At 41.5% G+C, this 144179-nt stretch overlaps 1 protein-coding gene across 1 annotated transcript; it reads left to right on the top strand.

The window, feature by feature from the left end:
• Nucleotides 1-43273: 43273 nt before the first annotated feature.
• Nucleotides 43274-93104, top strand: MRPS9 (mitochondrial ribosomal protein S9). The gene is made up of 11 exons (XM_050922532.1): nt 43274-43388; nt 50950-51129; nt 63573-63635; nt 63712-63742; nt 67864-67943; nt 75938-76023; nt 84729-84804; nt 87126-87294; nt 88404-88512; nt 89369-89538; nt 92889-93104. The coding sequence occupies exons 1-11, from the start codon at nt 43305-43307 to the stop codon at nt 92978-92980; spliced, it is 1140 nt and encodes a 379-aa protein (XP_050778489.1). The 5' UTR covers nt 43274-43304; the 3' UTR covers nt 92981-93104.
• The last annotated feature ends 51075 nt before the right edge of the window (nt 93105-144179 follow it).

Raw genomic sequence — 144179 nt, forward strand, 5'->3', positions numbered from 1 at the left:
CCCTCATCCCGAAGCCTGGAAAAACTAAATGTGGCCGCCATGGGTGCCCTTCACAGGGAGAACTTCCTCTTTGTAACAGCTTTCTGGGACTATGCACAAATAAGGACATTTAATTAGGGGAAAAGAAATAGCAAAATTTAAGAAAACACAGCAACAAAATATATAGGCAAATAAAGAATAATAATACCCAGCCCACACCCACCACCCTTTCAGAAACTTTGGTAGTGATCAGTCTAACTCCCTTGCCACCAGCCAGTGGGCATGTCCCACAGGTAACAGGCCCCTGACTGCACCACCTTACCCTTTCACCAAACCCCACTCATGGTTGGGATGAACAAGTAGCAGCAGTCAAAGTGTCTCTTTGCAAGTCTGTCTCCAGTACCAAGGGAGTTGCTTGCCTAGTCCAGCCTGGAGGAGCTATCCCCTAACTCAGCTAAGAGATTCTGCTTTATTAAGTTGCTGGGAAGGTGGTATCTCAGAATCCACTGCTAGTGCTAGTCCATTGGGGATCCTAAGAAGGCATATGCCCCCCCATTACTAAAACAGGCAAGTTCTTATAATAAAAAGTGAACAGCCCCTCCCCTTTCCCCGCTCTCTTGAGATGCTCGGGGCCCCTAAGCAATTGCTCAGTCTGCCTATGCCTAGCACTGGCTCTGGTCCACTCAGCTCTGTTGCTGACCACTGCATTGGCTGCCACAGCTGAGTTCTCAGTCTATGCTCTCTCTCACTGTGGAGTCCTCAGCCTGCATTGTCTCTCATAGCAAAGTCCCCTTGCAAGAAGAGCCAACAGCACTTAAAATCCTGGAGCAGAATGCTGCCCGCTTAAAAATGAGCTCTTTGTCACAAGATAAGCACTCTTTCCCCTCCTTGAGCCTCTCTGGGAGTCCCTGTAGTTCAAAATCTAAGTTCATTCCTAGTTATGGTGACTCCCCATATATCAATAGAGAAATTTGCAGGTAGGCAGGCTAGGCACATGAAGCTCTCTAGCGAAGAACTTTTCCCTTTTCACCAACAGAGGGAGTAGAGAGTTCTTTTCCCTTTGGAGCTTCAGGCCTCTTACATGAATATGCATAGGTGCTGGAACTAGGGGTTCTGGCAGTGCTGATGCACCCCTGGCTTGAAGTGGTTTCCATCATATACAGGGGTTACAGTTTGGTTCAATGGATCTCAGCACCCACTCTATAAAAATTGTTCCAGCACCTCTGTGAATATGCACAAAGTCTTGTGGGACCAAAAAAACTTCCAGTGATTAACTGATTTGCCAAGTAATATTTATCATTTTCATCTCAGGGCTAAACAACAGAAGTTTTACGTTCTCGAAACTCCAAAAGCTTGCCAGGTAGTGTACTGGACACTACTTTAAATATGACACATAAAAAGATACAATAATCCCCTTAAATTGTTTTTTAAAAATTAGTGGCAGAAAGAAAATATGGAAACTCAGCAGGGTGATAAGATGCTTTCTACTGTTAATAGTTCATTATTTATTGTTATTATTAATTTTAGGGGAAGTGTCTTTCTGATTAACTCATTAACAAGGAATAAGCTTTTTGGAATCTACAATTTAAAAGATCCCCATATAATGATCGTGAAAAGATTACTTCACTAGGAAATTCCAGCCTGGTGCTGCCAAATCCAGATGCCTGAAAATCTTGATTGACTAGACTAAATTGCAATTTCCCTTATCTAATCAAAGCAAAGACTGAACAAAACAGTGCCAGGTTATAATTAGGGACAGATTGTGCTGTAAATTTGAAGTAACTTAATTGAAATACTGAAGTTGCATCAGATTTACATCAGTGTAACTGAGGGCAGAATTTGGTCCTACATTTAAAACCCATGCCTCAAATTCTTAATCTAAAGCACATTGAATGCTGTTGGAGTTTTGCCATAGTAAGGACAAAGGGCCAAATCCCTTGCTGAGACCAATACCCACAGTGAGTTCAATGGTAATGTTGGCATGAACTAGGGGAGGAAAGTTTGGCCATGAGTAATGATTTCAGAATTGGGCCTGTAGAAACTTGGCACCTGCTAAAAAGACAGCTCTCTTCCTGTTTAATAGTGAATGCAAGTTTAAAGGCCCAAAGATCTGTGCTCAGCACCAACTGCGTCCAGGATTGCAGGAATAAAATGCTTCCAGGAGACTCGCTTTTAATAAATATAACATAGAAAGCAGAGAATATAGAGTTTACCACAGGAAATACAAAACAGCAGGTTTATCTGTTACAAATGGGTTTGGGCCAGTAAACCGAACTGGCAGCCAGAAGCTGTGAATCTGGGAAGTTGACTTATCACCCTTTGGCTAGTGGAGACCAAAAGTGCAGCCCTCTGAATCATGTGTTCCATTTCTGGAAGAAGAACAAACTCGTCTCTCAGTTCATTAGTAGCCCTTTCTCATTAGTTAGAGAATTGCACTGGAAATGGCAGCAAAGATAGTTGTCCCTCCTACCTACCTCACTTGCTTCCCTCCTGCTGGGGAAAGTTGCTGACATGTTCACTGACAGTAAGGGCAAGGCATAAGGGAAAACACAGAATTGAAAGGAAAACGAAACACACGTCAGGGAATCAATGTTTCATTTGTGCACTAGCAGCTCTGCACTAACAGTGTAAATAAAGCAGATTATTGAGACATGAATATACCATTATTTATAAATATTAACACTCTACCCAAAGACATGCATGAAAAGAATTGGGAACTCAATGAGGTCACTGCATTTCACTTTATGATTTACATAAATCACATCAACACCGCTAACAGGAACCGCAGGCAAACCAGGCACATAAAGTAATCCATTCAACCTACTGTTACAAATCTTAAAACAGGTAGAAATCTCTTACAATGCATGAGGGATGAGGGATAATCCTGCTAGAGCAGCTATATGTATTACCATCCTCAGTATCTTAGCTGAAAGCTGCCTTCACTGCTTCTGATGAGTAGAATGCACACTGAAGTGTGGGCACCAGGGAAGCTTGAGACACAAATTTACTTTTAAGATTTGCCTTGTCAAAATGTAGGATGAGCCATAAAGGAATTAGTCACATGAATGAAGTATCTGGATAATCAAATAAAAGGTTGAAGATGAAGCAAATATATAAATGCTGAGGGATGAACCATTCCCTCTGTTTACTTTCTAAGAGGAGGATCAGGAAAAATTGAGAAAATGGCCTCAGGTTTTGCCAGAGAAGAAGATAACATCCCCTACACAGAAGACCCTCAATGCAAACATCAAGAGTTTGAGTGTCTGTGGTTTTGGAGCCTGGGCAAAAAGGAAGAGAGGGGACAGAACTGGTTGATGAGTTTGCATTATTTTCTGTAAGTTTCCTCTTCACGGTTAGAAAACCTCAAGAATAAGGCTAAGATTTTGTCAAGGAAGTCACAGACTCCATGACTTCCGTGACCTCCGTGACATTTTCCATTTCAGCCCCGAGGCAATGGGACTGACTGTCAGCTGGCAGGGGCCCTGGAGCTCTGAGCTGCCATGGGCAACAGGGCACTCTCAGCTCCCAGCTGCCATGGGAGGGGACTCAGAGTTCCCAGCCATACAGAGAGACCCAGAGCTCCCAGCCACACAGGGGTACACAGAGCACCCAGCCACTGGACACACCAGGGTGGACCCTGGAGCTCTCAGCCACTGTGAGCACCGGAGGGACTCCAGACTTCCCAGCTGCAGTGGTGCTGTGATGCTGAACCTCCTTCCCTCCCACAGCAGGGCTTGGGCTCAGCCCCATTTTGTAATGGTTATTTTTTAGTAAAAGTCAGGGACAGGTCACAGGCTTCCACGAACTTTTGTTGATTGCCTGTGACCTGTATCTGACTTTTACTAAAAATAACCGTGACAGAATCTTAGCCTTACTCATGGAGCCACCTGGCTGCTTTAACTTGTGCTAGGCTGCAAGAGTGACAAGATGCCAAAATGGCAGCCAGGGATAGGCGTGGCACAGGGCATCCCTGCAATGTCCCCCTCCTCTGTTTGCAGAGAGAAGGACAGCAGGAGGATATGACAGCAGCAGAAAGTCAGGGTCTCTGCACTATTGGAGCTAGAGTGATCTTCCTTTGGCTGTTTAACCAAGCTCTGGGCCCAGTCACATAGTCAAAGTGGGTTCTCCACACCAGAGAATCTAGTCCAACTCCACCACAAATTTCATTTAAAGCTACTTGTTTATCCATAAACTGGAAAGATAAATGCAACAAAATCCTTCAGAGAGCATAAACAGTGGGTATAAAGAAATACACTACTACCATTAATGACTATAAAATGACCTAGTGATCAGCCTCAACTGCAAGCCCACTTACAAACATATTGTTACCACAAATCCACATTACACTTTCCAGATGCCACATTATTCCCACAAGCAAATATAAATCCTTTGCCTGAGCTGTCTGCTGCCAGTTGACAAAAATATTAACTGGTAACATCTCCCCTTTAACAGAATGATATATGATCTGCAGGATCTTTGCACAATGGTATGAGCCCAGGATGAAGTAAACCCACTCCTCTCGTGGACAGACTTCAGCTCCATTGTTAATATTGGCTCAGATTGCACCTCCCACAGACAGAGCCATGCCAGAGGGGTTCTAGGAAAAGAAGCCTACTTCCACCTTGATTCCTCTCTGTTTGCATGGAGGAGGGAAGTTGCCTTTCCTCGTTATTATAGGCTGTAGGGGCTGATACCCAGATCATGAGGATCCACAGGGTTCTGCAGAGGGCCAGGGCTTGCTGCCTGGAATCCCTGTGCCTCTGCAGAGACTCTGATCCCCATGCACCCTCTTCCACACCGGATAGGGTGACCAGACAGCAAATGAGAAAAATCGGGATCAGGGTGGGGGTAGGGGTGGGGGGGTAATAGGAGCCTATATAAGAAAAAGACCCAAAAATTGGGACTGTCCTTATAAAATCGGGACATCTGGTCACCCTAACACCAGGTCCCTCGCAGTAAAGCACCATTGGCCACACTACCTGCCTGGCTTCTGCAGGCTGCAGGACTTAGATGGGGAGCAGTGTTGAAAATCTAACATGTCCCTATGCTTATTACAGTGTTTGTCAAACTGGGGTCGCCGCTTGTGTAGGGAAAGCCCCTGGCGGGCCTGGCCGGTTTGTTTACCTGCCCCATCCACAGGTCTGGCCGATCGCAGCTCCCACTGGCCGCGGTTCGCCACTGCAGGCCAATGGAGGCTGCTGAAAGCAGCAGCCAGTAAGTTCCTTGGCCTGTGCTGCTTCCAGCAGCTCCCATTGGCCTGGAGCAGCGAACTGTGGCCAGTGGGAACCACAAACGGCCGGACCTGCGGACGGGGCAGGTAAACAAACCAGCCAGGCCCGCCAGGGACTTTCCCTACACAAGCGGCGACCCCAGTTTGAGAAACACTGTTCTTGACGGTGACTTCTTTCCGGGGCAATTAAATGCTAGTATCGGTCTGTTAAATTTAGTAGCAATTTCAGCTGTAGGCAGCATCAAGTCAAGGACAGTTTCAGTCTCCGGGCAGTTTTTATTTCATGTTTTGAAACTGAGAGTGACTTCTGTTCGAGATCAGCTTTTGTTTGAAATAAGAGGCTGCCTCTCTGTGGCCCCATTCCTGCAATCTGCTCTGTACACACGTACCCTTATTCTTACACAGAGTCTCATTGAAGTCTATAGTGCTTAGCATGGGTATTGGGGTCCCTCCACACAGATCAGACAGCAGGATCTGTGTGTGTGTGTGTGTGTGTCTGTCTGTCTGTGTGTACGTGCGCGTGCGTCACAAAGTTTGGATCCAGGTCTGATCTTCCTGAAGTTCAGACCTGTACTTTTAGTTTGAGCCTTATAGACAGAGGAGCCAGCTAAAAGGTTCAGATCTGGATTGGAACTTCCTCAAAATTCAGAGGTGTTTGAATCTGGGGTTTTGGTTCAGGTCTGTCACTAAATTGTGTGTGTGCACGCACATGTTTGCACACATGCATTTCACACACACGCACACACACACACATGCAAAAAAGGGCTTCCTTGAACTTCTTTCTTTAAGAATCAATTTTACATTACCAGGTAAATTCCCTTTCAACTCTATTTGCATGGAGCAATAGTGACATTCTGTGGCTGGTTAGCTTTATGGCAGCTCATTTTTTCCCCATAAATACCTCAGGGTATAAGCATCTCATGATAATCTTCTGTTTTGCTTTGGATTTCTATCATGTTTTGGCAGAAAGAAAAAAAGCATGTCTGATAATTTTTCTAATGTGGCATAAAATCCTTAGGGATTCCTTTAACCATAAATTTCAGACAAGTTCAAATGTTTTTGTACTGATTTTTTAAAAATTACAAAGTCTGATTGTAATGTAAATAACCAAAGGCATGAAAAGTATTTCATTATAGTATAATACACTGTTCAGATTTTGCTGTAGCTGGCTCAGCCTACTGTAGAAGAGGCTGAGAAATACATGTTCTGACCCAATAAAAAATAAAAACGAGTTTTGTTCAAAACAGAACAGTGGGGTTTTTAGGTATTTACACACACCAACAACCCTAAACTGAACGCATTTTGTTGCAAACATGATATTGCACTTGATAGTTTCCAGTGGTAAAACACCAGATAATCCATATTGAAGAGATGCAAAGAAACAGTGTTTAAGGAGTAGAGCTAATCACCCGAGTATCTACAAAAGGGACAACGGGGAAAAAAATTGTCAGTGGCTTAGAGTCATAACTCAGCTCAGACATACATGGTACTAAAAGCAACTTGCTCTGTTTGAACAGTAGAGAGCAGCCATTGGAGTTTGTGTTGTTCCTCTGTTTATTAAAAACGGATGGGAGCACTTGACAGAAAAATCAAACTTCTGGTCATGGCTCATTAATCTCTGTTGTATCTGTCAGATATGTGCATCTAGAGTTTCAACGAAGCTCTAGAATTGAGATAACTGCTGTGCTTTGTTATTTTCCCTAATTTTGAATGAGGAGAAATGCTGCCAATCTCCCACAGTGAGAGAAGGGCAAAAGGGGCTTTTTATTATCCTACTGCAATGGACATTTCTAAGCTATATACTTGGGACCTGAATTTCAGAGGCAGTGAGAACTGAAAACACTTATTCATTTCAACTGGAGATTTGGCTGATCAGCCCTTCTGAAAATCAGGTTGAAAATCTGTAAAATCAAAGTGCAAAATCAAAAGTTGTAATCAAAGTGCAACACTGTTGGTGCTAATGTCCAGATTCATTACCAGATTCAGTTCCTGCATACAACAGTGTTAATCGTTAATAGTTCCACACAGGACAATGGAGCGACATCAGTGTAAAACCAGCATAAGTGAGATTACAAATGGGTTCAGAAAGTCTAAAATGAATATGATATGAAAAACTTCATTATAGATGGTATGGGGATCTAATGTCCTGGACATGCAGATTTTGCATGTAGTTCTATATGCCTCACATTTTTAAACAGAATATTACTGTCACGTTGTTCGGAGAGGCAAGGTGGGCATGAGCCTGGAATTCATTTAGTTTCCTGCTCCTGGGCGACCTTGGCAAGTTACAAAAGACGTGTCTACACTGGAGCCAGAAGTGTAATTTCAAGATCGAGGAGACACCCCCATTCTAGCCCTGATGGAGCTAGACTGCTATAAATGGCATGAGTGATGGGAGAGGCTAGCCACTTGGGTACATAGCTAGGATCTTGTAGAGGATTGCACTTGGGGCAGCTCGCCCCTTAGGTCACCAGAGCTACATTTCTAGTTTTAGCTTGCCAGATCAATCAGACTTAGCATACTTTTTTATATTTGAGCTGGAAATTACACCTGCCAGATCCAGAGTAGATGTACCTTTAGTCTCTCAGTTTCCTATCTATAAAATAGGAATTATAATGCCTCCCTACCTCACACAGATGTTATGATGATAGATACTGTAAAAGACTGTGCAATGCTCAAATGTTACAGTGTTGGGGGCCTGTCACCTGCTACCTGGTGTGCTACACACAGTATACCCACAGTCTGTTTCTTTTCCCTATGTGTATTTTTAATCTTTAGATTCCCAGCAGTGCAGAACATAGAACAGGCATGTGTCAGAAGGACTCTTCCACCCAGCTTTCTCTGCCAGGTCCAGCTCTTCCTCCAAGCAAGCTCACTTCCCCACATCCTATTCCTGACAATTATATATCTTCCCTCATCGAGCCAATTACCTCACTAGCCCAATCATTGCCCCCAGTATCAACAATCTCACCATAACAAGCTAATTGCCTCCAGTTAAGCCTGTAATCTTCTGTTACCCCATTGCCTAGGTGACCAGGGTGCTACAGCTAGCCCTCTGTCACGGGGCCCTATTGTCTAAGAGATTCAGATTGTTAAATGTTATTCAAGATTCAGTCCAATGCAAATTCTTATTTGTGCTTGGCACAATTATTGCTAGCATTAATATTTCAGCATATGTGTGCATACCCCTTAGCCAAGTACTAAGAAGCCAGAATTCTGCCTTCTGGATCTTACAATATAAATGGTAGATTAAATACACAACCTATAGCTCATGAGTAGCACCCTAACAAATTCATGGCCATGAAAAATGTATCACAGACCATGAAATCTGGTCTGCTCCCAGTGAAATCTGGTCTTTTGTGTGCTTTTACCCTACACTCTGCAGATTTCACGGGGGAGATCAGCGTTTCTCAAACTGGGGGTCCTGACCCAAAAGGGAGTTGCAGGGGGGGTCGCAAGGTTATTTTAGGGGGGTCGCAGTATTGCCACCCTTACTTCTGTGCTGCCTTCAGAGCTGGGTAGCCAGAGAGTGGCAGCTGTTAGCCAGGCGCCAGCTCTGAAGGCAGCGCCCCACCAGCAGCAGTGCAGAAGTAAGGGGTCGCAATACCATACCATGCCACCCTTACTTCTGCACTGCTGCCTTCAGAGTCAGCAGCTGCCACTCTCTGGCCACCCAGCTGAGGGCCCAACTCTGAAGGCAGCACTGCACAAGTAAGGAGTACCTGTCATCTTTACTTCTGCGCTGCTGCTGGCAGAGGCTGTGCCTTCAGAGCTGGGCTCCTGGTCAGCAGCCGCTGCTCTTCAGCGGCCCAGCTCTGAAGGCAGTGTCACTGAGAGCAGTAGTGCAGATGTAAAGGTAGCAGTACCGCAAATCTGACTGTAATAACCTTGCTGACCTCCCCACACACGCACAAAATTCCTTTTGGGGTCAGGACCCTACAATTACAACATTGTGAAATTTCAGATTTAAATAGCTGAAATCATCACATTTACAATTTTTTAAATCCTATGATCATGAAATTGACCAAAATGGACCGTGAATTTGATAGGGCCCTACTCATGAGCAGAGTTTATATTGTTAAGCTCAGGACCCACCCACCCCACATTCCCCCCAGTTGCCATATCAAGGTTGGGAATAATATCTTAGTTTCCTCTTTGAAAATAATAAACCATGTGCACACAGTCCAGCACAAGTGGTGGAATCCATTCAAGAGAAGCCCATTCAAGACTGGGCTATCAGGGATATTGTAAGTCTAAAGGTGATGCATTAGCAGAGCTGTGTGGGGAAGTTTGCACATTGGCTCCCCCTTAGTATTCCTTGCTTTCAGTAATACTCTCCTCACTCTGTTATTTTTTTTAGCATTTATCATTGTGGATGTTTTCAGAGATAGGGAAACTAACTGTCAGTCACTTTGAGGAACAGACACAGTGTTTAATTAGGTTGGGATAATTGTCAGTATATTTGTTTTCAAAGTCAGAACACAAACAGTTATATGCTGTCTGATCTATTTTGAGTATCACCACTGAAAGTCAGCGAAGGGACAGAACAGGGAATTTTGGCCCTAGAGAAACCTTTAAATCATGGTAACATCCGCAGGGTTGCTGGTTTCTTTTTAAGTTAAGAAGTTTTGGACTCAATTTTCAAAAAGCACAAATATATACATAGTAAGAAAAATAACAAAAGAAACTTAATGTTTCATAGTACAGAGCAGATTCTCAGATATACCACAAAGGATCTGTCGCCATATATGTAAAAAACATAAATTATATGGGTGGGATTTTCCAAAATGCTCATTGTTTGCCCATTTCTGCTTTCCTGGAAGTTAAGGAGACTTTTACCATAGATTTCAATGGGAGCAGAGTTTGGCCATTGCTGAGCAATTTGGAAAATCTCATCTTGTAAAAATATTTGTTTTACAATATTATTTATATAACTGCATATATTAAGAAATAGACCATCTTATTGTATCTGGAAGCTTATATTGTTTCACAAATTTATCCTAAAAGACAATGAATCCAGTAATCTAAGAAATCTGTATATTATTGGGAGGGGTCCTTCCAATGCTGAAAGATAAATCTAATTGCAGCTGATATTAAAATATTTATAATTGTTCTTATTAATGTGCATTAATCTGAATCTTATGCCTCTTGATTTGTTAATTAATGAAGACATAGCACCAGATCTTCAGCTGGTATAAATCAGTTTGGCTATACTAAAGTCAATGTGGCTACACCAACTTACGCCAGCTAAGGATCTGATCTAGAGTCAATATTGATTTGTTTTATGGTAAAATTTTCAAAAGTGTTCAGGTGCCTAAAGATGCAGATAGACACCTAGTGCTGTGGTCCCCAAACTTTTTAAGTTATACCCTCACTGCCCAATGTAATCTGCCCAAACCCCTGGCCTTGGGAGCTGTCATTGGGAGTGCGGCCATTATCAGGGCCAGGGCTGGAGCTGGAGCCTTGGCTATCGTTGGAAGCCAGAATTGGAGGGTGGCTAGGGCTGGGGCTGGGAGTTGGGAGCCGGGCTATAGTTGGTAGCCAGGGGCTGAGGCAGGAGCCAGACACGCAGATGGAGCCAGGACTGGGACCAGGCTGTGGCCAAGAGCCAGGAGGCACGGATGGGCCAGGAGCCAGGGGCTCTGGCTGGGGGTGTGTCTGAGGCTGGAAGACTGGGGCTGAGGCTGTTGCCAGGGCCAGGAGCAGAGCTGCGGCCAGAGCCAGGAGCCAGAAGCGGAGCTGCAACCGAGCCACAGTTGGGTTTGGGAGCTGGGGCTGATGCTGGAGGTGGAGCTGAAGGCAGGGCCAGAGCAGAGCTGGAGGCAGAGCAGGGCTGGGTGACACTCCCTTCCTGCCCCCCTTGGGGGCTGGCCCAGGCCACACACAAACATTCCTTTCTGCATCCCCCAGGGAAGTGCACCCCACAGTTTGGGGACCACGGGACCAGTGGGATTTTCCAAAGTGCCTGAGCTGGCTAAGTAACTCCCATTGACATTGCTCAACATGTGAACTTCTGCTTGAAGTTGTTGCTTTAATATTTAGATACCAAAGTGACAAGTATCCAAGTATTACTACTGTTAGGTGATAATATAATAGCAGGATAAGGATAGCTGTCCAAACAGTGTGGGACACCAGTTCATCTTTAGCTGAGTGACAGTAAGAAAGACTGAATAGGCCATGCAGCCTTCATAGAGCTCTCTCATTATCTGACAGCTCTGAAATGAATTTGTCAGCCAGTAAGTGGAGACAGGAGGCCATCTGGATAAGAAATTCCATATGCTGATCAGGGAGGAATGACACAGGGTAAAGCCTGCACAAGTCTTCTATGTACATGGGAGCTGGTTGTGGCGCTTCTAGAGCTGGCAATTAATGTCAAAGAGGCGTAGATTTGTGTGTTTGCTTTGTTTTGTTAAAATTAATGGATGAGGTGTCCATACCTGAGTAGAGTGATGTAGCCTGACCCTCTCCTGAATATGCATTCTTCCATCAGAAGCAAGCACTAGCAGGCATCAGATCACCATGTGTTTGATTCATATCAGTTCCTAATTTTATAAGTAGGCAGAATATTAGAATGCTTAGGGTTCAATTGTACCTGACTTTTCATGCATGTGGAAGGGGAGAGGGCATAACGAGCCTACCACTTTGTGCCCACTCAGGCACCAGCCACTGTGATAGTGTTTGCACTCCTGGAGCTCAAGAATTGCTCTATTCTGCACCTTCAATTCTTTGTTCCAAACCTCTGTTTCTGACATTAGCTGAACAAGGCACTTTCTCTCACTACAGAATATATCAAGTGCAGGACCATAGTTAGTGCTTTTGTGAGATGTGATTGATAATGACAGAATGGATGAGCAGTAAAACAGTGTTCTCTTTCTTGGAAGCACAAACTAGTGGGGATATGCATTGCTTCTGTTTTCAGCAGATGATTACGGTACCAGATGTCTAATACAACCAGCTAGCTGCATCTGGATGCAAGAGTTTTGCTGTTGTGAGCTGATCTTTAACACATTCCAGATATCTTTTAGCTCTTTACCTCTTGTTACTGCTCAATATATTTCCTGTTGAAGCTATCCTGGGACGTGTCCAAACATACCTTAGACATATTTACTGAGGATTATTAAATTGAACATAAGCCTAACAACTATCCATGTTATACTGAAAGTCAGCTCTTATGAGCTGATGCAAAAGCTCTCTGAAATCAATGCAAAGATTCTCATTGATTTATATGGGCTTTGGACCATACTGGATTTTCCCCAATGCCCCTATCTGAGGTGAAGCATACATTGGATGAAACTGATTTTGGAAGGTGACATACAGGGGTGTCAGCCTGTCTCCTTGGATGTAAGAATGGGGTTTTGGTATTAACTGGAGGAGAGGTGTTCAGCTAACAGTGGGATACTTGGCTGAGGATGTGACCTGAACACTGGCAGGAAAAGGGAGAACAGAGATACCAGTGTAAAAAAACCTTTTGCTCTACATGATTTTGAGGTATTTGAAACAATACTTTGCAACAAGGCTTGGGACCTAGCTAGAGATGTTTGTGTAGTATTTGGAAACGTGTATTTTAACCCATCTTTCCTTTGAAATTTTTCACTTTCTTTTTCTGTAATTTTGCCAGTAAAACCTGCCTTAACTTGAGAATCAGCTAAAATTGAATTTTGTAAACTGTTATGGGAGTCAGTGACTGACAAGTGCCTAGGAGGGAAGTGGAATGTTGACTCTGTGAGGGGCAGGAACTAAATCGTGGGTGATGATTTGTGTACAAGAGTAGGGATGCCAACTTTCCAATTGCACGAGGCCCTGCCCCTGCACCGCCCCTTAGCTGAGAGCCCCCCCCCATTGCTCACTCTTCCCCACCATCACTCACTTTCACTAGGCTAGGACAGGGGGTTGGGGTGTGGGAGGGGGTGAGGGCTCTGGCTGGGGGTGCAGGCTCTGGGGTGGCGCTAGGGATGAGTGATTTGAGGTGCAGGAGGAAGCTCCAGGCTGGGGCCAAGGGATTTGGAGTGTGGGAGAGGGCTCAAGGCCGGGTAAGGGGGTTGGGATGCAGGAGAGGATGCAGGCTCCAGATCAGGGTGATGGCTTGGGTGGGGCTGGGAATGAGGGATTTGGAGTGCAGGAGTGAGATCCAGGCTGGGGCCAAGGGGTTTGGAGTGTGGGAGAGGGCTCAGGGCTGGGGCAGCAGGTTGGGGTGTGGGAGGGTGTGCAGGGGCTGGGAGGGAGTTAGGGTGCAGGAAGGGGTTCTGACCTGTGGCAGGGGGTTAGAGGTGCAGGCTCCAGCCAGGCGGTGCTTACCTCAGGGGGCTCCCACTCAGTGGTGCAGCAGGGTTAAGGCAGGTGCAAGTGCCGCTATAATGCTGAGTGACTCATAACAGGGATGAATAGAGAATAAAATTACTAAGATCTTTGTCCTTAACCCTTCTTGAATGTTGCTTATTTGAATGGTGGCAACAGTAACATTTGTCTTGAAAGCAGTCTAGTAGGCAGGAATGCACACTTCCAGTATTCCTCACAGGCGGTGAAACCTGTTGAGAATTTACTATTAGATACTGAATGACACTGGAGCTGTATGTATGCAGTGTTGTTGTAGCAATGTCAGTCCCAGGCTATTAGAAAGACAAGGTAGATGAGGTAATATCTTACTGGACCAACTTCTGTAGGCGAAAGAGACACAGTTTTGAGCCACACAGAGCTCTTCTTCAGGTCTGGGTTACAAAATCTTGTCTCTCTCACCTACACAAGTTGGTCCAATAAATGATATTACCTCACCCTCCTTGTCACTGCAACTGTACGGTCAGGCTGGTGCACCTGCCAGAGCATTGCCTGAGTGATAAAAGGAACACTTGTCAAAAACAATTTGTTGGGGAGGTTTTGTTTCATCTTTCTCCAGCACATTGGGTTTACAATAATATTTGGCCAAAAATTCAACTGAAAATTTTATCGAAAGTTTGCTCTTTTCTATATTTCTCAAATTATGGCGTTGTGGCTTAAACATTCAAGGCCTGAGTCTCTGCTCAGGCACAGTGGAGTCAAGGAGGGAGGACGGTCAGAGGCTGGTTGCAACTCCCTGATTCTCAATGCCTTGGTACTAGTACGAATTAAGGCTACAGAGAACAGGTTTAATTATTACTGACATATGTTCCCTCAGAAACCTTAAAACAGTGGAGAATCAGGCCTAGTGGCAACTCACTCCCATTCCTTCTCCCCTCCTCTTCCATTCCCTGCCAGTCTCCATCCCAAAGCTCTGCTCCCCTTCCTCCAGTTATACCAGCAGCATGTGGATCCCAACACAGGAGGTAGCAGAGCTGGTGCAGGAGACAGCAGAGCTGCCTCCACCCACTTTATGCCAGCAGAATTTCCCTGTACACAGAACCATCCTCTGACTACTTTAGGTTCCAGAAAATCAGTCCCCATAATGGAGCTGTTATTATTATTTAGTGTTTGTATTATCATAGCACCTGTGAACCCTAGACATGGACCAGGTCCCCATTTGGCTAGGCACTGTACACACAGAACAGAAAGACAGGCCCTGCCCCAATCTAAGTATAAGATAAGAGACAACCAATTGACACAGTAGGACAAAGGAGCACAAGGAAACAATGAAACAAGATTGGTCAGCATGAAAGACAATGGTCTCAACACACCAGCAACCTAACCTTTATCAATTTTTTTATAGGCGTCATAGCAGCAAAGAGTTTTAAGGGGGAAGCTGAAGAAGGATAATGGGTTAGTTTTTCAGATGTTTACACAGAGCTCCTCCCAAGCATATGGGACAGCATGGAAGAAAGCACAAATGTGCCTGTTTGAAAATTTAACAAGTAGGCGATAGAGGCTGGTGTGGAGAGATCAGAGGCAGGAGTTAACTTCTCAACAGCAAATGAGAGACGATAGGTAGGGTGTGAATAGGCCATGAAGGAGCTTGAAAGTGAAGACAAGTAGCTTGGATTTGATACAACAGAGAAGGGGAAGCAAGTGCAGAGGTGCAAAAAAGAGGGGAGACATGGTCAAAGCGACAGATTAGGAAACAGATCTTTGCAGCAACAGAATGGATATCAGCAGTACTCTGCTCTGCTCGGTGTACTCTACTAAATCTCTTACTGTGCAATTTCTAGAATTTTTGTAAATAAAAAGAAATTTAGTACAAATTCACACGTAATGTTTACGGTTGGAGCATCTACGGCAACTACGAATAATTTAATTTAGTGGAGGACTGTAAATGACACAGTGAGTGATATTAGAGAGACAAGGTGGGTGAGGTATCTTTTATTAGACCAGCCTCTGTTGGTGAGAGAGACAAGCTTTCAGCCACATAGAGCTGAAGAAGAGCTCTGTGTGGCTCCAAAGCTCGTCTCTCTCCTTATCAGAAGTTGATCCAATAAAAGATATTACCTCACCCACCTTGTTTCTAATATCCTGGAACTGACATGGCTACACGTACTCTACATACAATGAGTGATAGTTAAGCAAACAGGCATTACAATATAATATATACTGCATCTATATTCACATCCTAAGATGAAATGATGAATTCGGGGGTAATTGACCCCTGAATGAGAAGAATAGGTATATTCCTTTCTCTTGATGGTGGATGGGTGCACCAAATCTAAAATAAGTGTATTATCCTTTTTATAATCATTTATAATAACACACCTTAACTGATTAGAATTAAATCACTCTTTTCTCAAGATTAAATATTTTCTACTTTCTCTTGGGTATTTAACATTAAGCATCATTTTAATTAACACTTGCATAAGTGCCATACTAATAAGTATCAATATAGAAAACTGAATAAATGGTCAGTTTTCACAGTGGAGAGAGGTAAATAGTGAAGTCTCCCAAGAATCTATACTGTACTGGGACCTGAGCTGTTCAATATATTCATAAATGATCTGGAAAAGGGCGTGAACAGTGAGATGGCAAAATTTGCAGAGGATACAAAATTAGTTAAGACAGTTAGATCCTAAACCGACTGGAAAGAATAACAAAGGGATCTCAAGTAACTCAGTGACTGGGCAGGAAAATGGCAGATGAAATTCAAGGTTGAGAAGTGCAAAGTAATGCACATTGGAAATCATAATCCCAACTATACATTCAAAATAATAAATTAGCTGTTACCACTGAAGAAAGAGATTTTGGAGTTATCATGGATAATTCTCTGAAAACATCTGCTCAATGTGCAGCAGCAGTCAAAAAGCTACCAGAATATTAGGGATCATTAGGACAGAAAATATCATAATGCCACTATATAAATCCATAGTATCCCCACACTTCAAATACTTCATGAAGTTCTGGTCACCTCATCTCAAAAAAAGGTATATTAGAATTGGAAAAAATACAAAGAAGGGCAACAAAAATGATTACGGGTGTGAGCAGAGGTTAAAAAGACTGAGCAGAGGTTACAAAGACGGGGACCGTTCAGCTTAGAGACGACTAAGGAGGGATGCGATAGAGGTCTATAAAATCATTAATGGTGTGGAGAAAATGAATCAGGAAGTGTTATTTACCCCTTCACAAAACATAGGAACCAGGAGTCATCCAATAAAATTAATAGGCATCAGGTTTAAAACAAACATGAGGAAGTATTTCTTCACATAATACACAGTCAACCTGTTGAACTCATTGCCAGGTGATGCTGTGAAGACCAAAAGTATAACTTGGTTCAAAAAATAACTAGATAAATACCTGGAGATAGCTCCATCAATAGCTATTAGCCAAGATGGTCAGGGATACAACCCCATGATCAAAGTGTCCCTAGACTTCTGACTGCCAGAAGCTGGCTCTGGACAACAGGGAATGGATCACTCAACAATTGTTCTATTCTGTTTATTCCCTCTGAAGCATCTGGACCTGGCCACTGTCGGAAGACATGACACTGGGCTAGACAGACCATTGATCTAACCCAATATGGCCATTCTTATGTTCTAAGTTAACATTTTCCAAAACATTAACATTTTATCTAAAACACTTGTAAAAACCAGCTTGGACTAAAGTATGTTGACTTTGGGGTTATGCCCTAACTTATCTCCACCTCGCCTCTGAGTTGTCTCACTTCACTTTAGTCATATTTTACCAGATGTCATTTGACTATTTTCAAGACTATTTTTAAAAAATAGATTTTTGGGCATAATTACATGTCAACATATTTCTATATAGACATAAGCAAGCATCATCTCTCTAGGCTACAACGCTCAAGGGCCTTATTTACAGTATATGCTTAAATTTCAGAGCTAAAATTTTGCATGTTTTTCATACATCAATGGTATTTTAATCAATTGATTTAATTAATTTAATTAATTAAGAAGTCTGAGCAAGAACAGCTCAACTGCTTTCTCTTGTAGAGTGTAAAAAGACAAAAAATGAAACAAAACCACTTTTCCATTACAAAAACAAGTGTTTGTAAACTCTTATTGTGAATGTCTAATTTCTCAGTGGTTTGGAGTAGGAATTTGACATTTGACATATCTGTAGATCACAGATGTGCCTTTCGGTAATGCTATGTAAATCCATTTTGATTTAGTTAATTATAAGGGTTTAAACAATACTGTGCTTGCTTTCTGTTTTTTGTTATACTATAAGCATATTTTTACTAACAGTCTCCCAGTATCTGATTGGCATTGTGCGTACATGCATATATAAGTTGACTGGTAACTCTCACTTGGCATATGCTCTAAATATTTTGCTGGCTTTGCATATGTGGGTATAAGAAATGCGAGAGCAAATTCTGGTTCTAATGTGTGGGTGGATGTGAATTAAGATCTGAGAGGATACATATTTTATATTTGCTTGTGTGCTTAGCTATGAACACATGAAACTCTAACTTTTGAAAGGCTGGTTCGTAATGAGTGTGTGTTTCTGTAATAGATAATAATAGTAATCCACAAACACAAATGTAATAAATATAAAACATACTAGTTGTGGAACAAAGCCCAGTTAAAATATTGCTCCTGAAATGTTATCTTCGGAATTTTCTGATCTGTTGTAATTTTAACTATGCAACCTTAACATTGTGTTAAAAGAGTTCTTCATGTAACATGACTGTAGGGGTATTTTCTTTCATTTTCACTGTTAACCCCTAAATGCCATCTTGGATTCCCATGAACAAAAACTTGGAATCCATATTGGGCATCCTTCCTCCCCATCCCCTTTAGTTTTGGGGCCTTTTCTCAACCAAAGGCAGGAAACTGGCAGGTCACCTGACTGTTAGTCTGCCCAGCCACTGGGACAATATATAAAACCTTCACTCCAGTCAGGAGGGGCTGCCCATCTTGGAGGTAGCGTGTGCTGCTGCTGCTGTTCTAGGGAATAGCTAGTGCTGCTGTCTGTGTTATAGGTAGGCCATAGCACCAAACTAGGGCTGTTGGGAGGGTTACTTATCTTGCATGCATGGACAGCCTGTCATCTGCTTTCCTAATTCTTCACCCACCCATGATGGCGCAGGGAAAGAAGATCTACAAAGAAGAGAACAGAGTCATCTACCCATCCTGAGGCCCTGCTTCTAGTACCCGTTGGTTAACATATGGATCCGGAGTCCAACCAGTTGTAACAGTGTAACTGTCCATCAAGCTGCAAGAGATGGTAAAGAAGCAACATCTTGTTCTTTGCTAGGCCTGATCTCTGTTTACTCTTGGGTCAGGGCTTCAAGCCTTTATCCTGTTACAGCCAAAGCTTGTTTATATTTGATCCCCTTCCCTATTATAATTGGAAGTCCTTAGTGTTTTACCGGTGTTACTCACCTTGTTTTACCTACTTGTTTAACTGTTGCCTGTTAATAAACCTGTTCCTTGCTTTGCACCTTATCTGTTTGTCAGTTTTCCTTAGGGAAAAACAAACCCGTTGATAGATGCAGGGTAGGGAGGCAAACCTCAGACTGGTTCCCCAGGCCAAGGTATAAATCCAGTCAACAGGACAGCCTTGGGTATTTCAGCAGCAGCAGGGATAAAACCTAAGACTTTTGGATCTAAAAACGTGACTCTCTACTACCTGAGCTAAAAGATGCAGTTCTGTGGACTTACATAAATCTCTGTAATTAACATATCCTTTTGCATTTAATATAACTACTCATATCCTTCTTTTCATTTAGAACAGAAACACCAAGAGATGTGGATGAGGGCAGATTTAGAGGCTGCATTGCTTATTGTAATTGAAAGAGAGAGAGAGAGAACTTTTTTGGCATTAAGGAGGGCAAAATGGCTTTTACGGTGATGTTTTAATGGGCCCACAGTGTCTCGTACTGCACTCAGACATATTTGTAAATATTTTTTAAAGGAAGAAGAACTTTTTTGGCTGTTTTGTTGCCCCATTTTTATAGCAATGAGCTTTGTTGTCAATAGCAATAGGGCATCCACATTAGTATTGGGGTAAGGAAAAGAAGAAGCTTTGTTTAAAGAGAGGAAGGGACATGTTGAGCTAATCTGGAATAAAAGGTTGTAAATGTAACTTAGAAAACATTTAACTGATAGTCAGTTTATGACATCAAAATTATTATACAAATAAAAGTAAATTGTATTTTGATTGTGACTGAAAGAGAAACATATCATACATATGAGGTATATAATCAGTCTGATCACATGCTGATCCCAGGACAACCTCATCCCAACATGTTACAAAATTACAAATAACATATAGTGCATGCTATTCTTCATAGTAATTTAAATGTCAGTTTGCTAAACGAACTTGAAGACAAATTTGCACTCCTTGAATGCAAAATCATTCCAATATTAATTTCTACTTCTTCCACTACTCAGAAGATAATTTTATACAAGAATCAGAAATACTCAGATCAAACAGATTCCTTAATGCTGCTGTCAGCTTCTGACTTTCATGAGAACCAAATTCTACCAGAAATAAAACAAAAGCCGATGATTGTTTTACATAACTATTTCTAAAGTGCCACACTCTGCTATCTGTGTACCACATGCAACAATTACTTCTCTGCTTCTCCCAGAATATATTGTTTACTTTCAGGATTATGGTGGTAAACAGTTGTAGGAGATATTGCCATACCATTTAACAGCCTTCTTTATTGGGGTAGACTGGGCCCCTAAACTATGTTGGGTGCTCGTCCCTTGCCTGGACCCTCTAGACTGCTGGTACCCCACCCTGCTTGAGGGTTGAGGTTCCTGGATTATTCACTGCTCTGCCCTGTCTGAGGGCTAGAACCCTAGACTGCTGGTACCCTACCCTGCATGCAGGCCGGGGTCCCCAGATTATTTACTGGTCTTCACTGCCTGGTACCCCACCCTGCCTGAAGGCCTGGGTTCCCAGACTATATCTGGCTCTACCCTGCCTGAGGGTTGGGCTCTAGACTGTTGGTTCCTTGCTCTGTCTGAGGGCTTGGGGCCCTGGACCACTCACTGTTCGACCTAACCGGAGGGACTGAGCCCCAAGACTGCTAATTTCCCCCTTGTCTAAAACTGTTATTCCAGGGGCATGACAGGGAGATTGACAGCGAGAGAGGGCAACACATGACTACATCTTTACAGTGTGCAAATGTATCTGACCGCCTCAGCCCCCTGACCTAAATCAAGGTCAATCAAAATCCCACTGGAGGTGGAGGCCAGGATATTGAAGTCTGTCTGTTTTGTTTCTCAAAAGAAAGCCCATTTGATATTTTAAATTCCCCTTTATCAGACACAAGTTTTGGGGACTCTGTTGCTAACCCCCAATACAGTTTGAGAGTCTCTTTCTAACCCTTATGCAGTTTTGAAGACAACTCTTGCTTTCAGTCAAGTAACTCTAAATACAGGTTCCAAAAATGTATAAATAAGTAAGTGGCCTGACTTTTGAAGGCCAACGGGAAGTGTAGGATTCAGCATCTTCAAAAATCAAGACACTTATTTTGGTGTCTAAATATGGTCTTTGGCACCTGAGTTTGACATTTTTGTCCCCAGTGTTTAGAGTTACTTGACTGAAAGATGCCCAGATTTAGGCACCCAGGTTTGAAAATGTGGACCTGGGCTTTTCATCTACCTTATTAGTGAGTTGGCAGGTTATAGCTTGTTAATTCCTCCAGCAGATTTCCATCACAGGCATTTATTTAAAGAAAGATATTTGTTTAATATAGTTGGAGGGCAGGAGAAACATTCAGCTTCCAGTTGATCAGAACAACTTCATAAACTGCCACTCAGAACAGAGGACAAAGATAATATCCCAAGAACATGCAGCCATTGTGCAGCTAGCAGAGCTCACCCAGCATCCTTATTTTCTTATTAAGCAAGTAGGATAGAAAAATTGCATCTTGTTAAACCACTCTAGTTAAATCATTGAAAACCCCTAAAGTAGGGCTTGTCTTCAATTCAATGTCAGCTTGTGTTATAATTCCACTGTTGCCCCTAACTCAAGTCCCAACCATACAAAAAATCCTAAACTCAAGTGTAATGGTGTTCTTTACCTTGGGTTGGTTGGCCTAACAGATAGTATAGGCTAAAGCTTGAGTTAGTACAACTTGTTAGCTGTTAACATGACCTCTCCATAGTGTGGATGCAGGCTAGCTCCATGGGAGTGCCTCTAGTCTTCCAATGCCTTCCCACAATTTCCGCCCACTCTGTTTAGAGTGGACAGATAAGTTTGCCCACATTTCATGGGAAAGCATTCAAAAAGTGGCTCAGCTTACTGCAGTGCCAAGGACCATGGAATATGCTCCCAGAAGTCTTAGTGACACACCTGAGTGCAATGTTAGTGAGGAATCAGCTGCTCAAGTGTTATTTCAGTGTGACTACTCTCACTCAAGCTAGGCAAACTGGAGAGGAGTAACTCAAGTTAACTGCAGTGAAAACATGTCATAGATTCACTGAAGCCAGTTATATCCTTGTTTAAATTGGTTTACTTTGGGTCAATAAATTACTAATTTAAAATAAACTGATTTAACCAAGGGTTGAACCAGATTTCATGAGGTTTTTGTACTTCGTTCCTTAGATGAACTGGTGAAACTTTTTTTTAAAATAAACAAGGCCAAATTTACATCACAGCAGTAAATATTAACATGGTAGCATAGCTGTGGGATCATAGACCCTTTAACTCCTTAGGTTCTTATTTCTTGTGCTTTTACATTACGTTACCTTATGCAACTGAGTGTCACTAACCCTACAACAAGTGGAACAATCAAATCACAGAAATATTGAGCACTTATTTGTCTGTAATTGGATTACTCTGGTGGACAAAAGATTGAGGTGACATTCAACAGTGACATCATGGTGCTGAAGTGTACATCCTCCCTTCCTTCTAGAATTAAAAGAATTGCTTGTAAATAAATAAGTGAATTAATTACAAGCTATTAAAACAAGGCAGTTTAACCCAATAAACCATTAGTTACATTTTAAATTTAAAGATGTACCATTGAAGAGAGGAAGGCCATTTCTCTCCTTTCACTGGTGTAGTGGCAGCTTTTGAAGGTGATTAACTGTTGTATGCTCTAAGATTTAAAGGATTTTTAAAAGGCACTTTATTGGGAGGATTCCTGATTTAAAGAGGTACTTCAGGAAGTAATCAGCTGTTTTACTGTCCTGTTGATGTAGTTATTACTCTACCAGTGTAAGCTCAAATAATATCTGTATCACTATAAGCAATGTAATAGTATACCATCTCAGAACAAACTGTGTGGAAAGCAGCTTTCAAAATTGCATAATCTACATAATAAAAATACATGATTAATAGAATGAGGTCACAGAGACAACACAAGCATCCCAGGCAGACATTTCCGAGGAGAAACAAGCTTGACCACCATGTCATCATCAAATTCCCTCTGACCACTGAATGAGTCAGCTCTGAAAAGACTGAGGACAATAATACCTTGGTCTTCATTTTCAATGTCATGGCCTACAAATGTTAGATCAACTGCCTTAGAACCCTTACACTGTCTCTGTTTTCATGTGATACTGCATCAATTGAGATTAGCAGAGGTGTTTGAGCTAACAGGTCCTGGTTTAAAAAAAGGGGCTGGTGGCAGGGTGTATTTCAATTATATTTTCTTCAGTTTAGAATTTATTCCAAGTACAGACACAGACTGAGTTTGTTGGCCAATGGGGCATGTGGCAAAGCCTATTTATTTTCCCAGGCATTTTCTGACTGAGTTTCAACTCTGGTCTCTAGTTTTCACATACAATTCGGAAGCCAGGTTCCCTTTTCCCAGAAAGAACCACTGAAGAGGCCCCTTTTTGACTCTGTGCATCACCCAATATATCCAGAACAACAGAGGCTTTGAAAGTGGGTAGGCACGTCTGACAACCTTATCCCAAAAGGTTCTGAGGGGAATGTACCCAAGCTATCACTCCAAGTTACCACTCCAGTCACCTTATCCAGGTCAGTGCCAAACAAAATCCCAACCAACATTTGCAATCTTTGATGAAAAATAATGTAGCGCGGCTCATTCTCTCCATAGTTTCCATCTAAGTCTGTAACTAGACAGTTCTGTGAAAGTCTAAACATTAAAGGGCTGACCTAGCCTGGGGACCAAAAAGAGTCTGACAGCCATGCCCCATGCAAATGTTTGGAGCCTATCTTCTTGTGATGAGCTCTAGTAATGGGCTCCCACCTCTCCCTCATTCATTGCTATGTGTGCTGGTGCAATCTAAATCTAGAACTACCCTTATTTTGTATAAATTTGTAAGGTTTTGCCAGTATGATGAAGTTGAGGTACATATTCCTTTTGCATGTCTGTTGGAGACAGAAATGAAAGCCTTCCGGACCAAGGGAGTATGTTATTGATCAGGGCTGGCTCCAGCTTTTTTGCCACCTCAAGCAGTGAAGAGAGAGACAAAAAAAAAAAGCCGTGGCGGCAAATCAGCAGCCGATCTTTCCCTCCGAGAGGGACTGAGGGATTCGCCACCTAATTGCTGCTGAAGACCTGGATGTACTGCCCCTTTCCATTGGCCACCCTAAACACCTTCTTCCTGTGCTGGTGCCTGGAGCCGGCCCTGTTATTGATAGTGTTGTAGGCAGTATGAAAGTGCAAAGGAATGCACAAGTCTTTCCACTAAACATCTTACTTCCCTGCTTTTAATATTTTGGGTGGAAGGGCAGTGTCCTGCTGCAGTCAGTAAATTTGCTTGTTTGCTAATAAATATATACTTTGGTACCTATAAATAAGTACAGTCTGAGAATTCTCTGTACTACCCATTATGCGATTGTGTAGCTCCCTAATTTGTCTTTTATTTAATTCAGACATAGGGAGATTTTTTTTTTCCAAATCAGAATAGTTACTCCTGAACTGTTAGATCGCTCTGTCTCCCTGAGGAGAAATGCCCCTAATTATCCCAATTACAGTATATTTTAGCTTCTGAGAATCTCATATTATACATTATGCATTTAACTTTTGGTGTTGTAAAATGTAAAATGTAAAGTATACATGATGTGCCTATGTGGACAACTTAAGATTGCCATTCGATCTTCTCATTAACATTGTCTGACTTTTTATTTTAACTCTGCAACATGAGTATTACATTACCATATATTTTTGCATCTCATTTTTGAGACATTGAATTATAACATCAGACTGTACTAAGGTAAAAATAACCTTATGCTCTTCACCGTTATCTGCCAGACACTGTCTCATCAAGTATGTTGGCTGGCCCACAAAGCCATATCCCTACTGGTGCCTAAAGAAGGTAGTAACAGACATCCCAGTAAAAGGGTCACAGCAGATGTTTCTGTGAGTACTTCTTTCATGGCGGCTATGATACATTTGTGAGAACTTTGAGGGAAGTTTTTCTGCCTGCAGGAACAGTTTGGTTTCTTTTTTCCAGTTATTCATTTTCAAGTGGTTGGACCTTTGCATGTTGCAATAACACTGACATCCCAGGAGTACTCTCAGCAATCAAAACTCATTCACTATTAACCTTTAGCTCAGGTACTGGTGCTTTCAGAGAAAGAACTGAATGATTTGGTTTCTCTGTAGCTTTTTGCAACCCTCCTTACTGGCAAGTGAGTTATTCAGGGAAGTCCACTTCTGAAAGTGGTGATTCCACTGGGATTTCTTTGGAGATTATGCTAGATGCTTAACAGAGAAAAGACCAGACAGTAAAACAGACTTTCTTTGTTTCTAGAGCTCTTAAGGCAATCTGGCCTCCAGAAGATGTTTGATTTTGTTTTTTGCTTTGAATTACATAAAGTTCATCTGTATTTTAGTTCTTTTTTTTACCAGAGAGATTATTTAGCCAGAACTTTAATATTTTGGAGATATTTGTTAAATTATCCAGGTCCCAATATAAATAAGAGATTTTCCCCCTAAATATTGTTCATATAGATATTGTGAAAATATATCTGTTCTAAACTTAATAGATAAAAAAGTTTTACTGTTCTCTTTCCTTTCCTCTGCTTTCCACCTCCTGTTCTTTTCTGATCATCTTTTTGTGCCAGCTATTCCTTACCGTTTTTTTTTTTTGTATTACCCTCATTCTCTACTCTTAAGACTGTGCAATTTGGAATGCTTATTTAAGAGAAAACCTAGTAAAACAACTTTCCGATCTCCTCTACTTTATTCTTACTGTTTCTTTTATTTCTCTATCTTCTCTCTTTTTTGTTTCTTTTTGTACTACTTTACGCATTATGTTATGGTTCAAAAATGAAAAAAAAACACAATGTGTTTTCTTAGATTTATTCATAATGTTTGTATTTTACAGCAATAAAATCTGTAATTTTAAAAACCAGATTTTGTTCTAGGATACTGCAGTTATGTCAAAAAAATCTACAGTGAGTAAGACCCTGAAACATTGAAACTAGAGATGAAGAACCTTATGGCTGTTTAAGATATTAACATTCAGAAAACAAAGCAAAATAAAAAATTTAAGAATATTAGAAATTAACACCAGAGTTAAGAATATTCAGGTAGTGGATATGCAGGAAACTTCAGAAGATGTGGATTCCCTTGGATGCATCCAAGAACATTATGCTACCCCTATGAACATACTTGTATGGATAAAAGATATAACTATAGTTGGCAATGTGCTGAGAAGTTGTTGAGAAAAGATGGAAAGTTTTCATATAAGAATGCTTTTGATGCTTTGAAAATATTTTCCTTCCATTTGCTACAAATTATGGATTATGTAGAGCATGTGTACAGGGATGTATTAATTAATGTCCCTTTTTTCTTGCTTTCTTCTTTGATTACACTGATGTGATCTTAGTTTTGATAGACATTTATTGTTGGTATAAAACATCACATTTCTAAGTAGAAAGCTGAAAATTATTGGATGACTTTTCCAGCAGATTATAGGAAAGAGTATTTCTAATAATGTGGTGAGCAGCTATGCATTTGAACTCACCAACCTTAGCCTACATGCCTGTGTCTTAAACAGATGTTTTTTCTGAGTGCTGTCTGCTGGATACTTTGGCTAACCTATCACAGAAACAGGAAAGTATGTGCTAGTATCTTCAAATATTTTGCACACTTGCTGCAAAGACACAGACATAATTAATATTCTGAAAAGAAACAAAATTCAAATAAAAGATCAAGTTTTAAAGGTAATTTTAGATTGCATTAGATTACTTTTCAAGAATCAGTGTTAGTGATCATATATTGGTGGCCTGTTTATAACTATATTTTGAGTATAAATAATGTAACATAATTGTCTAAAATATTTTTAAAGATCTTTTCCCAATGGGCACAAAGGGCTTGATTCTGTTGTCAAGATGTTGTACATGTCAGATATGCGCAGTATATTTTGAAATATTCAGTACTGTATTGCAAATGCACAGGTACTATCAAATCTAACTAATCTGTCTAATCTAGGTCCTTCTAATGCTCCCATCAATGTAGTAACTATCAGCTATGCTGTGATGTATGCTCACATACCTGAGTGAAATTAAGCCCATACTAGGTGAAATACATTTTAATTCCAATAATATTTACTGAGATTTTGAAAATATTTTTAAATACACAGATCTAAAATATTACTACTTTGGACTCTTACTGCATTCCCTGTCCTGAAGAATTTACAATCTAAAATTATAATGAATAAAGGGATGAAGGAGTGGAATGCAACACAAGGAAAACATTCAAGAAAAATACCTTTTCCCCAGTGACATTTTTGTTGGGAGATCATGGTATTGTGGTATTGCTGGAAACTTAGGAAATGTATTGCTATTTGACACCTGAAATTGTCAATTCTTATAATGTTAAATCTAGAGCACCCTGACAGCAACCCCATAGTGAGGGCTGTGTTGTAAAATGGACTTAAAATGGTGCATAAATTCCTGTTTTACTCAAAAAACATGCACTTCTTTGGTGTGTTATTTTACAAAGGGTTAGTTTTTAGGTACTTTGAATTTTCTGTGCACTTGTGGTTTGATTTCTCTTCATGTCTTTTGCATAGGAAGGGTTTGAAATTCCTGGGCAGTTGGACCATTGTTGATTGATACCTCTTAGAAAGCATTGTGTATCTACATAAAACTTGATCGAGAGGTGTATCTTGAGTAGAGATGCTGCAACAGGTAGGTCTTTTAAAAATTGGATGTGTTGATTGATGTGCTGTTTATGTCCTGTGTGCAAAAACATTGTGCAGCTGCACATAGATGTTATTTGCAGCTGTGCATAAGCTTTATATGGCACTTATGTGAAGCTGTCATTGCAAAAAATCATGCACAGCTTCTACATATAACAGAGAAGGATTTTATTTAAAGCTTCTTGCACATAAAAGTTCATGTGTATTTGCACTTACCTTCACCCCATAGGTCCTCTATGTTCATGCAGAATCAAGCCCCCACTTAAGAATTAAAAAACCTAGGAAATTGAGCTACAAAAACTTGGTTGTAAAGGAGTTAGGCTTGCTAAACGTACCATATACCTAACTCAAACCCACAACTGGCAAGGAAATGAAAAGTTAAGGCAACTAACAGTATCTACCCTCTTCTTCTTCACCCATAGGCACTCACTTTACCATTTCCACAGCTACCCTACACCCTATACTACATACCACAACTAAACTTTGTGTGCTTCAGCTTCCCTGGCTGTAAAATGGAGATAACACTGATTCTGTGTATGATGGTGATAATTATGATTATTATTAAATCAGTTTTATTTTAGTAACAATTAAAATCTATGACTCTTGCTCTTGGTAGGATGGAGAAAGTTTAAGGAAATATAAATCAGTTGTAATGGTCTTGAGACAAGAGTTTCTGATGTGGAGAAATAAGTATGTTTTCTTCAAGGAAAAAATAGTGAAATATAAGATTGCAACTCTACAGGTTCAGTCATCTAATATCATTCATGTTGATGCTGCATTTCCTACATGTGTAGAAAACTGAGGAGGATTTAAAATATTTAAAACTTCATTATATACAATTCTCAATTTTCCTTCGGGGCAAATTAAATCACACACTGTTTCTTGAAATGTTTAGAGCCAAATTCTGAAACCGTTACTTGCACTGAGTAGCATCTTACTTCACAAGTAGTTCCACTGAAGTCAATGGGACTGCTCAGCAAATAAAGTGCTATTTAATTTGAGTACTGGTATCAGAATATAGCCCTTAGTAAACATCTAAAAGAAATTTCAGAAAAAGAAGAAAATATTTCCACATTTTGCAATATACATAATATAATTATTCTCTGCCTGTATTAGTTTCTCACGGGAGGTCACTGTGCTTCTGTTTCTGTTCACAATTCAGATCTTCCTGTTCAAAAACACATTTTGTTGATTACAGTCAGTTTTGTTATGCTCCCCCATTGGACATTCAAGCTATCTAATTTGTCTTATCAACATTTAGATTCTCTTTTAAAGGGAGGTAGAATGCATGTTTTTCTAGATATCACATAGACCAGAGGTTCTAGGCCCCTGGAGGGTGGTGGGGGGGGGCATGAGCAGGTTTCAGGGCATCCGCCAAAATAAACCAGAAAGCAGGGCTGGCATTAGAGTCACTGGGATTCAGGCCATGGCTACACTGGTGCTTTACAGCGCTGCAACTTTCGCGCTCAGGGGTGTGAAAAAAACAACCCCTGAGCGCTGCAAGATACAGCACTGTAAAGCCTCAGTGTAAACAGTGCCGCAGCCCTGGGAGCCCGGCTCCCAGCGCTGCAAGCTACACCCATCAGGATGTGGAGTACGTGCAGCGCTGGGAGAGCTCTCTCCCAGCGCTGGCGCTGCAACCACACTCGCACTTCAAAGCGCTGCCACGGCAGCGCTTTGAAGTGCAAGTGTAGCCATACCCTCAGGGAAGAAAGCTGAAGCCTAAGCCTCGCTGCTTAGGGCCAAAGCTGAAGCCTGAACCCTGCCACATGGAGATGAAACCAACTTAGCTTTGCGGAGCCCCCTGTGGCGTGGGGCCTTGGACAATGGCCCTGCTTGCTATCCCCTAACACTGGCCCTGGCTTTTAATCTACTGGATATGCAGAAAAACATTTTTTGTGGCTCAAGTGGGCTACAGAGTTTTTATGGCATGCTGGGTGAGGCCTCAGAAAGAAAAAGATTGAGAATCCCTGACACACTACATTTAATTACAATATACTTATTACATGCTAGTTACAATCTCTCCTACCCAAGCTGATGCTCTGTTTCACATAATAATAATTCGTATATTTTATTACTTTGATCAATTGATATATTTTATTGAAGATTGCAAAGAAAAAATAATGAAATTGATATTACTTCTAATATTTGAAAATGGACTGATTAATCTCTCAGTTGTATTGTTTAGTTTTGTCTGGACCCATTGTTTATGTGTTACATTTCTGTTCCTAGACTTGATGATCAGGTTTCTAGCATGAACACTCATATTTACAAATTAAAAATATGCTTGCTACAAATATTTTCCGACGGCTCAAATTTTGATCAAACATTTGCAACAAACTTCTCACAAAAAATCTAAAGACTAAGATATACTTGCAAAAAATGTTAAGGAAAAAATATAAGGCACTACAGTGATGGATGTATAAATATCTAGGTTTGCCAGGTGCCTGGTTTTCTACTGGAACATCCACTCAAAAAGGGGACCTGGCAGTGTCCAGTCAGCGCAGCCGACTGGATGCTAAAAGTCTGGTTTTCCGCAGTAACCAGGCTTCACCACTGCGGAGCGAGCAGCAGCTGCAGCCACATGGAGGAGATGCAGTCTGCTCAGCTGTTTACACCTGAGAGAGCAGTGGCTGGCTTTCGGACCAGGCTCCAAGAGATAGGTGCTGCCACCTGGAGGAGGGGGAGAATCCTCCTGTCTGTCCCCGCTTCTGCCATGCTTTGCCCTGATGACCGTGGCCCCTTGCTATGGGGACTGACCGCTGCTGTGCCCCAGTTGAGAAGGCGGGCAAGCTCTGTGTCAGCTTCTCCCAGCCTGGCTCTGCAGACAGTAGGTGAGTCCCAGGAGAGGGGAAAGTGAGTGGGGTGGAGGGTGGAGAGTGAGCGAAGGAGGGAGGGAGCAGAGGTGTGAGCGGGGGTGGGACCTTGGGGGGAGAGGCAGTGCAGGGGCGGGACAAGAGTGTTCAGCAATTAAAAGGTTGGCAACCCTGTATCTAGAAAACCAATAATTTCAAATAACAGATAAACTACAGAAAACTGTGATCTTTTTGTAGACAAATTTCAAACAGAAAAAGGCATAATTAATCTCCCTTCCATAATTCTAGTTTCCATAATGCCCACTATTTTCAGAGTCAGAACTTATAGAAGTGTCCAGAAGCAGTGTGCACGCTTCAAAAACATTTGGCCAAATTAATCATCAGTTTAACTTCATTCACTCCAGTGTCTAACCACAATGGATGAAATGGCACTGGGACAAAGTGCTACTATAGACCAGTTTCTGATTTATGAGTAAAGTACACATCTGTATTTCTTAAACGTAAACACTATATTAGCTTGAGCAAGAGATATCATCAGGTAAAGATGAAGGAATAGCCCTGCCAAGATAGGAGGCAAAATGCCCATATCAAGACAAGAGTAATAGCCCTATCAAGAAATGTCGTGAGAAGAGGATAGATGAGGATGTGTAGGGAATATTCGTACTGAGTACACAGCTCAGTTCTTACTCAAATGTCAAGCAAAAGCACTTCTAATGTGGGAGAAACACCTAAGGGCCAAGTCCTGCAAACACATTTCAGTGGAACTACTCACAGGAAAAAAGTTACATACTTGAGTATGTGACATACCCAGGGTACAAATCTAGACTGATGAAGGGCTGTGTCATCCCAGCCCTTTTATGCGGGGTGCCCTTTGCACTGCTTTGCTGCTGTAGCCTGCAGTCTGATGGCTCAGGAGCAGCCTCCAGCATGTAAATCAGTCCCAGCTATGTCTGTATGTGAGCTGCAGCCTGCCACTAGCCTGAAATACACTGCAGGGTGACTTCAGCACACTCCTAGTCCCAGACTTTTCCTCAGAAATATATGGCTTGTACTGTACAGTCCTCTCCTCATACAAGCTCATATAAAATCTGTCATTTTATTAATAGAAAATGACATGCACAAATCCTGTTATCCCAAATGGAGTTTCCCAAACACTTCAACCCAAGCACACTGGTTTAGACAAAACAATGAAATAAGTTTATTAACTCCAAAGAAAGGGATTTGAAATGAATACAGGTAATGAGACATAAAAGTCAGAGGTCAGGGAAATAAAGATAAAATGCAGCTAATGCCTAATTTTAAAAAGTGTGTTAAATCCAAAGCAAAGTTTGTCTCAGCACAGGCTCTCAACAGTCTTACTGGCCAAACTTCAAGGCCAGGACCCCTTCTTCTGTGTAATAGCTGCTTCCTTTGCTCCGTCTGGTGCCGTCAGTAGATGGACAGAGAGATAGAGGAGGAGGAGGGGTCGTACGGGGTATTTGTCTCTAATTTTTATAGTGTCAGTCCCTCCCTTGGAAAACATTTCCAGCTGAATTCAGGAGACAAAAGGTTTACATGGGAGGATATCTCCTGCTGGTTTTCTTTTACCTGTTGAAACTCCTGTGTGCTTGATAACTTTGCGTACTGCTTTCATGCAAATTAAGCAGAGCACACATTATTTTGTTTGAGACAGACTTGTTTGCCAACTTCTGTTTGGGCAGGGCTGTAGTTCGGAACATGTGTTAATAACACCATGCAGTGGAATCTTTTAACTTCACATACAATCTTGTCACACACATTTTATCAGGACAATATTGACCAGCATACTATGATTTTTCAAGTGATACCTCACAAGGCATACTTTACACAATAGTGTGCAAGAGGTGAACACAAGGAATACAAACCATCACCGAGTATTTGGAGGATCAGGCTCTATATGAGAAACATTTCAAAATCAATAACGCCAGTCACTCCCAGTACTAATCAGTACCTGGATATACAGTACACACACAGAGTTCCACAGCACTTGTTACAGTGCAGGGGAGAAGTTGTCTTCACATTCCTGAAACTCATTTATTTAGTTAGTTTTAATAAAACCACACTGGAAGCTAAAACTTAATATTTTTCCTGCACCAAATTTAACTTCCTCCTTGAGTCTTGTCTTAAGCGGTATCTACCCTCTTGCAGCATCAGCCACCTATGAGCTCAACATTGTGCCTGAGGTCAGTGTTCCTGACTCTACTGAACCAATTTCTAGGTGTGCAACTTAATCCCCTCAGACATCTGGCTCAGCTCATCCCTCCCCATATTAAAAAAAGCTGAAAATACTATTTTTACAGGGGTATTTCCTGTTGTAATGTTTGGTCCCTATAAAGAACCCTACACGTATTTTAACTGTACTATCATATGTGGCTACTGGTAGCCACCTATTTTTATACGTTTTTAATTATATTTTATTTTAAATGGTTGCACAGCAATCTCAGCATCTTAGCAGGAAAGTACTTTTAAAAATAAAAATAACCATCCTTAATAATTCTATTGTTTAGTTCTTGTGTACAGAGTGATATTTGCCAGCAGCTATGAATGTGGAATCCTGCCCTTTGGGCACTGAGCCAGTAAAGGCTAAACATCTCAAAACCACATCTTCTCTTTTGTTCTCCGATTCTGACAGGGCAAAAGTCTAAGAAAAGTGAACATACAAAAGTCATTCCATATAGGACCCGATCCAATGCCCATTGAAATTAAGGGGAGGCCTTCCATTAATTTCAGTGGGAGTCTGATCAAGCCCAAAGGGAAGGTAATTGAAGCAGGGTCATGCATCTGAGGAAGTGGGTATTCACCCACGAAAGCTCATGCTCCAAAACGTCTGTTAGTCTATAAGGTGCCACAGGATTCTTTGCTGCTAAAGCAGGGTGTTGTTCTTGGACTATGTGAAAGGTAAGATGTCTCCGACCTGTAGAGTGGGATGGAGGAGGGTTGAGCGCTAGCTAATGGTTAGGGGATATGGGCATATGGAGCGTGAGTGGGAATAGAAGGATATGTGATTCATATTTAAAATATAGAGGGTGGGCAAAAGTAAATTTTCTCTACCCAGTAGGCAGGGATGTGGAGAGAAATTAGTTAGTTGGCTCTTGCCTTGCTTTTTAGTATTTAGAATGTTTAAATCTACAAAATTGTATTAAACAATGTATTGTCCAGACTTTTCTTTTTTGAAACAAAAGTTTTTTCACGTGTATTATTTTATACAATTGATAATCCATGGTCCCCTGTGGGAACTACTATAGACACCTTTTTGACTCTGCTCTGTCCAATGAGTTGAGAAGAGTGGAAGCTGAGAAAGTGAGTAGACATACTTGGCCATCACATCTCGCTTACTGAGGCCTTGTGAAATGCTCTCCTAGGAAATGTTTTGTAATTTTGTATTTAAATAAACTAAAATGGTTTAATGTGATTTATTTTAACTGTATTTTAAATCTAAGTATAGTTTGACCTTTTCAAATGATAAATGATATGGGAAGCTTGGCCAAAGAGACAAAATGTCTGGCATCCCTTACAGAAAGATGGCACCTAGTTATCACTGCTGAACTCTAGATAATGTATTTTCATCTCTCCACATTCAATTGTATGCTTAGTAGTGCATCACAAATCACTCGATTATTGTGTAATCAGGATGTCAGTCAGTTTGTCAGTGCATGCAGAAATTACAAATTCTTTGATTTTTTTTCTTTTTCTTTTCTTTTTTTTTATTTTTATTTTGTGTGTGTGTGTTATTTTTTTACCCTACCAAGTTTGAAAAACGTCTACCACAATGCAGGGAGATGCAGATGCCTGCTACTACTGTGTGTGTGCACGCATGCTTGATATGCATGTTCTGGTTGTCATGTATCACCAGCTTCCAACCTCTAGAGGGAGTGATGTTTCAGAAAATTTCTATTGACACATCTAATTTACAAGGTTTATGTCAGGTGCTAGAGTCAAATTCAGTCATTTACCCTCTGAACTGCTCTGGTTGGTGGTGAGAGGAATAAAATCTGTAGAAGCCATACAGAGGTTTTCAGACTTTTTCTACATGCGGGGCCTGAGGAGAATGCACTCAACAGCAGACCAAAATGTTGCTGTTGAAAAGTGCTGCATACCGTCCACAAGGACCAACTGCTGCAGACAGGTAAGGTGGGGACCTGGCCCCATACTCCACCTGGCTGACTGTGCCTTCCGAGGGATGTTACTTGCTACCAGGTACATTAGACAATTCTTAGCTAATGGGGAGCACTAGACTAGCATTTGACCTAGCTCCTGCACAGACGCATCAATGCAGAGGAAAGAGGTTTCCTGTGCTTACTTCACCCCATTGCACATCCTCATAGAACAAACCAGAGTTTATCCCTTAGTTTTAAGTAGTAGAGCCCTGGAAAAGGATCACTTTCATGTGTCACGTGGATCACTTCTTCAGATGTTGGCACTGGCACCTGCAGGGTAGATTGCAAGTAGTGCTGCGTTGATATAATATTGTAGAAGGCAAACAGCATCACCTTCTATCAGACCAGCTGGGGAAAAAAATCTCTCTTCATGTTAGATATAATTGTTGCTGGATGCTTTAAAGGTTTTACATTCAAAGATTCAGTAGCTGAAAATAATTAGGAAGCAGATATAACAAAATAATTGTCTCCCTTATTTAGCTGTGATATCAAAAATTAAAATTAATACTCCCAAAATATTTTACCTAGATTTAATAAAATCACACTATCTGGCTGCATTGCATAGACTTCTGCAGTGGAAAATTGGACAGATTATTTTTTTTTAATTTTCAATTTAGTTCTTAATGGCAAAGTATTAGTTGCTGTCTGACTCACAAGCTTTTTTGATACACATCCCATGTTAATATTTGTTGTTCACCTTCATTCACCATATCCCTGGAAGATGTGTTACACTTTAATAGTTTTATTAAAAAATGTTACTTTGGATTTGCTGAGAGCTCAAGCACTGTTGCATGGAGTGAGGGATAGATCAGTGGTTTGCGTATTAGCCTGCTAAACCCAGGGTTGTGAGTTCAGCCCTTAAGGGGGCCACTTAGGGATCTGGGGCAAAAATCAGTACTTGGTCCTGTTAGTGAAGGCAGGGGGCTGGACTCAATGACCTCAAGGTCTCTTCCAGTTCTAAGAGATAGGTATGTCTCTTATTATTATCTTTCAAGTCACACCTTCTTCTGTCTTATTGTTTTAGGAACTAATCCAAAGCCTATTATAAACAAAGAGAAGACTCTTCTTGACTTCAGTGAGCTTTGATCTGTGTCCTTGTTTTGGCATAATTCTAATTTCAAGAACAGAAGAGGCCTAACTCTCCTTGCACAATTATTAATAAATCTGGGAGAGGGAAACAAAAAAGGATGTAAAATGTTCCAATTCTCCACTCACATTTACCAGCATAGCATTTTTCACCCATTTTACACAGACTATTATTACTGCTATTTGCAAACTACCGTAAACTACTTCTTACAGAATTATAAATTACTGCACAATGTGCAAGCCAGTGGGTAATTAGGGCCAAGTACTCATCTTACTCCCTTTACTAACAGTACTCAGGAAAATACAACTACCAGCAAAACAGGCAATGTGTCTCATCATTGGTATGTCTGTTGTTCATATTTTAGCTTCGCAATTTATAACGGATATGTAAGGAGAAATCTACATAGTTTTTCACTGGGAAAAAAACTGCTTGAGTTGCTTAGTGGCAGACTACAGCAGAGTGAGTCCCAAAAGGATGTAAAATGTTATGAAGCAAAAATCCTCCACTTACTGAATAGATATTTCTGAGTCCCAGCAGCACTCCATTCCCTCTGAGCTGTCGTTGTCCAGCGGCACCATTCTTTCCTGTCCCATCACTCTTGGCTTTTTTTTCCCCATGTGCATCGGCAACATGATTTCTAGAGAATGGTCTTAGGGGCCCATCCGTTTTATCAATCTGGGCCATGCTTAGCCTTAATCTATATTGAAGGGAATATAAAAAGTATTCAAAATTATGAATGGGTTTGTTATGTAGAGGGCAGGGCACACTCTGAACTGTCTTTTATGGTTAAGTGAATTTGTTGTTCACAGTGCTTACGGTGACTACTCCATATCCATAAACAATTCTCTGGAAGTGAAGACAGTATGTGAAAAAGTATGGTTTCCCTCCTTTTTACACTGAATGTATGCATGTCTCCAATACTTTCAAATCAATAAGGAAAAGTTTATAAATCTGAATAGATTCAATAAAGGAATAGCAATAAACCGCTCTCTGTGTGATAAAGAGATAAACCCACTACAAGTCTGAGTATCCAGGGCCTGCTCCAAGTTTTCTGTCGCCCCAAGCGGCGCGCGCAAAAAACAAAACAAAACAGGGCAGCGTGATCGCGCCGCTCCACTCTTCAGCGCCAATTCAGTGGCTGGTCCTTTGCTCTGAAAGGGAGTGAGCGACTTGCCGCTGAAGACCCGGACCTTCCGCCCCAATAGCAGCCGGAGGCTGCCCCTTGGTATTGGCTGCCCCAAGCACCTGCTTCTTTAGCTGATGCCTGGAGCTGGCCCTGTGAGTATCAAAGTGAGAGGTTATTTTTCCCCCAGTGTAGGGTTTCTCAAACAAGGGTCGCCGCTTGTGTAGGGAAAGCCCCTGGCAGGCCAGGCCTGTGTGTTTACCTGTCCCGTTCGCAGGTCCGGCCGATTGCGGTTCCCACTGGCCAGCTCCCATTGGCCCAGAGCAGCAATCCGCGGCCAGTGGGAGCTGCGATCGGCCAGACCTGCGGATGGGGCAGGTAAACACACCGGCCCGGCACACCAGGGGCTTCCCCTACATGAGCAGTAACCCCTGTTTGAGAAACTCTGCCCCAGTGTAAGATGTGAGGCCCTTTTCAGTAAAAACAGCATCCATGAGCTAAGTGGCAGAAAGTCACATCCTTGCTTGTATCTAAATTGCACCAAAACAGTGTAATATCGGGCTATTAAGAAGGCACTCCTGTCCTAATAGTACCCACCATCACCAGACAAAGAAACAGATCTCAAGATGTTTGAAGAAAACTTTGCATGATAACATTCTGTCTGGCAAGAAACCACTTATCAACAGTTGTGATTGTGAAATCTATACTTCTGTATTGTTTTGCCTTTATGGTTCTCTTCTCTATTGTTTATCTGTATGGCCTCTGTCTGATTCTTTAATTGTTTCTGTCTGTTGCATAACTAATTATGCAAGATTTGAATCAATTACGGTGGTGGGGCATGACTGGTTAAAGAATTGTTGCATAATGTTCTGGGATTGGTTAAAGAATTGTTTCGTAATGTGCTAAGATTGGTTAAAAATACTGTTTTGTAATACTTTCATTTAAAATGATTGGTTAAGGTATAGCTAAGTAGGACCCAAGTTTTAACTATATAAACTGGGGTCCAAAAGGAAGATCTAACTCCAGGACACAGCCCAAGATCAAAGCTGCCAGACCTCAACAACCTGCCAACCATACCGTGCAGAAGCTGGAGTCCCCAGATCAGTGGTCCCCAACCTTTTCCGCTGACGCCTGCCAGCCGAAGGACCACTGCAGCGGTGGAGCACCTGCTGAAATGCCGCCAAATTTCAGCAGCATTTCGGCAGCGACGCCTCTCGATGACGCTGCTTGCCATCAACAAATGACATCATCGAGAGGTGTCCCAGCCGAAATTCGGGAGCAACACCTCTCGATGACGTCTCTTGTCAATGGCAAGCGGCGTCAGCGAGAGGCGTCCCCACTGAAATTCGGGAGCGACACCTCTCGATGATGCCACTTGTCAACAGCAAGCAGCATCAGTGAGAGGTGTCCCCACTGAAATTCGGGGGCAACACCTCTCGATGACATTACTTGTTGGCGACAAGCGTCGTCATCGAGAGGCGCTGAAATTTGGCGGCATTTTGGCAGGTGCTCTCCCGCGGGCTCCATGTTGGGGACCACTGCTCCAGATGATCTAATCTTGACTGGCCGCCAAGAGAAGTTTATCTGCTTTATTGGGAGTGCTGACATTGTATGCTTAGCATGTGTATTCTGTTGATTAGTTGTTAATAAAAATAGGTTAAGATATTACTGTGTAAGGTTCTCTCATTGGGAAAGGGTCACACAGACCCATAGAACCCTAAGTCCACCAGGAAGGGGTATTAGCCCTGAGCCCATGGAGGGGTCATGTTGGTTCCTGAGTACCCAAAGGAGAGGGTAGGAGAGTGAAAGCCCTAAACTGTGCAGGTAACACCTGAAGTTATAGAACCAAATCTAAATGCGAAAAAACAATAACAAAAAGGAAATGGGAAATTCAATTACCTTAATAATGCTCTTGATTTATTTGGCACCTTTTTTCCTAGGATCTCCAAGCACTCTATAATCATTAATTAATCTTATATGTCCTACATAGTAGGTAAATATTATACCTTCCTTTTTACAGTAATAGTAACTGAGGCACAGATAGATTAACTGACGTGCTCAATGATACACAGCAAGCTAGTTCCAGAGCCAAGAGCAGAAATCGGAGCTGCTAAGTCTTGGTCTTCTGCTCTCACCACTAAGCAGAGCTTTCTCTCTGACTTGGTTAACTAGGGAGGTTTGCATGACAGAATCAATGCACATTAGGGCTTAATTGGAGTTGGGACAGAGAAGTGATGCAGCTAAGTCTGACAAAGCATTCCCCAAATGGCAATACTTCTAAATCCAAAACTTAAAATATCAGAAGACAAAACAAAACACCCCCATGCTTCAGCAGCACCTTTTTATAATCTGTAAATGATATTATATTCAAACGTATTGTACAATATAAGGAAATACATGTTTTATCCCAATGCTTTGAAGTGGACAAGTCAAAATTTCATAGAAATTAAAATCAGAATACCAAAAACACTTCATTTAAAATATAATTTATGTGTGTTCTCAAAGGAAACCTCCAATATGTCAGATGCACTTTGCTAGCACATAGGGATTCCATGTTTTAATTAGGAGTTGATGAAGAAAAGTGAATAGCAAGCAAATGGAACAGGTTTTAAAATAAGAGAGAATCAAATACTTGTTGAGAGCTATGTGTGCATGCAGATGTCTAACTACTCCTGTCATCCGGGACTTTCACTGTTTTCTTGATCAAGTTACTCCCCACTTTCTTTATTACAGCCTTGTAGCTGCTGATGGTCCAGATTCATGGTTGCCCCACGCGTTGTGCTATCATTTACACAGTGCAAGTTGGATGTAAAACATTGCCATTCTGATTTGGTGTTCTTATCAACAGGTCATCTAGACCTGTTCCATGCAAAGGTTACTTAACAGGATTTTAATTATTGTTTTATCTAATCCATTTCAGAACAGGTCTAGTAATAATACCAGCCCTCAGTTGCACCTCAGGTTTGTCTCAGTGGGGATTTTTGTACTGGTGTGACTATACTAATGGACCTCCTCCAGTGCCGCACAGTTGGAAACCCCTACCATACGCACTCCACTGGGTAAAAAACAGGGTAAGTCACATTGGTGCAAATCCCTTTTACACCACTGCAGCATATCTATACTAGGAGTTGGCACTGGTGCTGCTACGACAGTCTAGCTACATCCTTGCAAAGCTCTAGTGTAAACCTTTTGTCTATGCTAGAGTTCCAACTGTTGCTACCACTGGTGGATCTGCACCAGCGATAACAATCATCATAAATATATGAGGGAGAAGTTTAGGGCAGACAACTGAACAGCCACCAAATTACATAATCCCAAAATGCTCACTTTCTAAAATAAGGCCCAGACACTGCATTTGGATCTATGTGAAGCACAGCAAATGACTTCAAATAACAGCAAATTGTCCCCATATATCTGCAAATTCTCATTTTTGATGGACTTCATGGGTTCAGACAGGACTACCCATGTGCATAAACCTGGTGCAGTCCTGAGGACCTAGTCCTGAAAAAATAATTACTATCCCCAAGGAAGTTAGAGAATTAAAAAATATTGAAAAAATACGGACAAGGGGAAAAGATATTTTGAAAAAAATGAGATTGAGATTATGGGCCTGATCTAAAGATTTGCATTGATTTCAATGGGCTTTGGGTCACAAGCTTGATGAGGAGGAAAAGCTGTGTGAGGGAAAACACAAAAGAGAGCACTGTTTCTAGTAAGATGTTTCTACAGACCTCTTGGCCTGTTTGATTCGCCTTTATAGTTTATGTGCTCGTTTCAAAACACTTTCACCATAAAATAAAATGATGTGATCAGTCTGCATTTGATGTTTTCATGTAAATTTGTTTTATTTTTGTATTTGATAAGTACTGTTGGAGTAATGATTCTAGAAATCTCTCTCACAACAGACCTGATTGACAGCCCCCTAAGTGCTGAGCCTTTTATAGCAGACATAACTGACAACCCTAGCATGCACAGCCTGCAAATAGTATTGTAGGGTCCACATCTGAGGACAGTAAGACCCACTGGAGGAAGATAGTTGTTCTAATTATTTGTTACAAAACAGATTAATATATTATGTGTTGTATGCGCATTGTTGGGACAACATAACATGTGGGCTATAATAAATACATTCCTTTTAATAATCATGAGAAAATAATCAATACAGAACAGTTTGTATGCCAAAGGGTACATATATGTTGTAAAATGTTTGGAAAATGCCTCAGTGGAACAGAGTTTAAGAACATAAGAACATAACAACGGCCATGCAGGGTCAGACCAAAGGTCTATCTAGCCCAGTATCCTGTCTTCTGACAGTGGTCAATGCCAGGTTCTCCAGAGGGAATGAACAGAACAGGAAATCATCAAGTGATCTATCCCCTGTTGTCCATTCACAGCTTCTGGCAAATACAGGCTAGGGACACCACCCTGCCCATCCTGGCTAATAGCCATTGATGGACCTATCCTCCATGAATTTACAGGCCGTCCTCGACTTTACAACGTTCAACTTATGACAAACGACTCTTACGACATTTCTGAATTGGCACTCTGATTTGACTTATTACAATTGGTTTAGACTTTACGACGTTTGGTCCCGCACTGGAGTGGATTGCGGTTCTGGGTTATGACATTTCAATTTAGGACGCAATTTTCAGGAACCAATTGTGTTATAAGTCCGAAGACTGCCTGAATCTAGTTCTTTATTGAACCCTGTTATAGTCTTGGCCTTCACAACATCCCCTGGCAAAGAGTTCCACAGGCGGAATGTGAGTTGTGTGAAAAAAATATTTCCTTTTGTTCGTTTTAAACCAGCTGCCTATTTGTTTGTTACTGTTAAATTCCCTACATTCCTCTCCATTTAAAAACATGTATTCTTTTTTCTTACATGTATACCTACCAACTTCTGAAAACACAACGCTTTCTATTATGCCCTAAAAAAATGTCCTGTGTTGGGGTGGCATGGAGATGCACTTCCTAGTTGGCACAGCGCTTTACAGAGTTTCAGGGAGCATAGGAGTAATGAGGCCTTGAAGAAGTTGTAGGAACTATTCCTTTCTATGCCCAGCCAGCTCTGCTGGCAAGGTCAGGACATAAGTCAGTGGGGCTATGACCTCCACTCCTTAGCTTCCCCTTTGAAGAATCAGCACTGGACAAGCACAGGTGCTAGCCAAATGTAGTCCTTACACACTCTGAATGCAAGGGCTACCACAAATCCCAGTCCTTGGTCATGTATGCAATAAGAGGAGCCATTTGGGCTCTCTTCCCCCTTTCCTCACTGCAATAAATGTGTAGAACCTATAAATTTGGCTTAATCTATTCCTATCTCCATATAAAAAAAAATGAGCTTGCAACTTTTTCACACATCACCAGTCTGTCAGCTCTTAATCATAATAATAAATGTGTCTTTTCAGAAGGCTTTCACTAACCCCTCCCACTGCTTGGCTGCCTGCTTTCCCTAGTCCCTCACCAGTTCCTTCTTCCATCCTCTCAGCTGCTTGTATGTCCTGTGAAGGGGACCACATATGCAGCTACAACTGGGTAGGAGGAGACTGTAGCCAGCTACCATCTGATGGGTAGCAAATGGGTGCATAAGGGGAAGGCTGAAGAGCACTGGACTGACCGTTTTGATTCTCCTTGTCTTGGTCAGCTGTAAAAGTCATGACAGCAGCGTACTATTGTTTGTGAAGCACTTACAGCATGCTCCACACCATAAAGGCACAAGATGAAGAGAATCTGTGCCATAAGGCCTTTGCAACGTGAAGCCACAATCCTGAGCAGATTTACGCACAGGAGTAATTTTATGCCCAAATCCCCTTGTGTCAGAGTAGTTACATGCTACTTGTTTGCAGGCTTGGGGGCTTAATAACTGGAACTAGGAAAGCCTAAAGGAATGAGTAAGTAACGTGCACGTTACAGTCTGCAACCCATCAGACCCTCCATGTGAAGATTGTTGAGGTAGGACATCAAGCACCAGCTATAGGGCTGGAGATAAAATAAGGGACAAGCAACAATGCACCAGGTGGTCCCCCTCTCACACTGCAGCACCCAGTTACTTCAAGGAGAGCACAGTGAACTCCGCTGCATAAGCTTTGCAATGTGTATTAACCTTGACCACGCCCTTTTAAAGCCAAGCCCACTCCGCATGCGCGCGCACATTCCATTCGGACGAACACCGCAGCTTGAGAGCGACAGCGTCCGAAAAAGGGAAACTTCGCGCACAGGCGCGTGCCAGCCCGCTAGCGCCACCGCCAGGATCACGCGAGACTAACAAATCCCGCCTTTCCCCGACAGCCAATCCTCAGCGCGAGGGCGGCCGTTCCTTGGCCAAGCTCCTCCCCCTACAAGTGTCAAGTGTTCCAGTGCGCCTGCCCCAATTCCGGCTGTTTTCACTCCTCTCAATGCGGCCCCTCCCCCCCCGATCAGCGCGGCTTAGCGACGCTGACAGGGCTCGGGCCGCAAACATGGCGGCCGCCGTTAGGCGCGTGCTGCGAGCGAGCCGCGCCTGGAGCGCGGCGCTGAGAGCCCGGGCGGCGCCGGGAGCACAGGTGAGAGCGCGGGAGGGAGGAACCGAGCGGCCCCGCCCCCCGAGCTAAGGGGTCCGTGTTTGGCTTATGTTCGCGAGACCCCGCCGGCCCGCTCTGCGCGGGGGCGGGTGCAGGAGCTGCCCCCGTGAGGCATCGCTGCTCCTGGGTGCAGGAAGACGCTGGGATCTGGCGGGGGGTAGCTGGCCTGGCCGCTGTTTTGGGTCCTTGGGCGGTGATCGCAGCGTGCCCGGCGGGCGGTCCCAGCATTGGGCTAGCTGGGGCGGGGGCTTTCTGGCTTCAGGCCGGCCCCGCCCCGGGCTACACGGAACAGTTAGATCCAGCCAGCTCGGGGTGAGTGGATGGATGAGTGTGTGTGTGTAAGAGAGAGAGAGCAGGTCACATCCTTGAGCGCCGTGGGTAGGTCACCGTAACCCCGGGTGTAGACACCGGCGATTCCTCTGTCGACCTAGCAACTGCCGTGTGAACGGGTGGATTGAGTAGAGCGACGGTGCTTTTGTCGCTGTAGGCGGTATCCGTCCTAGGGAGCCCCACAGTGCAGTAGCCATGCTGCTGTAGGGCCCTTGGCTTGGGTCTGGCAATTTACCCATGCAGGTTAAACCACTGTCAGCTTGCTTTAAACTAACAGTTGTGCTGGTTTGAGTAATTCAGTATAAATCAGTCTGTCGCTGTCTATATACCAGGCTTTGCACATCATCTTCAGTCCCTTTATGATGTGCAACTATGGCTATGTCTACACTGCTCTCTTGTCATTAAAACTTTTGTTGCTCAGCAGTGTGAAAAAAAGAAAACCCACACCCCTGAATGACAAAACTTTTAATGATGAAAAGCATGGTGTTGGCAGTGCTTTGTGGGAGACGCTCTTCTGGCAACAAAGTTGTCACCTCTTGGTGGGGGTGTTTTTATTTTGTTGTCAGAAGAGCTCTTTCGCAGCAAAGAGCTGCTACACTGCTTAATTTACAACAGCATGGCTGTAACAGCAGAGCCATGCTGTTGTAAGGTGCACAGTGTAGACATAGCCTAAGGCTTTGTCTACACTACCACTTTTGTCAGTAAAACACACACACACCCCAACTGTGCTGGTGAGGACGGTGCTATGTCGGCAGGAGAGTCTCCTGCCGACATGGCTAATGCCTCTTTGTGGGGGATGGTTTAATTATGTTGGCAGGAGAGCTCTTTTCTGCTGGCAAAGAGCGGCTACATGGAAAACCTTACAGCGGTACAGCTGTGCTGCTGTAAGGTCCATAGTGTAAGCATCCTGGTGGGACAGGCCAGTTTGTTTACCTGCTGCGTTAGCAGGTTCGGCTGATTGCAGCTCCCACTGGCTGCGGTTCACCGTCCTGAGCCAATGGGGGCAGTGGGAAGCCATGGCCAGTACATCTCTCGGCCCGCTGCACTTCCCGCAGCCCCCATTGGCCTGGGATGGCGAACTGCAATCGGCGGAACCTGCTGATGCGGCTGATAAACAAAGTGGCCCGTCCCACCAGGGTGCTTACCCTGGTGAATTGCGTGCCAGAGGTTGCCAACCCCTCATGTAGGCATAGCCTAAGACTGTTGATTTTAAGTCTGAGAGGACTAGTATGGTGGTCTGGTTTGATCTCCTGCTAAGTGTGGGCCAAAGAGCTTCACCCAGGGTTTTATGCAGTAGAGAAGGAGTTATTCTCTATTATGTAAGCAACTGCTGACCAGCCCAAGAAGTTGGGGCAAACTAGAGCATCTCTTTAAAAATGCCCAAATCTTTGATTGAAAGACTTCAGCGATGATGAGTTGATAATCTTTTCATTGTTAAAAAGTTGACTTACTTCTTATTTGCATTTCCAGTTTGAAAAGCAAGTATAAATCAACCTTGAGATGTTTTAGGAGTGATGTTGAATACTGTATTATAGATATATTGAAACATACAGTCTGCTCACTAATGATCTAGAAAGAGAGTGGAAATGGCAACATTTTCAAATGACAAAATAATTTAGGATGGTGAAAACTGAGAAACTCCTGAGTGACCTAACAAAGCCAAGCAATTAGGCAACAGATGGCAGATAATTCAGAATAGGCAAATGCAAGGTAATGTATATTGGAAAGAGCAATTGGATCTATTTACATACATTGCTTTTTTCTAAATTAACCATATCCATTCAGGAAAAAGACTTGGTGTCCTTGTGGACACTTCAGTGTGCAGCAGTGGTTAGAAACACAAACAAAATATTAAGGTGTACAGTACAGAGAATGGAATAAAAATAATACTCAGAATATTGTAACACTATTATAATGATGGTACACTCTTCGTTTGAAAATAGTGTCTGGTGCTGGTCAGCCCATCTCAAAAATGTAGAAGGGCCGAGTGACAGGTACTGAGAATAATTATAGGTCTGGATAGATTTATGTATGAATAGGATTTTCAACCACTGGTTCCAAAACCAAGGTGTCATTTGTTTTCTAGGTAGCCCTGTAATTGGAACTTAGTTAACAGTTCTGTTTGGAGAAAAAAACCAATTCACTTCAGTGGTGTGTTGTTTCCAGAGAGCTGATAGTAATGAAAAATAATATAATTTTTTTTCTCTTCTCACTGACTTAAGGAGATGTGACAAAATACAAGGAGCAGATAGACTGGGTGAGCAGGTACCATTTTTAGTCACCTTTCAGAGAAGCAATACTGCTTCTTGTGAAGTGGCTTGGAACAGCCAATGTGAAAATTAATATAAAAGTATTTATTTGTTGTTGACTCGTGAAGGATCCTAAAGTGCCTTACGAAATACATGACAGAAACAAAGACTTGCTATTGATACCCCCATAGACACCCTGGTAAAATGGACAGTATTGACTTTTGGAGTCTGGTGTGGTAAGTCAACTTGGACCATGTTCCAGGGAGCTCAGGGGGACTGATTCTCTACTCAGTATTAATCAGTAGTTTTATGCCCATTTATCCCCACTGACTTGAGTGGAGTTCGATAGGTGAAAATTGATTTAACAGTAAATAAACAGGCCATAGGTATTTCAAACTTGATACTTAGACCTCTGTGCTATTACTTTCTAAATGAAAATAATCTAAAAGCAATTAGTTTTTGAGTGCTAAAGGATTGTGGTAGGCTGGAGGAAAGGCTGTTTCTTTTCTGGTGGAATATTCTATTGTTTCAGGAGTTTCTTAACAACAGTTGTTTTTAAAAATGGTAAGAATACTATCTGCAAGAACGCTTTATGAAGTATATAATGAATACAAGCCTCTGATTTCCTTTATATTGTAAAGGAGTATTTTCTAGTTTGGCTTAAATACGAGAAGCATTCAACTTCACTTTGTAGTTCTTACCCAGATGATCCATGAAATTGTACTCTTATCTCAGAAAAAGTACCTTATACAATAGGTATTAATTTCCATAAGAGGCTGTTTTCTAATTCTGAACAGTTTGTGTCAGGGACTTTTGATTAGCGATAAACTTAAACAAGAAGAATATGAATAGCTTGAAGGGAAAAGAAAAAATAGGAAAATTACAATAAAAAATGACAGGCATAATACAAAAGTATCCTGTTTAAAGTATGGCAGAGAGAAAGCAATCTTGGGCCTAGTAATGAGGATTCTTATGTTCTTTAAAAAGATTTATAAATAACGAATATACATGGAAAATAAGGCTGAGTGAATAGCATTTTCTCCTGAAGTAAGTGTCTAGCAGATAATGTGTAGAGATACTTCAGTGTTTCTCTCTCCCAGACGTTCACTAGAGCTTGAAACATAGAGCAGAAACTGGGAATAAGCAGGATTTCTAGTACTAAAATTCAGTGCTTGTCTCTAACTCCTGTTTTATCGTCTTACTGTTGGCAGAGATTTTATAAGAAACCATGTTCATATACCTCAGTTTAAAAAGCAACCAAATACTTACATTCATATCATCCTTTTCATCTGATGCAGTTTATACAAAGGTTAATTCGCCTACTTTAGGGGTTCTCAACTTCATTGCACCACGACCCCCTTCTGACAACAAAAATTACTACACGTTCCCAGGAGGCAGAAACAAAGCCTGAGCCTGCCTGATCCCTGCCACCCTGGGTGGGGAGGCCAAAACCAAAGGGCTTCAGCCCCAGGCAGGGGGCCTGTAGTCTCAGCCCCACTGCCCAAGGCTGAAGCCCTCAGGCTTCGGCCCCAGACAGTGGGGCTCGGGCTTTGGCTTTGACCCCTGGCCCCAGCAAGTCTAAGCCAGCCCTGGCGACCCTATTAAAACAGGGTCACAACTCACAGTTTGAGAGCCACTGACCTATTTTATGGAACCTGGGCTGAATTTCAGTAGCTATTTTGAATCACACAGCAACGCTACAAAGAGGTTTAGCACGGGAAATAAAGAATACTATATCCAGTTGAAATTGCAGGTAGATTTTGGGTAGGCAAACTGTAATTACCCTAGTTAGAATTTGGCTTGGGTTAGCAGTGCTGCAAGGAATGTAACAGGAGAACAGATTCTTCCATCTGGTGAAAGCAACAAGGAGTCCTTGTGGCACCTTAGAGACTAACAAATGTATTTGGGCATAAGCTTTCGTGGGCCAAATAAATTTGTTAGTCTCTAAGGTGCCACAAGGACTCCTCGTTGCTTTTGCTGATGCAGACGAACACAGCTACCTCTCTGAAACCTTCCATCTGGTGCAGCATTTTGTACCACAATGCTAGCACCATATGATCCTGTGAGCATTACTCCAATGCAAAGTGGTATTGAGCTGGTATATATGCTCCTATTCCAATCCCACTTCCTGTTGTTAGCATTGCAAGGAAAAGTGGTATAGCCAGCGGAAAAAGAACATGACTAGTAGATCCCTACTCTATGCCAATAGCCATTTGTAGTTTCAGCCTGTTGCTGCCATTAGCAGCCAGTGAAAGCTAGAATAGCCTTTAGGTTCCAATTTTGCAAATAAATGTATGTATGTAGACTCATTATTTCAGTGGGACTACGCACATGTTTGTGTTGGGTGTATAGTTTGTAGTTGCCAGTTATATCTGAACTGTTTAAACTATACCTAGTCATATATTTTCTAGTTCATATATGTTTTTAACTCAACATGCTGAATTTAAATGTAGACTTTTAAACCCTGACCTGGAGAGAAGACTCTTAGAAGCGAAGGGACAAGTCCATTCATTCTTTGGTTTCTCTTCTACAGCTGGCAATAAGGCTGCTAACTAGCTACCTTTAAGTTTTTGTTAGTTTTATTACTTTTTTAATGTGGTCACATATACACGAGAAGATACAGTGAGACCAAAAGTTCACACAGTAGGCCATTGACCAGCCATCAGATGATAACTGCTTCAGGTCACTGTTGAACGTGGCCTTTTGAATAGAACTCTGATATTTACCCTATTCCAAAATGTTCCCCCTCTGCTCTTTTATTCTTGTGACTTCTTTCTTCCCACAGAGACAACTCCAGTCATCAATTTTCAGTTCGATTTATGGAATAATTTGACTGCAGCAAGGCTTTGTTAATACTGACATAGGACACATAAAGTAGTGCATAAAAATTGGCCTTAAGCCAAAAATGGGACGTTCCTGCTCTGTCAATGATGCTTCTGTTTCTCTGGCAGAGTGCTTGATTGAAATTACAGTTGTCTTACTCACTGATTATCTTGGTGAAAGAAAAACAAATCAGTCTAGCCATATCTTATAGTCTTCCACAAAAGCCAAAGACAAGTGTTCCTTGGATTATGAGCTGGAACCATGTTTGCTACTATTTGTTGATAGGAATTCCCCTAGAGACAAGAGGTGAGAGGCAAAGGGATTAATTGTTCAGTCAAAATATGGTCAGTGTTCAAACCTAAATATCCAAAAAGTCCTTAAGATTTTTTAGGAAGTGCAGATAATATCTAACAATGGGACGCAATGGCCTCTACAGACTTTAAATATTCATTTTTATTTTATTTTCATCAAAACAGCAACCTTTGTAAATTAATGAATTTAGTAGCTTTTTGCCTTTAGAATGATGGCTGACTATACCTAAAAATTCATTTTAGTGTTCTTAGCATAATTCTTGTCCTGCATGGTGCATTAGGACATACAGTGTGTGTCTGGGTACTGATTCAGCTCCATGGATGTACTCCTTTGTGATAGCATTCTGTACATGGTGAACTGTTAAACTTATCTACTGTAAAACTCCATCTAGGTCTATGGACACTGGCTTAAGGATAAGGATTGCAGTAGCAGTCACCTCATGCCATGATTTTGTGTGTTTAGGGGGGAGATGTGAGATGGGTATAATAACAAAGAGACTGAATGGTTCCAAAGTAACTGGTTTATATGGAGTGATACTATGCCAATTGCAGTAGCTATTTCGCATCACACAGCAAAGGTTTAGCATAGAAAATAACATGATATCCAGTTGAAACTGCAGCAAGATTTTGGTAGGCAGACTGTAATTATCCATTAGGCTAGTGTCAAGATTTTCTCTTCTATAAGTTCTAAAGATTTTTGCCTAGAAGTGAGGGGAGAAACTGAAGACTTTACTAACTTTCTAGTCTCCAGTATAAAGCCTGTTGCCTCAAACAGTTTTAATATCTGCTTGAAAAGTTGCTTCATCTGCCTTCATATCTGCATATCTCTGTTATAGGGAAGGGACAGGACCAAGTACGTTTGACATTTGTAATATTAATGTTAACATTTAACCTTTGTATTACAGTAGCGCACAGAAGCTCCAGTTTGGGTTGGGACCCAGTTGTGCTGGGTGTTGTAGAGAAACCCAATAAAGATGTGGTCCTGAAGAGTTTATAGTGTGTACAATTCTGTTATCAACACTAGGACAAGAAAGAGTTCTGTAGGACACAGACTTTAACCTCAGTCCTACATTGAAAAACACGTGAGTGCACCCCTGAGCTTGTGTCTGTAAAATTAAAGTAACTGGTGGCCTCTGGGGGTGCCCCTGTATGGTTCTCAGTGCAAGAATGGGTCCTAGGCTATTTCACTGTCCTAAAAATGCATTGTGCCTAATTTCCCTTTATTTGTTTCTTTGACAGGGCAACATGGAAACTTCATACCTTAGTAGTTTTTACACTGTTGTATAGCACTTGGAATAGCAGAATTAAGTTTGTAGTTCTTTTCATGCTTCATATTGAAGTTCTCTCTTTGTGAACATATATATAAATATATATAAACCCTTTGAGATTATTTGTGTGCAGAGAGATAAAAGAATACAGTCACTGTTTACTTACAATGTCTAAGCAGTTGATTTGCCTAAAGTTTGTTGTTTTGTTTACATCAGAGACTTCTTCACATGTAATATTACATTTCATTCTATTAATGAAATCTGAGTGTATGTTACAGAAAACAAACTGAAATTCATTTAACATTTTTAAACATAGGTGCATAAATTTGATAAAAAGACAATCCATTGTTCACAATTTATTTTCTCATATGAAAAGGTTAAACTGTTTGAACACGTCTGTAAAAGGGTCTTTGGCAGCTAGAAGAAATCAACTTTCTGAATAAGAGTGCCTTTTCTTAGTTTCTACACTACTGTGCACAAGTCACATTTCCCTTTTTATGCCAATAATTTTGCTTAGAGTTTGCTGTACCAATTTTTTTAATATTCTTTTTTTTTTTGTTAGACATTAAGACTAATCTATACTACTACAGCAGTGCAGAAGAGAAATGTTGCAGCCTCAGGACCTGAAAAGTATACAGAGGCTTTTATTAAAAACCAGATTGAAGAGTTCAACCTAGGAAAAAGACATTTAGCCAACATGATGGGGGAAGATCCAGAAACTTTTACCCAAGAGGATATTGATGTAAGTACAGTTGCTCTGTTGGAGAAGTAATTTAGCATAGAGTTTCAGATATTGAAAGCACTTTACTTCAGCATGAGCCCCTCAGCTCTCCGTGAATTTTAATCAGACTGTCAGAATAAGAAAGAATACTACTATACATTGCAAACATTGCAACTGTGGCTGTGAATAGAGATTCTACCCCTGCTATGTGTGCGAGGTCAGACATCGCAGTATAGAACTGTATACCCATATCCCACTAAAGCACAGTAGGTTCTTTTTAAAGCTACTAATGGATAATCCCCTTGATCTGAGGCCATAGGAACCACTATAAAGGTTTATATAGCACTTGAAAGCATTTACTCATCATTTGACCTGCTGTGTATATTTAGGTCAGGTTTTCCTGCATGATACCACAGCAGTTGATGATGCAAATTTAAATTTTACAGGATATTTCACAACAAGTACTTGGTTCAATTTTACTTAGTAATTTTAATATAACCTCCTCCCCCCTGCACAAACTCCATTCTCCCTTTATTTGTGGCTCCACTCTTGTTCCACCACTTCCTAGAAGGTTGATGGTGAGGAGAAATGTCCTTTTGGGTGGCCTTGTGTGATGAGGCTGCTTGAAGTCTCATGACTGAGCAGCATGTCATGGAACCAAAGAAGAGAAAATTGAGCTCACTGCATTATGGCCGCTGTGGGAAGGAGGGAAGTAAGATGGTTTTCGAGGAAATGCCCACTACTTTACCTGTAGCAGATTTACAGTTGGAAAGCAGGTAGATCTAAGGTTAGGCAGATTTTTCTGTCCTTCAGTTTGAGAAATACTGGTTAAAATATTTTGTTGGATATTTTCTTACCTCTTCTCTGCTAATATAAACTATTTAGGCTGCTATGGGTGCTAAGGGTATTATAAAAAATTGGAAACTGTTTTTGACAACTTAATCATAAAAGTTATTTCTGTGTAAACAAATGTCTAGATTTACAAGTAGTTGCAACCAACAAAGAATAGTCCAACCTTTTAATCTTCCAACAAGTTAAAATCAAATACTAGGCAAAATTTTATTTTCAAATAGATTAATTAGAACATCTTGCCAAATAAATTCTAATCCCATCTATTTTAAACTTGATTTTGCTCACTCATTGCATGCCTGGTAAAAGAAGCTACTGTTTATGTAATAGCTGATTTTCACACAAGACATACAATAGCTGTGTCTTATTTTAATTTATATTTATTAAAAAAATGCACCCAATGCTTGATTCTCTGTATGAATTTTCCTCAGTAAAAACAATTAATATAAAAATGAACAGCGTGCTGCCAACAGTTAGTTCTCTCAACAAATGACAATCCTTGGCTTTCCAGCTTCTATTATAAAGATCACAAACTCAAAAAGCAATGTTCCCAGCTAATCTCTTGGACAGCACACACTTCACATCCAGCTCACCTCAGGCAAAGGCCTGAGCAAACAAAGGGAACTTACTCCTTGTCAGTAAGGTTAAAAGTCTTGAGCTCTGAGCCGTCATATGCTTACAGCAGAGATGAGCCCTTTTTATTTTATTTTTTAAGGACAGTAGTACTCTGAATCCATATTGAGGCTTAGATTTGAGACAGTGAGAATTTAATATTTGTATTTATTTTCGTAGTTTATATTTTATTTGCATTTGAAGCAGTGGATACGCATGTTTTGATATTGATATCCTTATAGTACCCCTGGAGATAGAAATACCATTGCAGACCTTTACACCTGTATGTAGTCTTATTGATTTTGGTAGGACTCTGTCGAGGTAAAGATGTGCACTGGTGAATCCATTTGCAGGACTGAGGCCTTAACGATTAACAAATGACTTACTTTACTTTGCTTGTTCTGACTTTTATTAAATGATAAAATTTCCTTTCCCTAAATATTTTATCTCAATTTGGCAAACAGTTCTCTTTACTCGTAACAGAACTTGTCTTTGTTTATTTGCATGAGGTGCATGCGCAAACTAGTAAAAACCTGTTAGTACAGCTCACACAGTGTGGAGGTTATATTAACTTCTATATTGATTGCCTGCAAGGGTTGGTGGTAGGAGGCTGTGCGTTGACCCACAATTCAGCTCCCTCTCTGCAGTCCAGGTTTCCTTTCCACACATGGGCCTGTTTTTCGAGGACAGGCCTCTATAGGAGCTCAGGAAGTGGGCAGCAGGACCGTTTGATTGGGGCATGGGTTCTTTTCTCATGCATGCATATATGCCATGAATACACATGTAGAAGATGGAAGATCACTCTGCACCCAGATCCCCAAGGGATACTCTGGCCATTTGTACAAAATGACTGAGCTCCACCATAAAGAAAAGTAGGCTTACTTTGGAAATGAGCTTTTGTAACCCACGTACCTTCTGGGTGTGGTGTTCTCTCCCATCTGGTGGCACCGAGACCACTTAAAGAGGGAGATAAAATGGGTCTGCTTTACAGCCTTAGCTACGAGCGAGTTGGCTTTTAGCTCATGCGGTAAAGGCTCATGCACTAAGCTCCAGAGGTCCCCGGTTCAATCCTGCCCACTGACAACCAAGGAATGTCGGCATTACACTTTTCCTTACTAACGTTCAGGTGAAATGTATGGGACCAGTTCACAAATTTTATTTCTGAAAAGATGAAAAAATAAAAGCGCAGCATTTTATTTAGTATTACAGAGTATCTGCTGTGCATGTTTAAGTTGCTCATATACCATCAGGTGTTGAAAATACTTTGAGTGCATAATAATGTCTGCTATGCATAATTAAATTTCTGTTATAAAAATATAAAAGCTGCTTGCACTGGCAGCAGAATTATAAGGCTTTACACTTAGAATAGTAATAGTTCCTTCTGATGAGTGCTTATGTACCTCCATGTCTTCTACTATTAATCAGTCTATACAGTCCATTTCAAAAGTAGACTTGAGACTCTTTCATTGGCATTTTATATGTATTTTATTAAAAGTTAAACCTTGTGAATTTTAAAACAGGTGCTACAGGGAAATAAGTTTACTATGTTTTAATTCTCTTGCTGGATGTTTCGGATGCAGAATTGCCTCTTACTGATGCTTTTATTTAGGAATGAAAATTTAAGCTGTATATTACATCTAAATTACTGAGGGGAAAAAAGTCCAGCAAATTGATATATAACTGCAGAAGTCTACCAATTGCTTTTTAATTGGTATTATAGACCTTGCTCTGGAACCAGGATATTTTATTCTCCTATGTGTGAATATGTGGTATGAAGTTTCTCTAATTGATTTGCTTTGCCCATTCCATTTGATGTATCATTTTTCACAATATTTCATAATTTGTGCTCATTTCTAATGAACAGAGTCGTTAGGACAGGCATGTCTAAGTACAACTGACAGCTAACATTAGGTGCCAGATGCAGTTTATAAAGCTATGTAGAACTGCAGAGAACAGTTTAAATAAATTAGCACCTGTACATTAGTCTCACTTGCTGGTAATTTATAAGCGAATCAGTAGAGATGACATTTAGGTAAGTCATTGATCAAGTTAACAGCTGCATACCCACTGCCCAGCTGGGATACCTAATTAATAGAGATTGCAGTCCTGACCCAGTGCTTTTTCCCTGGTCAAGTCTGTAATCCTTTTATTTTGTGATTTACCTTTAACTTATAGACATAGTAAACAGTCTGCCTTCATTTCAAACTGTCAGATCACTGATATTCCAGTTTAAAGCCAAAAATCTAAGCAAGATTAATATAAAAGCACCTTAAACCTTGTGATCTATTTATATCCTAGTATTTTTATTTTTCCTTTTATAGACTTGCTAACTGCTGTTCCAGATATCTGAGCACAATATAAAGCTGCTGTCTTTCAGTAGAGTTAGTTTAAAAAAAAATGTAGAGCAGCTCTTGTATTTGATCTATAGATAAATGTTAAGCATCTTTTGGTGAGTAGGGCATAGGTCTTAAATGATAATTGACATACAGACTGACTTATGTTTAAATGTAAAACAAATGTTTTAAGGAAACTAGTTTCACTTGCAAACCTCTTTGTACATGGGTAGGAGAGTTGTTTCCCACAAAGAATTTTGTGGCCTAAAGCATATTGATTAAATGAGAAACCCCTGGCTGACAATAATATGCTATTTGTGTGCCACAGAAGTTCTCCTTTGGGTAAGGAGTAAGACATTTTTAGTCCTATAATAGTGAAAAATGTATGTTGGACTTGGATTGGTTTTTAAAAACAACCAAGCACATTTAACTTTTAGAGGATATTCATATTTTACCTAAAGAAACTCTAAAACTGTCAATGCTATTCTGTGTAAAATGCTAGTCCCAAGGGAGTCAAATCTTCCTTACATAAGCAAAATCCCCAGAGAAGTCCACTTGGACTGGGTGACTTCTGTTTGTTTGTTCTCCTCCTTTTCTAATATAAAAAATAAGCTGTTTAATATTTTGAGAAATTGTTACTATGTAAATAGAAATAGTTATTTTTTTCTCATAGGATACCATGTATACATTTTTTCATATGTGGTACCAGTTTTATAGACACAATGTTGATTTTAAATGTTGATAATTGCACCAATAGATTATTTTTCAGATATGTTAATGTTTTTATTAGTGTAGAATTACAGCAGTCCCATAGATGAGGTTTCATTGTTACTTGACTTTTTCTTCACATATCTCTTTAGCTTTGTATAAGAGTTTGTTGTCCTCAAATTATAGTAGGGTTTAGCAGAATTTTTTGAAGAAAGTTAAGTGATTTGATCAAACGTCTGCGATATTTTTGTTTTTTTGAAGGGGTTTGTAACTTTTTAAAGTGGCTTTTATTTAACACTTCAAACTTTCACTGCACATAAATCTTCACTAAAGAAACTTGTATGGAAGTTCTTTTTAAAAAGATACTGGAAACAACCACCATTATTAACATTCTTAGTCACTGCTGATTCAGTGAGAGCAACCGTTCCATTAAACATTTTAGCCCAAACGAATATAGTATTGAAAACGGTCTGATCTGGAGTTGGTATTGGAGTCTGGTTCAAGAACTGTAGATTTCCTAGCATAACAGAGTTGGAAAGGGAAGTGGGAATCAGGCTGAGGAGGCTGGAGAGCAGAGGGAGTTGATTCAGTAACATCATCTAGGGAGCATGGGGCCCTACTGAAATGTTTCAGATATTATGCCCTGAAGTATAGTCTCAGAACTGAACTGGTTTAGTACTCAGTGCTTAAAGCTTTATGTATGTAAAAGTAGAGTATAAACATCTTTGTGTTTGATTCTTTAATGTGCTTGGTACCTTTTGTGTCAACTGTGTTGTAGCAAAGGCACCATAGGGAAGATTTAAGACTCCCCTAGAAAATACTCCCATTGCTGGGGGCTTCTCCGCTAGCCCTGTGCCACCTCCATAAATGGTTTAAGCACAGGAAGCATTCCAGAGTAGGCCATGGGTGTAATGGAGGTGAGGTGTGGGTGAATTGAAGCAGGAGGAAGCGTGGCCAGAGTGGACTTGCACCGTAACAAAGCTCCATAGGACCATGGAGGCAGGAGGACAGCTTAAGGGCTCCCTGGCCTGTGCTGGGGAGATCCATTGGCTTTGTAGATCCTGAAGACAGCAGACACAAACTGCCTCCCCTCTCTCCCTTTGCTGACTTATGAGTCTAACCTAATATTTTTTTTTGCCAATCCAGTTTGAATTAAGGCATGGATTTCTAAATGCCTGAAGATACAATTAAATGTGCATCAGATGGCAATAAACTGGGCCATCTGAGGTAAAAATTGAGGCCAGATTTTCTCTGGCCTTTGAGAAAATGAAGGGACAAGAATCTTTGGGTTGCAAATGGAGGGAAAATGTGCTTTAAACCCAGACAACAGAAGAAGGATAATACTGTAAATGAGGGTGCAGCATAGCTGCTAAGTTTTTTGTGTAGCGCCATGTCTGAACTATTCTGCATTATTTGCAGGTAATTGGTTTGAGGGGCCACCAAACATCCACTGGATATGATGGAAACAAGTTTCGGTCCCTTTTGAGCTAGGGTGAATTCAAACTGGTAACCTACTGGTGAAAAGCCCACTAGCAATGTTTAAAGGTATCCAGTACCTCCCCAAGTGATAACTTTAAAAGTGGGTCCCATGTATAAGTATGCTGAAGGAACATTAGGGTTACCAACTCAAGCAATTTTTAAAGAAATGCTAGAATTAAAGGCAACTCTTGAGTATATGCATTATGATTTGTTCTTTAATTATGTGATCACGTTATATTTTTTCCCACATGGGCCATCAGCAGTTTGAACCCAGGACTCTCAAATCCATAAGAGAGAACCCTTTGCAACTTGAGCTAAAGGAGTAACTCATAGCAAAAGAAGGCTGTTATCCTAGATGGAGCTCTCTCTAGAGTCTCTTTGGCAGTGGGTTACAGAATTTTTCGTAAGACAGAAGTGGTATGTTGGATTTCAGGATTCTTGGGGTGCAGTTATTCTGAAAAGTAATGTGGTACAGGGGGATGAAACTTTGTCATACTAAAGAGCTGTATTCTATTCCCAGGGGCAATTATAAGGCCTGTTCCTAAGGAAAAGGTTGTGAAATATTTACCTGCTATCTATAGAAGTTTGGTTATAGCTATCAGATATCTTAGCATATTTGTCACTAGACTTTGACATTATCCTCAAGATGCTGTTCTCAGCCTTATTCATATTGGGCTCCACTTCCCACTGGATTTCCCTTCCCATCCAATCAGTCTCCCTCCCATTTAGCATTAGGGGAAGGATAGGGTGGTCATGACTCCCAAATACCTGTTCACAACCTTCAATTTGAGAATCCCAGTCCTAAAGAAAACTTTGCAATTTGGTCTGGAAAAGTCTATATGGAACCTTTTGTGTGTAGTGCTCTCTTTACCACAACTATTTTGGGCTTAGCAATGGAATATCTTAGAATTCATTGGTTTGCGTTTATATTTTCTGGGATATACAGAATATTATTGTCTTCTAGATCTTGGTCTAATTCCTGAAGAGATTCTTGCATTGAAACTCTGTTGCAAGTTTGAAGGAAATCCATATTAAGTTAATGACGCCTTCTCTTGAACTACACTAAAATGCTCTAGTTTAAGTTTTCAGAGAGATTTATTATCATGGCAGTCTAGAGGCTGGTCCACCTTCTGTTTCTGTTACTAATAAATATGAAACTTGAGCACAAGAGCTGGTCAGAACGTTTCTCCCAAAATATGCTGTTTCATCAAAGCTGAAACATTTTGTGACGGTGTTTTTGTTTCTTTGAAGCTTTCAGAGAGGGAGGGAGAGATTCTGTAGCTGGATGGTTAGGATGCAGGCATTGGATGTGGGAGACTCAGGTTTGTGTGTCTGTCTAATTTGGAGTGAACTGTGATGAAAAATTCTGCTCTGAATCAGGCACAGTAGGAGTTTGAACCAAGGATGTTCCATGTCCCAGGCCAGTACCCTAACTACTATTAGGGGATAGAGACAGAGACACATCTTCCCCTGACATAATTCCATTTTTCATGAAAATATGCAACATCGATTGGTTTTATTCACATTAGAAGGAAAACAAACTTCAAAACCTCTGAAGTTGCAGCAAAACAGAATGTCCCGTTTACATTGAGTTTTCAGTGTCATACTAATAGTTACTAGTTGAGTCAAATCCTTGAGAGCTAATATACAGGATACCTTTTAAGTACACACACTGTCAGTCTCAGTCACCCATAATATATTCCTCTAGTATGTTATTATATAAGGTGTTTGTTTAACATCAGTTGGCTCACAGCAGATTTCTCTATTGTCATCGTAATTAATCCCCATTTGTTCATAAATAGGTGTTCACCTACTCTCTGTGTGCACAAAATGCCCATCGACTAACAAATGGGAATTCAGCAGTCACTAAGAGAAACAAAATTACTGTTTCATAAAATCGAGTTAATCCTTTTGTTTGCTTCAGAATTCTCAAAATTTCTGTTTGGAATACCAGTAGGGGATTAATGAAAATAATAGGCTAGGTCTTTTTTCACTCCATGCATATTAAGTAGCTTGAAGCACTGACAAACCAATCCATGGACATGGATTCAATTATCAGCAAGTAATAGCCTTAAGGTAACCTAACCAAGAAAGAGGCATAATTCTTGAGAGAAGATTTTAACTAAAATTCTTATAATTTCATTTTTCTTCATTGTCCACTAAAAATGCAAGCAAGTCTACTGCAGTATTTTGTTGTTGTTAGTGCTATTGTACAAATATATTGTATCTCTTTCTAAAAGCACTAGGCTCATACTGTTAATTTTGTGTCATGACTGAAATTGGCCATATTTAGTCCCACATTTATCAAAACATGTGTATATATATTTTTTTAATTTGGAAAAATTGGGTTTCTGATCTAATACATTATTTTTGCTTCATTAATCAACATTTTTTCAACCATTTTGGAAAAAAAGTGCCGTAGTAATAAATTACTGAATAGGAATTGCATCCAATTGGATTTAATATTAGTGCAAGCTACTTTGTCTTCCAGTAGTGCCAGAAATAGTTTATAGTCTTTAATCTGCTTGCTAGAGTAAATGATGTTACTTATTAACAGGGAGCACACACCACATTAAAATATTCGTTGAGTGGATGAAGAATAAGTATCATGTACTTCATATAGCAATAATCTTAATGATAAACCATGGTTTGCAAAAATGCACATTCTAATGGTTTCCTGACTTGTAAGTGTCTCATTGATAGACCTTTAAATATCTTTAAAGGGAGACCTCATTGTTTAAGGTTTAGTAATTGGATTAGAGTTTTTCACCTACAGGTTGCTGGTTCAAATTGAGCTTAGATTATAGCAACCACCAGTTATTCCCATGTTATAGTTGTTCAGAAGCCTGTGTATATAAATTTCCATGACATCAGTCTTCACTCTTGACATTCCTGAAAAAGTGCTGGCTCTAGGTGGAATGGAGATTCTCAGTGGTCTGCAAACCCTTAGTTATCTCCTGTGCAGATTGGCATTCTGTGGCAAAACAGTGTAGGGAAGCTTGTGCTGCCTCTGTCCATTTTGTCTATATTCTGTTCCAGTGATTCTCAAACTGGGGTTCTTGAAATGTTACAGGGGAGCCCCGGGGGGGGGGGGGAGGGGAATCTCTAATGGCAGACAGAGCTGTCCCTAGGGATCCCAGGCAGCATGGGGCCAGCAGCCCAGAGCCCCTGGACTTCCAAGAGCTAAGCAGATCAAAGCAGACATATCTATCACACTGAGGAGATTCAAACTTCAGGACTTCTTATAAGAAATGGAAAGGGAATTGAATATTTTTTGCTGTTTTTAAAATTAAATAGGCAGCTAGTATCGTTTTTAAAATTATTATGAAGAACAAGTTTAAGCTTCTTTGTGACTTGTGCTGTTTGCCTGGACTGCTCAAGAGCTGAATGCTTGTGTAGGAGAAACTCTTTTGAGTGAGATCTTGGAAAAGTGAGATCTTGGAAGATTGTTGCTGTTTTCATGATGTAATAAAAATACTGTAATGATAAATAATAGTGTGTAATAAGCATGTCTTAAAAATAAATTTAAATTTCCAAGATCACTGCTTTTATAATTTATACTCCGGTACAGGAGAGAGTGCCTGGAAATACTAATTTTTAATGTAGAGGAGGTTTGTGAGACTTGACATGCTAGTGAAAGGGGTTCACAGGCTGTTAAAGTTTGGGAACCACTGTTCTGTTCCTAGGGGAGTTGTGCACCACCATGTGCACACACAATTAATGTGCCACGCATAATTTTTTTCCCACAGAAAATAACTTCTGCCAGAAAGTTCTGCCTTTTGCCCACCAGAGGCTGCTGTGGCACTAGAAGAGAGCAGCCACTCCCAGGCGGGAGCAGCCCCAACTATATCATAGAACTAGAAGGGACCTTGAAAGGTCATTGAGTCCAGTCCCCTGCCTTCAGTGGCAGGATCAAGTACCAATTTTGCCCCAGATCCCTAAATGGCCCCCTCAAGGATTGAATTCCCAATCCTGGGTTCAGCAGGCCAATGCTCAAACCACTGAGCTATGCCTCCACCACCAATAGAGAGGGGAAGAGGTTGCCTGCCTGGCAGTGCCGTGCCTGTGGCACCCAGTCAGGAGACAGGGGATATGGGGGGACAGACAGTGTGGGGTTAGGGGTGGTCACAAACTGGGGTTCCTAATGGCCATTGGGGAAGGACAGATTGGGGCAGGGGCTGTATGGAAGTGGAGGCACTGGGTCATATGGCAGTGGGAGGAAGGGGTGCAGGGCCACATGTGGGGATGGCTGGGGGAAACAGACACATGGGGACGGGGAAGGGGTGCAGAGCCACATGGGGAAAGGGCAGTGGCTGAGGGGGCTCAGAGACACATGGGGATGGGGAGGGAGGTGCAGGGACACATGGGGATGGGGAGATGGGATGGCTGGGGGGTGCAGGGACACATGGTGATGGGGGGAGTGGGTGTCTGAGGGTGCAGGAATACATGAGGACAGGGACAGGGGTGCCTGACTGAATGGGAAGGCTAGGGGTCAGCCAGGGTCTGCATGGCGGATGCTCCCAAATAATCCCTCCCTGGCCCCCCCAAAAACCTATTCCATATTTTTCCCATCTACATCCAGCAACCCTCCAGGTTCACTTCCAGGCTCCTCCCCTTCCCTCAGCTCCTCCTTTACCCCTGACTCCCCCAAGCCTTTGCCCTGCACTGAGGGGTGCAGGAAATACGTTTCTGTATAGTAGTTTAAATGAATTACTCAACATTCTTGTCATAAACAGATAAGTAAGAGTTAATAGAACAGAAGTACTTCATGTCTCTCTTGCCTGTAAAGGGTTAAGTTCAGTGAGCCTGGCTGTCACCTGACCAGAGGACCAATTAGGGGACAGGATACTTTCAAATCTTGAGGGAGGGAAGTTTTTGTGTGTGCTGTTAGATTTTGGTTGTTGCTCACTCCGGGGGCTCAGAGGGACCAGATATGCAACCAGGTTTCTCTCCAATCTCTCTGATACAGGCTCTTATAAGTTCAGAATAGTGAGTACTAGGTAGATAAGGCAAGTTAGGTTATGGTTGTTTTCTTTATTTGCAAATGTGTATTTGGCTGGAAGGAGTTCAAATGTGTATTTTGCTGAAAGGATTTTAATTTGTGCTTGTATACTTAGGCTGGGAGGGTATTCCCAGTGTCTATAGCTGAAAGACCCTGTACCTATTCCATTTTAAATTTACAAAGATAACTTTTACTGTTTTTTCTCTCTCTAATTAAAAGTTTCTTGTTTAAGAACCTGATTGTTTTTTTTATTCTAGTGTGAGGCCCCAGGGGACAGGGTCTGGATTCACCAGGGAATTGGTGGGGAGAAAGGAGGGAAGTGGGAGAGAGAGGCTAGTTCTCTCTGTGTTAGGATTACTGTCTCTCTCAGGGAGAGTCTGGGAGAGGGGAGGTGGGGGATGGTGCATTTTCCTCTCTGTTTAAGATTCAAAGAGTTTGAATCACAGTGATCTTCCAGGGTAACCCAGGGAGGGGAAGCCTGGGAGAGGCAACGGTGAGGGAAAGGGTTTACTTTCCTTGTGGTAAGATCCAGAGGATCCGGGTCTTGGGGTTCCCCGGGCAAGGTCTTGGGGGGGACCAGAATGTACCAGGCACTGGAATTCCTGGTTGGTGGCAGCGCTACAAGTACTAAGCTGGTAATTGAGCTTAGAGGAATTTATGCTGGTACCCCATCTTTTGGACACTAAGGTTCAGAGTGGGGAATTATACCATGACAGTTCTGTATTTACATGCCTAGTAAGGAATCTATGTGATCGAAACATTTCCTGAATTTTTTTCATTATCTGTTTTGTAACAGACATACTTGTTGACAGGTATTTTGAAATACATTACTAAAATAATTGAAACTGGTGTGATAGTACTGTATTATTTTGACAAAATATGCAGAATTTTTAAATTTTCTGGTGCAGAATTCCCCCAGGAGTAATATTCTTTGAAAAAATAGAGAACTTATTCTCAAGAGCTGTCAAACTTGCATTTTCACAAACACTGATATTTGCAGGAAGAAAATTAAGAAAGTGATAAATGAAATGTGAAATCCATTCTAAGTTACAGCATTAGGTGTTTTTGAGATGGGTGAGAATTACTCTTTAAAAATCGCTGTTTAGATTAAATAAAATGGAGGTTGTACATTACTTGAACCTTGCAACTGAGTATTTCTTGTAATAAATTGTCTGAATTTAAAGTTAATCTTTAAAGTAAAGAACAGTTCACTTATTGTAAACGCACTAGATTACAAACTACAGAATTAAATTTTTCTTGTTTTTTCATTCTCTCTAAAGAATCCTGAGAAATTTACAGTTGCTTTTATTCTCAGAACAGCATATAGGCACATGCCATTTTTTTGTTGTTGTTTTGTCTGTCTCTCTGTGCTGTCTAGGTTTTTATAGCATGCTCATAGTAAAAATATCTGTAAGGAATTTGATTATTTTGTTGTTGTTACAGAACAAATATGTATCTGATCTTTGTGTGTTTGTTTGCAGAAAGCTATTGCCTACCTCTTCCCCTCTGGCTTATTTGAGAAAAGGGCCAGGCCTATAATGAAGGTAAGAACAACTTTCAGTGAATTCGCTGAGTACTTTTAGCATGGCATACTAACTTTTTTTTCTTGGTTTTCTACAGCATCCCACTGAAATTTTTCCGAAACAAAGAGGTAAGTGTACATAGCTATTCTTTCCAGGCTATAACAAAGTTTTTATTATCAGCCTCTGTTGTTTTCTTTCCTGCAACCCATTTACATTTCCTTTATTAATGTTTTTCATAGCTGCTAATGAGGCACCTGAGTAATAAAAACACAAACCTTTCAAATGTAATATGAAATTTTACTGATCTGAGGTCCTGCACAAGTGAAAAAAGTACTGCTAGAGTGAGGGTATGTCTACATTGCAATTGGAAACCAATGGCTGCCCTGTGCCAGCTGATTTGGGCATGGGCTGCAACACTGTTTAATTGCAATGTAGACATTCCAACTTGGACTACAGCCTGAGCTCTGGTACCCTCTAGAGCTAGGGCTCCAGCTCAGGCCTGGATGTTTACGCTACAATTAGCCCCATAGCACAAGTCTGTGGCCAAGGATTTTTAATTGCTCTGTAGACATACCCCAAGGGACCAGTGACCTTCTTTAAGAAAAGATGTCTTATGAACCACCATGGCTAGAAATGTTTTCTGCTATTGGGAAACATTTCTGATAACATAGAATCTGATTGAGAGCCACTGAAGTCCAGGGGAGTCCTTCAGTGGCTTTGGATTGGCCCATAAAGCATTGCTTTTTTAGTATTTGGTATAAAATATATAATTAAAACAACCCCCCAAAAAACCCAGGTAAACTCAGTGCTTGCGAAGAATAGCACATTGACAGCCTTGGAAGCTGAAGTGATCTCTTTATCCAAAGAATGGGCACATAACGTGCAGAGTATTACCTGCCCTTAGCCTTGATCTGGCAGGATCAACTCTGCAGTTTCCATGCCTGTGCAATCTTTGGTCTCGTTCCTAGTAGTGTTTTTTGTTTGTTGGACATCTGTTCAGTGGAAACTATTTAGACTACCACAATCATTTTATATGGAACACTATACAAACATTGCAACAACTTTTGGTTGCTACTGTCCTGAGCTTGAATTGAACGAGTGAAAGTGGCTCTGGGGATGCAGAGCCTGAGTCCCCCCCGCAAAAACACAATTCTGATCCTCAGTAATATCTTATTTTCTCCCTCATATGAATGCTCATATATTAGCAGCTGCTATCCTGAAAACCTTAAAAGCTGAAAAACAACTTTTGATATCATCTGAAGTTTTGGAACATCAGCTTTCCAATGGTATAAAACATTAATTTCTAACTTCACTGCATTGTAAAATATAAGCTAAAATGTTGGAATTGAAGATGAAAGATGAAAATAATAAATATGTGGTTCAGAATTCTGATGGCCATTTCTTAACAGCAGCACTAGACTACTAGTACATATGCTTTCAGGACTTATGAACTCTTTCAGACCCTGGTCTTATCCTTGATTGTGGGGTGTCTTTGTATTTATATTCAAAAACAGCCTTGTCAGGAATGATCATCATTTTTCAAGGAAGTCATTCAACTCTCTAAAAGTTATGTCTTTAAGAACTCTGAAGTGCAGAAATTCGAATTTGTACTTCAAAATGGTCCTTAAGCCATAATCACTGAGCAGCTATACCATTGCCAGTCAATATAGTATCAGGTAGCAACATGAACATATACTTCTTACCCTATTTTTTTTTTCAGTTTCATAGTTTTGCAGACTGAAATACCCAAACACTATCATAAATTTGGTCAATAACTGCATCTTTTAATAAAAGTTGAGTCTAACTTTCTCATTGACTGTCTGTTGTAAAAAAAAAAAAAAAAAAAAAAAAAAAAAAAAAAAAAAAAAAAAACACATCGAGGAGTACTTGTGGCACCTTAGAGACTAACAAAATTATTTGGGTATAAGCTTTTGTGGGCTAAAACCCACTTCATCGGATGCACCAAGTGGAAAATACAGTAGGAAGCTTTATGTAACAGTACATGAAAAGATGGGGGTTTCCTTACCAAATGGAGGATCGAGACAATGTGATGAAGTGGGTTTTAGCCCATGAAAACTTATGCTCAAATAAATTTGTTAGTCTCTAAGGTGCTACAAGTACTTCTCATTGTTTTTGTTTTTGCTGATACAGACTAACACAGCTACCACTCTGAAACCCCTGTTTTAAAAGAAATTAACCATGATGAAAACAGAAGCCACTTGATTGATTTAGTTGCAGTTGCTTATGTGATGTCTGAATTTGGCACAGTTTTTACCAGTGTTCCTTCTGTCTTTGCCAGCTAAGTTCTTTTCCTACCTCTAGTGCCTCTGCCATTTCCCTCCCTTAACTTTTCTTTGTAATGCATATTATGCTTATCAGGTCTGTCAGAACTTGTTTTCATCTGCCTCTGATCTTTTACAGACTGTTTCTTCTTCATTTGTGATGAGATGGTTGGGATTTATTAACTTTTTCAGTTCATAAAAAAAGCAACGTTAGTTTCGTATTCCTGCTGCTTTTTCTATGTACATGGTGAGGGCAGAGGGGAAGCAAAAACGTTATTTCCGTTTATAAGATAGGATTTATTAGTGTAGACCAGCATTAAGTAAGCTTCTACTCACCTCAGTTTTATCTGCAGCATCCCATCTTAGCCTCATTTGAGTATAGACTGGGCATACCAAATTACTTGAAAGTTTTGTAATGTGTGCAAATGTCCACAAGAATCTGGCTTTGACTTTACTAAATTAATCTAACACGTTACCTAAACCAGGTATAGCTTTGGTGACCAGGTTTAATACCTCAAATAAAAACTCACTAAGTCAAGTACTCCTCCTATTGAACAATATTGGACAAAAAATGACTGATAAATATTGTCAGTGCTTGAAATGGATATCAGTGAAATCTTGGCTCTGTTGAAGTCAGTGAGTGTTCCCACTCTAGAAAGATTTCACCCTATATATACCTGTTAGATTTGAATTTCTACTGTTAAAACCAGCAGAATTTAATACAAATAATATGCTAAATTCATTTTACAATACTTTTTCTAAAGCTGCTTATAGTTCTGAACCTGTTACTTGCGCATTTTAGTTATCTTCTATAAAGTTAGCATAGTGTTGTGCTACTTAAGACCCTTGAATCAAGAGAACTGATTTCACAGCTGCGCAACATTATGGATTTTAAACATTGTTTTTTAGTTTTTTATCTATTTAAATTTTTGCAGTTGTAGGCAATTATGGGGAGTTGGACAATTATTTAATGAAAGTAGACACTGAAATTCAAAAAGTTAAAGCTTTATATAGTTAAAATGCAAATTGTCAACATCACATATCAAAATATACAAAGTAAATATCTTTAAAACTTTAGGTTCCGAGGCTGCATTTTCCTTACTTTGCCTATTTGAAGAAATTATTTTTGTTCGTTTGTGAAATCGACATTCACCCATAAAAATCTAATCCATCCAAGCCTAACTATAATATCTTCTGTACATCTTTTCTGCCCAGCAGTGGCACTGGTAATTGCTTTAGATTCAATTTGTAGATTAAGATGACGTGTCACTGTAGGAGGTAAAATGACAGAAAAGTTTAATTTTAAAATAAAGGAAATTTTTATTAAAGTATCCTTAAATTATAAATCTGTTCATCATTTTTTATATTGCTAAAGCATCACATAAATATTTTGGCTCCTGTGATTAGACAGATGAAATTGTTTTAACTGTTTTGCCTAAAAATATCTGCGTTCTGCACACTGTTCCCTCTAGAATATAGTTAAGATACATTATCAGGGCAATTTCAGAAAGTTTATTCAGAGGCTGCCCATATAGTACTACTATTTCTAGAAGACTTTATTTTCTGTAGCTGTTAATCTGGCACCTTTCATAATCATGATATAGTGTATCATTATCTTTTAGTGTGCATTTCTGTCTAGTCTAAGTTTGGCACCTTTTGCTGTAATCCTATTACATAGATTCTTTGAGATTTTATTTAAGATATACAGCAGGGCTTCCATTATGTAATGAGAGATTTAGAATGTTATATTAAAAATATCTGGTTATATTAGCAGATTGAGGTGTGTTATAAGAAAGTATGTTAAAATACTAGCTCTCCAGACTGGTTGAATACCCATGAAATGTCTTTACTCTCTGGTATTTTAAAAGGTAATTAGTATTATAAAAGAGGTTTATAACTGCAGTTTAAATACAGTTATTTAATTGCAGTATATTATTGCTTTTTTGTCTAATTTTGCTTTTCATTAGCAATCCAATGGGGAGAAGATCACCGTCCATTTCACTTTCTCTTTTATACTGGCAAGCAGTCATTTTATTCATTAATGCATGTAAGTACATTATCATCTTTGATAAATAATGTTAACTCTAAGCCAAGTAAAACATTACATCAGAACTACATTGCAGAAGCTTCTGAATTTACCTAGTGATTTCATAATGGACCATAATACCACCACCAGAGGTGAAACATAATGTGTTTTGTTAAGTCATAATGTTTATTCTTTCATTTAGAGAGAAATTGTTGCCTAATTTAAAGTGAATGCTTTGTTTGCCTTTTTTTTTTTTTTTGGTTTGGTTTTGATTATGAATTAGGTATGAATATTCTAAACGTTTTTCATTTTATACTGTAGTTTAATTTAGTATCGGTAAGGTTTAGCAGTGGTGAATGTCCATCCAACAGAGATGACCAGATTTAGGATTATTCATTGTCATATTTTAAAATACATGGTTTTCGTCTTAAAGAGAAGAATTGCAGAAATGTGCTGACATTTAATGTGAAGGAAATTTGTATTAAGTGGCTCAATATATTTATATTTTTAAAAAAATTTTAAAGGTTTTTTTGTGTAAACTTAATATGCACTTAGGTTAGTATGGTGCAAGACCATGAGATCTCTGTCCATTTACTTTTACGATAAAAGCTACATCTGATAGAACACTGCTGGTCCTGACTTCTTTATTGTGTGTTATGAAGAGCCCTTTTATAAATATGGCCATTGGTAGCACACAAATTCTTTGACTTCCTAGAAGAGCCTTATGGAGAGATGTGTAGTATTTTAATATATGGTTAATGTAAAACCAAAAAAACCCACTTTTGTAGTCAGGTGCTTTCAATTTGATGCTTCTGTCAGATTCTGTTTTCCTCATTATGTACTCTTGAAAAGTTATAACAACATTTATTGGACTTTTCCCAAAAATCAAATTCTGTGCATAGCTTTTCTTTATTTTTGAGAATTATCTGGTATTTGTGCTCTATGAACCCAAAGGACAAAATCCCCACTTGTCAGGTACATTTATTTCTTGGAAAAAACCCTTTTTTCGTTTTTTGTTGACCTTGGGCAAATGAGCTTCTTGCCCTGGCAGAAATGAAATGAATGATAAATGTAGAGTGTGTCTTTGCTGAGTAATGGAGCTGCAGCACAGGCTTTCCACAGAGGTTTTCTCCTGCACAGCCTGAGGCAGCCCGAGAACCCCTGCTGTTCATTTAAATAGGTATGTCAAATCTGCCTCGAAACGCCGCTGGTTTGATCTGTGGTAATATTTGTGAAGGTTCCATATGGACTTGAGCCCCCTGCAGTGCTAAGAAATAATGTACAACGCTTCATGGTGCAGACGCAAATTTTCTCTGAAAAGGGATGCAATGCTGCGTTTTAGCTGTCGGAGAGGATGATGGAGCTGACGCGCTAGGCCTGTCAACTTGTTACACGGATGGGTTGCACGCAGCGAGGCTGTGGAAAATCTGTGCCTTTTAACTTTTCTACTTAATCACGGTTGTAGCATTGCCTTTAGACTGTATGCTACATTAATTCTCTTCCTGCCTTCTGCCTTTCATCCCAAGTTTCACGGAAAAAAGTAAAGCATGCAGGTCTTGTAGAGGAGCCTTATCAAACAGCTGTCATCTGACAAGCTATTTGCATTTGTTTTGGCTGAAACAGCCAACCCAAGGGCAAGATGTTTTGTTGCATTCCATCATAATGAAGAAGTTACAAATTTTACAAGGACCACAATTTTATTTTTAGTTCTTCTTAGCCTTTTAAAAAAAAGGTATGTAAGATTGCCTAAGAAATAGTCATACAAAAAAGAGTGTGTATTCTGTTATAATACGACTTGATTAAATCTTCTTCAAGTGAAATCTGCTTGACAAACAAATTTCATTACTGTAGGATATTTTAAAGTACCTGAGTGTTCTTGGGACATTTCTAAATGTGTCCATTAAATAGAATTATATAAAGCAGAATTAATTAAACAGGATTTAACATCCTTTTAGGTAAGCAGCTGCAAAAAAAAGGTGAAATCTGTATACAATGCTTAACATTGTTTTAATCTCTGATCAGTCTAAATGTGTTATATAAGAATTATAGATTGATTTCTTTGAACTACCAAAACTGTAATTCATACAGCTGGGAGAAAGAAAAGATTGCATGTTAATGCAGTATTTGCATAAATGACAATACTTTGTATGGATTAAAAAAAAAATTGCTACATAAAGAGTGATAAATACGATAAAGAAATGATTATTTGGCCTAAATGTTTGTCAGTCACAACTCCATTTACTGACAGGGATCTCAGATTTTATTAATTGCGGTTGAGACAGCCAGTCACAGCAGTGCCATTTGTTTAGGTAATGCTGATCAAAAATGTTAGACATCTATTAAAAGTAGTGAATACATATATTCACCGTGCATCTTATAAGATCCAGTTTATATGTGAATGTATGACTTGAATATTCAAGTAAGACTTCTATAAAACTTGAATATCCTTTGTATTCACATTTCTCTCTTTGTTCTGCTTGTTGAATATAGTTTAGTCTTGGGGATGGGGCGGTTTATTCACCTCTTGATGTGCAAGGGATTTGTTGCATGTAACTCTAACGTACATTGAGAGAATTTAACCCTTTCACATGTGTTGTGGCTATTCATCTCATTCAAAATGTTGCACTTTGAATATGACATGGAAAATTGCTTTGTTAGCAAGTAATATAGTCAGGTTTTGTAATGTGATGAACAAGACTGAATGTCCTTTTTTATATGTTTTTTGTTGGACAAATTTTGTAGCTTATGTAGTCCTGATCATTATTCCCTTCCAGAAATCTCTGAATGGAAACATCATTGTGGCCTCATGCTACATTTATCAAAATTGTATTCAATGAAAATCATTTATATTGAGTGTTTCGATTAAAAAAAATAAAAATAATATATCAAAGAATAATATACCAAAAAATATTCTCTTTCAAGGTAGGCAAATGACTTAAAAAATTTAATTCATGATGATCTGGGTGCTCCAGGCCTTTAAAATGTGCCCTCTTTTCCCTCCTCCCCGCCTCCCTCTCCCCTCAAATAAATAAAAATCTAGATCAAAAATGTACAAAGATGTTTTTCATAAGCTGCTCTGTACTTTGAGGATACTTTTCAAAGATCCAGTTCTCACTCATTCCTGTCTTCAGTTTATTTGGTAATAATAATAAATCCTTCTTTAAAAGAGTGCATCCTAATGCAGATTAAGGATTTGATCCTTCCATTAGATGTGGGAGCATTTATGGCTGCCTAGTGTCTTGTAAAATCAGCTATTTTGTTTGCGTAATAGCTGAGTTTACAAGACAACAGACACGTTCATGTGTTTGACTATTGCATCTTGAAGTGATTAATAAAATCTTCTGACAAGTGAGAGTCTCTACAGTAGTTTCCTATAATTTTGGGGAAATGAGGATTGTTAGATATAATTGTTTGGCATTATATATGATTATTTTGCAAAATAGCGTTTAACATCATGATTGCATCTTACCCTCTTAAGTCCTGAATCTTGCGAAGTCTTATACATGTGCTTACCTTTACACATGAGTAGCCCCATGAAGTAGTAGAACTACTCCTATCCCTAAAGGTTTCTAACCTAAATTTCACCCCATGAGAGAAATGAAAGTTGGATGCAAAACCGAAAGGTATTGGCAATTGTTTTCGATAAGACGACCTCTCCTAATGTAAGATGTACATTGATTGTAGGAGAAGTACTTTTTATATGGCATTCCATTTTTTCCCTGGTCTAGATTTTTTTTTCATGTAGATAGTAAGTTGCTCTGATAAAACCATTCCAGAAAATAGGAACTCTTTCTAATAACTAGAAATGCACATACGTGGAATTTCAAAACATAAAGAGGATCTGGCCTTTCCAGAAATTCTCAGGAAAACCCTAGTTTTTTTATGCAGATTTGAAGTTTCCTTTACAAAAAAAAAGTAGTTTCTAATTATTTTTAGTTGTGACTATGAACTTTCCAAGTCTATGAACAGGCAGCGTGAAACAAAAGAAGTATGAACTATACTCATTCATCTCAGTAGAGCTTCTGAGCCTAATGATTATTCCGGATCTCCCTCTGCACTTCTTGCATATTACCCAAAACAGTTTTAATTACAATTTAAAATTACTTCAGACTAAGGCCAGTTTACAGTAAATTTACAACTGTATTTACTCCCTTTGTTTCCTTACAGCAGCTCTCATCCCGATTGTCATTGTACTTAGCCCAGGATTCTAGTACTATCTGATAACCTTCCCAATCAATTATGTGCAGATTAGGATGCAGTGAGTAAGGCATTCCAAATCCTGGTGGTTCTCTAATAATCTCACTTCAGGGTCTGATGTGCTCCAGAATCCACTTTGGTCTTGGCTCAATAGGGAGGTAGCTAGGTGTCCCAGCTGCCTCAGTGCATCTGCTTTCTCACCAGATAGGAAGATACTGTATGGCTGTACAGGAGAAGAGAAGAAGCTGTAGAGTCAGGAGTCAAGCAAGCAGCCTTCCTATATATTTACAAGGGCTTCCAATCCAGCCCCTTTCCTAATTGACAAGCTCTAGCTAGGTCAAACTTTTCAGTGGCCAAAAATCTCTTTTGCATTCCCAGCCTTACTCATTCTACTTCCAGAATTCTTAGGTCACTCATAGGAACCCACTTCTTCATGTCCTCTATTCTATTGGGACAAGCCTCAAAAAGTGTGTCTACACTGCAAAGAAAACCCCACAGCATTGAGTCTCTCAGCCCAGGTCAATTGACTTAGGCTCTTGGGGCTCAGACTGTGAGGCTATAGTAGTGTAGATGTTGGCACTTCAGAGTGGCATGAAATGCTCGCTCTCAGAGTAGCACTTTCCATATCTCACTAGCCTACAAAGTGAGAGACCAGACCAGGTAATCACACCAAGGTATCTCACAAGGTATTGCGATGTAGGAGCAGTTTATTTTAGTCTTACAGACATTTTGAATAATTATTTCCTGTGTCTTAGGATATCAGATGTTAAAATATAGAAGTAGACACACACAAATGCCACAGATTGGGAGAAAATTCTACACAGATTTGATCATACTTAGTTGATTTCTTTTGTGCCTACCCCAAAATTAAAAAGTTAGTGGAAGGCTTACTGCTACAGGTCAGTCTGGTCCGTGCTGTTTCTAAGGCAATTGGTGTTTTTTGTACTTCAGAGGTTCTATACACTTAAGTTGTGTTCCAAAAATATTTATTTTGCTTAATATATTATTATTAAATCTCAGCATCAGCCTTTTAAACTGATTCCACAACCATTTATTTAAGTGCTGTGAGTGCTACTACTTTAAAAAAATCAGTAAACCTATGGCTAACTTATTATGATACTTTTAAATATCTGTATATTTTTATTGCAACCCTACTGGGAATGTATATTTATAGATAAAGTTTTTAAATCATGATTGGTGGGTGCTTACTACTGTAAGGAAGTTCTTTATTATTTAAGTGTTAAGTGGTATTTAAGTGTTGCATCAGCATCTTTGCTCACTTATTTCAAATTATGATATTGTGTATTTTAACAATTAGCACTTCATATTGTGGTTATTACTAAAAACTCATAGGCTTTCCTATGTTTCATCTTTCGCTGTTTTAAATGTTTTGCTTTTTGTAAAGTAGTCTATAAAATGTAAGAATTTAATCCTTGCCACTCCACAGTAATTGCAGAACTATAGTATCTCCTGTTCTAAGTATAGGAAGATACTGTTGATGCTGCAGATAGCTGGGGCTGTGAATGTTGAGGTTTTTATTAGCACCCATTGTATTTCGTAATATAATTGAAGGGAGTACACAGTACTCATCCATAAAGCTTTTGTTGTCAGCACTTGCTAGTTTAAATGGGTTCTTTGGAATTTGCAGTATTTAGTTGTAATACCACCACTTCTGTTTTTCTTATAAATATTACTTGTTGCCCAAAGTCTTCACTTATTTTACTTAGGATTAAGTTGCTGCTGTAACTCAAAGCATTTGATGTTTCTTTTTAGCATGAACACTAAACTTGTGGGTAATTTAGCTTAATCAGAAAGCTAGATTCTTGAAGAAAACAATTAAGATTGAGAGTACGTACCAATAACCTCAGGGTTTAAAAAGATTTACAAAAATGTTAAATAATCAAAAAACAAACACTAGAAACTCAGGAAATTCAGAATTAAATTTAACTCTAACATTTGAAAGTATTGAAATGCACAGTTATGGCAACCAGACAGCCGTAACTCTGCTCCTACAGGTATACGCTGGGAGGAAAGGAGAAGGGACTCAGACTCAAACTATCTATTGCTGCAGGTGAACCAGTGTTAACAATGGGGGGAGTTTTTTACAAAATTTTCCTAAAGTACAAATTTTACTAAATGGGTAAGAAATCAATTAAGGAAAGCTAAAAACCTATCTAAATGAGTTTCCTCAATCCCTCATTTCATCTGTGCAAGGACTCTCTAGATAAACATAGAGTATTCCAACAAACAAAAGGGCTAAACTCTATGTAAATAATAACACTGAAACTGAATAGTTTTGAATCCTTTCACCCTTGCAATACTGTTTTTTGTATGTATCAATATATAACCTAAACTAACGAATTCATTATTACACATTGAAAGACATAAATCCACACCGTGTAGAGGTCAAGCATAGGAATTTATTACACATAGCGCTGGTGGAGTGCCACCTTGCTTATTAGGCTCAGAGACACTGTCAATCAATTGATTACAATAGAATACATAGATTTTTCCATGGGCGGGGGAAAGTGATGGGGTAGGCAATTCTACACCCCGGGATAGGTTTTGCAGCAAGACAAGATAGCACGTTAGCCAATGGTTAAAAGGTTACATAATATCTCCCTCCATAGTCTCAAGTTAGCAAGTTAACATTTAATTGATACTTTATATATTTTATGCTAATAAAATTTTATCATGTTGAATTCTGATTTGGGGTCCATAGGAATGGAGCAACTCCTTTGATTGTCCAACAGGTACATTCCTAGGGGTTAAAGCAAAGAAACAGTGAAAGTATATGACAGTACAGATTGTCTCCTTTATGTGTTAAGGCAGGCATTGGTCCCTGGGAAGAGAGGTGGAAGGATGCCATATCTTATACTGACATGTGCCAACTTTTCATAAACTCAAGGTTGGATCTGTGGAAAGAACATTCCCTACAGAAGAGACTGACACAATAGGAACAGGGATCCTTTGTTCAATCTGAAACATTGGATGAAACATACTCAGTTATTGCTTCAACATCTGGCATTTCTGTTGACCAAGCATATCTTAGCAAAGGCAGTTATCATGTTTATCCCAGCTTTCTCTTAGCTAATCACTTTTTGCTAGGCCTCTGGTCTCTTGACCAAACTCTAGACTTTGGGTCTAGAAAAGAGCTGGCACAATCCATATACCAGGTGGTTATATAAAATGCACATGGATTTTAACCCTTCACACATCATGTTTGAAAATACCAGTGACAAAAATGTACTTGCTATACTGTATGTGTTGCTTGCTGAGTTTTTGCCAGACTAGTATTTTAAAAAAGCCGATTTATTTATGCACTTCCCCAAGCACAAGGAAGCCGTGATCTCAGTTGAGGCCTCTAAGTGCTGCATAATACAAATGTAATAAATATCATCACCAAAATTAACAGAGTTGCATGGAATACACTATATGAATACTTATTTTTTTCTAAAAAGGCAGTTCAAAGTTCAAGCCAGTAATTGTGTTGTTTATATAAATATAGATATATTGCCCACCTCCTTTTTTAGTTTTAAGAATGACTTATGCACCAATCCTTCAGACAGTTACGCACATGTTTAACTTTACTGCCATGAGCAGTAGTGAGTGCAGGATCAGAGTCTTGTATACATTTTGAACCTACTTTTAACTGTTGTTAAATACTGTAGCCAGTTTTACAATCATCTTTTTGTACACTTCAGGATGTTTGGATAATACACCTACATAGATAAGTAATGTGTGACTATTTTGTTATTTCAAACCATATAAACAATAAAATATCTGTATCTTTTAATACATATTTCTGTATATTTTAGGAAATATATGGGAAACTGCTAGACATTCAGAAATACGAAGACCACTTGAGAGCCCAAAGCTTACTTGCTGAGAACAGAAAACTAATGTGAGTTTCCGGCTTGCACTGATATTGGCATCTGTTTTCTTAAATTGCTTTAATATATTATTTTAGCACTTCTTACAATCTTGGTTTCAAACATTTTTTATATGATTTTTGGAGAGATAATTTTGAAATAATTCATGTGAAGTAACACATTATTGCCAACCTCAGGAGATCAAAAACTATTAGTCAGACCCAAAAGAACATGAGATGATAAAAAGAAAAAGGTTTTTAATCTTTATAACACCTGTATATTCACCTACGTCTCTGCAAGTGTGTGTGTGATAATTTCTAGTTGGAATGTCAACCTTAAGTCACAAAAAATGCACACCTCTCCCTGACTGCTCAGATGGAGACTCCACTTAGCTTCCCATTGTTCCTAAAATAGGGAAACTGCCATCCATCTCCTATTAGTGTCTCTCCTTCTTAGTTTCCCACCATATTCCTTCCTGTGCAAGAGCCATAGAAGGGAGCTCAGAAAGCAATGAACATCCAAGAAACACAAAGCATTCTGACTGTAGATCAAGTGTTTCAATTATTGTTCAGTAAAGATTTATATGAGCTACAAAGCCAGGAGATGCTGCTGAGATGGGGGGCCAATCCATACGTGAAGGCAGGGCTCAATGGCAAGACCAGGTGTGTGTCGTCAGCCCTACAAGCTCTTGCACTAGGTTCTGCTTGGGAGTTTAGCCCTGGAGATAGCAGGAATGGAGGAGTGTCTTATATCATGTGAGCTTGTCCTGCAGGTGCCAAAATCCCATGACTCATGATTAATTCATAATAGTTGGCAATATAGTTAACATTTCAGTCATAAGATCAATCATTTCTGATCATAATTCCTAATTATGGATAAGTGATTCAACACTCAAGGAATCTATTAGATTCCTTATTGTGTTTATATTAACCATTTCATTATTAACTTCCTCCTCTTTTTCTTCCCAGTGCCAACATATTTCAGTAGTTTTACTTTCCCTTACCCCTTTTCTTTCTCTTCCAAAAAGGAAAAGAGAAACAATTTCCTCCTCCTCTCTCTTAGCTTCTTGCCTTTGTTTACCACATAATAGAGACTAGAAGAGGATGGAGAACAATAATTAAATATTCTTGTTGGGTGAAGGTGTTTTGAGTTTTTTTCCACGGAAAGTTTTCACGGTAGATGGTTCTATGTTCAATGCCATTTTCCTTAAGGATTTTACTGAGTGGGTTATTAGACTCATAGACTCATAGACTCATAGGTCAGAAGGGACCAATCTGATCATCTAGTCTGACCTCCTGCGCAAGGCAGGCCACAGAACCCCACCCATCCAATTTTATAACAACCCCTATCCCAGGACCGAGTTATTGAAATCCTCAAAAATGGTTTGAAGACCTCAAGCTGCAGAGACACCACCAGCAAGCGACCCGTGCCCCACGCTGCAGGGGAAGACGAAAAACCTCCAGGGCACCTGCCAATCCGCCCTGGAGGAAAATTCCTTCCCGACCCCAAATATGGCGATCAGCTAAACCCTGAGCATGTGGGCAAGAGTCACCAGCTAGCACCCAAGAAGGAATTCTCCGCAGCAACTCAGTACCCATCGCATGCAACATCTCCCCGCAGACCATTGAGCAGACCTGTCTGGTGGTAATTCAAGATCAATTGCCCAAATTAACGATCCTATCATAACATCCCCTCCATATACTTATCAAGCTTTGTCTTAAAGCCAGGAAAGTCTTTTGCCCCTACTACTTCCCTCGGAAGGCTATTCCAGAACTTCACTCCCCTAATGGTCAGAAACCTTCGTCTAATTTCAAGTCTAAACTTCCTAATATCCAGTTTATACCCATTCGTCCTCGTGGCTACATTAGTACTAAACTTAAATAATTCCTCTCCCTCCCTAACATTAACCCCCTTGATATATTTAAATAGGGCGAGCATATCCCCCCTCAGCCTTCTTTTGGCCAGGCTAAACAAGCCAAGCTCTTTGAGTCTCCTTTCATAAGGCAGTTTTTCCATTCCTCGGATCATCCTCGTAGCCCGTCTCTGAACCTGTTCCAGTTTGAATTCATCCTTCTTGAACATGGGACACCAGAACTGCACACAGTATTCCAGATGGGGTCTCACCAACGCCGTATACAACGGTACTAACACATCCTTATCCCTGCAGGAAATACCCCGCCTGATGCATCCCAAAATCGCATTTGCTTTTTTAACAGCCGTATCACATTGGCGACTCATAGTCATCCTGCTATCAACCAGTACCCCAAAGTCCTTCTCTTCCTCCGTCGCTTCCAACTGATGCGCCCCCAACGTATATCCAAAATTCTTATTATTAATTCCTAAATGCATAACCTTGCACTTTTCACTATTGTATTTCATCCTATTTCTATTACTCCAGTTTACAAGGTGGTTCAGATCTTCCTGAATAGTATCCCTGTCCTTCTCCGTGTTAGCAATACCCCCCAGCTTCGTGTCATCCGCAAACTTTATTAGCACATTCCCGCTCTTTGTGCCAAGGTCAGTAATAAAAAGGTTAAATAAGATCGGTCCCAAAACCGATCCTTGAGGGACTCCACTGGTGACCTCCTTCCAGTCCGACAGTTCACCTTTCAATACGACCCTCTGGAGTCTCCCCTTTAACCAGTTCCTTATCCACCTTACAACTTTCATATTCACTCCCAGCTTTTCCAATTTAACTAACAGCTCCGCGTGCGGAACCGTGTCGAACGCCTTACTGAAATCTAGGTAAATTATATCTACCGCATTTCCTTTATCTAAGTAATCCGTCACCTTCTCAAAGAAGGAGATCAGATTGGTTTGGCACGATCTACCTTTAGTAAATCCGTGTTGCAATTCGTCACAAATACCATTGGCCTCAATGTCCTTAACTACTTTCTCCCTCAAAATTTTTTCCAAGACCTTACATACTACAGACGTCAAGCTAACAGGCCTATAATTACCCGGATCACTCTTATTCCCTTTCTTAAAAATAGGAACTACATTAGCAATCCTCCAGTCATACGGCACAACCCCCGAGTTTATCGATCGCTTAAAAATTCTCGCTAACGGGCTCGCAAGTTCACGCGCCAGTTCCTTTAATATCCTCGGGTGGAGATTGTCCGGCCCCTCCGACTTCGTCCCATCGAGCTGTTTAAGTACGGCCTCTACCTCAGTTGCCGTAATATCCACTTCCATATCCACATTCCCGTTTATCATCCCTCCATCATCGCAAGGTTCCTCACTAGTCTTATTAAAAACTGAGGCAAAGTACTTGTTTAGATGTTGGGCCATGCCTAGGTTATCCTTAACCTCCATTCCATCCTCAGTGTATAGCGGCCCCACTTCTTCTTTCTTTGTTTTCTTCTTATTTATGTGGCTGTAGAACCTTTTACTATTGGTTTTGATTCCCTTTGCAAGTTCCAGTTCAATGTGGCTTTTAGCCTTCCTCACTTTATCCCTACATGTTCTGACCTCAGCAAGGTAGCTTTCTTTACTGATCCTGCCTTCCTTCCACTCCCTGTAAGCTTTCTGCTTTTGTCTAATCCCCTCTCTGAGTTGCTTGCTCATCCAGTTTGGCCTACAACTCCTGCCCATGGTTCTTTTCCCCTTTCTCGGAATGCAGGCTTCCGACAGTCTCCGCAGCTGTGACTTAAAGTAATTCCAGGCCTCCTCCACATTTAAATCCACTAATTCCTCCATCCAGTCCACTTCCCTAACTAATTTCCTTAACTCTTTAAAATTAGCCCTCGAGAAGTCAAAAACCCTAATCGCAGATCTACATTTGTTTATCCTTCCATCTAGTTTGAACTGAATCAGCTCATGATCACTCGAACCAAGGTTGTCCCCTACCACCATTTCTTCTACGAGGTCCTCACTGCTCACCAACACCAAGTCTAAAATGGCATCCCCTCTTGTAGGTGCTTCAACTACTTGATGAAGAAATCCATCCGCTATCACATCCAGAAAGATCTGACCCCTATTATTCGTGCAAGTACTCGTCCTCCAGTCTATATCCGGGAAGTTGAAGTCCCCCATAATCACACATTTCCCCTTTGTGTTTACTTCATTAAAGACATTAAAGAGGTCTCTATCCATATCCCAATCCGATCCCGGCGGTCTGTAGCACACCCCAAGCACTATCTCAGGGGAAGCTCTAGTTGCTTTTTTACCCAGCGTGATTTTTGCCCAGACGGACTCTGTCTTATCCATTCCATCGCATCTTATTTCGCTACATTTAATTTCATCATTGATGTACAAGGCTACTCCCCCACCTTTGCCTTTCTTCCTGTCTTTTCTGAACAGCACATAGCCTTCAATACCCGTGCTCCAGTCATGAGTACTATTCCACCAGGTTTCGGTAATCCCTATAATATCTGGCTTCACTTCCTGCACGAGTAACTCCAGTTCCTCCATCTTGTTACCTAGGCTCCTCGCATTAGTGTACAAACCTTTTAATTTTCTGCGTTTGGCGTCAGTGACATTCTTTCCCCTGTCGTGCACAAACTTTCTACCACCAGCATCACCCGTTACTCTGGTTTCTACTCCACTATTCCTCCTTGGATCAAATCTTGGGGCCGCAAGGGTATCCCCGTTCACTTTGTTTACTTCCCTCTCCAGGTTATGTTCTGGCGTGGAGATCTCCCGAACATTTCCCAACCATCTCCCCCAACTTTCTAGTTTAAAGCCCTCTTGATGAGGTCGGCGAGCCTCCATCCTAGAATTCTATTTCCCTCCTTGCTGAGATGAAGTCCATCCTGAGCAAACAGTCGTCTATCCATAAATGCGTCCCAGTGACCGTACATCCCAAAGCCCTCCTTATAACACCACTCCCTGAGCCATCTGTTGATCGCTTATTGGTTACTCATTTCTATTGAAAGTCAACGGAAAATTCCTGGAAGACTATAATGGTTATTTGTCTGTTAATGAGCCTTTTTAATGGCTGCAGTCAAGATTGCTTGTTAGTCTTTGAAATTAATCAATATTATAAGACCTGGGTGCAGTTTGCTTCCTTTGAGGAATCCAGAAACTAGGATGCAGTCGCCCCCAGTAGTGTTTTGAGAATTTTTTTGTAGTAATTTCTCCATAGAGTGAGTGGGCAGTGAGGATGGGCTGGCTCAGTGGTTTGAGCATTGGCCTGCTAAACCCAGGGTTATGAGTTCAGTCCTTGAGGGGGCCACTTAGGGATCTGGGGCAAAATCAGTACTTGGTCCTGCTAGTGAAGGCAGGGGCTGGACTCAATGACCTTTCAGAGTCCCTTCCAGCCCTATGAGATAGGTATATTTCCATATATATTATTCAGAGAAGGCTTATAGGGTTGAAGAAGTTCCACTGAAACCAAGGAACCTGTCTCATATTCTCACGGTGCACTCCTTTTTTTCTCCCAGTTAAATGGTTGCTTTTTCAGGGCTGCAGTTCTTTCATGATGCACCTGCTATGTGTCTTCAATCCAGCATTATGTAGTATTTCAATTCTCCATAATGATGATCTGCGATTTTAGCCATTAATTTTGTGTGTTGATTTTTTTATGGGTAAATTTCAAAGAGTGCATATATCTTTTTTTTTTTTTTTTTTTTTTTTTTTCAGGACTGTAGTTTGGGGTTATAACTATTTCAGTGTACGTTGCTATGCATTTCCACATTGGTAGCTGGGACAGTTGTGTTAGCATGGGACAGTTGTCTTTAACAGTGGTACAGTAGTTTTTATCTTTGTTTCTTAGTTGACTGAGTGGGCATTCCTCATTCCTTTATGATTAAAGTTTCCTATGTCGTGTAGAGTTTATTCATCATACCTTTCTAGAAGAGACCCTTTAGGATATATCTGCACAGCCTTTTGGAGCCTGCAGGAGTGAGCCTTCCTGCTCAGGTGGACAGACTCAGGCTGGCATTCTAAAAATAGCTGTGTAGAAAAAGCTTTGAAGTTGTGGCTTGGAATCTGAAGCTCCAACCCAAGCTGCAACTTCAGAGTCTACATAACTATTTTTATAGCACTAATATGAATTCCCGCTTGCCCAAGTCTGTCCACTCGTGCCAGAAGGCTCAGTCCTGCTAGCTCCAAAATGCTACGTAGACATATCTAAACCTGAGCAGGGAAGGGGAGAATGGGGTTGGAGTTCATAGTGAATACTGCTGAAAAATAATTTGATTTAATGTGATTCCTTCCAAAATTTTGCCAGTTGTTCTACTCGTGAATAATAGTGATCAACATTTCTGTCATGTTCTAAAAACCCAAGTGGTTGGAAGGATTTTTTTTCAAGTTTTCCAAAAACGTGCCTCTTCCACTGGGACAAGAATAGATAGTTTAACTCTAAAATGAAGAAATACTTTTTTCAGAGAACTGAGCATCTGAAAACGGGCTGTTATATAGACATTTTGCAATCTTAACTACAAGGTTAGGCCCTGATTCTGCAGAGACTTAAGCACACATATAACTTTACACATGTGAGTAATCCCATTGACTTCCTTGAGGCTACTCATGTATAAAGATAAGCACTTATTGAAATCTTTGCAGGATCCTGACTTCAGCTGCCAGTGAAAACAGTAATGCTGTCAGGCAGTAGGAAAAGTAATTTTAGGCCCTGATTCAGGAAAGCACTTAAAGACATGCTAAAGTTAAGTAATCCTTGAATAATGATACTTCCTGGGATTGGGATCCTTAATTGTGACACTAAAAATATTTAATATACATTTATTGTTTCTAACAGTTCTACAAAAGCAAAAAAATAAGAGTTAAGGCTTCATCCTTGGGTCACCTTGTAATCTCACCCCCATTACTGTATGAAGTATGCTGTTTCAACAGCCAATGTTTGAACACTTTTTGTATAGTACCTACATGAAAGGGGCATATTTGGGACAGTGCTTTGAAATTCCTTCTTTTATTGGCTTAACTTAATTCAGACCTTAAGGCTCTCTCCCTTCACTGGACTGTTCTCTTTAAAATTTCCACCATTGCTACCACTAGCGCACTTCCTCCGTTGGTAGCGACAGTGGGAGAGCTGATACAGAGTCCAGCACTGTCATGTTGTCTAACCTTGCTCAGAGTAGGGCCTGGTCTACAGTACGAGTTTAAGTCAAATTTAGCAGCGCTAAATCGAATTAACCCTGCACCCGTCCACACAACGAAGAGGTGTGTGTATAATTTCACAACTAGGACTCATGCCCCGTGGCACCTGCTACTTGGCTTCGACATAAAGGGCTCCTAAAATTGATTTCTGTACTCCTCCCGACGAGGGGAGTAGCGCTGAAATCAACATTGCCGGTTCGAATTAGGGTTAGTGTGGACGCAATTCGATGATATTGGCCTCCGGGAGCTATCCCACAGTGCAACATTGTGACCACTCTGGACAGCAATCTGAACTCGGATACACTGGCGAGGTAGACAGGCAAAGCCCCTGGAACTTTTGAATTTCATTTCCTGTTTGCCCAGCCTGGAGAGCTGATCAGCACAGGTGACCCTGCAGAGCTCATCAGCACAGGTAACCATTCAGTCTGAGAATCGAAAAAGAGCTCCATCATGGACCGAATGGGAGGTACTGGATCTGATCACTGTATGGGGAGACGATTCCATGCGAGCAGAACTGCGTTCCAAAAGATGGAATTGTAAAAGTCTCTAAGGGCATGAAGGAGAGAGGCCACAACAGGAACTCACTACAGTGCCATGTGAAAGTTAAGGAGTTCAGACAAGCCTACCAGAAAACCAAAGAAGCAAATGGACGGTCTGGTGCAGAGCTGCAGACATGCCGCTTCTACCCTGAGCTGCATACAATTCTAGGGAGGGCCACCACCACTACCCCACCCCGACCATGGATTCCGAGGAGGAGTACTCTCAGCCATGCCTGAGGATTTTGCGGACGGGGAAGATGAGGAGGAGGACAAGCTTGCGGAGAGTACACAGCACACCGTTCTCCCCAACAGCCAGGATCTTTTTCTCAGCCTGACTGAAGTAGCCTCCCAAGGCGGTATCCCATACCATGAAGCCATAGAAGGGACCTACATGAAAAGGGCATATTTGGGACAGTGCTTTGAATTTCCTTTCTTTTATTGGTTTAACTTAATTCAGACCTTATGGCTGTCTGTCTACACTGGACTGTTTTCTTTAAAATTTCCATCATTGCTACCACTAGTACACTTCCTCCATTGGTAGCGACAGTGGGAGTGCTGATACAGGGTCCAGCACTGTCATGTTGTCTGACTTAGCTCAGAGTTGGTCTAGATGACATGGTTAAAATGTCAGTGGCTACTAGTTCCCTTCCTACATGAGCACCCCCACATTGCTGCCACCAGCAGAGCTGCACCAATAAGAGCAAGGATTCACAGGGGAAGATCTAGTATAGACAAGGACTTGTTGTTGTCTTGAATCTAGTTCTGTGTGCATTTTGTTTTGCTGAAACCTTGTGGGCCAAGTTTTTAGAACTGAGTTATAAATCTGTGAAAAATTAGCTTATCATGGAACTGCTGATTGACTTTTAACTTCAGTAGCAATAATGAGTGACACTTAAGTAAAATTCATAATTAACTCTCGATGCAATGAATTTAACAAGTGTAGTTACCATTTCTTTCATAAGAAAGAGCTTTTATAACTAACTTAAACATTATAAATCGTATTTCCATAGTGAATATCATACTGTTTTGCAGTAGAAAATACATTTTCAAACCAAGCCTGACTGTATATATGGTCCTTTGTTATATAACTCGAATTGCATGGTTAATTAAAAAGAGAATATATGTGATATTTTAAACAGAAACCTGATTGGCAGCAGATGGCTGATTAAGGAGGAATTGGAAGAAATGTTAGTGGAAGAACTGTCAGATCATGATGTGAGTAATTAATCTTTTTAATTTAAGGGACCTGTATTTTAAGAATACAGACTCCGGCTGCATCCCGAAAAAGTATGTCTTGGAGGCAGGTGTTGTTTTTTTTTTTAAATATCATCCATTTTCCACCCCCCCTCCAGCTCCTCACCTAAGTAAATGTTTGTCATATTGTCCTCATGCATGCTACAAAAATTTCCCACCACTGTTAATGTGATACATTTCCATCAGTGGTAACATCATTGGGAGACCTTGTATAGATGTGCTGGGTCATATAACCCTGCTCAGAGAAGGTCTAATTAACACAGTGCTTAAAACCCATTGGCATTGAGTAGGGCTCATCTATAGGGCTCCCAATGTTACTATTATTAATGAAGTTGAACTGATGGTAGTGATCGTGGAAAATTTTTGCAAAATTTCCTTACTATAGACAAGACAGACCATTATCTGCAATATTCTTGTGTCATATGAAATTGATTCTGAAGAACTCAGCATCTGGCACCTTACTACATGCATCTCCAAGAACAAGTCCGTTAACTCACTATTGCAGCTGGTTTCCAGAGGTGAGGAATAATGCTGATGTTTCTGTTACACTGAGGTTTTCCAGATAAGAACAAAGGTCCAAAAATCCAGATCCAGTCTGCCTGTATGACCATCTAAGTTATGTCTTACCTCTGGAACCTTAATTTCCCAGTGGAATTTGAAGTTTGAATTGGGTTGCACCAGACAGGTTTGACAACCTTTTGTCTAAGCATTCTAGATATTTTATCCTCTACCTCCTTCATTGCTGTGTATTCCACCATCCCTTAGAGATTCAGACTACAGACCATCTCACTAGCAATGGAAGCGGTCCTCAATTTCAGTATCTCTTGTAATACTATGATGGTCGGTATGGATTTTCCTGTTTATTTTCCCAAAGCCCCAGGAATTGTTCCGCATTCACAAGCATAGCCACTCATTTTAGTGTTCTTCCCAGCTTGTCTTTTTACTGTACCTCACACTTCTATGAAATATCAGTGGGCTGGAAAATACCAGACTAGGGATTGGCCTGTAAATAAATACAAAAAAGCGCAAAGGCTCAGCCTCTGGAAATAAATTGAAATGTTTGCATGTATTGAGTCCTTTAGATATTCGCTGTACTCTTTTGCCTGCTCCATTTATCTTATGTTTTGTTTTGCAGCAACGCTTTCTGTGGTGCTTGCATTAAGGTACTAAACAAAATGGAAGCAATTGATTTTATTTTTTTTCCTACATGCTCAGAGAACTGTCAGAGGTTTTCCTTATTTACAGCTTCCACAATTTGATTTCCCCTCCCACTTTTAAAGGCATTTGGCACATACGTGTTGTGCTAATGTCGTTTTTTCCCAAAAACCATTGCCATAGAAATCTGCATTAGAACATTGGACTGAAATAAAACACAAAACTGAGTGATATCAAAATATCTACTGATACTGCTAATTTATTTGTAAGAAAGTAGCCCGCTGCAGAAGATGCTGGAAATACAGCATAGGTAAAAAGAATTCTCAAAAGTAATTTTAGAAATACCCTGTAAGTAGGAAAAAAGCGTAAAAAATTTCTTATACGCAATGGCATCCTTACATTTCTTTGTTACCAGTGGTCCAAAACTCCTGCAAGTAATGCTTTGTAGCAGGCCATCTCAGCTTTCAGCACAAAGGGGTTAATGCTAAGGTGTTTAGTTTCTAATCACATGTTCAAGAACTAGGAAAAAAAGCACACAGGAGCAAAGGATAATTTATTTCAAGAGGTTGCCCTTTAAGTCAAGTGTCTCTTGAATTTTTAAATATCTTGATTGTTCAGTTTTAAAGGAAATCATAAACATTAAAGTAACTCAGCTTGAACAGCCGAAGAGATATGTTTCCCGTATGTATTATGAAATATAATCACTGAGGTGCAGTTTAGTAAAATAAAATTATTTCCATTTCTATAGACCTATTGGAAATGAGTGGGAAAGCTTTTTCTCCTCTATTCTAATAAAAAAAAAAATTTCAGATCCAAGGCCCAGTAGAAGTTTTCTTTTAAAATTGAGATTAACTTAATTCTAATATACTAATCCTATATTACAAAGAGGTTGGATGTACTCTGAATTCAAGATTCATTGTTGTCTGAAGAAAGGATTAGATGTCTTTAGTCACACAGAAAATGATGCATCTGCATGCTGTTTTTGAAGCAGCATGTGGATGCAAAAGTGTCATCTTGTCAAAAATCATCAATAAAGGCAAAAAAGAAAAGATCAAGTATATAAAAATAGAAAGTTTTAGCAAATACAATTTCACCTGCATCTCTTAATGAATTTTTATTCTCTACAGTATTCGATGTGTATTCAGCTGCTAGAAAGATTAGTGACGTTGCCATGTTGTGGCATTGAAGAAGAGTATGTGCTAAAGTTTCGCAGAGAACTAGCTATACAATTAAAAAAGATGGTGATTGAGCCCCTGCAATATGATGAGCAAGGAGTGGCCTTCAGCACTGGGGAAGGTAATAATTTCAAGTTTGTCTGTCTGGTTGAAGTGGTGAAGGTCTTCAGCTGAGACTCAGAAATCTCTTTTGTAACCCCAACACTCAGCAAAGTCTTGTATTGGTTTGGTGCATTTCTTTATTTCATACACTTGTATTGATATTTTACAAGTCCTTTCATGGATGTCTTGGTTTCAAAATTGAAGTGTATGGCACAAGTGTCATTATCAAATGATCCATGATGATCTACGATAGAGCCTTCAAAATAATAGTAAATCACTAGTTGATGAAATTAGTAGATATGGGTACTCGGCATTGAATTATAGCCAGTTTTCATAAGTTCAATAACTATCTTATTTTCCCTTTAAATACACAAATGCACAGATCTGTTTCACAGGCTAACAGGTTTCAAAATTAATTTATCAAACAACCTTTTTAACATTACCAGAGCTCAGAGATGTAAACCAGACTATTTCTTCTGGGCTGAGATTTTGTATGTCATATTTTAGGTCAGAGCTAATGTTTTCACAGAGATATAAAACTCTGTAGATAGTTTACGATGAAATCTTACTAAATGTGGACAAAAAATTGTAGCAGCACTGTTCATACCGGTATAATTAATTTGTACGTACAGATTCATAAGAACATTCTTTATTAAACTGATATTCCACTGTACATTTTTTATCAAAGTATCTTTATTTTTTCACAAAATATGTTTATTATTAGCTCCTGCAATGATGCTTCATATGAAATAGTAGATACGGGACATGCACAAGTGCAACAAACTGTTTTAGCGCCTCATGTATCATTACCGCATTCAATTATCTTTCACAGTTACTTTTTAGTGTTCAGAATATTGCTTCTCATCTAAAGTAAAACTGTTCAAAGTTGCACTGTGTGGGATATACTGATGGCTTTGTCCTTTTTCTCTTATTTCCATGTACATTAACAAAATGAAAAAATCTATTTAGTGCAGTAGCATGCTGAATGTTGCTTATGTTTACCGCCCCCATCCCCTTTACCTCATTGCTGCTGTATGAAAATATAAGATCTACTTGGCTTTTTTTGCATTTGATATGCCGAAAAATAACGAACCCACAATAACAAAAGGATGCTTTGTTTGTTTTAAGGCAAAAGAAAGACTTCGCGAGCAACCGCAGTAATTTATGACAATGGAAGCGGAAAAATTACAGTGAACGGAGTAGATTATTTATATTATTTTCCAGTGATGCAAGACAGGTGAGAGCACCATGTATCTGTTTTAACATTAACAACCTAAACAGAAACCATCATGCTTTGGTAGAGCATTTCAAGTATTCAAAACATCAAAAAGAGCTAATATTGTTAATTTTTATTATTATAATTATTGTAACTTGATCACTGATTTTTTTTTCTTGATGTTTCTGCATGGATCTTTAGCTCTGTGAAGCTGACACTGTCTCCTGTTCCTGTATAAGTATCTAATTTAAGAAGACTTCACCTTGTTTCCATTTTTTTCACATGATCATGAGAACTCAGTGTATCAGCTGAGAACTGTCTGTCATCTGCCTTTTTTCAAGGAGAGTTGCAAGGTTGCAAAGAATAAGAATACAGATCATTTTGGTACTTTAGTTATGGAATCTGCTCAGCTCAGAGAAACTCTTGTGTTTACTGAAATACATCTGTTTCCTGAGAGTTCCAGGGGCAGTAGTCACACAGTCGTACTCCAGCATATATCAGTACAATACAAACAAACAATGTAATTCAAGACACTGCACCTAAAATTTCAGACTGCACACACAATTTCAGTTCATCTTACACTTGCAAGATTTCTGAAGATAAGTTATAAAAAGTTTCCTTAAACAAGCCAATGTGGATTTATTTTATTCCTCTTGTTGGCTATACAATTCCAACACCTTGTATATTCCAGTAATCTAAATGCATAATAGTCGTTTCACGTCTGGTTTAATGTACTGACAAAGGAGTACAGGGAAGCTTGCATTTCTTTAGATTACATATGTCAAGTCATCATTTAACACTCTCATAAACTAGCAATGTTATATATAATCTGCAATTTATAAAAATTAAATACTGTGTGTATCTTATATTTTTCCAGAGAACAGCTAATGTTCCCATTCCAGTTCCTTGATAGACTTGGAATACATGATATGATCTGTACCGTCTCTGGTGGAGGGAGGTCCTCACAGGCTGGAGCGATCCGTTTAGCCTCTGCAAGAGCACTGTGTAGTTTCATCACTGAAAATGAAGTGGAATTTATGAGGCAAGGTATGAGCATAAGTAGGAAAGAATGCATAATTCCAACAGTAATATGTTTACATGCTTTTCCAGAAACTGGCTAAGATTAATAAGATTAAGGGCATGACTCTCTGAAAACGCAGAAGTGAGTAATTCCATTGAAATCAGTGGGACTACTCATGTTCATAAGTATTTTCAGAACTCACACTTTAGTCATGAATAGTTTTAATAGTCAGTCTTTCTGACATCTTTCAAATGACCCAACTGTATTTCCTCTTTGAATAACCTCTGCACCTGTTCATGAGTTGTTAGGGTCACAGTCCCAGCCTGAGAACCTGCTTAGGCTACATCCTGTCAGTGCAGAAACACAATATGTAGTAATATATCAAGTCAGAGAAAAACCTTGAGTCCAAATTTTGTGGGAGGAAAAGATTCCAAGATTGCTAATCAGTTGAATAGAAACAAATCTCATATATTCTAAAGGTTCTTGACCCTGCATTCAAGCACCAAATGTTAGGGCTACCAGTAGATTAGTTTCAACTTGATCTGAAGGGGATGACAAGGAGCATAATTATAAGTAGGTTACTTTGAATAGGCCAGATTAGAGGTTCCTCCTCTTTCCCTTATTCAGAAGGCACCAGTAAAACAACCACCACCCTAGGTAGCTGCAGTAACTGATATCTTCCTATATGTAGAAAATATCACATTGAGTTTTTAAATAGACTAGAGGGAAATATGTTGAAAACTCCTACTAATAATGAACGCAGCATAATTCTAAGCAAGCTTTTGTCTCTGCTTAACGTGCTTCTGAATTACTTATTCATAGAGTCCAAGCCCAGAAGGGACCATTTGGATCATCTAGTTTGACCCTCTGTATAACACAGGCCACAAAACTTCCTCAAAATAATTTGTAGCACATACCTTTTAGAAAAACATCAAATCTTGATTTAAAAAATGCCAGTGACAGAGAATCCACCACAACCCTAATAAATTGTTCCTATGGTTAATTACCCCCGTCATTAAAAATGTATGCTTTATTTCCAGTCTGAATATGTCTAGCTTCAGCTTCCAGCCATTGGCTTGTACTACACTTTTCTTTTGCCAGATTGAAGAACACAGTAGTAAATATTTGTTCCCCATGTAGGTACTTAAAGACGGTAATCATGTCCCCCCTTAATCTTCTCTTTGTTAAAATAACTAGATTGTGCTGTTAGAGTCTACCACGAAAGGGCATGTTTTCTAATCCTTAAATCTTTCTCATGGCTCTTTAATTAATCAACATCCTTCTTGACTTGTGGTTTCACCAGTGCCAAATACAGAGGTAAAATAAATAACCTCTCTACTCCTACTCAAGAAACCCCTGTTTATATATGCCAGGATTGCATTAGCTCTTTTGGCCAGAGCATCACATTGGAAGGTAATGTTCAGCTGATTATCCCCCATGACCCCCAAATCTTTTTCAGTCACCACCAGTGCCCACTTTTCAATGTAGGGGGTCGACCCTCAGCTCTGCCCTAGGCCCCATCCCCGCTCCACCCCTTCCTCTAAGGCCCCAACCCCACCTGCCTCTTCCCATGTCTGCCCTGCCCTGCCCTGCCCTTTTTCCTGCTCCGTTCTGCCCCCTTCCTCGAATGTACCGCATCCTCGCGCCTCCCGCCACCCCGCAAGTCTCCCACACAGCGCGAAACAGCTGATTGCAGCAGGCGGGAACGCAGGGAAGGAAGGGTTGGCACTGATCGGCAGCACCCAGTGGTGGGCAGGAGGCGCTGGTGGGAGGTTCTGATGGTGTGTGCACCATTTTCCCCCATGGTTGCTCGAGCCCTGGACCACCCACGGAGTCGGCGCCTATGAGAATCACTGCTTCCTAGGTTAGTCCCCCATTCTATAAGTACAACCTACATTGTTCCTCAATGTATACACACATATTTAGCCATATTAAAATGCATATTTCTTGCTTATAGCCAGGTTTCCAAGCAATCCTGATATTTCTGTATTAGTGAATTGTCCTCTTCATTATTTACCACTCCACAATTTTTGTCATCTGCAAACTTTATCAGAGATGATTTTATGTTTTCTTCCAGGTTATTGATAAAAATATTAAAAGGTGTAGGGCAAAGGAACAATCCCTACAGGACCCCACTGGAAACATACCCGCATGATGATGATTCCCCACATACAATTATATTTTGAGACCTTATTAGTTAGTCAGTTTTTAATTAATTTAATGTGTGCCATGTAAATTTTATATCGTTCTAGTTTTTTAATCAGAATGTCATGCGATACCAAGTCAAATGCCTTACATAAATCTAAATATTTTACATCAACACTATTGCCTTTATCAACCAAACTTGTAGTCTCATCAAAAAAAGATGTCAAGTTAGTTTGACAGGATCTATTTTTCATAAACCCATGTTGATTTGTCCCGTATCAGCAACTCTATTATCTTGCCTGGGATCTATATCAAGCTTGCAGGCCTAGACTTAGCCAGGTCATTCCATTTACCTTTTTTAAAAATTGGCAAGTTAGCTTACTTCCAGAATTCTGGAACTTCCTCATTTCTCCAAGACTTGTTGAAAATCACCATTAATGGGGTACAGTGAGCTCTTCATCCAACTCTTTTAAAACGCTTGGATGCATGTTATCTGGACCTGCTAATTTTAAAAATGTTTAACTTTAGTAGCTTCTGTTTAACATCCTCCAGAGATGCTAGTAAAATGGAAGGAGTATTATCATAGCCATATGATGAGTCTATATCATTTGTTTTTCTCCAAATACAGAACAGAAATATTTATTGAACACTTCTGCCTTTTCTATATTATTATTGATAATTCTCCCAATACCATCTAATAGTGGACCAATACCATTGTCAGGATTCTTTTTGTTCCTGAAATATTTAAAAGTTCCTTCTTTTTGTCCTTAACTCTGCTCGTCATAGATTTCTCATTGTGTCCCTTTGCTTCCCTTAACGATTTTTATACAATTCCTAACTTCTGATTTATATTCATTACTATCAACTTCCTCTTTCTTCCATTTGTTATATATAATTTTTTATAGCTGTCTAAAAGTGAGTTCAAATATTTGAACAAATAACATGTCCTTTACATCACTAGGGTGATTTTTGTAAGATTTGTTATGTATTGTGATGTACAATACTCAAATACTGTAACCGTGTTAAAATTCTGTGGGGTTTGACTAATCTAAATTCCCTTTTGTTGGTTTCAAGCTGTACCTTTTGTCCTCCTTTTGGGCTTAGATGATGCAATTCATGTGGTATGCAAAGTCACCAGTTGTTCTGAAGCCCTCTTCTCTCTCACACACACACAAAATATATTAGTGAGTGCTGTACTTCATAAAATGACTGTCTTCATATTGTCCTGTAGCTGGACTACTGACAGCTGATCCACGTGTCAGGGAACGAAAGAAGCCTGGTCAAGAGGGAGCCCGTAGGAAGTTCACCTGGAAAAAACGCTAAGTCTAACTGGAGCAGATGTTAAAAGTTTTATGTGTTACAACAGTTTCAAAACATCACCAACCGTATGATTTCTTTATAATCACTGTTGTGTAAATATATCTGGTAATAAATGTTTTGTTTCTAATTACTGTGTTTTCCTCTTTTAAAAAAATGAATTACTTTTAAGTTGCAGTCAGTTGTTAAAAGATTTTAAAAGTTGCAAATTGTAAAGTCTTTTGTCTGAACTAAGAGTCTGAAGTGAAACTTTAAGGCCAAAATAATTAGACCTCCCAACTGCTGTGTAGACATACCCTTAATGATGGACATACCAGATGCTTACTCTGCGTGGGTGAGGAGCACATAACAGAGAGAGATGCCATATGTAGAACCTTTTCTAAGAGAATCCAGAGAGCTACTGAGTCTTCTCTGAAAATGTTCCTGATGGAGAGATGCATCCCTCTTTAGACCCCCAGAAACTTCTAAGCACTCGTCATCAAAAACCATGCCCGCTAGCTCTTCTACGTAGGAAGTAGAAAGAGTTGCTCGTAAAAACCTATCCTCCTCCCCCAGTAAAATCTCAGGGGATGGGAAGGAAAAAGCACCGAGCACACACACACAAATCTGTTTCTTTCACCAGGTTCTTCCTCTAAGAGCCACAAATCCTCTCGATCCTCAACTGAAAAGGGTAGTATAGTAGTCCCAAAAGGGTCCCTTTGGCATACAGAGAGGTAGCAGTCACCATGCCTCTAAACCGACTTCCTTGGTACTGCAAAAGTTGCCCAGTACTAAGATCCAGTACTGTCAACTCTGGTACCAATGCTATCCTCCTGTCTGATTTCAGCACCAACTGATTCAGTACCAAAATCCTATATGGAGTCCAAAAACCTACTGATATCTACCAGATTCCTCACTGTTTGCAGTAATAAAGGTACATCCTTCAGTACTGATCACTGGCCCTACACTGATATAGAAGCAGCACACGGGCAGTCTGAGGCAGTATTATTCATTCTAGTCCTCAGGTTCAAAGGGCAGTAGTAAGATTTCACTAGTTTGTTCCCTGGGGTCTAAGTATTCAGGCCAGTAGAAACTTGAGATGGAGTTGAGGGCTGAGTTTTACTACCATGGACGTGGAAGCTCAAAGAGGGAGAGTACTCTCTACTATCTTCCCCCTTGACCAATCTGTCCCTTATACTTATGAACACCTGGGTCTTTACTGGGCTGCATCATGTTAAAAGACCAATGTCTACATTCCAATCTAGCGCTAGGTCCCCTTCACCACCACCTCACCAGAGACACCAGAGATTCCAGTGGAGGTGGTCCAAGAAAAATACACAAGCTCCTAGACATCCTGCACATCTTTGTTCCTAGATCTCTTGCAATGCCCATCACCGAGAGACATTTAGAGCCAGCTAAATTGCTCTGGCAAATGCCTGCTGCTTTGGCACCAACATCAAAAGGGGCAGATCATCACTATCAAGTGCCTTTCTAGGGCTTCGGGGAACTTTATATGCACCCCACCTCATTAGTTGTCACCAATTGGGAGGTCTTAGCAAAGTCAACAAAAATCAACTCAGACAAGGAGCCCAAGAAATTATACATAAGAAAAGAGGTATCTCTGAAACTTTCCACCTTCCAGGGGCAAGAAACACAACTGCAGATATCTTCAGCAGGGATTTCATATACCAACCTGCGTGGTCAATCAGGAAGGAAATAATCTTCCAGATCTTCCACCAGTGGGGGTAGACAGTAATAGATTTATTTGCAACCAACCTGAACAACAGAGATTTTGTTCCAGGTTGGTCTGCAGCCTGGGTTCCATTACAGATGCCTTCTTTCTCCCCAGTCCACTCTACCTCCAATATGCATTCCCACCAGCTCAGCTCATCCCAAGAGTACTGAAAAGGGAGAAGGCAGACAATTGCTATGGCACCAGGTTGGCCAAGACAGTACTCGTTCAGGGACCTGCATCAGGTCACGAATATCTTTGCCCCTAGTCAAGGTTCTCTTGTTCAGAACCAGGGTAAGTCTGTATCCCAACCTCCAATCTTTGCTCAGCAAGGTGTAGATAATCTCTGTTGAATACTCGTGAAAGGTCATGCTTCCAAAAGTCTAAGCCATCTTAGTGAGCAGCAGAAAACAATATACTAGAGCTGCATATGTAGCAAAGTGGAAGAGGTTCTTCAATCTGGGCACCATCTCAAACACTTAACATGAGATATACAGTGATACAATTAAACAGGGAGGCAGCTTTTATGTCCTCAACTCAGCGCACAAAAAGAGTAGGGACACATGCTATCCATTAGTATTGCTGGCAAAAGTCCCCCTTGAGTGCATTGGGTGCCCACATATCTGCAGTGCACAACACATATTGAGGAACAACTGTTACTGTACAAGTAAGTAACTTTTTTTGTGTTCTCTCTTCTCCCCTCCCCCTCCCCCATTTCTATGATGTTTGGAGCACCACCACTACAGACTTCTGGGCCGTGGAAATCATAGAGATGAAATATTACCTCCAATTCCAAACCTTCCCCAATGATCAGCCACCTTCCCTGTCTCTTTTCAGAGATCCCTCTCACAAGAACATGCAACATCAGGAAGAGAAGCCACTTCTAAATCTCAGCTCAGTAGAACATAAGAATGGCCTACTGGGTCAGACCAAAGATCCATCTAGCCCAGTATCCTGTCTTCTGACAGTGGCCAGTGCCAGGTGCCCCAGAGGGAATGAACAGAACAGGTAATCATCAAGTGATCCATCCCCTGTCGCTCATTCCCAGTTTCTGGCAAACAGGATAGGAACACCATTCCTGTCCATCCTGACTAATAGCTATTGATGGACTGATCTGCCATGAATTTATCTAATTCTTTTTTGAACCCTGTTATGGTGTTGGCCTTCACAACATCCTCTGGCAAGGAGTTCACACAACGCACAGTCTGTGGAAGAAATACTTCATTTTATTTGTTTTAAACCCACTATTAATTTCATTTGGTGACCCCAATTATTGTGTTATGAGAAGTAGTGAACAACACTTCCTTATCTACTTTCTCTCATGATTTCATAGACCTCAATCATATCTCCCCATAGCCATCTCTTTTCCAAAGTGAAAAGTCCCAGTCTTATTAATCTCTCCTTATATGGAAGCTGTTCCATACCCCTAATAATTTTTGTTGATCTTTTCTGAACCTTTTCCAATTCCAATATATCTTTTTTGAGATAGGGTGACAACATTTGCACATAGTATTCAAGATGTTGGCGTACCATGGATTTATATAGAGGCAACATGATATTTTCTGTCTTATTATCTATCTCTTTCTTAATGATTCCCAACATTCTGTTTCCTTTTTTGACTGCCACTGCACATTGAGTGGATGTTCTCAGAGAACTTTCCACAGTGACTCCAAGATCTTTCTTGAGTGATGACAGCTAATTTAGACCCCATCATTTTATATATATAGTTGGGCTTATGCTTTCCAATGTGCATTACTTTGCATTTATTAACATTAAATTTCATCTGCCATTTTGTTGCCCAGTCATCCAGTTTTGAGAAGTCCTTTTGTGGCTCTTTGCAATCTGCCTAGGTCTTAACTATCTTTAGTAATTTTGTATCATCTGCAAATTTTGCCACCTCACTGTTTACCCCTTTTTCCAGATCATTTATGAATATGTTGAATAGGATTGGGCCCAGAACAGACCCCTGGGGACACCACTATTTACCTCTCTCCATTCTGAAAACTGACCATTTATACCTACCATTTGTTTCCTGTCTTTTAACCAGTTACCAATACATTAGCCTTTCTGAGTGTATGGATCTAAGATTAAGCAGTTGGGCTCAATAATAAATGGGACATATTTAGTCAAAATCAGAGACGAGTGAATGGACAAAATATCTGTATTGAATTGCACAAATCCTTTTTTGTTGTTGTTTGTTAGATTTTGCTATCTAAAAAAAGGAAGGAAAGCCTCAGAGTTCAAAAACCAGCAAAAAAAAAAAACAACCCAGGAATTGGTCAATCTGATTTAATTATATTATCCTTATAGATGTGGTAATATCCCTAAAAGTTGTTGTATCCATCAAATTCAGTTGCTTCATAGCAACTTGTTAGAGCTCTAAACGATTTCTGCTATTGGAGTGAAAAAAGTTTGAAAAACAAAAATATTAGGTAGTATATTAGGTAGTACAAAAATATTAGGTAGTATAAATATACAATAAAGAGAATAATAGTTTGTATTTTTATTTGTACTAGGTCATTCTAAACAACTCTTATACATCCCATTTGTACCAAAACTTCAGAGTTTTGTGATCAAACTCATTCAGTTAAGAAGGAATGTTACATCACTAGGCTGAGTCCATTTCCTGGAATTGAAATGAGCCTTCTCAGTCCAATATCTGGATCAAAACAAATCAACCACAATTCAGACAGAATTTTCTATGGGCCTGAACCTCAGAAATGCTGAGCACTCAATTGCTGTTAACTTGAGTGAAAGTCATAGGTGTAGGCCTGTTGTAAGCCTGAATCCGAGGCCCCCACTGACCCTGAGCAAGCCACTTGACCTCTATATGCTAATCAACTCTACTCAGAAAACAAAATACAAAACATGAAGAGGAAACCCCAGGATCTTACTGCAAATCAAGGGCTTGATCCTGCTTCCACCGCTATTGGTGGCTAAGCACTTCAGTGAAAGTAGGATCTACTGCCAGAGGGGACACATGGATGCTAGTTTTCTGAATACGTTTTCAGGAAAGCAGTATCTGTTGGGACCATGCCTGTGTGTACTCATAACCACTCACCTCAGGGCATAAATGGCAGAGCAATGCCAGATGCCTCTCAGTTCCCCATGGTCTCTGACCACCCACAGTAGTGAGACTGCACTCAGCAGTATCCACCTACTGCCCTGTCATGCCCTTTCATTGAATCAGTTTTGTAAATATTTGTAAATACTAGAAATAAGTTTAGTTTTTAAAAAATCATTTCTTTTGTGTACTATTTGGCACCGAGGTGCCTTCCAGCCTAATCACCAAACCTAAACCCTCCAGCTTCAAGCTATGCCTATTGTACAATGGACTTATTTCACCTTTTCTGGGTGAGAACCATGTCACATGCTATTGCTTTGTATACCGACCCTTCCCCACCACAACTTGCCGCCCTGGAGATACTTTGCTAAAGCTCTACCTACTGGAGCAGTCCATGAGGGAAGCATCAGATACCTAAAGATGTTTCTAATGCCAAAAAGGGACTCTCTTCCCAGTGATAGCGTTCCCTCAATGCTTCTGCAGGAAGGGCCTCTCCTGTTGCCGGTACTGTGAAGGGGCCAGCAACTTCTTTAGGCAGCTGTCTTTATGCCTTCAAACTGAATTTGGCCTTGACTGGGAGTTCTGTGCCAAGGACTGGTGCTGCCTCCACCATACTGTGGCAGGGAAAATTTAAGCTGCGCTCTAAGAGTGATTCATGGCACCAGAACTAGGAAGAACAAAAGTTTTAGAGAGCCACAGGCCTTCCAATTCTTTTAAACCACAGGTCCTGAAGCCTGGTCACTGTGGACAGGCTGGTGGGACTGATTCTTTGGCTCGCCTGCTGTGTGTGGAGCTAAGTTCCCTCTCGCACCAAAGGACCCCAACTCATGAGGGACAGCTGAGGGGAGAAATGGGTAGTTTACATTTTCTGTGGTTCTTAGATGAAGTACCCCAGAAGTGCAGAGGGAAGGTTTCTATTGTCACTACTCCCTTATTCCCAAAAGAAAAGAGAAAATGTATCCTATCCTTGACTTGAGGGAGCTAAACAAATTTATACATGACTCAAATGGAGGCAGGGGATGATAGACACTAGCCTCCATCATCTGCTCACAGAAGCTCAAGGATTAGTCTATGGCTTTTGACTTTCAGGAAGCTTATTTTCACTTTCAGCTATTAATTCAGCCAGTTTCTAATGGGACACTACCAAATACAGGGTGCTGCCTTTCTGCCTGTGTAACACCTCAAATATAGTCACAAAATGCTTGGCAATAGTGGCGGCACATCTATGATGACAAGTCTACTCATACTTGGAGGAATAGCTTCTGAGAGGGAAATCCACACAGAAAGTTTCCAGTGTGCTGCCTACAGTCCTCAAATTATTCCATGCCTTAGTGCTGAGAGTCAATCATCCCCTTACTTCAACCCAGTCCGTAGGATTTATAGGGCTCTTCTAATTTCAAATCAGCAAAGGCATATCTTCCTTTAGACGCAGGACCGGCTCTAGGCACCAGCAAAGCAAGCATGTGCTTGGGGTGGCACAATTCCAGGGGCAGCATTCTGGCCATTCTTTTTTTTTTGCTTGGGCAGTTGCATTCTCGGAGCTTGGGGTGGCAAATTTTTTGCTTGGGGCAGCAAAAAACCTAGAGCCGGCCCTGTCGAGACAGGTTTCAGACAATCACGTTCCTGGTCTCCATAGTCAAGGAGAACCCAGCAACAATAGCAAGAAAATACCTCGAACTATTACGTCACATGGTATTGTGACACCTCTTGCCAGACTTCACCTCTGCCTTCTCCAATGCTGACCAGCCCACCAAACACCATGTGGCCACTCATCTCATGAAACCAAATCCTATTTTATCCTCCCTAAACTGCTGGACAAATCCCCAGATGGTCTACCAAGGGGTACCATTCTGTACCCCTAGCCCCATGGTGATACTTATTATAGTTGCTTTCACAGCAGGTTGGGGAGCCAACATAAGCCACCTAAAGACTCAATGCATATGGTCCTTCAAAGAGTCTGAAGATCTTGGAATTTTCCTTCCCCTTCTCCCTGAGGGTCAGATAGCCCCGTACTGGCTGAGATATTGACTCTCAGACTTGGTCTGTCCACACAGTTGCCGATTCTCTCCCAGTCTACCAGAACTGATGACAGGTTTTCCATTCAGATTCCACATCTTTACACCTGACTGCTTGGAAGTTGGCTGGCTGAGTACAATGGACAGGGATTGTTCCATAAAGACCTCAGAAATCCTTATAGAGTGAAGGAAGCCTTCTCCAAGATCAATCTATTTTCCAGCAGGGCTTCACAACAAGGTCTCGCCCCATTTCAAGCTTCTATTCCTAAAATTCAGGATTAAATATTTTAGTTCAAGATATCAGGCCGTACCACCAGGTCTATCTGGGTCCTTTTGGTTGCCATTTCAGCATGTCTCACACACCCCTTCAAATTTGTGCAGGGTTCTCTTATCCCACAATTTAAAAAACCCTAAAAGGATGGGTTCATGTTTGTCTCCCCTTTCCCCTTCATGTTTTTCTTAAGGACCTCCCCTCTCCCCATCCCCATCTGCCCCTCCCCGCCCCACAAACACTTGCCCATGTGCTCTCTGCACCACCTCATACTCAGAACCACATTTCTGGTAGCTATCTTCTCAGGTAGGAGAGTTAGCAAAATTCAAGCACTAATTGCAGACTCTTTTTACACTATCTGTCACAGAAATAAGCAGTGTTTAACTTGTAATGAAAGAGGTGCTGGGGCTTAAGCAATTTCTTTTTTACATTCATAACTGATGTAACAAGCCCATAAGTGCCATGGCTATGAACTATCAAGCCTAGAAGTGCCAGGCTCAGCCCTGGCAAGTCCTGGCACAAATTAACCGCTGGAGATAAGATAGTGCTGAGGCCCAAGGCTAAGTTTCTTACCAAGATGGTGTCTGATTTTCATTTAAACCAAACCATCAACCTGTCCATTTTCTTCCCCAAACCCCACTCAAATCTGAGGGCCCACTTTGGCTCAAGACCCCTTCATTAGTGTTTAGGCAGGAAAAACCTATTCAGAAAATTTGTGTGTGGCATTGGGGAAGGCTATGAAAGTCAGTTTATCTCTTCCCAGAGGTTGTCCAAGACCTAGCATATATGTGAGTGTTCAGTGGAGAAGGGGTTGGACACTACAGAGGAACACTTCAAAGGGCTTGGGGGCTGGGGTACACCTACTGCTAACTTGCAAAGCAAAGGAAGAGTGGGCATTGCCCAGAGGAGAGTGTTTGGGTGGCTAACAGGCTGGTGATATCAGGGAGCTGACACCCAGTTAAACACAAGCAATTCTCCGTTTTGCTGGTGGCAGCGGGATAACAAGGTGTGTCTCAGTCCTGGGCTCCCTGAGACCCATCAGACACACACCCCATCTTTGCTTCTTTGGAATCCATGTCTCCTGGGATTCTGAATTGGTGAAGGAACAAGAATGTTTGTGCCTGCTCTGCCCTTTATGCCCTTGTGGGGCTAGGAGGACAAGTTGGCCACAGGCATGGCTCCAATGGACACTGCTATTTAAAAGACTCCAGTTCCAAATGTATGAAGCACATGCAGGGCCGGCTCCAGGCACCAGCATTCCAAGCTGGTGCTTGGGGCGGCATTCTGCAAGGGGCAGCAGTCCCTGTGTTTTCACCCCAAAGCAGCGCACCGAATTGCCGCCGCAGACAGCAGGGGCAGTCAGTGTGCCTTTAGGGTGGCAGGCGTGTTTCCACGGTGGCAGCAATTCGCCAGCAGCTTCTATGTTCAGCTGTCCACGGTAGCTTCAGTTAAACATAGAAGCTGCCACCGAATTGCCGCCGCCAGGGAAACACACCTGCCGCCCCAAGGGCACAGGGACTGCCCCCGCTGTCCGGCGGCAATTCGGCCACTGCTTGGGGCAATGAAAACTGTAGAGCCGGCCCTGAGCACATGCACACCGAGAGTGGGATCCATGCAGACACAAACCTCTCAAAGAGCCACAGTTACTCACTGGTAAGTAACAATTGTTTTTCCTTTGGCACAGATGCACATAGGTAATGGGTAAGGCTATGATTTGCTCATAGAGGTCATGGATTCCATTACTTTAACAGATGTCCGCAACTGCTTCGGCTTTGGCTTCTGCCCTGCTCAGGCTCCGGCTTCAGCCCCACTGTGACCATACCTGGATTTTGTACATTTTTACCATGACTGCTCCATGAATTTTGCCTAATTTTACTGTGACAAAATTGTATCCGTGGTAATGAGGAAAACTTCACTTCAGATAAAGGCCTATTTTCTCAGTGTATGTAACTCAGCATTTAACTTTCTCATGGTATTCAATCCCTCCCCTTCAAATCCATGGAGCCAGTGTTCCTGCCTCTGCCTATCTTTTCCTTGTTGAACTAAAATCACAGAGTAAAAAATATTTTAAACTGATGGGAAAAACAAAAAGTTTTAATTCAGGAAAGCATCCTTATTCAGGAAAGGTGCTTCAGCAGATGTTTAAATTTAAGAATACGCCTGATGGTTTTCCTGACTCTGGGCCTAAAAGTATAAATGTGCTTGGTATGCCTTCTGCTTAATAATGTATTGGTAATAAACATCCTTTTCCAACTCTTCCTGAGCCTACTCTCAGAAGATGAGTGTGTGGGGGAGGGGGAAACAAACAGATGTTGACACAGCAAATATTAGCTTTACTCCAAGACAAAATGAATGTTCATTAGAGTCCAGTTCCAGTAACTTTCACATTTCTTTTTAGGGAAGTACTGATTCCTAATGCAGAACTGTATGAGGATGAGACATTTTCTGCTCTCCATTAGTACCACACCTTTGCCACAAGATGGAGCAATTTACAACCTAATGAAACCAAGGATATTTCCAAAAGGGATGTTTAAGTATTCAGGAAGAAAATAATGATGAATTTTCCACTTACTGAAAGTCCATGAAAGATTAATGCAAATGTAAACATCTCTTGAAGATATTAATGGATTAATTCAGTTTTTGTTTCTAAGGTTTTTGGCAGGTAACCTTCCCTAATTGTTGAAATAATGTTGTGCAACAAGGCTAGTTTTCAGCAGACTCATTTCCATTTATAAATAATTTCTTTAAAGGTACCTGAACCCATGAAATCACTTTCTCTTCTGATATCAGAGGAGTAGCTGTGTTAGTCTGGATCTGTAAAAAGCAACAAAGATTCCTGTGGCACCTTATACACTAACAGATGTATTGGAGCATGAGCGTCTGATGAAGTGGGTATTCACCCATGAAAGCTTATGCTCCAATATGTCTGTTAGTCTATAAGGTGCCACAGGACTCTTTGTCACTTTTCTCTTCTGAGCAATATGTAGGTTGATGTTTGAAACCTGACGTTGGAGCAGTGGTGCTATAAGAACCACCACAAAGTTAAAAGAAGTAATCTCTTTTAAAATTGAAAGTAATATTAGCCTGCTGGTGAACAGACATGACCCCAATGCAGATCACTGGCCTGCAGAGGGCGCTCCTGAGTCAAAGAGCTAATTCCCAAGGACGACCAGCAGGAGGTGCTGCAGGGGTGAGTCTGCACTGTGCTACACCATTTAAGACAACAATGAACTTGAAGATGCCAATCCAAATCTGAGCCTTCCCATGAATGTGGCTTGACTAGTTAAAAACTGAGTCATGCATGGACATGTGGCTTGCCCACGTGACTCCAAAACTCCATCTTGGAGCTGGACCTTGCATAGGAGAGAGGAGGGGGTCTCCACCTACAAGAGAAAGTCTACTTAAACCCCTGGGACACCCCTCCATTTTGTCTTCAGCTGGCTAAAGAGGGAGCCTCTCCACCCCCAAGGATACCTGAAAGAAACTGGAACAAAGGACAGTAACTACAGGGGGTGTGAGTGATTGCTGAACCCAGAGTAGCAGGAGACTAGTCTGTAAAAGGAAGCATACTGGAACTGATAAGGGTTTTTTTTTTTAATCAGTTTCTTAGACATAGATTTGCATGTTCTATTTTATTTTACATGGTAATTCACTTTGTTCTGTCTGTCACTACTTGGAACCACTTAAATCCTCCTTTCTGTATTTAATAAAATCACTTTTTACTTATTAATTAACCCAGAGTGGGGTAGCAAACAGCTGTGCATATCTCTCTATCAGTGGTGTAGAGGGCAAACAATTTATGAGTTTACTTTGCATAAGCTTTATACAAGATAAAATGGATTTATTTGGGGTTTGGACCCCATTGGGAGTTGGACATCTGAGTGTTAAAGACAGGAACACTTCTCAAGTTGCTTTCAGTTAAGCCTACAGCTGTTAGGGGATGTGGTTCAGATCCTGGGTCTGAGTTTGCAGCAGGCTGGCGGGTCTGGCTCAAACCAGGCAAGGCCCTGAAGTCCTAAGCTGCCAGAGCAGGAAAGCAGGGGCAGAAGTAGTCTTGTCATATCAGGTGGCAGTTCTCAAGGGAGTTTCTGTGATCCAACCCATCACACCTAAGTCCGGGATCTAGCCTTTCAATCAGGCACCTAAGGTTCTGATCAATGGGAGTTCAGGGGATCTGAGCCTAATTCCCATCCCTTTCCTCTGCATTTCACTCCTGACTAGCTTAGAGCTCCATGCTCAGTTTTCTGGCCTCCGAGAATCCCTACATGCCTAACTCACTGTTGAGAATTCCACTGGACAGTAGGGTGTGCAAGTCCATTTGTGGTTCTAGCCCATATGTCTAATATGATAAAGAATGATTGAATCTGCTATATTTTTGTGGAATATTTTGATTTTTATATAAACAGATTTGCAAAGTTTGTTTTTTAAAAATGGCATAAACTTAATTCAGAATTTTGTGCTTCTATATCATGACAGACTTGCAAAATAAAGCTGAGTACTAATTTCTGGCAATTTAGCTAAGTAATAAGATGCATCAACTTTCTATCTCACTAGTGTAAGGCTTTTAATGTTGCCCTAGGATGTGGAAAATTCTGCACTTTTACCTGTACAGTTTATTTCTTTCATAAAATGCTCATTCATATTGAAATTAATCATTACTGAAAGTATTTATTTATATAAACACTTTTGGAGGCAGGGAAAGGAAGCAAGTGGGACAATCAGTTTTCTCAGCACAAAAAAAATGGTATTCAAATCAGAATGCAAGAATATAAGAACGGCCACATTGGGTCAGAGCAATGGTCCATCTAGCCCTGTGTCCTGTCTTCCGACAAAGGCAATATATAATATTTCAATGACTATATTTTTCAGATATCACCTTTTCATTGCATTCATGCTGACCTTCTAATCTATCACCAAAGTAGCTAGGTGCTATACATAAAAGAAAATTGCATTGATTCTACCTAAAAAAAAAGCTCCACAGATTGTGTGCAATCCTGAATGGGTTCAAGGTTTGGGGGTTGGCTGCTAAGAGGATGTTGCCAGTCATTCTGCAACTCTTTCACTGGGGTATCAGCCTGTGCAAAGAGGTGCAAAATGCACCGTGTCCATACATTGGCAAGCCTTGGCCACATCCTGATCTCCACTGGTCAGGAATGACACACCCAAGGCCCTCCATTCTTCCCACTGATGCCTACAAGTCTCACCCTTGAGGTTGTGGGCACAGTCGGTTGCTTGCAGCTGCTGTGATTTGTTATGGAGGGAAAGACCATCACAAAGAGAAGTCAGGCAGGGGTCAGCAACCTTTCAGAAGTGATGTGCCGAGTCTTCAGTTATTCACTCTAACTTAAAGTTTCACGTGCCAGTAATACCTTTTAACGTTTTTAGAAGGTTTTTTCTAAAAGTATATAATATGTAACTAAACTATTTTATGTAAAGTAAATAAGGTTTTTAAAATGTTTAAGAAGCTTCATTTAAAATTAAATTAAAATGCAGAGCCCCCTGGACTGGTGGCCATGACCTGGGCAGTGTGAGTGCCACTGAAATCAACTCATATGCTGCCTTTGGCACGCGTACCATAGGTTGCCTACCCCTGGTCTAAGGGCTTTGAAGCCAGAGCCAGCACTGTGAACTGAATCTGAAACTGATTAGAGATTCAGAGCAAAACCCAGAGTGTCTGGATCAACCTCTCTTGTTCATTCTCCTTAGTAGAAGACCAGTTGCAATTTCTATATTCCCTTCATGCCAGTTGCAGATAATGCTCATTGCTGTAATTTAGGCTGGGAGTTTCAGAAACACCTACGGCAATTAGGCTCATTGAAAGTCAGTGGGAGCTGGTCGCTTAAATTCCCTTCAGCTTGTCTACATAATGGAGTTATTCAGGAATAGCTATTCCACATTAAATTCATACCCTACCCTATTCTGTAACTACTTTCATTTGTAGACAAGTCACAAGGCTCCTTTGAAAATCTAGTCTTGAAATGACAAAAGCATGGATCCTTGTATCCAGATCTCTGTGTGTGAGGAAGGGGGGTGCGCTCTTTGGGTGGTTGAAGAGAGAAGCTGTTCCTAACCACCATAACTATTAGATATCAATGGAGAGAACTCCAATATAACCCTGCCACTGTACACTATCTTGACAATTAGGAGAAGATATCCTCAGCAGGTAACTGCAACCACTTCCTCAAAATACGTTCCCCTTCATAGTAGCACCATCTCCACCTTGTCTGGATTTAGCTTGACCCAACCACTTTTTTGTTCAGCCTCCTGTTCCCCTCCACTCACTGGGACAGCTGACAGCCAATATAGTCTGTACTTAAAGGACACTGCAAGTAAAGCTGTTAGAATAACTGGTTTTTTGGTTGGCTGGCAGCCCTAAAAAATCAGGAAGAAAAAAGGCATTTTGGGTTAACCTAAAATAAAAATATTGAATTTTTTTGCAAACTGAAAAGTTAAAAAAAAAAATCGGGTTGAGTAAAACATTTCATTTAATTTTTGAGCTTTTAAAAATATTTTTTAAATAAAATTCAATAAATTTCTAATGAAATGTAATTCAGAATGGAAACATTTCATTTAGAAAATATTGAAACAAAGTTCAGATTTTTTTGGAATCTTTTAGGGTTTGGGGTTTTTTTTACCCAAATAGTTTTGTCAAAATGAATGCGTGAAATGTTTTAATTGATCCAAATCTGCATTTTTCAATGAAAAAAGTTTCAGGCAAAAATTTTTGCCTAACTCTAATAGTGAATACTACTGACAACAAATAAATATGCAGTGTTGTTGTAGCCCTGTTGGTCCCAGGATATTGGAGAGATAGGGTGGGTAAGGTAATTTCTCTTATTGGAGAGAGACAAACTTTTGAGCATACACAGAGCTCTTCTCCAGGTGTAAGCTCGAAAGCTTGTCTCTCTCACCAGCAAAAGCTGGTCCAATAAAAGATATTACCTCACCCACCTTGCCTCTCTAACCAGGAGCAGCGTGAGGATTTTTGGCGCCCTAGGCGCAGCGCCGGCTCGCCGGTCCCACGGCTCCGGTGGACCTCCTGCAGGCGTTCCTGCGGATGGTCCTCTGGTTCCACGGCTCCGGGGGACCTGCCGCAGGCGTCCCTGCGGACGGTCCACCGGTCCCGCGGCTCTGGTGGACCTGCCGCAGGCATGCCTGCGGATGCTCCACTGGAGCCGCAGGACCAGCGGACCATCTGCAGGCACGCCTGCGGGAGGTCCACCGGAGCAGTCTGCCGCCCTCCCAAATCTTGACTCCCTAGGCAAGCGCCTAGGTCGCCTAAATGGAAGCGCCGGCCCTGTCTCTAACAGGTAAGCAGGAATGAATATAGATAGGGTGTGCATCACGGCAGAACTAATATTCCTGAGAAAACGTTAACTTTTTGAATTTCCTAACTTTCAGGTGCTTCATATTGTAATGTCTTATTATTGACTTAGACGTTGGCATAGAAAGTACGGTTATTAAGTTTGCAGATGATTCCAAACTGGGAGGGATTGCAAGTGCTTTGGAGGACAGGGTCATAATTCAAAATGATCTGGACAAATTGGAGAAATGGTCTGAGGTAAACCACATGAAGTTTAATAAAGACAAATGCAAAGTGCTTCACTTAGGAAGGAACAATCAGTTTCACACATACAGAATGGGAAGAAACTGTCTAGGAAGGAGTACAGCAGAAAGGGATCTAGGGGTTGTAGTGGACCACAAGCTAAATATGAGTCAATAGTGTGATGCTGTTGAAAAAAAAGCAAACGTGATTCTGGGATGAATTAACAAGTGTGTTGTGAGCAAGAAACGAGAAGTCATTCTTCCACTCTACTCTGCACTGGCTAGGCCTCAATGGACTATTGTGTCCAGTTCTGGGCACCGCATTTCAAGAAAGATGTGGAGAAATTGGAGAGGGTCCAGAGAAGAGCAACAAGAATGATTAAAGGTCTTGAGAACGTGACCTACGAAGGAAAGCTGAAAGAATTGGGTTTGTTTAGTTTGGAAAAGAGAAGACTGAGAGGGGAGATGATCGCAGTTTTCAGGTATCTAAAAGGGTGTCATCAGGAGAAGGGAGAAAACTTGTTCACCTTAGCCTCTAAGGATAGAACAAGAAGCAATGGGCTTAAACTGCAGCAAGGGAGTTTAGGTTGGACATTAGGCAAAAGTTTCTAACTGTAGGGTGGTTAAACACTGGAATAAATTGCCTAGGAAGGTTGTGGAATTTCCATCTCTGGAGATATTTAAGAATAGGTTAGATAAATGTCTATCAGGGATGGTCTAGACAGTATTTGGTCCTGCCATGAGGGCAGGGGACTGGACTCGATGACCTCTCGAGGTCTCTTCCAGTCCTAGAGTCTATTATTGTTCATTATTTATATTCTGGTACAACTGAGAGGCCCCCATTTGTGGCCCCATTTTAGCAGGTGTTTTACGAACACATAGAATGTCTCTGCCCACAAAAAAGGGTACAGTCCTCATAGGCAAAACAGATGAAGGATATGACAACATACAAACCAATGGTCAAGAGTGTTTTTGGCATTTGTCATGTTAAATACAAAGTGTTTCTGTTATTTTAGGGTCCTCGGCAAGAACTATATAATGAGATAGAAAAAAGGGGCTAGGGAAAGGGGTGGGCTTGAGAGCCTGGGCTCCAGCCCAAATCCATAACTTCAAAGAGCTGCCTACACAGCTATTGTTAGAGCACTATCACTAGCCTTGCTATCTGGAGTTTGTCGACCTGGACCGTGCAGACATAACCTTATTGGTCTCCTCAGAATCTCCCCTCTTGTTTGTCCAAGTTACCTGACATTATAGGGGGAGGGGGATGGTAAGCCACTGAGGTTTTGTATAATTTAATGTAGTCTGATTTTGGACAAATGCACTTTCCAAAGTGCCTTGAGTCTAAGTCCCATTTACTTACAGGCTCCTTAGTCACTTAGGCACTTCTGGAAATTTTAATTGAGATCTGTGGATTTGTACATTTGAAGTTAGGCATTGATCCCAAATTGTCTAGGATTGTATTTTTCTTAATAGCCTTACAACTTTCAGTAGATACAACTTTCACATTAGTGGGGAAGAAGTTTTTTTATGTTGCTTCACTAGCATCACAATGTCCAGATGGTAAATGGAGAAGTCTTCTTCAGTCATTTAAAAGCCTACTTAGACTATAAGCTCTTTGAGGCAAGAACTGTCTGTTTGCGCTGTGTTTGCATAGCGCCTAGCACAGTGGGTCCTGGTATATGACTAGTTGCTATGGTAATATAAATTATAATACCTTGGAATTTTTGGGTCCACTCAGTTACTCTTGGACTTTGCAAGGTAAAGCAGTAATATATGATTGATACTGAATAACTCAGTGACAGTGTTTCAAACTCCAAGTCAAAAGAGACATGACGTATACCAGGGTATCGCATTTCTATAGTCTTCTGTATTCTTGGTGCTTGACTACACTACCAAAAAAAGCATCACAACATTTACAAAACACTTCTGGTTGGCACTAAAGGTTGCACCAGCAATGCTAATACCTTTGCATTAACTTGAGTTGGTTTTGACAAAATTGCTTTTCCAATTAAACAAACATTTTTGTGGAAATTATTTTCTTGAAATGTTCCAGATTTTCAGTGAAAAACGTGGTCAAAATTACCATTTTTGGGAAGTTCCAAGAAGATAAATGTAAATACTTACCATGGCTCAGCGTTGGCATAACAGTTTGGGATGTGGCTGAGAACCATTTCACTCAACCCAGGTATCTGAGGGAGACAACGGACAGAGGAATAATACTAGTAAAACAACAGAAAACTCTCACATCCTGTCACTAGTCAAGCTAGTCCCACTCCTCACAAAATCTTAGATCTCAAACACAGGTTACAGTAACTTTCCCATTTGCCTCTAAAGTGGTGCACTTTTCTATCATAGTGCCTTTAGAGATCACCTCTCTCCTGGGCATCTTACTCCACGTGAAATCAGCTGAGGTTCCTCTCTCCTTGGAAAGTTACAAGTGAGATCAGCTGAGGTTCCCATAAGGTGATGTGTTGCCAACTCTCATGATTTGATCACGACTCTTACAATATTTGTTGCTTTTCTTAAGGCCCCTTGGAATCTGGAATATGAAAATCTCAACTTTTTTTTTAAGTATGTTTCTACCTTGGTTGCAGTGAAAAGCTTGAGAACATGAACCCTAAATGCTCAAAAACCCAAAGACAAATAAATTCACTCCCAATTTTATTATTATTTTTTAAATCTCATGATTTTTAAGCCAATCTTGTTATTTTTATAGGCTGATTTCAGAATGGTTGAGAGTGGTCATACTGAGAAGTCCCTAAACTTGCATGGCTAAGGGCAGGGTATTCCGTGCAGAGAGTCCTTGACTCTGGAATCGGCTTTTCCCCTTTGAGCTGACAAGCCCCCAGTTTGTTGACTTTCATGATGTGCTGCCTGGCCCATTTATTTATTCAGGGTTCCCTGAAGAGATGGGCCCAAGTGTATTTCCTTTGTACAGATGAGGGTGAGAGTTGTTTTTATTTTATTGCTTTTTTTAAAATGTGTGTATGGGTGTGTGTCCTAGAAATTGTGACAGGAAAGCTATGGAAATCAACAAGATAAATAAAGGCTTTCATTTATGTGAAACTCATGTTGAGAGCTTATGCAGCTTAGATTGGCTTGTTTAGCCACAAACCAGTCCAAAAAAGGGACAGTTGATCAGCGCCAGCTCCAAGTTTTTTGCCATCCCAAACAAAAAAAATTTTCCTGCACCCCCCTGACCCCGCCCCATTCCAACCCCTTCTCCAAATCCCTGGCCCCACCTCATCCCCTGGGCGCACCACATTTCCCCTCCTACCCCTCCCGCAAGCCTGGGAGGGAGAGAGTTGGGAGAAGCAGAGTGGTGGTGCACACGGGGGAGGAGGTGGAGGTGAGCTGGGAGGGAGTGATTCCTCTGCCCCCACCCCCGGTTATTTCCTGCAGCCCTCCCCGCACCCCGCACTGCTGCAGCTCACCTCCACTCTGCCTGCTCCCCTGAGTGCACTGACACCATTCTGCTTTTCCCCCTCCCTCCTTCCCAGGTTTGCAGTGCAAATCAGCTGTGTTGCAGCAAGCCTGGGAGGGAGGGGGGAGAAGCGGAGCAGCGGCGCGCTCGAGGGAGCAGGCTGCAGTGGAGCTGAGGGAAGCTGTGGGGGAGCAGTTCCTCTGCCCCTCCCCAGGTTACTTCTTGCGGCCCTCCCCGCGCCGCCCACTGCTGAAGCTCACCTCCGCTCAGGGCTGGCTTCTGGCTTTTTGTGCCCCAAGTGCAAAAAAAAAAAAAGAGGAGCCGCAGTGCCGCCCCTTGGAAACTGCCACCCCAAGCACATGCTTGGAACGCTGGTGCCTAGAGCCGGCCCTGCTTTTGATTCAGCCTTTCTGCTTATTTTTGGCAAACAAAGGACAAAGCCACATCACTCGATCAGGGAAATTGTTCCAAATTTAGAAAACCTGAGGACTGTGCCCAACAGCTAGGCAGGTGCTGAGCTGTGATCACTGCTCCTAATTGATTAATGTGTATATGCTATTATTGCTATTCCTTTGGCTCCCCTACCTTCACCCTAACCCCCTTCTCTCTTCTGCCTGTTTTTGTTATTATGACGTTATGAGCTTAAAGGGGAAGGGATTGTCATTTCCTGTGTTTGTGCAGTGTCCAGCACAAAAGGGTCCCCATCTGGCTGGCCCATAGGCAGTATTGCAATAAATACTTGGCACTTATGCAGATAGAGCTTTTCATCCATACATTTCAAAGTGCTTTATAAATAGATCGGTATCACTATTTCTATTTTACAGATGGGGAAACTGACGTTGAGAGCTGAAGTGATGCCCCCAAGATATCCAGCAGGTCAATGGCAGAACCATGAATTGAACCCAGGTTTTGAGTCTCAGCCCAATCCTCTGTTAATAATAATCAATGGCAAAAAAAAAAATCCTATGTTAATGCAGAGTTAAGGTTGCTTGGTGGTATGTTGTCCCCTTGCAGAACACTGAGCTGAGCAAATATCTGAACAATGGTAAATGCACAGTTAAGGTTACCCATGCAATCTTAACTCTGCCCTCTTTCAGCGATGCCCCATTATGTTCTGTTACCGCACATACCTTTAGTCTGGCAACTCCACAGTAGCTGAAATGCACCGGCTCTTCACTTTCACAAGTGCATTATTTAGTGTAAAATTATTTACACTTTTACAGTATATTATTTGTATTGTGGTAGTTTCATCAATGATCAGGGCTCTGTTGTGTCCCAAATAGCTTATCATCCAATACCAAAATACTTTATTTTAATATAAAGCTTATAGAACCAATAAAAAAGAAATAGGTCTATTGTACCGGGAAAAAAAAATGTTATATAAAGAACTCGCAAAAAATGAAAGCTCAATCTTATTGGATAGAAATCTGTATTTGCATTGAAGGCACCAGACTTTTTTTCTTTACATTTTCTACTTACCGGTATCATTAAAGAAACATGGCTGATATTTCACAAGATGAAACCCAGCTTATATTTATTATAATGCTGGCTCATCTCCTTAATCACTTGGGCATTCCATGTGTGTATATGTAAATGTCAGTTGTGCTGGATGTGGCTGCGAAATTTGTCATGCTGACATATTTTCAATTACGGTGAGTGGAAAAAACCAAGACCACCTCATGTGGGAACTTTTACCAAACATTTCTTTGGGATGTGTGTGTGTTCACTTTAATAGGAAGCAAAGTAAGTAAGCAGATATATAAAGCAAATAACTGTTTAGTTCAAAGCATTCAACTGAGAGGTTCCTAGTTGTGTCAGTATTTAAAGCATAATGTAGAATGTAAACTGAGAATTACATATTTCTAGTGACATGGAGCAAAGCATTCTGGAATAATGCTGACTCTATACCTATACATACAACCCAGTATTAGGATTAGGCCAGATAAGAAGAGTTGTATAGGTCCTTATAAGTTGCTTATGGTTTTAACATTTTAAAAAGACAGCTAGATGGAATTGGGCCAAATCTTGGGCCAAAAATGTAAGGATTAAAATATATTGTACTTTATAGGGGGTTTTTTTCTTGTTGCTTCTTGAATTAACATTGACTAGTTTATGCATTTAAGTGGATGAGTTTCATAGGTTTACTATGCAAACACTAATTACTTATCAAAAGGAATCCTGTTTTCAAAGACAGAGTTTCACTAAAAATTCAAAGAGAATGTATTGAGGTCTGAGCTAATGATTTTAAGAACACACATTCAGAACCCTAGCAGAGTTTATTTGGGTCTGACACAATAATTTTTTCAGCCTCTTGCTTCCCTATGATATTTTCTGTCTTCCCCTGCCAACATCCATTGTTTATTAACTGTTGGTAGATCAGATTCGGAATATTCACTTAGTAAGTTTTTCTTCTTGTCCTGCTTCTTTTCTCTCTCTACTCCTTATCCCTAGGTGACCTCATATGCTCAGATAGCCATCAGATCTATGCCAGTAACCTACTAATCTACCTTCCCTCATTGCACAGTCTGATTCTTTCTGACATAGTATATGTCCTGTTATCAGCTTAGGTTCAGCATGGCAAAAGGACCCCTTTCCTGTTCCTCCTTCACCCCAGTCATGCAGGCTCACTCTCCCTGTGTGATTGGTTTTTTTTTACTCCCTTCTCTCTGTTTACCTGAAAATCCAAGTTGCTAAGTCCTACTGGTTCTTTCTCCATACCATCTTGAAAATCTTGGAAATCTCTCTTGTTGCTGTGGCACTAGAAATGCTTGTTGACACCTTGGTTATCTCTCTCCTGGACTACTGCAACCTGCACCTCACAGAGCTCCCTGATTCCCATTTCACCTTCTATCCATTCCACTCAGAATGCAGTCGCTAAAATTACCTTCCTTGTCTCCTTCTGAAACTGTGGTTCCCTGCCTTTGCACCCCTCCATTGGCTTCTTCACAGGTCAAGCTGCTAGTCATCTTCAAGGCCCTGCACAAATCTGTCCCATCTGCTCGAATTTATTTCCACACTCCTACCATGCCTTCCCTCCACCAGTGAATCACTGCTCCCTTCATCTCCTATCTCTTTCATATTTATGCCTTCCTCCATACTTCCCCTTATACCTGGAATTTCTTCCCTATCTCAGTGTGGCAGGAGCCCATTCATTCTTTCAAATGCCTTCTCAGGCCTCTATTTCAAGTCCTGGAGCTCTCCAGTATATTTGGAAGATGGGTAGCAAACAGGCTAGTAATGAGAACAGTGTCTAGCTAATCATAGAAAGGAGAGATTCTCCTTTTCAGAGCTACAGTTCTCCTTTGAGTGAAGGTCTCTGTGTGTATTCTACCCATGAGTACGCATGCACACCATGCGTCCCAGTCTGGAAATTCTTCAAAGCAATGTCTGTTGACCCACACATGCGCAGTAGCTTCTCTTGAGCTCCCAGATGAGGATGTAAGAGGCAGGGCAGGTTAATGCCTCTCCAGTTCCTTCTTACTGCCGCATGGCCTGAGTCGAAATTGTGTCCTCCTTCATTCCGTGCATAACCTGTAAAGTAAAATATTTGTAAATAGCTTTTATATCTTAGCATGGTAGTTGTAGTTATTGGATATAGTATAGAATACTTTCTCCTCTCTCTACTCCTTGCCTCCCTCCTCTCGCAGAAATCCTTCCCAGACCCAGAACTGTGCCCAGAGTCCCAGGAACGAAGAACTGCACATCCTGCCTTTGTTATACTCATACAAAGCACACGGGATCTTTATAGAGGAAGGTAAATACACAGCATTTATGGAGAATACAACAATTAGCATATGCTTTTCAGTCACACACACATACACACACACACACACAGAGTCCTGCCAGTGATGTTCATAGTTACCAGTCTGTTGTAGTTCAAGTCAATCTAATGACCAGTTAGACTGAGCACGAGTGAGGAGCTGGACTCTTATCGATCGCGATCCAATGCTTCTGGAGTGTGGCAAGACGAACCCAAGTTCCATGGCCAAGCACCCTGGTTCTTATAGGTTTTTTCCTTTGTTGAAGTCTATGGATTTTGCTGTGTCAGTTTGTGATCGGTTACTTCTTAATTGGTGTAAACATTCCAATATACCTCCGAGAGGGTCATCCTGTCCTTTGTTTTGATTTAATCAATTGTCCTCAGGGGTGCCAGCCTTTACCTCAGGGTCATTAATCTGCCCTTCATTATGGATGCGCGTTGATGATTATTTGATGTCTCTTTACTTCTTCTTCCTGGACTCTGGCTATAACAATGGCCTTTACAGCTTATCTTTTCCTGATGCATACATCCTCATTCACACAATCAGATTGAGACTACAAACAGTAGTATTGACACTGCAAATTAAACTTGCCTTCAATGTTTCTGTAATCTACTTAACATAGACACAATAGAGAATTCTGTCTCTTACTTACTAAACCTTAAAACAAAGAAAAGTATATTTAGCTAGAATGCCTAATTTGTAATACATATAGGAAACCATAGTAGACATTATAACTTATCCTAAAACAAAAGAGTGACCATAATCAGTCATAAGGATGGTTCTGGTCTGTCATTCCTTTCTGCTATTCAAAAAGGGTGGCTGACAGGATGAAATCAAATCATGCATTAATTCTCATAGTACATTATAAAATTCAGCTCCTACCCCCTCATTCCTTCTCTATCAGAGAGGATCATCAACATTGCCTGTACATCTGGGTGAGGCACATATCTCTGCAAAGTGCAGTATCTGCCAATCCTTCCCATCCAGCACTCGAGAGGCCCAAGAGCTGCAGTTGAAAAAGTTCCTAAAGGAGGCCCCTGTACCCCACATACATCAGTCTCAGCCAACCAGCAGTGCCCCTCCACGCACATGCCTAGGAGTGGAGCCTTTAACACTGAAGCCCAAGGACTCTGCTGATCGCACCCCCTCTGAGAGTAAGGGACACGCTCAGAGGCATACGGGCAGACCCCTGCAGAGAACTGTCTGAAGAGTTTCTCCAGGTTGGGGGAGATGTCACATGTGGGATCCATGGAATTGGCGCCACTGAAAACCCCCAGACTGGAGGGCAAGGGGCACAAAAACAGGGATCTGCCGGTACCAACAGTGACTGCTGTGCCAAAGTGGAAAGACAGACTTTCGCCAGCCTCATCTACGAGTGCGTGTCCAGGCTCATTGTCAGTACTGCCTCATTTACCCAAAGACCGTTTGGCTGTGACAGATGAACCAAGTCCTTTAAGCATCTCTGCTGGAACTCCCTGGTCTCCAGGCCACACAGAGACCTTTGTAGCACCAGAGGTCATACTCCTCCCCTACTCACAGCCACCACTCCTTTCTGACCCTACCCTCCTGAGGGATGTCCTCACTCCAGAGGATGAATTGTTGCCAATGTCTCAGGAGCAGTTCCATCTCCCACCGTTGGTCAGGAACGACCGCTGCTACTGATGGACCTGTCCTCGGCACTGGAGGAGTCAGAGGAGATAGCTGCACCAGTATCTCCAAGGAGGCATAGGAGCCCCGACGGACAGTCAAGAGGCTATGCTTACCATGCCTCCAGATACAATGCCCCCAGGGACTGTTGGTATCGAGTCCCATGGGGCCTACCGCAACTGATGGATCCCTCCTCTGACCTAATTGGGGCCCTTAGGATCCCTCTGACTAGGTGTCTGGACCCCTCTCAGGGGGTCATACCACTCCTCTCCTCTTATCAACTGGAACCATCAGTGCACGAGGAGGAAGAGCTGGAACCAGTTCTGCTGGTACTGACTGTCCCAACAGGGTCTCCCTCATCATCTCCAGATGACGGCATGACTCCTTAGTCTCCTTCTCCACCAGATGATTGCGGTCTGTACCAGCAGCTATTGCAAAAGATCACTAATGATCTGCAGAGCTCATTAGAGGAGATCCAGTTTTAGAACATGATTAAGAACAGTGCGCTGTGTGGGTTCCAGCCTGGTGGCAGATATGGTTATAGGGTCCTTTGTGGATGGGGGAAGCAGTCTCTATTAAACTTCTCTGTGAAGGTGGCTTGTTCTCCCGTTAGAGATATGTTAGAACAGTGACATGTTAGAGATCACTGACATATTCCTTAAACTAAGGAAAAGAATTATTTTCAGTGTTCACACTTAGGTTTTGATGCAGCTTGCATGCTGCATAAATCTGTTCTCCAGTCCCCCACATAAAGCCTGTTTAAGAATCTAATATTTATTCTAATAAACATGAAGGCAGCTCCCTTTATCCATCTCTGTAGATAATGCTCATCCCTTCACTGTGAAGACAGATGTCAAACATTAAAACTGCTATGAAGAAGCCTAAGAAAATGTGTGCTTCAAAATGTTTATTACACAACCACTTAAAGCATCTTCTGAATCATGTCATTGCCCTCATTTCATTTGTTCCTTTGATTCATTTTTCCCCTTGTGCTATTTTCCTCCTAAAACTGTTCTTGCTGCTTCCTTATTATTCAGATGTATAATTAGAAATCCATTATTATGTTTTATGGAGATGTAAAGTGTAGGAAGAAAGCAGCGTAACTACTTTTTATATACTGCATGCAAATTATCCACCTTGTGTATTTTGGCAGTGGCTCTGAATGTTCGGCAGATGTAGTTTTCATTTCCCTTGGAGCTCTGTTTACCCATTTTATTGCTAGTCATCAAGCAGAGCAGCAGAAAATATAAAGAAGAGGAGGAAAACTTTCTATACAAGGAGCTTAATATGTGTGGATTGTAGCTTTTTGGCTGGAATGTATATACATTAATGAGCTGCACCTACACAATGATTTTCATGGCTATTATACATAATTGATGGCCGTAAAATACACGGGTAAGAAATTTGCCGTACAAGAACTGTCACTCCAAAATTACAATTGTTAGACTAGCATTTTGTAAGATAAGATTTTAAATATTCTGTCCAAATAAAGTATGCGTGGAATAAAGGAGATGGAAGTACAGTGCAACTGTTTTCTTTGTACCTCAGCACTGAGAATTTAAAAAAAGCCTGTTTCCTGAACCTGCTTCCTCTAACTAAGCATATTTATGGCCTCATAAATGTCAGTAGTGCCCTGGTTACCTAGATGGTTTGATGTACTTAGAGTCTGATGATGTCTTTTTCTGTGCACAAATGTGGCACTATGATATCATTCAAATGTGCATACTGTATATCATGCCTTGTCTGCCTAAGTGATGTGATGTACACAGATGAACAAATTCTGGTCTCAGTTGTGTCTGTAGAACCTTGGCCCATTTTATGGATGTTCACTACAACTACCAAGTGCCTTGGCTGTGTAATGCAGATGTAAGCAGAGTCAGGATGAGCTCTACCCTGACATTTGGTGGTGAATTATGGGGAGTGTGGAAAGGATTTTTAGGTATTTGCATTGGCACACCCACCCCACCTAGCATAGCCCACGGCAGCTTGGGATGGTTATTTTGACAGTTCTGGGATTCCCAATTTCTTTGTTATTGGGGCAGGAGGAATAAAGTGTTGTCACCCTGACTATGTGAATGAGGAACTATGAGACTGCTTTATAACAAAGATGTCTCAATATCAATTAAGTAGCACTTGCTGGACAAGGGACATGGGTGCCAAAACCCATTGAAATGAGAGAGGTTGGGGACTGGTGTGTGTACCTGATGGTATGGGCCCCTTTTGAGGACCTGGAACACCAATTGCACATCCTCCTCTCTCCACTGTTGAAGAGTAGAGCTAATTTTGATTCCATTAGGAGTCCATCTAGAGGCTGCTGAGCTGAATTCACGTTGGGCCAATGGTGCACCAGCACCGGGGCTCCCCTAATAAGAGCTGAAATCACTGAAAAAGCTGAGCTGAGATCACTGAGTGCTGTGTTAACTAGTGGGGGAGCCTGAAGATCTATCGCTAAGTGGCTGGCAGAGTGAAGCAGTTTGCAGCATGTTGGAGCAGCCCATGGAACAGTGAGCGGAGTGGAGCGGTTTGCGGGGACAGCTGGAGTGGCTCACGGGTTGGCTGGAGAAGCCGCACAGCTAGTGTAATGGAGTTGGTTGTGGTGAAGGCTGCAGCAGAACTCCACGGAGAGGCAGAGCAGTTGGCCTTGGCACACGTAAGGTGCCCCTTAACGCCCTGTGTGTGTCCCTCCCCCCCATTTCCACCCAGGCTGGGGGGGTAAAACTCTGCAGATAAACTTTTGAACTCTGGGGTGGCACTGACCAGAGACTTTCGGGTTGTTGGACTTTGGGGTGATTGGGCTTAAGACCCTAAGGGGGAAAGGACATTGCGAAACGTACTTGGAGGTGGGTTTTTGCTTATGGTTTGTGTTATAATCCTGTTTGTGGTGTTTCTACAACGGGATGCCGCATTGTTTCCCTCCTGTATTAAAAGGATTTTGCTACACTCAGACTCCATGCTTGTGAGAGAGGAAGTATTGCCTCCTAGAGGCGCCCGGGGGGGGTGGTATGTAATTGTCCCAGGTCACTGGGTGGGGACTAGAGCCGGTTTTGCATTGTGTTATTGAAACGGAACCTCTGGATACTGAACCCGGTCCTTGTTGCTGCCAACTCAGAGGGGCAGAAGGGTTACACACATATTATTTTATACTGGTGTTGGCCACTGTATCTGGCACAACTGCATGGAAACAGCTTTTATGAGAGAACAAAAGAGCAACGTTTCTTCCAGAAACATATTCTTTTTCTTCTTTTCTTTAAGGTATTTGCAGAGGGGATGGCTTGAGGGGAAATAGGGTATTTGTTAATAGAGGTACTATGGAGCTATGGTATGTGAATGTATTATAAATGCACATAATGTATAGATGCACATAATCTGTGGTAGTGGATTTTAGCACTTCAAATATCAGAGGGGTAGCTGTGTTAGTCTGGATCTGTAAAAGCAGCAAAGAATCCTGTGGCACCTTATAGACTAACAGACGTTTTGGAGCATGAGCTTTCGTGGGTGAATACCCACTTTGTCAATGCATGTAGTGGAAATTTCCAGGGGCAGGTATATATATGCAGGCAAGCTAGAGATAATGAGGTAGTTCAATCAGGGAGGATGAGGCCCTGTTCTAGCAGTTGAGGTGTGAAAACCAAGGGAGGAGAAACTGGTTTTGTAATTGGCAAGCCATTCACAGTCTTTGTTTAATCCTGAGCTGACGGTGTCAAATTTGCAGATGAACTGAAGCTCAGCAGTTTCTCTTTGATGTCTGGTCCTGAAGTTTTTTATCTGCAGCATGGCCACCTTAAGGTCTGCTATAGTGTGGCCAGGGAGGTTGAAGTGTTCTCCTACAGGTTTTTGTATATTGCCATTCCTAATATCTGATTTGTGTCCATTTATCCTTTTCCGAAGAGACTGTCCAGTTTGGCCGAAGTACATAGCAGAGGGGCACTGCTGGCATATGATGGCATATATTACATTGGTGGACGTGCAGGTGAATGAAACGGTGATGATGTGGCTGATCTGGTTAGGTCCTGTGATGGTGTCGCTGATGTAGATATGTGGGCAGAGTTGGCATCGAGGTTTGTTGCATGGATTGTTTCCTGAGCTAGAGTTCCTATGGTGCGGTGTGCAGTTACTGGTGAGAATATGTTTCAGGTTGGCAGGTTGCCTGTGGGTGAGGACTGGCCTGCCACCCAAGGCCTGTGAAAGTGTGGGATCATTGTCCAGGATGGGTTGTAGATCCCTGATGATGCGTTGGAGAGGTTTTAGCTGGGGATTGTATGTGATGGCCAGTGGAGTCCTGTTGGTTTCTTCCTTGTGTTTGTCTTGCAGTAGGAGGTTTCTGGGTACACGTCTGGCTCTGTTGATCTGTTTCCTTATTTCCTCATGCAGGTATTGTAGTTTTGAGAATGCTTGGTGGAGATTTTGTAGGTGTTGGTCTCTGTCTGAGGGGTTAGAGCAGATGCGGTTATACCTCAGTGCTTGGCTGTAGACAATGGATCGTGTGATGTGCCCGGGATGGAAGCTGGAGGCATGAAGGTAGGCATAGTGGTCGGTAGGTTTTCGGTATGGGGTGGTGGTAATGTGACCATCACTTATTTGCACCGTGGTGTCTAGGAAGTGGACCTCCCATGTAGATTGGTCCAGGTTGAGGTTGATGGTGGAGTGGAAGCTGTTGAAATCATAGAGGAATTTTTCCAGAGTCTCCTTCCCATGGGTCCAGATGATGAAGATGTCATCAATATAGCATAGGTAGAGAAGGAGCGTGAGTGGACGAGAGCTGAGGAAGCATTGTTCCAGGTCGGCCATAAAAATATTGGCATATTGTGGGGCCATGCGGGTGCCCATAGCAGTACCACTGATCTGGAGATATATATTGTCATCAAATTTGAAATAGTTGTGTGTGAGGATAAAGGCACAGAGCTCAGCAGCCAGTTGTGCTGTGGCATCATCAGGGATACTGTTCCTGATCGCTTGTATTCCATCTGTGTGTGGGATATTCGTGTAGAGAGCCTCTACATTCATGGTGGCTATTTCAAATTTGATGACAATATACCCACGAAAGCTCATGCTCCAAAATGTCTGTTAGTCTATAAGGTGCCACAGGATTCTTTGCTGCTTTAGCACTTTAGTGTACATTTGATTCCTGTGTTCTAAATATTGGAAGTGCAATGGGTAAGTCCTCCTATGTATGGCTTAAAATGAAAATAAAGAAAGAATAATGGCAGAAAAATTTACTATCTGACTCTTTTTGTCAAAGGGGCATTCATGATAGCTGAATGCACCACAGATAACATAGTCTTTTGCCAAAATGAACAGTTCTTTTGGTTTTTTTCCTTCAGATGCATGAAATTATATCTTACCATAACAATGCAGTATTGCAGAGTATTAGGGCATGTCTATACTTAAGGCTAAATCAGCACTGAAGCGATCAATGCAGCAGTGTCGATTTAGCGGGTCTGGTGAAGACCCACTAAGTTGATAGCAGAGTGCTCTTCCATCAACTTCTGTACTCCAGCTCCCCGAGAAGCATAGTGTAAGTGAGTGGGAGAGTGTCTTCCATTGATGCAGTGCAGTGTAGACACTGCTTAAGTTGACCTAAGATATGTCAACTTCAGTTACATAAATTATTCACCTGCCATAATGTAAACATAAGAATTAAGGATGACTCTTCGTTTTTTCACTGGACTATTATATTTGTATTATCTAGTTTGCATTAGTAATGGCACATAATGAAAGCCTTTTGTTTGGAAATTGAAACTATGCTTTAGTTTTGAGGAAGGGAGTTGAATTGCTTGGATTGATTTGGAACCCGAAAATTATGTAAGAAAAGAAGGATGGTCCAATGATAGGTTTCTAATCTGCAACTTAAGAGACCAAGGTCCAATTCCTTGTTCCATCTGCAGACTCTCTGTGTGATCTGGGGCAAATCATGCTGATCCGGACTCTCAGCTGGAGTTAATAGAGCTCCTATCGGGGCGGCTCTAAATATTTCGCCGCCCCAAGCACAGCGTCATGCCACGGGGGTGGGGGGCTCTGCCGGTCGCCGGTCCAGAGGCTCCGGTGGACCTCCCGCAGACATGCCTGCAGAGGGTTGGTGGTTCACTGACCCTCCGTAGGCACGCCTGCGGGAGGTCCACCGAAGCCGCGATGCCAGTGGACCCTCCGCAGGCATGCCACTGAAGGCCACCTGCCTGCTGCCCCCTCGGTGGCCGGCAGAGTGCCCCCCGTGGCATGCCGCCCCAAGCACGTGCTTCGCGTGCTGGGGCCTGGAGCTGCCCCTGGTTCCAATGAAGTCAATAGATTTGCACCAGTTGAGGATCTGCCCCTTAGCCTTTCTGGCTTCAGTTCCTGATCTGTACAATGAAGATCAACTGAGTACTTCCCAACCTCATAGGACAATTGTGAGGATAAATGACTGATTGAAAGGTGGTCAGATACTGCAGGAATGGGGGTGATGGGTAGATATAGATATGTGATAAACAATGTCAGTGAGGTAGAACGAGCTTTCTTCTACTTGCAGATATGTGTCTTATACTTTCGCTTTTTTGCATAAAGGGGAACTATGATGCCTTCTTTTTATTAGAGAAATAAAGGCACCTCGAGGACCTTTACATGATTCCTATAAAGGAGTAGAAAATTAGGAGAGTAACGATGAAAATAGCAAGATCCATTATCCTCCTCCTTTCAAACCTACTTTTTCTTCTTTTTCTAAGAAGAAATGTGCACTGAGTGAAAGGTAATAAATTCACAGCCTTGGAGAGTAAAGTCTTTTATCCATGCACAGGACAGGCATAGCACAGATGGCACTGCAGGCTACCTCATACCACCCTGTTAATGTGCCTCATCTCTGGACTAGAGGGAGCATATCCCAGGGTAAAGCATTGTTAGATTTGCATGTCATTCCATTTGTTCTCTGCAGACTGACACTAATGATTGGTGAGCTTTAAAGATAAACATCTAAAAATGTATATGTCTGTCTGAATTAGTCTCACCCTTGGAAGACAGCATCTCTGTGGTGGGTGTTCACAGAAGTCCCACTTGTCTCTGATAACGGCAGCCTTTGAGAAGCCTCTCCCCAAAGCTAGGCTCTGAACAGCCTATCTTCAAAAGGAAGATGCCAGAGCAAGAAAAATATCCAAAGGGGTGGAAGGATGGACTCCAGAGGAAAAAGTAAAGTGATAAACATGAGTAACTTGGTGGGAGGTGGTACAGTCTGCAGATATTTGAAGGGCATGAACTCAAGAGTGGCTAAGCTCTGGGGAAGGAGAGAAATTATTTACGGTAACCAATGGGTGCAAACCTGGATGAAATTAAGAATAGGAAAGGTAAGCCTGAATATCATGACAGATTCCCTGAATGTTAGATCCATTGTGCGACAGTGACCCTCATAAGGCTTTATGGAAATGTGCTTATGAATGTATATATGACATAACTTGAATGTTTTATGCTATATATGCCATGTAACATATCTCTGTAAAGGTTTGGATTAATAGATTCAGTAGATCATATTTCTATGCATGTATCCTTGTATTCAAAGTTATGAATATTGGCTGTGTACTTGCTTGATTTTTAAGTAGCCTTTGTAAAGCATTTGGTCAGCTTCTTAAGAAAGGAATGTGCAAATTTAGTGCCCAATCAAGAAGCACTTAAGGGACAATGGATCTTGGAAGGCTCCAATCCGCATAAGAAGTCTACATGAGGATATTCAAAATAGCATGTGAGCAATGGCTACTGCCTGTAAAAACTGAGTCATGCATGGACATGTGACTTGCCCAGGTGACTCCAAAACTTCTTTGCATAGAAGAAAGGAGGGGGTCTCCACCCACAAGAGAGAGTCTATTTAAGCTCCTGGAGACCCCTCTATTTGGTCTTCAGCTGGCTAAAGAGAGAGCCTCTCCACCCCACAAGGATTCCTGAAAGAAACTGGAACAAAGGACAGTAACTACAGGGGGTGTGAGTGATTTCTGGACCCAGACTAAGAGGAGACTAGTCTGTAAAATTCCTCTAAGGGTGAAGTTTTTATCTGTACTCAGTTCTCTTACTGTATTAGACTCAGACTTGTGTATTTTATTTTATTTTATTTTACTTAGTAATTCATTTTGTTCTGTCTGTTACTACTTGGAACCACTTAAATCCTACTTTCTGTATTTAATAAAATCATTTTTACTTAATTAACCCAGAGTATGTATGAATGCCTGGTGGGAGGGGGGCAAACAGCTGTGTGTCTCTCTCTATCAGTGTTATAGAGGGCGAACAATTTATGAGTTTACCCTGTATAACCTTTATACAGGGTAAAATGAATTTATTTGGGGTTTGGACTTTGAGCATCTGAGTGTTAAGGACAGGAACACTTCTTAAGTAGCTTTCAGTTAAGTCTGCAACTTTGGGGCACATGGTTCAGACCCTGGGTCTGCGTTGGAGCAGACTGGTGAGTCTGGCTTAGCAAGACAGGGTGCTGGAGTCCCAATCTGGCAGGGAAAGCAGGGGCAAAAGTGGTCTTGGCACATCAGTTGGCAGCCCCAAGGGAGTTTCTGTGATCCAACCCGTCACACACTCGCTGTGGAATAATCTCCAAGGGAAATGATGGACATGTCATTGACTGGGACATTTTAAAATGGTAGTATGCAATGTTGCACTGGAAAGGAGATAGACTAGATGATTTACTAGGCCTAACTCACCTCTAAATTCTCTAAAGTGAGTGAAATATAACCATTGTGATAGACCCAGGCCAGCTGAGAAGAGCAGAGTAGTAGAAAGGAGATATACTGGCCACTGGATAAGCAGTTTTCTGTTCCCTGAGTGACCACAGCAGGAGCTGCTCCAGGCTAATGTGAACACCTGACTCCAATTAACCTGCTAAGAGTCAGGTGAGGCTGTTAAGCACCTGACTCTAATTAAGGCCCCTCTGATGCTATCAAAGGGCTCACTCCAGTCAAGCCAAAGGGAGCCAGAGGAGAGGAAGTGTGTGCGAAGAGCTGGGAGCAAGAGGTATGCAAGAAGCTGAAAGTGAGTAGGCATACTGCTGAAGGACTGAGAAGTACAAACATTAACAGACATCAGGAGGAAGGCCTGGTGGTGAGGACAAAGAAGGTGTTGGGAGGAGACCATGGGCAAGTAGCCCAGGGAGTTGTAGCTGTTGCACAACTGTACCAGGCTGCACTCTAGACAGCTGCAATCCACAGGGCCCTGGGCTGGAACCTGGAGTAGAGGGCGGGCCCAGGTTCCCCCTAAACCTCCCAACTCCTGATCCAACACAGGAGGAATTGACCTGGACTGTGACTTCTACCAGAGAGGAAGGTCTCTAGGCTGTTTCCTGACCCACAGGGTGAATCTGTGAGGTGAGCAAATCCGCCAATAAGCGCAGGACCCACCAAGGTAGAGGAGGAACTTTGTCACACCCATGTAAAGAAATTCTGGCGTGCTTTAATCAGACATGCTCACTGACTGGTGAAATCTCAGCTTTTGTTCTACAATATATTGTGATGGGGCAAGGCCAGATGGCTACAGTAAAGTACTGAGAAACAGGTATGTTAGCCCCAGGCTAAACAAATCCCTAGTACCCTGGTAACCAAATGGCAGTTGCTCCAGGTTAATCAAGGCACCTGGGGCCAATTAAGATCTTTCCAGAAGGCAGTGGAGATAGCTTCTTTAATTAGAACACCTGCAGCCAATCAAGGCAGGCTAATTAGGGCACCTGGGTTTAAAAAGGAGCTCACTCCAGTCAGGCAGGGAGGAGCCAGAGGAGAAGAAGCGTGTGTGAGGAGCTGGGAGCAAGAGGGCAAGGAGCTAAGAGTGAGAGAGCGTACTGCTGGAGGATTGAGGAGGACAAGCATTATCAGACACCAGGAGGAAGGCCCTGTGGTGAGGATAAAGAAGGTGTTCGGAGGAGGCCATGGGGAAGTAGCCCAGGGAGTTATAACTGTCATGCAGCTGTTACAAGAGGCACTATAGACAGCTGCGATCCACAGGGCCCTGGGCTGGGACCCGGAGTAGAGGGCGGGCCCGGGTTCCCCCCTAAACCTCCCAACTCCTGATCAGACACAGGAGGAGTTGACCCAGACTGTGGGTTCCACAAGTGAGGAAGATCACTGAGGTGAGCAAATCCGCCAATAAATGCAGGACCCACCAAGGTAGAGGAGGAACTTTGTCAGAATATATAGATAATGATTTGCGATAATAAACCACTGGAACATTGTGCAGGCCAAAGGTTGATCCAGGTGAGGTGAGAGATGCTGATGACAATGCAACATAAAAGCATGTAGCAGTGGACCTGTAGAAAAGGTGAGTGCTGTGATTTCTTTTTATCTTAGATGCTATTATCAGGCTAGTAGTGCACCTATCCTGAATCTATTGATTGTTGTTAAGCATCGTTTTGTATATGGCCTCCATGGTTAAAATGGCTTCTTCTGTTCCCCTACTGAATAATACTAACACCTTTCTGTCCTCCTATTTTAAGCCTCTTCACTTTGGTTTATTGAAGTAGCTGCACATCTCTCACTGCCAACAAGATCAAGCTGACATGTCTGAATTCCTTAGAATTCTATCTAGAGTGCAGAAGAACCACATGAGCATGGTTTGGGTGTTTTTTTCTCCTCTTCCTTGAGATGGTTTTCCCAGAAGGACAGAAGGAGATTTCTCAGAATGTATTGGTCTCATCCAGGGGAGTCTCTGTTTTTTGACGCCCCAAGCACAGTAGTCAGGCAGCCTTCAGCGGCGTTTCTGCGGGAGGTCCGCCCTGGTCCCACACTTTCAGCGTACCCGCCACTGAAATACCACCGAAACCATGGGACCAGCAAACCTCACAAACCTGAAGCAGAAACGCTGCCGAAGACAGTCTGACTGCTGCCCTCACAGCCACCGGCAGGCTTCCCCTCCTCACCCCCACACGGCTTGCTGCCCCAGGCACGCACTTGAAGTGCGGGTGCCTGGAGCCACCCCTGGTCACATCCTGTTTAGCCAAGCATATGTAGAGCTCAGTTGTTGCAAGGACTTGGAATTTTCCTTCTTCCCTTTGCAGGACTTGTTCTCTTAATGGCCTATTGATACAATTTGCTCAGCTAATAAGTTAAAAGATGTTGTTTTTAATGTAAACTATATGTAATGTAAACAAATGTAAACTGACTTTCAGATCCCAGTTTGTCTGGGTTCTATGCTGCCTATGGAGCATCACCACTAATAAGGAATCTTCAGGCCAAATTCTGCCCTCCTTTACATTTGTGCTACTCCAGTGTCTTCAAATTCTGCCCTCAGTTACACTTCTGCAACCCCATTGCCTTCAGCTGAAGCCTTGTCCCTCTAAGTGTAGGCCTCAAACCTGCAGACAGCCTCTACACTTGCACTTCTTGAAGTGAATAGCTCCATGTTCACCTTTGGGGACCAATTTGCAAGGCTAGGGTCTGAGGCCTTGTCTATGCTGGCTGTTTGCCATGATTGCAGCCATTAGTCACTAAGCAATGGTGTAGTTGAACTGATGAGAATCAGTAAACAAGGAAAACTGCTCTTTGCATTGGTGACGCTTACCCTTGCTTGAAAGAGAAGGCAGAATTTGAAGACAATGGAGGTGCAGATGGGTTGCATCAGTGCAGTTATACTGCAGGCGGCCACTCATGGCTGCAATTAGACAAATCCCCAGTGTGGACAAGTTCTGTTGGTGTGTAAACCAGAAAGAATCTGGCTCACTGTCCCATAACCATGTTGGCTCTGCAGTGCCAACAGCTGTAATACAAACTACAGTATTTTTAAATCACTAAAGTAAGTAGATACAACTCTGGATAGACAGAGGAAGCAGGTGTCATTTTTACATAGCACTTTTCAGAGCAAAATTGCGCTTTAATGATCATTTTTAATTTGAAGGCAGTACTGTGTAAAAAAAATTGAAGTGTTTTTAAAATTCATTTGATCCAGCTGGAGCTTGCACTTCCTCTTTAACTATTTCTTTTATTATTTAAAAATCTTAATTTTCTGAGACAAAATTGGTAAGGAAATCTGCAGAATCTGGGGATTCCACAGAGCTCTATCTGCAAACACTCATGCTATTCACTGGTGCCAAATAGAAATGTGCCAGCATTGAAATACCCACCCACTCCCTCCTGCTGCTGCAGCGAACTAATAAGCACATTTACTACATTCATGTAAAGAAAAATGCTGTTCTTTTAATCTTTACATTCTGCAGAGTTTAGATTTCTGATTGTGAGTAATGTCATGTTTATCACACATCAGATGGTGCAAAAGCTACTTGACACACCTCAGTGCATTAGGTATTTTAAAAAATGCTTTAAGGGTGCCAGCCAGTGACAGTAGCAGAATATCATCATTGCCTGCAAGTTGTCATATAACTTTTGTGTGCCACTAACAGAGCGAATGAATCAGAGGCCTCTGAAATCAGAACTGATCGTTTGTTTGTTTTGTGGGGGAAGAAGTGCTAGTCAGGTTCACCAGCCCACCTCGATAATCCTGAAGCCAGCTACTCCAATAATAGCAGACAAACTATTTCAACGTCTTCCACAATATTTCCACACTAAATCATTCTGACAAGGCTCACATTATATCTACACTGATGTATAAAATTATACCTTTAAAATAAGACTGCATGACTCTATGACAGAGGTGGGCAAACTACAACCCATGGGCCACATTCGGCCTGTAGAACTGTCCTGCCTGGCCCTTGAGCCCCTCCCCTGCTGTCAACTCCTCCGCTGCAGCCTCAGCTTGCCATGCCTCCAGTGCTCCGGGTGGCAGGATTGCGCGCTCTTGCTGGGCAGCGCAGTGGCGTGACTGGCTCCAGCCGGGTGGCACGGCTGCCAGTCCTGCTGCTCTGAGCAGCATGATAAGGGGGTGGGGAGTCGGGGAGTTAGATAAGGGGCAGCGGATCCCGGGAGGCAGCCAGGGGACAGGGAGCAGGGGCCAGTTGGATGGGGTAGAGGTTCTGGGGATGGGGAACAGGGCAGGTTGGATTAGGATGACCAGACAGCAAGTGTGAAAAATCGGGACAGGAGATGGGGGTAATAGGAGCCTATATAAGAAAAGACCCAAAAATCAGAATTGTCCCTATAAAATTGGGATATCTGGTCACCTTCGGTTGGATAGGCATGGGAATCCCAAGGGGTCTGTCAGGGGGCAGAGGTGTGGATAGGGGTTGGGGCAGTCAGGGGACAGAGAGCGGGGGAGTTGGATAGGGGGTGGGATCCTAGGTGGGAAGTTGGGATGGGGGTCCCAGGAGGGGGCAGTCAGGGGACAAGGAGCAGGGGGGTTGGATGGGTTGGGGATTCTGAGGGGGGCAGTCAGGGGGCAGGAAGTGGGAGGGGGTGGATATGGGGCGGATGGCGGGGCAGGCTGTTTGGGGAGATATAGCCTTCTCTATTTGGCCCTCCATACAGTTTTGGAACCCCGATGTGGCCCTCTGGCCAAAAAGTTTGCCCACCCTGCTCTATGAAGATATGTATATTCTAGTTCAAACACAAGCTGATGGTCTTGACTGGGTGAAATTCTTTGGTCTGTGTTATGGAGAAGATCACACTAGATCAGTGGTGTCAACAAGGGGTACGCATACCCATATGGAGGTATGCAGAGGTTTTCCAGGGGGTGCATCTACTCATACAGATATTTGCCTAGTTTTACAGCAAGCTGCATAAAAAGCACTAGCGAACTTAGTACAAACTACAATTTCATACAGACAAACGCTTGTTTCTACTGCTCTATATACAGTACACTGAAATGTAAGTACAATATTTATATTCCAACTGATTTATTTTATAATTATATGGTAGAAGAAGAATTTTTCAGTAAGTGTGTTTTGGGACACTTTTTTGTATTTTTATGTCCAATTTGTAAGCAAGTCGTTTGTAAGTGAGGTGAAAGTTGGTATGCAAGCGGGTACAGTAGTCTGGAAAGGCTGAGAGCCACTGGACTAAATGATCATAATGGCCCTTTCTGACCTTAAAATCTGTATCATGTGAATGTTCACATGTATATGAAAGCTGGAACTGGGCTGATTCAATATTTATGGTTGTTTGACTAGGGTGAATTTCAGGATGTATGAGGAGCATATTATTTGACTGATTTTAAGTTATTCATCAGGCTCGGGACTTGAAGCTCAGAGAGCCAGCTCCTTCCTAGGTGCCTGAATCGCAGCCTAGAAATCCTGTTCTTCTTTTGCTTCATGTTTCAACATACAGCTTATTTGGGGGGCAAGGAACAGGTGGGTTCCAAGACACACTCTGCTGCGGCTTGACAGGGTCCCTGGCATATAATGCACTTGCTGTAGCCCCACCTGAGGCAAGTCAGTGACTGTGCCAGGGGAAGACACATGCCCCTGAGCAGGGAGCTGTGACGAGTCATGACCTGCCTCTGGCTCTTCTCCCACCACCCCCGAAGATTGCCAATGCTACCCTTTCCCGGGCAGCTCCCGTGCTGTTCAGTGGGAGGCTGGGGAGCGCCTGGATGGGGCGATCTCCCCCTGCCCGGGCACTCGCTGGACCACTCCATGCTCAGGGGTTGCCAGCTAGTCCCAGGGTGGAAATAACCTCGCCAGTTGCAGCCCCTCCACCGCCTCTGGCCACTTCCCGGGTCCGCTGCCTCCATGCTGCACCTGGGTAAGTGGCCTTTGCCTGAGCCCCGCAAGTTGGCTTTTGAAGGGCTGCTGAGGTGGGAGGCTGCCCCCTGAAGAGTTTGGGCCAGGGGTGGAGCTGTTTGTATCACTACTCATGGATGAGTTTAATCTCCCTTCTCCCCAAAAGGAGGTTGAGCAGGCGGCCCTCCAGCGCTAGGGGCCAGCGTGGTGTGGGTCTGCCCCCTCTACTGCCTGGGGGAGGTGCTCAGAAGTGGCTGTGTGGCGGGTGGACTCAAGCTGCTACACACACAGACACTCCCTGAGTGATCCATCCACGAGGAGCCACGGATCTCCCCTGTCAGTACCCCTCTGTCCTTTTTCTTGATGGAATAGTGCAAGTGGTCCCGGGGCTGGGAAGGAAGGGAACCCCGACTTTTATCATGACACTGTTGTTTTTCTTCTGCTTCTAGTGTCAGCTCTTTAAAAAAATCCCATTTAACTCAATGATAAACTAGATAACTAGGGAGGGTGAAAACAAGGACAGGTGCTCTAGAACTTTTTCTGTCCTGTACATTTGTTTTCCTCCAGTCACTAATGTTGGACAGATCTAATGTTAATACTGATGAGAAGTTAGTAAAACTGGTCATCTGTTTACTGTGAATAACCAACCCTTCCATGTGTTGCAGTAATTGTCTTAAGTCTTCCATAGCTTCACGGTATAAGTTATGTCTTTAGGAGCCTAATCCAAAACCCCATCTCATGACCTAAATGAGCTTTGGATAGCTTATGCTGACAAGATCACATCTTATCTGAGTAATTTAATACGTCTCACTAAAAATGCACATTTGTTAATAATTTATACCCTAGTCCTGTAACTCTCACTCATAGGAACCTGAAGATGCAATGCCTTTGAAATTCCTACCAGGTGCATCTTCAGGTGTCTAAAAACCTTTAAAAGTCTGACCCTAACTCCACTAGTAGCAGGAACGGCAAACCGCAGCCACTGGGAACTGCAGAGGGCTGTGCCTGCGGATGGTCAAAGTCAGCAAAATGTCTCAAGGCCCACAATCAGATAACCCTGATGGGGTACAGGTTCCCCACCACTGCAACTAGAAGATTGTTCTAGAGTGTTTAGCAGAGTGAGGAGCCCAGGAACTCTGGAATCCTAGTCTTGGCTTTGCTATTGTTTTAAACTGTCTACTTTTTCCATCTGTAAAGTAGAGATAATACTCAAAATCTAACCCTTTAACAAAAATCCTAATCCCTTCCCCTCAAATGAAAAAGCAAACTGCCAGCATTTATAGAAGGTGGGACTTTTCCCCATTTTCTTCTTGCCCCAGCCCCAGTTGCAAACTGGCAACATGCTGGTGCATGATGAAAGCAGCACCACAGTATCATTAGTGACCTTGAATGGTCAGAAGCTGTCAGCCATTTCATCTGAAAGAACTGGCATTTATATTTGGTACTTCTGGCAGCAGGGCCAGGTCCAGACACCAGCTGAGGAAACAGGTGCTTGGGGTGGCCAATACAAAGGGGCAGTATGTCCAGGTCTTCGGCGGCATTTCGGTGGCAGGTCCCTCAGTCCCTCTCTTCCTCTTTGAGCTGTTGCCAAAGTGCCGCCGATCGACTTTTTTTTTTTCTTTTTTTTTCCGCTGCTTGGCTTGGCAGAAAACCTGGAGCTGGCCCTGTCTGACAAAGCTGTGCTGTCAAATCATATGGATGTTACTGGTACTTGTCCTAGGTGTACATGTTCCATAGAGCAGGGGTTTGCAACCTTTTTCTTTCTGAGCCCTGCCCAACATTCTCCAAAAACACTTCCCGGCCCATCTGTGCCACAACTGTTTTTCTGTGTATAAAAGTCAGGGCCAGTATTAGGGGCAAGCAAGCAAGGAAATTACCTGGGGCCTCATGCCACAGGGGGCTCTGCAAAGCTAAATTGCTCAGGCTTCGACTTCAGCCCCAGGTGGTGAGGCTCACAGCCCTGGGCTTCAGACCCACATACTAGGGCTTCGGCTTTCTGCACGGGGCACCAGCAAATCTAATGCCAACCCTGCTTGGTGGATTCCCTGAAACTTGCTCATGGCCCTCTAGGGAACCCTGGGCTGAGAACCGCTGCTATAGAGATCTCCCATCCAAGAATTGCAAAGCAGCCTCAGCTCGGCTTGCGAGATCTTGCTGGATCAGAGCAAAGAGACAGTGGGATAGCTGCAGACAGTAGTGCAGTTCTTTAAGTTGCTTCTTTGCTAAGGTATCTGCTGCCACTGAATTTTGTTCTCTCAAAAGAGCTCTACTCTTGTGTGCTCTATGGCAGTAGCTCTCAACCTTGTGTGCTCTATGGCAGTAGCTCTCAACCTTTCCAGACCACTGTATCCCATTCAGGAGTCTGATTTGTCTTGTGTACTCCCAAGTTTCACCTCACTTAAAAATTACTAGCTTACGAAATCAGACATAAAAACACAGAAGTGTCACAGCACATTACTGAAAAATTGCTTACTTTCTCACTTTTACCATATACTTAAAATAAATCAATTGGAATATAAATACTGTACTTATATTTCAGTGTATAGAGTATAAAGTCATCATATGAAATTTTAGTTTGTACTGACTGTGCTAGTGCATTTTATGTACCCTGTTGTAAAACAAGGCAAATATCTAGATGAGTTGATGTACCCCTGGAACACTTCTGCATACCCTTAGGGGTACACGTACCCCTCTTTGAAAGCCACTGCTCTGCGCTACAGTCAGGGAGTAGAGGTATCTAATGAATGGCTCGGGGGGGCATGGATCATCTTTCATGTCGCACTTCCCGTCAGTACCTGGCCCAGGCTGGGGAAGCTAATGATCCAACCAGTGGCCCAAATTCAGTGATGAATCCTGGTCATGTGCCACCTGAGGCATGTTGCACAGACGCTAAGAAGGAGATGAATGGCTGTGAGGGCAGTGGTATGGAATAGCAGTGATGTTGGTAAAAATAGCTTGTGAGAAGGAGATGGTGGGAGGTTTTAAGACTAATTTTGCCCTGTCCTTGACATAAATCTAACCTCAAAGGTTAAAGGTCTGCAGAGACCACCGTTACGTGTCCAATGCTTGAATTGGAGTGGATACAGGTAATACCCCACCTCACTCCCTCTTTTTTTCTACTGCTGGTGAAGTAAGCACAGAGTCCTCACAATTCTAGCTCTTCAGGCTTGTCAAGGTTTTTTTCCCCCACTTTGAACATTAGCGTCCAAAAAGTGGGGACCTGCATGATCACTTTTAAGCTTAATTACCAGCTTAAATTTGGTACGCTGCCACCAGCCAGAAGTCTGTGTCTGGCACACTTCTGTTCCCCCAAAACCTTCCCTGGGAAACCCAAGACCCAAACCCCTTGGGTCTTAAAACAAGGAAAAATTAACCATCCCCCTCTTCCCCCCCCCACAGATTCTCCCCTCTCTGGGTTGCCCTGGGAGGCTACGCAGATCCAAACTCCTTGGATCTTAAAACAAAGAGGAATTAACCCTCACCCTTCCTTTCCCCCCACCAATCCCTGGTGAGTTTAGACTCAATCCCTTGGATTCTAAAACAAGGAAAAAATCAATCAGGTTCTTAAAAAGAAAGCTTTTAATTAAAGAAAGAAAAGATAAAAATTATCTCTGTAAAATCAGGATGGAAAATGCTTTACAGGTTACTCAGATTCATATAGACTAGAGGGATTCCCCCCACCCCCAGCCTGAGATTCAAAGTTACAGCAAACAGAGGTAAAAATCCTTCCAGCAAAAAGACACATTTACCACTTGAGAAAACAAACATAAGACTAATCCACCTTGCCTGCTATTACTTACTATTTGGAAACATGAAAAACTGATTCAGAACCTGGAATGATGTCCTGTTCCTCTCAGTCCCGAGAGCGAAAAACGAACACCGAACAAAACAAAAAGCCCAAACAAAGACTTCCCTCCACCAAGATTTGAAAGTATCCTGTCCCCCCATTGGTCCTCTGGTCACGTGTCAGCCAGGTTCACTGAGCTTCTTAACCCTTTAAAGGTAAAAGAGACATTAACCCTTAACCATCTGTTTATGACAAGGCTGGTTCCTGTTAAACTATCAAGTGAATACATCCATAAGTATGGTAGCCAACAAGTTGAGTTCATTAACACAACTGTTTATTATTAGTCAAAAATACATATACAAAAACTCCTCTTTTTTCCCTTCATAGCTTTTGACATATAAATTACTGACAATCACATTTTCAATCAAATATTAAAGAGAGAGACTAGAATGAAGTTTTTCTTGACAATGTATGCAACTGTTCTATACAGCTGTCCTAATAGACTTTCGGTGGTGAAATTTGCAAAAAAATGTTCCTAATATTATTACTGTTAAACTCCTCTATCTCAGAATAGCTTTTCTGTAGGAACGTGGCAGATAAAGCATTATTATCGTCCCATAATACACAGTGACAAGGGAATGTTAGAACTATACTAGGGATAGCCGTCTGTATTTTAGCCATTTTTCTCTCTATCATCTTTGTTATTATAGCTGATAAGGATCACTTAGACTGCATAAGCAAACATATTAGGGTTTTCTAAAGACAATGTTGTGTACCCGGAGATCCAGAAAATTCAGTACAAAAGACAATATCAAATATTCTTGTGCCATTTCCTGTCTGTTTTTTAGTCTGAGTGTTTCTCTCAATGGTGGCTTCCAGTAATGGAATTTTAGCATCCTCCACTAGGTTGTTCTCGCATACTTGGCTCTACATGTAGGCAAGCTATTCAATTCCTGTCAAGGGCAGAGCTGATCTCCACTAGCTTTGAAATGTTTTCAGAGTCCAGTGACCCACTACAGGATAGTTAAAAGGCGGCATGGAAAATATAGTTTACCTTTGGAAATTGGGTTCTTTCATGGTCTGACTGTGTTATACTTAATTATCCCAATGTGATGGTCAGGGAACAAACATACTCTATTTACTGTAATCTCTGTATTTGCAAAATATAAATCCATAAAGTTGAGCAATGCTCAGAACAGTTATATGCTATTTGAAAGCACCTGAAGGGGCTTATTAGAAACTGTAAAACCACTTCTTCATGTCCAAAGAAGAGTGAAAATAGTCAGAAGTTTGCTTTTGTCACATTTTTGTCTCCCTCCTCCTCCCCCTCAAATGAGACATCTCACTGTACTGATGTTTACAGCCCAGACTCCCAAAAGGGTTGATATCTTTGCTTTCTTGTTACTTAAAAGTTTTTTCTCCTGACAGAACAAAATAAAACAGCTGACCATGTCCAAAATAATAGCATTAAGGTTACACAAAGAAGACAGTTGTATTATACTATGTGTTGGTCTGAATCTGTGTGAAGCTCCTTCTGAATTCTTGTGGAATAAGAAAATGGGATTTATTTGTTTTAAGAATTATAAACAAATGATGGGTTTCGTACTTGGTTAACTTCCAACTTACTGAATAAAAAGCATTAGTATTTTAATATCAATGTTAGAATAAGGGAAATCTGGAGCACTGCATGCCTTAAAACTCATTTTAAAATTAGCATTATTTTGATGTATTAAATTCAGTGACTATATGTTAGAATACTTTAAGAACTGTTAATTCTGGTTATTTGAGGAGAATGGCGAATTCATTCACCTTTGGGTTAGGAACATAGGACTGAGTGTGACCTCCTGGGTTATCAAGTCTAGTTCTGGCTATCACAAGCCTTTAAGGTCAAAGTTTGAGTAGTGCACAGAGTCCTACCTCCACCGGTTGCTGCCCATGAACCAGACACATAGGCTACATCTATCAGGTGTGATTCCCCTGCTCATGTACATGTAGTTGCACTGTGTCAGCTAGCATGAAGGTAAATAGCAATGTAGCCATGGTAGCGTGGATGGCAGCAGTGGGGGCATGGCTGACCCATGCCAAGTACAATCCTGTCTGAAACTGGTGAGTATGTACTCAGCATGGCTCAGCCATACACCTCTGTGGCCGCTACCCATGCTACTGTGGCTATGCTGCTCTTTATCCTGTCAATGAGAGCTAACACGAATGTGTGTGTACATGAGCAGGGGAATCTCACCCCTAGCTTGTAGCGTAGACATAACTGTAGACAAGACTGAGAGACAGAAAGTACCAAATACAATGGGCTGGTGTTAGCTGGCACAATCAATGGAAGTCAAAGGAGTTGTGCCTGCTTATCCCATTTGGCATTTGTCCCAGCAAGTTCTGTATCCCAAAGTGTTGTAGGAGAATCAACCACACATAGCCTTTTTTTGGCCTGTTGCTCCCATTGACAGTGCACAAGATGATCTGACTGGGAGAAAGGACACCAGGACCACTATAATCAAGGTGAGCTGAGGATAGTAATACTAGTCAGTGAGGAAGAGCACCCACCGCAATTACCCAGTGTGACTATGCTAAGAGAAAACAGAATGTCATTGTTGCTAGACTGGCAATAAATCTAGTTTACATCTTTCTTTTTCCCTTGGTCAGGAAGGAACCCCACTGTTTTTATATGTGGATTCCATGTACACAGCCTCTCTTTGTGCATGATTTTAATTGTGCAGGAATTTAAGTGTTCGTCTTCTAGTTCTCAGTCTGCTCCTGAGAGAGTTAATGCTCCAGTGACTTCACCAGGCTGTGCACCTATTTATAAAGGTTAAGTCATGCAGGGATTTAGGTGGCCAGGGAGAGACTGATCAGTGAATTCTAAATATCAGATGCATGAAGGATGTTGTATTGCAAATGGCTAATGAAAATCCATACACTGAAATAGGTTAATAAAAATGATTGACAGTGACAGACTGATCATGAGTTTTCTAAGTTAAGGAAAAAGATCCAAATCTGCTGCCCACATTGGTCAATTCAACTAGCTTCAGTAATATGATTTGCACCTTATGGAAGCCACATTGGCTTTTATCTTTGGGGAGTTCCTCTTACAGGTACCTGACTCTCTCAGCCACCATGAGGGGCGTGTCCATTTCTGAGGGACCCAGCAATGTTTAAAAAGTTCCTGCCTCCACACTGGCTGGCTGAAGATAATACTGGAGAAGGCACATTGTCTAACTGCTGATGATGGATCATGTTTAGGGCTAAGTTGTGAGCTAGTCACTGCTACACACTGATGCATAAAGGGGATATATGGTGCACAGAACTTTGTGCAGGCTACTCACATGATGGGCTCCTATTCCCCTTCCTCTGCACTTGCGTGGCACAGAGTGGGAGGAGGCTTGATTCCAGACCCCCCAGTGCACCAGCCAGGGCAGTATAGCTAGTACATGAAGAGAAAATATGCTTTGCCCAGAAAAGCACTGGCACAAATTACTTCCCTCACGGAGCAAAAGGGAGAAAGAGTCCCTTCTTTGTCCCTGGGATAACACAATCACATCCTGTCCCTTGCTCAGGGCCTACTGGAAGATGCCAATGTTTCTGCCTACGGTTTCTGTTTTCCACTTCAATAAGTCCTTATGGCATTGATTCTGGCTGGCTTGAAGGGACCTGCTGCAGTGACAGTGGCGCTGTATTAACCGTCCATTGTCTTAAACTGTTTCAGAATAAAATATCAAACTTTTAAGGACCCCTCAGCTCCTGGAAAGGCTGGCTTAGGTACACTGTCACTGCAGGGGTGCCTATAAGTCAGTCTGAACTCATATTGTTCCAAACTTTCTCCCTTGCATTCGATGTCACAGCCTTGAGCGTGATTGTACTGTAGATGTGCACAACTAATTGGATCAATTTGATAGAAGAATAATACAAGTAGTTTGATGCATGATGCTGTTAAATAATAACTTTTTCTGATTTCCCGTTCTGACTCTAAGCTGAATTTCCTCGTGCTGTCCCTTTAACCCTGCAGGGCTCAATTGTGAGCTGCCTTATATGCCTGTGCATGCCCTTGTGCAGTCTGCGTCTGATGGGGAACAGCAGCCTGGAGGGAGGCAGGCACTACTCTCTTTTCCATAAGGATGGGTAGGGAGTAGGCAGGCAGGGGCACTGAGTGGAGTCAGGACTCTACTTTCCCTTCCCTGTCCTCTTATGCGTTTGAACTGGCATGGAGTAGTGTTAGCCCTGGCTGGTATTTGACTGACTGGGTTTTTTTATGGATTTGCCAGTTGCCAGAAAAATAATTAAATCTACCTGGTTCTTTTTACATGGGTCTGAAGATGTGCATTATTATCACAATACACTGGGATAGCTAATGTTAAAAGTTTGTGTTCAGCTAAAGATGCTGCAGTGTTCCCACTTCCGCCATTTAAGTATTCTTATCTATATGTGTTCTCTCTCTCTAGATAGATAATTTATTGTTGAGGGAGGAGGGGTTGTGGAGTTCATAGAAGATTAGGGTTGGAAGAGACAACAGGAGGTCATCTAGTCCAACCCCCTGCTTGAAGCAGGACCAACCCCAATTAAATCATCCCAGCCAGAGCTTTGTCAAGCTGGGCCTTAAAAACCTCTAAGGATGGGGATTCCACCACCTCCCTAGGTAACCCATTCCAGTGCTTCACCACCCTCCTAGTGAAATGGGTTTTCCTAACTAGTTGCCTTGTGGTTGGGGTTGTGGTGGGCTTGCCTTGTGTGGGAGTAGGTTCTAGGTTTTTGGTTTTGTGTTGCATTTCAAAGGTGGTAGCCCTAGTGTGGAGGGGAAACTAATCTGCACTAGATAGAGAGCGAATGGATGTGGTGTAAGTTGTGAATGTGTAGAGCAGCTGAGCCTGGCAGAGAAAAGACCTGAAAAACCAGTGGCCAGAGGGACCTGCTGGAGTGAGTCCAAGGAGTGAGGATGAGACAGTAAGGAACACCGAAGCTAACAAAGTCATTTCTGAGCAAAGTCTGTTGCTTCTTTATGTGCTGACTTTGAAAGACTATGTTTTTGGATATCTCTAGTGTGACATTAGGATCAGTTTGGATTCCTTCTGACATTTGGCTGCTCCTCAGCCTACAACAAGGCTGTCTGTGATGAGTAAAGAACTTATCTCCCCCTAGCTACAGTGTTGGATTAGTTTGTAGAGGATTATTATAAAATCATTCACTGACTCACCCTTCTCTTGCTTATGTAAGTAAAATTGTGCCCGAAAAAAGAAAATCACATTGTGGCATGGCATGAAATACTTATCCCATTCTTCTTTAACAGTCTTGAACTGTTTCATCTGAGCAGCTGAGAGGCTTCTGGAAAAGAGCATGTGTCTGCTTCAGATCCAATTTTACAGAGCAGGGTATTAACTTGCTTCTTCTCTCTTTGCTGATCTAACCCTAAAACTTGATGAAACTATGGAATCTGCTTACCCAGACTGGCCATTCCTCCTGGTGCAGGAAATAGGCTGGGTCAGAGGTAGCCATCTCTGCTGTTTTACCAGACTGTTGATTGTTCCCTCCACCCCATAGGTGCTGGAACTAGGGATGCTGCTGCACCCCCTGGCTTGAAGTGGTTTCCATCATATATAGGGTTTACAGTTTGGTTCAATGGCACCCCCACTATCCAGATTGTTCCAGCACCCCTGCACCCCTCTTTTTTCGTGGTTGCCCCTACATGGAGTAAGGTAGCCGAATCATTAAAGGAACCAAACTGGTGCTGCTATGGTCCTACACTTTAGAAGCCATAGACACAGGGAGGAAAATACCTCAGGATGCCCAGAAACAATACCCACCTCAACCAGCATAAGCACAAAGGGATCCAGAGAGGGCTATGCTAACATGGAGTAAAGAAAAGAAATACAAGAGCATGAAAGAATGCCAGTGGTGTGGCGGATGACTTCACAGCACATGACATTCTCCAGCAAGGGATACCACATGCATAATGTCTTCTTTTTAGACATTTCCTGCAACAGTCTGCTGATCTAAATGTGTGGTGCCAGCTTTCTTTCAAGAAGACACAAAGACTGTTGGGGTTGTATACCTTGAAGCCATACAAGATAGTAAAAAGAACCACTGTGGAACCCCATAGGAAAACATAAAATGAACTTCAGAACAGACTTCAGAACAGCTGCTGATATAACTGATTCCATAATTACCTTAGAGGAGGATGAACGCACTAACTTTTCAAGAACCACAAAAGATGTTGAAAGAACCAGGACAGTCCCCATTAAACATGAAAGGAAAACATTTGGCCAGTCAAAGTACATCTGAAGAGGTCTATGTTGTAGATGGCCTATGCACGGTTTTACCCGCCAGCCCAGCAATCATAGCCTTAGGCCTGGTTATAAGGATAGAACCAGTCACCATGGACCTAGAGCCAGAAATTTCCTAAATTATTCCAAGGAGTAGGGAAATTAGAGGAGGAATAACACATTACGCTTGTACCAAATGCCAAGCCCTTGTTCTTTTGTTGCCTAGGAAAGTCTCTCTTCCTTTTTGCCCAGGGTGAAGGCATAACTCAGCCACATGGAGCAGATGGGTGCCATTTCCAGAAGAAGCACACCAGCTGAATGGTGTACAGGCCTAATGGTCCCAAAACCAAATGACAAGGTTCAGGTCTGTGTAGACCTTACCAGACTTAATGAGAGTCTGTTGAGAGTGACTTGTACTCTCATGCATTGAAAATGCCCATGAACAACTTAGTAAAGCAAAAGTCTTTTCAATATTGGATGCCCAGTCTGGTTTCTGGCAGATACCAGTTGCTACAGAATTTATTCTAATAACAATTTTCATCACACCTTTTGAAAGTTTTCATTTCAATTGGCTACTATTTTGGCATATCATCTGCTCTTGAACACCGAGGAAAATATCACAACTCCTCGGGGTCTGCCTGGAGGAGTTCTCTGACAAATGGATGATATCTATGAATCAACTCAAACTCAACTTGACCAGTGTCTTTGTAGTCCCGGAAAGACCAGAGAAAGCACTTAATGACAAATGCAAAGTCTTGAAAGACAGAGTCAAGTTTCTAGACCAGATCATTGATGGAGCAGAGGTCAGGCCAGATCCAGAGAGAGTGCAAGTGATTACCCAGATGAAGGTGCCTCAGAGTATCAGTATATTATGTCAATTCATGGGCATGGTGACATACCTGGTAAAATTCTTACATCTCCTGGGAGAGAAGTCAAAGCCCTTATGAGATTTCCTGAGGCCACACAACCCTGGTATTGGGGAACTAAACAGAGTCTGACATTGAGAAATAAAACAAGATCTGAGCACTCCACCAGTTTTGGCCTTTATATAAACCAAATACAACCACCACAGTTTTGGCTGATGCTTCATTCTATGGGATAGAGGCAGTTCTCCTTCAGGAACAATTGCTTTCCCTATGGCATCCAATAGCTTATTCCTGACAAGCACTAATCAGTACAAAGCAGCACTATACAGACTTAGCAAAAAGTCCTGGCCATTACATGGACTTGTTAACATTTTAGACACATTCTAGTGGGCATAAAATTTAATGTGGAAATTGACTACAAACTATACTTATCATATAGAACTGGAAGCAACCTTGAAAGGTCATCAAGTCCAGTCCCCTGCCTTCACTAGCAGAACAAAGTACTGTCCCTGACAGATTTTTGCCCCAGATTCCTAAATGGCCCCCTCAAGGACTGAAGTCACAACCCTGGGTTTAGCAGGCCAATGCTCAAATGCTCAAACCACTGACCTATCCCTTCAAACAACCTAGATGAGTTACCATGTGGGATTCAGAATTTTCAAATGAGTCTCATGAGGTTTCAGTTCTAGACTGCTCATATACTTTAGAAGAATCTTGTCATAGCTGATACTTTCCAGGGCACTGGTCCCAGACACACAACAGCAAGAGTGTAAACAGAACAAGTTGTTCATAGAAGGTTCTGTAGATATAGTCCTTACTACTTCGCCAGTCACAGAAAGATGTCTGCAAGAACAGAAAAAGACACAAGAGGCAGATGAATTACTGAGCCACGTTATGATTAACTGCAAAGAAGGCTGGACCAAAAGACAGTCAGAAACCTCTGTGAAACCATATTCGGTGGTTTCTGGTGATCTTACCATAAACCAAAGTCTGTTGTTGGCGGGGTCCAGATGGGTTATCCCTACATCTATGCAATAGGAAATCCTTGACAGACTTTATGAGGGACACCAACGCATTACAAAGTGCTGGGAGATAGTTAAACAGTCTGTTTGGTAGTCTGGGCTGAGCAAATCACTACAAAAGAGAGCTGAGAAATGTAATGCTGTGATCCTGTGAGAACAAATCCACTGGAACAGTTGCTACCATCTGCTATACAAGACAGGCAATGGCAGCAAGTTGGGACTGATCTTTTCTGTCTGGATAATACAACTTATCTTTTGATTTATCTCTTTATTCCTTGAAGTTTGCCTGGTTGCTTATCAAGTGCAGTTGTGGAGATTAAACCCCATCTTTCCCCATTTTGGGATTCCAGAGTATGTAATCTCTGACCAGTGGTTCACAGGTTTCCTCTGAAAACTTTGAGGTTTGCAAATACCTATGGTTTCACTCATGTCGCATCCAGCCCACAGTTCCCTCAAATCGATGGTGAAGCAGAATATGAAGTAAAGACAATAAAATAACTTCTTTCTAATTCCTCAGATCTTCATCTTGTCCTGTTGCATACTGGTCAACGCTCCTAGCAAACGGATTCAGCCCTGTGGAACTGTTGATGGGGAAGAAGTTGAGATCCACTATCTCAATCATCCCAAGACTACAGAATAAGGAAGGTCAATATACAGCCTGTCAGAAGAAGGACTTGAACAGGGGCCATAGTCTAATCCTTGAGGGTATTGAATCCAGGAGATTGCATTTGGGTGAAAATTTCTTAGGACAAGGGGACAGTGTAGGGATGGGCCAGAGCTCCTTGATCCTGCTTTGTTAGGATGCCAGAGGAAATCATCTGTTGGAACAGGAGACATCTTGTTCTGGAGGTTCACCTGATGATGCAACACCCTGATTGCTACCCCAAGACTGAACCTATGAACGACACCCTGCCTGTCCACATAGAACTGCCAGACATTTCTCCAGCTCCTTTCCCTGCAAGGAGATATCCAGTAAGAGAAACACTGCCTCCTGCATTCCTGAAGAATTATATAAAATCTTGAAGGTTCAAGGAAGTCAGAGAACTAGTAGTCAAATGCAATAAAAGGGCAGAATAAATCCCTGGTGCAAGGCTGAAGGTTCAGGCCGCCTACCCTGCTCTTCATATGACTTCTTCTTGTTTTGTATTGCTATTTCATTCTTGTTATATGCTTTAATGTGAAGTTTGGATAAAGGTCTTACCAACCATCCTGTTTCAGAAAGGAGGATGTGGTGTTAATCGTGAATCTTTAGAGTGGCCACTAGAGGGCATAGAGCAAGCA

The sequence above is a fragment of the Gopherus flavomarginatus genome, chromosome 1 (assembly GCF_025201925.1).
Source record: "Gopherus flavomarginatus isolate rGopFla2 chromosome 1, rGopFla2.mat.asm, whole genome shotgun sequence".
Taxonomy (NCBI): domain Eukaryota; kingdom Metazoa; phylum Chordata; order Testudines; family Testudinidae; genus Gopherus; species Gopherus flavomarginatus.

Bases quoted from the DNA above. Each gene is read 5' to 3' on its own strand.
- MRPS9 (XM_050922532.1), top strand. From the start codon at position 43,305: ATGGCGGCCGCCGTTAGGCGCGTGCTGCGAGCGAGCCGCGCCTGGAGC. The intron at 51,130-63,572 runs GTAAGTACAGTT...GTTTGTTTGCAG, and splicing joins TTACCCAAGAGGATATTGAT to AAAGCTATTGCCTACCTCTT. The intron at 76,024-84,728 runs GTGAGTTTCCGG...TATTTTAAACAG, and splicing joins GCTGAGAACAGAAAACTAAT to AAACCTGATTGGCAGCAGAT.